This window comes from Colius striatus, chromosome 2 (genome assembly GCF_028858725.1).
Source record: "Colius striatus isolate bColStr4 chromosome 2, bColStr4.1.hap1, whole genome shotgun sequence".
NCBI lineage: Eukaryota > Metazoa > Chordata > Aves > Coliiformes > Coliidae > Colius > Colius striatus.
The window spans coordinates 78,357,785-78,477,617 of record NC_084760.1 but is presented as its reverse complement, the minus strand read 5'-3'; the positions used below and the strand labels follow the sequence as shown (position 1 = coordinate 78,477,617).

Below are 119,833 nucleotides of genomic sequence, written 5' to 3'. Positions count from 1 at the left end.
CGTTTGCCAGGTCCATCGCCTGTCCCAAGTGCTGCATCTGGCCAAAGCCCCTCTCTGCTGGCAGTCACCACTTACAGCTCTAAATACATCTACCTGGGCAAAACCGCTCTCAGTCACCACTTCTAGCTGTAAATATATGTATATATGTGTGTATCTTGTGTTACATCTCTGCATGAAGACCTGTTTGCACTGTGCACACATGGTGGTGCTACACAGGCCATGTGCAGAACCCTCTCAAATACAGCAGTTCCCCTATACCCAGAAGACACAAGCGTTACACGTCTCCAAGATCCAAAGGGCAGGCAGAGACTTTAAGCTGTTGTTTGGGCTTTTTTCCTGGCTGCCTGTCTCCAGGCTTCTATCTCTCCAGAATAGATATTGGCTCTGCTGTGATAAAAGCCTGTTGTTTTGCTGAAGCACCAGGGTGCAGCAGGACTTGGGGCACTTTGCCCACCAGCAAAGGGGAGGGCATTCAAATTCAACCTCATATCCGTGTGGTTAAGCAGTTTGCAGAAGTCTTTTTTATCTAGCTCAGTGTCTGAAGGTGCTTCCGCTGGGAGCATGGGGCCCTCCTCACTGTCGCCTTCACCTATGCCATGCGGCCGCCGGCAGCAGCATCAGGAAGTCCCTGCAGCAGCTTCTGACTGCGTTTGCTCCATTAATAAACAGCCTCAGAAAATTTTCTGCAGAGAGCCATCAGCTTGGGTTAGAAATTAAAACCAGCAGTTAAAACACACCCAAAACACTCGGGCAGTTTCCCATCCTTATGATCACTCCATGAGATGATCTCTACCACACATCTCCCTGCAGAATCCAAGCATCAAGCCTGCATTTTAAGACGGACCTGCAAAACTGATAAAGAAGCAAAAAGTCCCGAAACCCCAAGAAAAAGGCAGTGACGACTGGGGTGACACAGCTACCGGTGCTTCCTGAGTCGCAGCAATGACACTATGCAGCGTCACCTTCAGGAAGCTGCTGGTAGGTATTTGTTGTGGTAATGGGTTTCTGGGCTCAGATAGTTGGGTGAGCTGAACAAGTGAAGTGAGTGGCAGACAATGTTGTCAGACAGTAAGACAGGAGGCTCTCGAAATGTAAGATTCATATCAGACCTAATTAAATTTAAAAGCTCCCATCTCCAATTAAGCTCCTGCTGTGTCTTGCAGGCAATGACAGAGCCAAGCTCTGGGCCTGCCTTTCTTCAGCCCATTTTCCCTAAGGCTTTCCTGTCTGGAAGGTCTTCTTCCAGGTGAACTGCAACACGGGCAAAACTCTCCTCTCCTCTCCTCTCCTCTCCTCTCCTCTCCTCTCCTCTCCTCTCCTCTCCTCTCCTCTCCTCTCCTCTCCTCAAACAGAAGAGCAAATTACCTGCTTTGAGCTGTCTCACGTCACTTCCTCTCTAGCTTTGAGATGTGCCACCTGCAAAGCCCCATGAGCCCCCATGGCCATCCCAGGGATATTGATGCCACAGCAACTCAGGCCCCAGGTTTCCTCTTGAGATGTTCACCCTTGCTGCTCAGCAACATGACCCAAAATTCCTGCATCACTACAGTTTTATTTTTCTATATCAGTTCCAACATTAGCAAAGGCTAAAAGCTGCAGGAACAGATCCCCCAGCGACTCTCAAGCACAGGCTCCAAACTGGTGGTGCCCAGCCAAACTGCCACCACACATCCAGGAGCCAGGGCAAGGCTCTCAGCATCATTAAGAGCCTCAGACCCCATTGGGATAAGAAATGCCACAAAACTTCCCTCTGAGTGAATATTCTGGGAAGTCTCCGCTTCAGCTGCTGCCTCACCCCAAGCTTTCAGCAGCGGGGCACATAGCACTTACTGTCGCCAAAGTGCGGGATTAAATGTTCTCTAATTCACAGTTCTGGTCCTGCCCGCACAGCCACTCTCCAGCACTGGGATCAACAGCTCTCAGCAGAGCTGTCTCTCAGCACAGACATGGGCTCTGAAACCCATTAGCACTGAGCAGCTTCGCGGCTGCCGGTGACCACAGGCAGACGGGAGGCCAGCACATATACTCAAGGGGAGGCAAGGGGAAAGGCAGCTTCTAGCTCCCAGCTTCAGCATGGGCCTCTGGCTGCTCCCCCATGCACAGGCCTGCCTGCCCACCCTCTGCCAACTTGCAGGAGGGGCTGTAACAATGCCTTCCTTTGGGCAAGCAGGACACTTAGAGATAGTAAGACATCTCAGTGAGGAGGGCTAAGGCTGGGAGATAGCGTGCATTAAAATAATGCAGCCCTCGTGGGTGCAGGACAGAAGAAATTCCACCCCTGGGTCTCATCTCAGGAGACGCACTTCAGCTGGCTGGGGAGCATGTCTGCCCTCCGGCGTGATGCACTCTCCTCAGGCTGCATGATGCTAGGAAGAGGTGGGGGGGGGGGGGGCATCTCCTCTATGAGGGAAGGGGACAGACCGCATGGCCAGTGATAACTCACATGAGCCCTTGCTGAAGGGCGAAGCTGCCTCACTTCATCTTGATGAGATGCGGGGCTTTGGGGGAGCTCTCTGCTCCCAAGTGACTCGTGGTGTTATCATCCTCGCCTTTGTGAGTACAATAACAAGCCTCCCAGGAGATGCAAACAGCTACGGAAACGGTTTCTGCTCCAAACTGGAAACAGCTGGTGCTTTGCCTAGCACTGGTGCTGAGCACACCACTGTACGACACCAGTACAACACACAGAGATAGATGTTTCCCTACCGTGTCATTTGGGCAAGGAGAAAAGGCAGCCTCAAGCAGGGCCCTGGAGCTTGTTGCTCTTCCACTCTCTACGTCCCCAAAGCAGCAGTGTGGTGCCAAAATACGCTGCTGCTGTTGGCAGAGCGCTGTGCTCCCCAGAGCAAAGGGAGAAGGCAGAGCCCTGCTTTCTCAGAGGAAGGCAGCCAGCAAAGCCTCTCCCTTACATAAGGCCGGGAGCCCCACGGATGTGCTCCCCAGGACATGCCGATGGGGCTCAAGCTGACCAGCCCTTCGGGTTTCCTGTCTGAAGCCTCCAATGTGCGTTGCGCCGGCACTCGGAGGCCAATTTGTACCCTCTGCTCAAAGGCAGTGTGTGGCAGGCAGAACAAACAGGCAAAGTGCTCTCCCTTCAGCGACACATCACTGCCAAACCTTTCACAAAAGCTGCTTCCCCCCTTGTAGCGATTCCCTGCTTCAGCTGAAGCGACAAAATCCAAAAGAGGAAAGTAAACAAACAGCTGGTTTGGAAAGTGAGAGGAGAAAGGGAAATTTATTCCAGGCTGTGGGTAATGCATCATATGAGCTGAAGGAATATTTTCCGTGCCTCTTGGGCAATATTTGCATTTTAGAGCCTGAGGAGCTAGGCAGCATTTGCAGGCACACGGTGTTTCTGGGATCTTTTGCCCTTGGCACCAACATTAAACATTTTCCTCAGAGATTTGCAAGTGCTTTGCAGCCATACATTAATTAATCCATCACCTCTACAACGAGATTTCTCTTTCTCCCTAAACTTGCCTGTGCTAGGGAGAGGGCAAACACAGTCACAGCGAGGCCTTCAGCCTGCAAGCCATTCAGCTCCCTTTTCCATCACAAAAGCCTGTTTCCCTTTGCAAGCACCACCCACAGCGATAGCGATTCCCCGATTCCCTCACTTTGGGTGCTGTCCACTCCATCCTGGAGAAAGGCACGGCTGGCTCAGCTCAGAGTGCCACAGAGCAGAGAAACAGAGAGCCAGTGTGTTTAAAAGGCAGAGCAGGCAGGCAGGCAGGAGTGGGGTAGCAAGCAGATTAGCAGCCCTATCCGATTCCCTGCACGTGTGACAAGGCAGCAGAGCACAGCCAGGTTGGGCAGGGGGGAGAAGGGGCATTTTAATCAGTCACATGGAGGGAAACACAGGAGGCACTGGACCTCTGTCAAATGCCAGCAGGTTATTAGTCTATTAGCCAAGAGGGGAAATAAAACACTACGGTCTCCTGGGAATCCACTTATAATGAGACTGTGATGATCCTAGATAGATAGTCAACAAAGCACCTCAGCCTGTTGCTGAGATCAGTGAATTGCTCAGGGACCACTTCACTTTTACTGTTCCCTTGCTGGCCCTGGCTGACCCTGGAGCAGAGAACTGCCAGTAGAGACTTTTTGGGGTGGGATTTCTCCAGTCATTGCTCGCAGGGCTCCTGATGAGGACCACTGGGGTCTCAGTGCCCTGCCCTGTGTTTCAGGATGAGAAGTGGTAGAGTGGAGGTGGTGCTCACCTGATAGCCTTGACCCTGGATGGACCAAGGTGGGGAAGGAGCAGGCTGTGATCCCCTCTTGAGCTCTGCCTGTGGCACAAGGATCCAGCTGGGCACGTCACCACTCACAGGGAGCCACACAGATCTCATGCAGCATCTCACCGTCTGTCTGCTTCCTTGTGAGAGTCCACCTGCTGGGATAAAATCAGGCAGCCTGTGACTTCTTCACTAGTGGGCTGAGGGAAGTGGGAGCTCACTGCCAGAAAAGGAGCAGCTCCAGGTGAAAACCTGCCAGGAAAGGCGGGGAGAGGGAGGGCACTTGCTGCCAATTGGCCCCATCACCTCCCCATGTTCAGTATCCTCCCTTCACTGGTAGCACTGAGGAGTAACCAGGTGATGCTGCTATCCCAAAGCACTCACAGCTCCAGGGAGCAAACACTCCAGGGATATGGCAGGGGAGGGCCTCCAGCCTAGTAGTAGGGCTGTGGCTGTTTTCCAGCTGGGCAAGCAGAAACAAATCCCATTGTCTGCTGGGAGGGCACAGCTCAGCAAGGGGCCCAGGGCACCCACAGTGTTCTTGGGAAGTAGCATGGGTGCTGGGGTCCAGTCAAGCTCCAGACTCTCTCAGACTGCTGGAGGAGAGGGCCTGGTGTCCCATGGAGCAGCAGCATCTTTGGGATGCAGAGCATCTCCCAGCTGGCAGGCTGGGGGAGACACAAAGCCCTCTGGCTCTGCCCAACCCACTTCTGAAGCTCTCCCATCCCCACCATCCCCTGAGCATGATCTTTTCTCCATCCCCATCCCTCTGCCTCTCTTCCCACACCCTGCACATCTTTCCTCCCTCCCTGCGCTGCTACTGCCCTCTCCTCAGCTTCAGTTGCCCATTTGCCTACTCTTACAAGCATTTACTGCCTAATGACACCAATTAGCCTTGGAGTTGCTGGGTGGCTAGTTACTGAGTGACAGACACGCAGACACTGGCCAAGGGTGAAATGTTACCCAGCAGCAGGCAGTTCCCACCTGCCAGGGGCCAAGCTGAGAGCTGGGTAACCTCAGGACATACAGTGCAGGCTCCCACTCGTACCAGAGGGGCCAGGGCACAGTGGCAGACAGGAACGCCCTGTGGAATTCAGAAATAGCAGCCCCAGGGCACAGGCCACTCCAGGCACCCAGTGACACCCTGTCATGGCCTCACGCCGGGTGTCCTTGGTGGAGGATGGAGTTGGCATGGGTGGAGAGAGCCACACTATAGTCAGGGTCATCCGGCCCATTGAAGCAGTGCTGGGGGCACATCCCACTCCTTGGCTGGCAGCACCAGCCTCCCTCGACTGCGCAAAGCCATTGAGGAAGGAGCTGGCTGGCACCCAGCCACCCTTGTAAAACACCACGGGGGAGCTGCGGGCAGCTGGGAACGAAGGAACCTGGCAGGAGGAAGGGAGTGGCTGCTGCTGTGTGGTCCTGCTCACCCCCCACCACAAAGCCCATCTACACCCAGGCTGAACCAGGTGCCCAGAGGCTCCCTGCATCTCCAAGCATTATCTAAAAGGCAGAAGAAGGCTTTCTGGAGGATAGCTGGATCTAGCCCTGAGGGATGGCTTGCAGGCTGTCCATCAGCCCTCCCGAGGCACCTTGGTGACAGCAGGCAGAGCTCCAGCTCTCAGGGGGTGCCACCGCAGACAGAGGCTGCCTGGCCTCACAGGAACCGTGGCACACAGCCACCTGCAGAGCCGTGGGCTCCAAACAGCCTCGGCAGCTCCCACGGCCCCACCGGCCCTGGCCTGTGCCAGGCCCAACAGTCTCTGGCTGGTGCAGAGGAATTCAGCTCAGTGCAAACGTCTGGCACAGCTGACCAAATCCTGTTTGGAGATTAAGCTCATCCCGTCATGCTTTCCCTCATGGTCAAATAAGCAGCAGAGCCGTGGCTGAATGCTCCCAAACATCCCCCGGGGAGGTGTCGAGGAGGGCCCTTTCCCACAGCTTCCCACAGTAGCAGCCGTTCATTTCCCCTCCTTGCCACCCACACTTCCGCGGGTTCCCAAGCCGAGGCACAGCCCCCAGGCCACCCGGCCGAGCACAACCGTGAGACATCAAAAGAAGGGCAGCCGGAACCCATGACCAGCAGCGGGTATCCGCCGCAGATAGCTCGGACTGCCCTCCCTCCGCCAACCCCTCTGCTAACACGGAAACCCTCGAGCAGGCGGGGCGGGCCCTGCCGTGCGGGCCCTGGGGCACTGCGGGAGCCTACGGTGCCCCTCACCGGGGCTGTGGGGAGGAGGGGGCGGGCTGCCAACCTGCCGGCGGTGAGGGGAGGCACCCGCCGTAGGGGTGCTGCCCCCTGCTGGCGGCGGCTGGGGCGATCCGGCCTTTCCGAGCCGGGTGGCGTGCCGAGCTGCCCGGGCAGGGGGCGAGGGAAGGGCCACAGCCCGGGCGCTGGCACTCACCTCACAGACCGCCTTCAGGTCTGGGCCTCTCACTGTGGTACACGCTGAGGTGCTGCAGCGTTTCCAGAGACTGGCAACGAAGCTGGTGAAGGGTCTGGAGCACAAGTCAAGTGAGGAGCAGCTGAGGGAGCTGGGGATGTTTAGCCTGGAGAAGAGGAGGCTGAGGGGAGACCTTATCGTGTTCTACAGCTACCTGAAAGGAGATTGTAGTGAGATGGGAGTCAGTCTCTCCTCCCAAGTAAAGAGTGATAGGACAAGAGAAAATGGGCTCAAGTTGCACCAGAAGAGCTTTAGATTGGAGAGGAGGAAGAACTTTTTCACTGAGAACGTTGCTAAACTCTGGCACAGGCTGCCCAGGGAGGTGGTGGAGTCACCATCCCTGGAGATATTTAAAAGCTGTGTTGCTGAGGTGCTGAGGGACATGGTTTAGTGGTGGGCTTGGCAATGCTAGGCAAGTGGTTGGACTTTATGATCTTAAAAGTATTTTCCAACCAAATAATGCTATGATTCTATGACCCCAGGACCACCATGAGGAAGAGGTGGCAGTGGGCTGGACCAGGGAGATGGAGCCATCACTGGCATCAGGATCTGTGTGCTCAAAGTGGGACCAGACACCTCAAAATGCAGAGGGTTTTTTGTGTGTGCTGTGAGAGCCCAAGGCTGTGGGGGATGAGTGAGAGCCAGGATATCTAGGGGGTAAGTGGGCAAGTCTGAGGACAAGAGCTCCAGCTCTTGGTTTGGAGGCAATGTAAAGGAACAGGACAGCATTACAATGGAGAAGGGCAGGGATGGTGTTAGGAAGCAGACTTCAGGGTCCTGCTGTCACCCAAGACGGATCACATCAGGACATAGCCTCGTGATGGTCACCCTGAGCACAATACCTGTCCTGTGGGGCTGTGCTTGCAGCTCAACTGCAGGCCACAGAGAAAGGGGTCCTGGCTGGTCCTCTGAGCCTTGAGTTCTCATAGGGGTGGGATGAGACAGGATGGGGAAAAGTATAAGGCACACCTCAGAGTAAGTAGCTCACTTTTCAGAAGGCAGCTTGCCTACCTCTCCCCACAGCCTTGGGCTCAAAGGCAGCCAGGAGCATCCTTGTGCCCTTGCCAAGTGCCTCAGGGACAAGAGGGGCTCCTGTCATGACCTTCCCAAGGGCTCTTGTCCTGAGGCTGACCTGACAATCCATCCTGAGCTGATAGGACTCACAGACAGTCTACAGGGAAACACAGCCCGTTCTGCTAACACTGCAACCCAGACTCAGTAAATCTCCTTTCCGGCAAGCCAAAAGGGGAAAGCACTGACAACAGCAGTCTGGCTTCCCACAAAGATCCCCTTCTTCTGAGGAGGAAGTGCAGGCATCACCTTCTGTCTGCCTTCTCTGCTGTCCCTGCAGAACCTGCCACCACCAGTGGGTGCAAGTAAGTGGGAAAGCCTCACCTGGCTTTTGCTTCATGCTGTGTCCTAGGATGGCAGAGCTGGGAAGCTGTGCAGCAGGCTGCTGCTGTGCTGCTGCTGGCCCTGCTTTGAAGCTGCAGTCATGGGACTGCTGGAATCACTGCAGAAAAGCCAAGTTTCTCAAGAAGAAAAAGAGCCCTGCAAATGTCTGGCTTCCCAGTAAGCCCTGGAGTGGCATGGGAGGGATAGATACAGTGAGCAACAGCAGGAACCCTCTTTATCATCTCTCACATGAGATCATTACTGGGGCAGCAGAGCAATGCCCTGACCTTAAGAGGCACCAGGAATGCGGGAGCAAGGGCCATGCCGTGAACCCCATGCTGCCTGTACCTTCATATCTCCCCTGCGCTCGAGGTCAGGCTCCTGCAAACAACCCTGGGGCTAAGCCACAGTCCCCGGGGGCAGCCAGGACCTCTGCACCAAATCACACCAAGGGCAGCCAGGGAACAGTGCCTGGAGAGGAAGGAGCTGCATGGGGAATGGTTCAAGGGCGGAGGGCGGGCTCCTGGCTCCCAGCAGGTCAGCCTACAAATAGAAAGGGTCATGGGAGAGTGCCTGGCTATGGAGGCAAAGGGCCTGTGGGAGGCAGATGAGAGGTGAGAGGTGGCACAGCCCCAGGGCCTCGGGGGGCAGGGAGGGCTCTTCAGCAGTGTCCCCTGTGGTTCAGGTATCCCCGGGGCCACACAGGAACATGGGGAGGGAGGCAGTGCTCAGGGAAGGTTGGGACTGACACAAGAGTGTGATAGGCACCAGCAAGAGGTGTCTGTGACAGTCCTAGGGTGACATCCCCATGGGCAGCCAGGTACTATAGCCAGCTGAATAGTGCTAAGGTGGATGGAGAGGTAGTATTTGCTGCTAGCCACATCTCCCTGGAAAGGTCCCCTGCCCAGCCCCGTGGGGTGAGAGGGAGCGCAGACAGCAGCATCCAGTACATCCAGGAATGTGGGGCTGAGCATGTTAGGGTCAAAGCACCCCTTGGGCATCCTGCCACCCCCACAGCACCCAATCTCGGCTGCCAGAGCTCTGTCCCCACTGCCACCTGGTCCTCACTCTGCCCCAGCACCAACCCTTAAACCCATGCCCTGTTTACAGTCCGCGTCAGCAGTCCCCAACCCCCCGGCTGGTACATCCCGCGCCCGAGGGAGTTCCTGCCCGGCCCGGGGCGGCCCAGGGCACGGCAGTGCTTGCTTACATGCTTTTATCCGGAGCTGGCAGACTGCATCCCGCGGCGCTGTCGGCTGACAGGACAGGATCCCGCACCGCTCGGGCTGAGCACTGCCAGCAATGCCTGCCTGCGGCTCGTCAGGTCCTAGCGCTGCCGGCCACGTCAAGGACAGCGCAGACGAACGCAGGAGAGCCCTCAGCCCCAGCCTAGGGCCAGCCCCGGCGGTCCCACCTCTGCCTAACCCTGCCTGGCTCCCTGCTCTGCCCCGGGAAGCCCAGCTATAGCACCTGCAGATGCGAGAGGGATGCTACTGAGGTCTTCCTTCCCGCTGCTGCAGCCCGGTGCTCTGGCTTTACTCGGTGCATTCCCTCCTCCTGCACAGGACGGCTGGCCCTCCTGCCGCTCCGCCCTCCAGGGTCCTTGCCCCGGGAGGGGGAGCATCTCCGTACTGAGCGTTTGCAGGGTGCCGGCAGCCGGCCCCACCGATGCTGCTCTCCCCTTTCAACTCCCCTCCCGCAGCGCAGGCTGTCTCCAAACTCTCCTTGCTGCCGCAGGACCGGAAAGCCCCGGAGTCCTGGTTGGGGATCCCAGACCTCTGTGCCCTGCGGTGGGGGACTGAGGCAGCGGGTGATAGCACCAGGAGCTCAGCACAGGCTCCCGGCTTGCGGGCTGACCTTGCAGCAGGACTGCTGTGCAGACAAAATGGGGGAAAAGTCCTTGGCTCGGCGGAAGGGGGCTTGGAGCCGGACCTCCTCCCCAGCACTCGGGGGAACGAGGCACAGCAGGGACAGCACTTAGCACCCTGCCTGCGCCCTGCCTGCGCCCTGCCCTTACCTGGAGCGCTCAGCTCTCTCGGAGCCAGGCGATGCTGCCCCCTGCCTCCTCGCTGCCCGGTGCCCGGCGGGGTCGGAGACGGGCTGCCCCGGGGGTTCGGCAGCCGGAGCGAGTTTGGGACCAGGCACCGGGCCGGGGTCGGTGGAGCAGGGCTGCCGCAGGCTCAGCAGGTGGAGGCTGCACGAACGGGCGGATTAGCAGGCGGGGAAGTGGCTTCTGCCATAGGAGCCGCGAGCGGGATTCGTCAGCTGGTTGCGGAGGGGCCGAGCGCCAGCGTGGGGGAGCAGAGAGGGGAGGCTGCGGGTGGGCAGCCGCCTCGGGGGGACAGCACAGCCCAGGCAAGGGGGACAGTCCCAGGCACCGAGAGCGGTGCCGCAGGTGCCGGCATCGTCTCCAGCATGGGGGTCACCTCTCAAGGGGGCACGTGTCAGCTCATTCTGCTGCGCTGGCCTCGGGCCACGGTGGGATGGATACTTGCCGAGCCCCTGCCCTGCCGTGGGTCGGCAGTGCCCCCCCGGGGCTAGCCGGGGGGCCCTGGGTAGAGTGCCCTGCACCCGCTGCCCCTCCACCGGGCCCCTTGGCTGCTCAGGAATGAGCTGGCGCCTGCCCACCGCCTGCTCTCCTGGTATGTGCAGCCGGAGACGTGAACGCTGGGCCTTGGCCTCCTCCCCAGCTCGGCCAGGGTTGGCCCCCTCCCAGGGCAGCCTTCCCCTCCCCGGGCCCTGCCATCCCACTCTTCCCATTAAGGCAGTGCAGGCAGCTGAGCTTTGGTGCTGGAGGAAAACAGGAGCCAAGGGGAGGGTGGGAAGGCACAGGGGGAACATGAAAAGCAAACACACACCACCACCCCACCCCTGCATGGCAGCACCCCTCTCCGGCATCTCCTCCCACTCCTCTCTGTCAGCACAGAGAAAGCCCCTCTGCCAGTGACGCTAGTGGTGTGCCCACCTCCACCTCGCTGCCTGTCCCCAGCCCAGGGACACTGCAGGGGGGGAATGGGGTGCTGGGAGCATTTTTCCTCTCCCAGTCCTTGCTGCAGAGCTGGGCTGCAGCCAGCGCTTCTATTTTAAGCCCCACAATATGTATGAGGAGGCGAGGGGGTGTGTGGCCAAACCTTGCAGCCCGCCACGGAGAGGCCCTGCTACACACTGCCCTGGAACCTTCCCCTGCTCCTGCTGGGGCAAGGACATGCTCAGGGCAGGCTGGGCCAGTTCCTCTCACCCCTTGCCAGCACAGGCAGGAACTGAGGCAGCTGAAGCTGGCATAGCCTGGTGAAGTAATTGCAAAATATCTGGGATGCAGGAAGCCCTGAGGGTCCCGCCACGCTCCCCTGGCCCCCTTCTTGGCACAGAGCATCCACCTGCCATGACCTGGGTCACTGGCCATCCTGCAAGAGGAAGAAAGCTGGGCAGGCCTGGCAGGACTATGCAGGCAGGAGGATTTGTTCTGCTCCTGTGGCAGGGAAAAGGGGCCCAGGCATCCCATGGGATTAGCTGGGGTGGGTGCAGGCACAGAGGAACCACAGGACAAAGCATCCTTGTGAGAGGCACCAGACGGCTCAGGCTTATCCCCAAGTGGGACCCAATCCTGCTGCAGGGGCCCACCTTATCTGAAGCTGTCCCCATGCCTTAGCAGAGACCACCTTGCTGAGCCCCTCTCCCTCCATGCTGACGGATGCTGCAGGAGGAAAGCGCTCCCAGACTAAGTGTCTGTTTGTTTTTATTAAAAAACCCCATCCCCACCTCCAGCCCTGCTTGTGCTGCGCGTGGGCAGGAGGCACCCAGGGAGAGCTCCCGGGGGTCGGGCGGGAGGAGTGCTGGGCGCCAGGCTGGAGCCGGTGCTGCAGGGGCTACGGCGCAGTGCAGCTCCGGGCCCGGTGGCAGGGAAGCCACTTGCCATGGCCTCTCTCCCCCGGGGAGGCAGCGAGCGGTGAGCTGGTGCTGGGAGCGGAGGCCGTGCCGGGAGGGCACCCGGGAGAAGACTGAAAGGCAGGCTAGGGCTTTTGTCCCCCTGGGTTGAGGCTCACTCCCTCTTCCCGAAGAACTTCTTGAAGACGGATTTGTTCTTGGGGCGAGAGGGGCCGGGCGCCTTCTCCGCCGGCGCGTCCCGCGGGCTCCCTGGCCGGGCCACGAAAGAGCGGCAGCGAGTCCGGGGCACGGCCGACGCCTGCTCCCCGATGTACAGCGTGACCGAGTAGCTGCTCCCGGCCTCCCCCGCCTCCTGCGGCACAGACACCGGCGAGATCTTCTGGTAGGTGGCTGCAAGAGGGGGCAGTCGGGGGAGGGCAGCGTGCCAGCGGGGGCCGCCGGCCCCCCAGGGCACCCCGGCCGCGGGGATGGGGGAGCAGGTGGTGGGCGCCGGAGCGGCATCCACCCGCGCTCGGGTGGCTGTGGGGACGGGAGCAGTAGTGCCACCTCCTGGCAAAACTCGGGCCATACCTGAGGTGAAAGAGTAGGACCTCCTCTTGTTTGCCACCAACCCATAGTCATCTTCTTGGCAGCTGTTGTCCCACAGCGCGGGGGAGCCCCTGGGTGACCACTGCTGCTCCCTCTGCTTGGGCCCATGAGTATCCTCTGAAGCAGAATGGAGACATGTCACGAGGCAAAACCACCACAGGACACCCCTGTGTCAGCCCCAAAGAGGACTGGGAGATGTCTGGTTATCCCAGAAGGTGAAGTAACTGGTCCTTCTCCCAACCCTATTCCTGGGCATGGAGCCCTGGGCCTCCTGACCCAGACACCAATACTGCCCAACAGCTCCCCCAGTCAGCTCTCCTGCTCCTCTCTGGGCTGAGGAGTCAGGGGTCAGCAGGAGCCCAACCAGGCAGGAAAGTCACCTGCTGCTGCCACAGCCCCCTCAGCTGGGCCAGCTTGGCTGCCTGGAGGCCACTGCAGCCAGGCGTTCGAGTGGGGCAGCACCATGATCTCCTGGCTCATGGCTGTTGCGATCTGATGATGTCCCTGGAGGTGGGAGCTCCCAGGGCTGGGGACCTTGCTGAAACTGGAAAGTAGGAGAGATTTAGCGAACCAGATTGGGCCACCAATGCCCTGCTGGAGCAGCACATCCAGGGGCAAGCATGGCAAAGAGTTGTAACAAGAAGACCCAGCTGGCCAGCTCTGGCTACTCACCCCCCTGCACCGCTGGGGCTCTCAACACGCTGTGCTGCTGCCTGAAAGTAATCCACTTCGGGGAAACCTGAGGGCACAACAAACAGCCTGCTGGGTGCTGGCAGCACAGAGGACCATCCCATAGAGCCAGCCCCAGCTCAGGGTGCCCGTGCTGCAGGACTGGGACCATCTCATAGGACTAGCCCCAGTTCTGGGTGCCCGTGCTGCATGGCTGCCTCTTCTAACCTCCTGCTGTAGCACCTGCTCCTGGGCCTGCCAACCAGCCTAGGAATTTGTGGCAGGGCCTGAACCCCCTTGGATACAGCAGCAAGATCTCAGTATTACAGGCCTCCTTCCCTGGAGGGCAGGCAAGGGGTTTCCATGCCCCACAGAGGAGATGGAGAAAACCCAAGGAACAATTATAATTTTCCTGACACTGCTGCTTTTGCTGCTGTGGCTCCACTGACGTCAATAGTGCTATTCCTGATTTATAACTGTGTATGTGGTGTGAAAGCAAAGCCTCCAAATCCTGCCTGGCAGAGACTGCCATGCTGCTTCTCTTCTGACCTCTCATGTACCAGGGGGCTTGGCGGGGGCTGCACACCCGTGGTAACCACATATGCTGGCTCCTGCTCTTCCAGCAAAGGCTGCTCACCTGAGTTTTGCTGCAGCTTGGAGACCCATTCATTCATGAGGCGCTGGGAGGGGGCTCTCAGGAGGTACTCAGATCCATCTCGCAGCCTGTGTGGGGGAGAACAAATCAGCAATAAGACACATGTGGGGTGCAGATGCCACAGCCCCTGCCAGCCTGGGAAAGAAGGGAATTCTCATCTAAGCACTGGACTGGGCTGGCCCTAGCTGGGGGTGTTGGTGGGTGTCTGTCTTGGCAGTGACACGTTAGGGAGAGCTGTGGCTCTGAGACCCTGGCTGCCCTGGGTTGGGGTGACTCACTGAAGCCTGAAGCAGTTGGTCTTCTTGGTGTACTCAGCATCTGGGGTGCAGACCGCTCCGGAGAGGTTGAGGGGAAGGGCCACCACAGAGCTCTGCAGCACGGGAACAGCAAGAGCAACAGCAGGGTTTCCAGGCTCTGCCTTCCCTGGCCACAGGGCTGAGGGTACCCTGCTACCAGCCATCCCCTGCCCCACTGCCAGCCCCCTCCCATGTCACCCCACTGCCAGCCCCTTCCCATGTCATCCCACTGCCAGCCATTCTTGGCCCCCTGCCAGCTTCCTCTCATGTCACCCCACTGCCAGCAACTCCCTGCCCCACTAACAATCCCCTCCTATGTCACCCCACTGCCAGCTCACACCTGTGTCACTCCACTGCCAGATACCCCCCACCCCACTACCAGCCCCCTTCTGTGTCATCCCACTGCCAGCCCCTTCCTGTGTCTCCCTGCTGCCAGCCACCCCCTGCCCCACTGCCAGCCCTCTCCTGTGTCCCCAGCCCTCTCCCCACCACACCTTGAGGCTGTCCCTGCGGTCCTGGTAGAAGCACAGCGTCTGCCTCATCAGCACGGTGTGGAAGAGGCCCCAGGCCCGGCAGTTGGCCTGTGGGACACAAGCAGGGCATGGCCAACGGGTTTGGGAGAAGATGGGCCACTCAAAATGTCCCCTCAGCTCTGGTGGTCTCTGCCCCCCAGCACGGCCAGCAGCACTGCCATGGTAGTGCCAGCAGCATTCCTGGCTTCACTCCTGCCCCAAAACCTGGCCACCCCCACATGTCCCAGCACTCCAGTCCCAAAGGACCCCACAGCCTGTACCTTCCTCCCTCCTGCCTGCAACACGTGCTTCCTTTCCAGCGTCCCCTCCATCATCTGAAACTCCGTTTTAACAGGGAGGGCCTGCAAGGGAACAGGGGGTGAGTGACACAGCTCTGGGGCCAGCAGTGCCAGCTCAGCCCCCAGGCACATGGTGTCTGTCAGGCCCATCCCTGGCAGACAGTGCCAAGGTGGGAATGGGACAACAAACTTCTGACCTGGGTGTGGGCTGGGCTGTTTGTAGGCTTTTAGGGTGAAGTGCTGCCTTGCTAAGGCTGAGGGCTGTTGGGGGCCTGCATGCTGCAGGGACTCCCTTGTTCAGCACCTAGCTCTTCCCCACGAAGCAAAGGGGCTACCCGAGTCGGGCAGTCCCCAAAGACAGGTCACATTTGCTGGAGCAGGTCACCCAGCAGCAACCCAGCTGTAACCCCAGCCCACTCAAGCCTGCAGCTCTCACCTTGCTGCCTTCTGCTTCCTCTTCCCCATGCCTCTGCTGGTCCTGGGCGCTGGGACTGTTCGAGGGGGCTGTGGGCACTGGCTGTCCAGCGTAGGGGGATGCCCCGTGCCCACGGGGACTGCCGCCACCATGCCCCATGCCAGGGCACTCCTCTCTCGACGTGCTGCGGAGGAGCCGGGTGGCGGTGGGAAGGGTGAACTTGGCCACTAGCACATTGTTGGCTGATGAGAGGATGAGAGGCCTGCCGGCACCGGCGTCAGGGCTGGGCAGGCTGCCTGTCCTGCTCCCTGGATGGCAGTAGGCATGGCTGCTTGCCAGAGGGTTGGCTGCCTGCTGCTCACTTGCCCCATCCCAGATGGCTTGCAGCTCTTCCTCCTCTTCCTCAAACTGCCCATGGGCAGGGTGGCAAACCCCCCCAACACCTGGGATGGGGCTGTGGGGCTGTGGGGACTCCAGCGCCCACTTGAGGACAGAGCGCTGTGTGGGGGCAGTGGGGGAAGCTGGGGGTGGGCCGGGCTGGCTGCTGCCGGCTGGCTGCTGAGCTGAGGTGGTGCCGGGGATGGCTCCTGCCCCTGCCCTGCCAGGGATGCCGGCAGGGGATGGCCCCAGCTCCAGCTGAGCAGCTTCACAATGCCTAGCCCTGCCCCTGCCATGGGGGCTTCCATCCTGGCCCAGCTGGGCAGCCAGCTCGTCCCCATCCCAGCTGAGCCGCTCATGCAGCACGCTGACGTGGGATGGTTGGCTCGGCCTGAAGTCCAAGAGGTCTTCACTAGTGCTGCCGGGGCTCAGCGGGCTCCAGCGCTCCTCCCCAGTGCCATGTGCCCTGTGCTGGCTGTAGCTGGGGTTGAAGCTCACCTCCTCAAACCATGTTCCTTGTTCTCCCTTGAGGGATGTCCCCAGCCTCTGGGAACCATGCCCATTCACATTTACCCGCTTCTGCCATCCAGCCCGCTGCGTGCCTGGGGGCTCCTGTGGCATCACCCTCCTGCCTTGCCTCCGTTCCTGCCCCTCTGCCTCCTCCTGCCGCACCACGGCTCCTTGCTGGCACCCCAGGACCACTGCATCCCTAGGCAGTTCCAGGCTGAGCACAGAGCCCAGGGAAAGTTGGGGGCACATGGTTTTTGGGTTGGGGAGGCCTGGGTTCCGGAGCGTCGCCCCACTCTCGGCATCGATGTCTCGCACCAGCGGGTTCCTGACGTAGAGCAGCAGCTCCCCCCCAAGCGGGGCTTCGGCGGCGGCCCCTGGCTCCTCCTTCCTCCAGCCACACTTCTTAGGCCACGTGTTGCTGGGGCCATGGTGCTCCTCCAGCTCGGGCTGCAGGGAGCTGGCACCCATGATGCCCTGCAGTGTCAGCAGTTGGGCCTGCTCAGCCCGGGCCCGCTCCCGCCGCTGCAGGCTGTTGAAGAGGGAACCGGCACCAGCCTTGGGCAGGGTGTGGGGGGCTGCTGGTGGCCCACTGCTGGATGCTGGAGCACAGCAGGCTACAGTGGGCGGGCGCTTCATGACAGAGGTCTTCCCAGTCTCCACCTGCATGTGGGGACACAGGGAGACAGGGGTGAACCCCATGGCTGCAGCCTCCACCACCCTGCACTGACTGACCCCTCTCCACGCTGTGCCTGGGCAAGCAGGGAGCTGAGGAGAGCAGGCAGCCAAAAATGCTCACATGCAGAGATAAGAGCAGCACAGATTCCCCGAGGGCTGTTCCCACCTCAGCACAGGCAGGCGAATCTGCCTATAATGGAATCTCTCAAGTGGGGTGCAGTGGAGGCTGCCTGTGCCATACAGCACTGCTGCCCTCCAAACCACTACTTTTGGGTGGCTACTGGTCACTGCTGCCCATCCTTGTCTGCCCTGCATGCCCCCAGGCAGCAGAGCAGGCCAATGCAAGGGCCCAGGGCCTGTGTGCAGCACCCACAGCCTTCCCAGCCAGCCTCAGCCCTCCTCCTGAGTTTCTGTAACTTCAAGGATGAAACCAAACAGCTTTGCTTGCAGGATCTGGAGCAGTATCTCCCTGTACTCCTTAAGCTGGAGAGTGCCAAAGTCCTCCTGGAGCCTTGCAGCCTCTTTTTCTGCCTTGATGCCCTCTGGCCTCTCTGCTCCTCTGCCTTCTCCTTTGGGCTACTCAGCCTGGCTGTGTAGAACCATGGCTGCCCTCGGGCTCCTTGCACACAGTCCTTCACACAGGCTCTGGAGCACCAAACAGATGCTAGTCCCAGGCTCTCAGCCCCAGGGTTACAAGCCATGCAACCTGGAGCAACCCTCCCCAAACCATGCACCCTCACACAGCCCCATCAAGGACTGTCCCCTTCAGTCGGCTGCACAAGGGGCTGCTGCTTCAATGGAGAGGGCAGGCTCTCATCAGCAACGGGCTCACCCTGCCTCCAGTGGCCACCAAAACAGCTTACCCTAGGGCCAAACTGTGGTCAGTCCTGTCCCAGCCTCCTCCTCTCATGCCCCAGCACCCACACTCTGGAGCCCACAGCACCAGGATGGTTTCTCCACTCCTAAGGACCCATCACTAGCAGGGCACAGTGGCACAGTCAGGAGGGTAGGTAGCAGGCAGGCTCACACCATGCAGCCACTCTGCCCGGCATGCAGGCTGCCCCGGGGGACTTTACCTCTTCCACCAGCTGGCGAGGTGGCTTTCTTTTTCGCTTTAAACTACCCCAAGTGTTTCCTAAAAGCCCCTGGCAACGCTTCCAAAAGGTTTTACAGCCTGAGAGTTTAGTGGCAGAGAGCTGAGCAGGGGGGAGAGAGAGATACAGACAGAGTTGAGGGCAGAGTGGGAGAGGAGCCACAGCAGGCGGCAGCGGGCAAAGGAGGTGGCACAAGCTCGTTCTCAGCCATCAGCGCAGCCAAAGATCTCTCTCCCACGGCTGACACAGCCCCCACAGCTCCCTTGGAAATGGCTCAGGGGTTCCCAGCATGGGAGTACCCTGCAGCCCTCAAAGCCTGCCTGCCTGCATAGAGGCACAGCTGCGCAGTGGCCGGCCCCGCACAGGCACAGGATGCTTGCCCTGGGCTCTGCCCCGGCTGCCCGCCATACCCACGTACCGGTGCCGGCACCTCCTCCCCTAGCCGCTCGCCCACAGACACCAACTGCCCCTTCTTCCTCTCGCCCTTCTTGCCGATGCTGAGGATGAGGCTGACCGTGCCGCCTAGTCCGCTGGGGCCCCGTGGCGGCAGCAGTAGTGTGGAGCTCTCGGCGGGATCCCAGATGACAGCCTTCTTGGGGGGCTCCACGCTGCAGGGTGTCGAGCTGCTGGGCTCCCCCCAGCTCCACCCCACTCCTGACAGGGCTGGTGGGGAAGGGGCTGCTCCCGTTGGCAGCTGTGGCTCCTGTCTTTGCACTGGCTCCAAGAGGGAGCAGGGCGTGAACTCCACTGGGCTGTGGATGCTCTCCAGCTGGGGCTGAGCACACAGGACATGCTGCTCCTGGAGAGCACAGCAAGAGGGAAAGTGGGGGAAGGGCTGCTGAGGCTGGGCACGTTCTCAGGGTGATCTTCCCTTGGCCCTGCCTGAACCCCAGACAGTCCCAGAGGTATTGGCACACATCCCACCCCTACTTCTGCATCACCTGCTCTATCTGGTGCCCCTGCTACCCTCAGCCTCAAGGGCAGTCCTATTCCTTGACAGTCTCAACGTGGCTGGGTACTCACTTGGTTGGTGGGGGATGTACATGAGGGGCTCTCTGAGTCCCATCTGTCCTCCTGCTTGCTTCCCGGGTCCCGTTGGTGTTTCTGTGCTCGCCAGCGCACCAGCACCCAGCCCAGCATGCTCTGCAGCTCCTCCAAGCGCTCCTTTATCTGAAGAGAGGAGAGAAGCTGGGTAGCTTGCAAGGACTCCTGGCCCAGGGGCACTGGCCCTCCCAGGACACCTCACTACAGAGCAGTTTAGAAGGTTTTTGGAGCAGTATAGTCAGTTATATCACCTCAGCATCCATTGCTGGGTGAAACCCTTTCCTGCCCTGAGCAGCTGCAGGATTGTATGGCTGTTCCTGTACCACTTGTTAGGGTTCTGCACCCACACCTTGCTCTCTCCTTCAGGGACTGTCCCCAGAGGATTTTGGGAGGTACCGAGGATTTCCCTGATCCCCCTTTCCCCTGTCCTTACTGTTGCACTTAGGTAGTGCTCCTCAGACACCAGCTGCTGCCCCGACGCTGCCAGTGCCTCAAACTCCTTGAGCTTGCCTTCGATCCTCCTCTCCAGCTCCTCACATGGAGTCTCTGGGTGGCTGTGGCCGCTTGGGCTTTCAGAGAAGATCTGAGCCCGCGTGTCCTCTGTCCAGGAGCTGCGGGCACATGAAAGACAGACTGATGGGGCTGAGGAATGGCCCAGCCCCTCCTCAGCCCTGTGGTCCCCGGGGAAGCCATTCCCATGCTCGGGAATGGCTGGAAGCAGCTTGGTGGCGTAGTGGCAAGTCTGATGGGGTCAGAGCAAGGCACCGTGGGTCTGCCCCACAGCAGGCAGCCAGGGTGCAGCCCCTGGTTCCAGGCTCCCTGTGGTTGTGTGTGGCTGCAGCTGCCTATGCACCTGCTAGTGGCCCACGTTCCAGCAGCATCACACTCTCACCAGCTCCCCCCCAGCCACCGCCGCAGCAGCCCTGACGGCTCACTGCCACTTACATCATGGCTAAGTAATCCTTGAAGAAGTGGTGCAGGAGGCCAGCCTGCTGCATGTGGGCCCGGATCTGCTGCAGCCGGTCCTGCAGCCCAGCCCAGGCCCGCAGTGTGCCCTGCGCCTCCTGGCTTGCCGCGCACAGCCCCGCGGGGCACAGCTCTTGCAAGTGGGTGGAAGCCCTCTCCAGCTCCTCCAGCTGCCCCTGCAGGGTCTCTGACACCGCACGCTAAGGATCAACAAGGCAGAAGAGGTTCAGGATGCGGACAGGCTGGGCTCCCCTGCATTTTGGGATGCAGGGATGGAGGGAGAAATGAGGGGATACAGGAGGGGATTGCTGGCACAGGGGCTGTGGGAAGTCGGAAGATGAGTGAGGTGATGTAAGCTCTTTCCCCTTGCCTGGCCCATGCTGGCAGAGGGGAGTGGAGCAGGGCAGGGCTTGGCTCCACTGGAAAATTCCAGCCCGGCCCGCTGTGGAGTGCCAAGGCTTACGACACCTGGGCCCTCGGGGACGGTGCCTCCCTGCGACGTCCCCAGCCAGGCAGGACTCCTCCTCACCTTGGCACAGCCAGCCCTGGTGCTGCCTGGGCCTCACCTCCAGCTCCTGCTGCCGGCTCTGCAGGCCCTGCAGTCCCTGGAGGTCCTTCTCGCTCTTCACCACGGCAAAGCTGCTCTCTGCTTGGGCAATATCTCGAGCCAGTGTCTCAGCTCTGCATCGAAGGGCCTCCAGGCGTGGGGACACCTCTGCCACCTGTATACACAAGGGGGGAGAAGAGAGATGGGCTCTGGTGTGGGACCTCCTGTGCTGCCGCTTGCCACATGGCCCCATCCCACCCCAGCCTGAGGGCATCCTGTCATGCACCTGCAAAAGGGCAGGGAGCACCAATCATGGGAGGATAGGGATAGCAATCTCACATGCTATGCCCCGATGCCCTTGTGTCTCACTAGGACCAGCCAAGGTCCATGCCCCATCCCCTCTCCAGCTGCAGGTGAACCACCTGGCTGCATCCCCCAGCCCCCCACCTCCAGCCCCTACCCGGCGCTCCAGGCTCTCCGTCTCTGCTGCCACCTCCATGACCCGCTCCCGCTCCTTTGCTGCATCATTCAGCATCTCCACGGCCTCCTGCAGCTCTCCCAAGGGCCGGCTCATGTCCTCACTGCCTGGCAGCTGCCTAACGTGGGCTGAGAGCAGGGGAAAAGACCCCTGCGAGCCACAACGCCCGCTCCCTGGCTGAAGCCAACAGACACACTGGGTGTGAGGGAGACGGGAAGCTGGGCCAGAAGGAAGCACCCGTGAGGTCACTCCACCAGCCACAGACCAACCCTCGGGCTGACCCCAGGTTCTGGGTGATCCCAAGGGAGGCCTGGCCCCGCTGCTCACCGCTGCAGGCCCCTGTCGACCCCGTGCCTCCTCCTCTTGCAGGTCCTGCAGGAACTCGGACAGCACCAGGGAGTCCCGCAGGTCTGCTGCCCGGCACCGCAGAGCTGCCTGCACACGTGCCAACCTGCGGTCACAGGTGCCTGTCATGAGTGCCTGCATCCTCCTCGGGGCAAGCGTCCTCCTCCCTGCCCACCCTGGGCACCAGAGAGGAGCTCCCGCCAACTCACTTCTCCTCCACCATCTCCACCTTCCTCTGCATCTTCCTTGCCCCATCGTGTTTGGTGGGCGGCTCGTCTGCCACCTCCTCCCGCAGCGCCTGGAGCTTGAGGCCGCACAGCAGGAGCTGCTTCTCCAGCTGGGCCGTCTCCTCCAGGCGCTGGCGCAGCTCCGCTGGGCTCCCCATGGCAGCTGGCTCTGACAGCGACCCAGCCACCGCTTGCAGCCACCGCTCCGCCCGGTCCAGCTCCCCCACCAGCCTCAGTGCCTGCAGGGAGAGTGGGGAGCTCATCAGCTAGCCCTGAGCCGCCCAAGGCAGGCAGGAGCCACTTTACCACCCCAGGGCAGGCACCCTGAGGGACTGGTGGCTTGAGCAGCACAGTTGGAGCAGTGTGTGGGCTGCAAGGCCAGCTGGAGCCAACACTGCAGCTCCCATTCCTGTGGACATCTGCCTCACTTGCCAATCCTCAGCAAGCCACTATTATGATGAGGGGACTGCAAAGGCTGTGAGTCCTGGGGCTGTTTAGCCTGGGGAAGACTGAGGGGGGACCTTAGCAAGGCTGAGAGGATGGGGACAGTCTTTTTTCTGTAGTGCCCAGTGACAGAACATGGGGTAACAGGCATGAGCTGGAGCACAGGATGCTCCACTTGAATGCAAGGGAAAACTTCTTTCCTGTGAGGAAGCCTTGGCCAGGGAGGGTGTGGAGTCTCCTTCTCTGGATGTTTTCAAAATCCACCTGGACACGCTCCTGTGTGACCTGATCTAGGTGGACCTGCTTTAGCGGAGGGGGGTTGGACTGGATGATCTCTAGAGGTTCCATCCAGCCCCTACCATTCTGTGATGATTCTGTAAACCTGCTGCCATTGGGGCATGCCCCCATGTCCATCCCAGCCCAGTCTCCACGTACCTTATCAATTTCCCGCAGCACGGCACCGTTCTCCTGGTGCTTCCTCTGCAGGTCCTCCCACAGCTCCCCCAGCTCCTGCAGCATGGTCTCCACCTGTGGGCTGTGTGAGGGCTCCCCCGGTTCCGGCCCCTCCTGGGGGGCAATGAGGGTGGTTAGGACAAGCCCTGCCCGGTGTACCCCCCATGCCTCCACTCCCGAAGGGGCTCACCAGGAGCACAGCCCTGGCACTGGAGCTGGTGTCCAGTGGCTCCTGCTGCGTTCGTGCTGCCTCTCGGCACTCGGGGTCCCCCACAGAACACAGGGACACCCCAGGACCTGTGTGCTCCTTGTGCGGGGACACATCCTGCCAAGGAGTGGGGGGAGCTGGCACGTTAGTGCCCAGGCCGAGGACAGGCACCTGGGCACAAGCATGCATGGCCACAGCAGCAGGAGGGGGCCAGAGAAGGGAGGAACTCCCCAACAGTCTCCCCTGGCTGGGCAGGGAGCAAAGGGGACTCTGGAAGGAGACATTACCGTGTTCACCGCCTGGCAGACATCCTGCACCAGGGCCTCTGGCTGCTGTGTCCCACACTCAGCCTCTGCCTCTCTCCTCCTCCTGAAAGACAGACAGGACTGCAAGATCCCCACTTTCCCAGGGGACTCCCATCCCCTCCAACTCCATCCCACCTCCCCCAGCCTCCTCTACAAGCCAGTACCTTTTGCTGTCCCCTCCTTGAGGGGTCTGCCATACGACTGGGGAGCCAGAGCTGCTCTCCTCCCCTCTCTTGTTCTCTGCCATCTTCTCTAGCACATCCTTTGGCACCTACAGCACAAAGGCTCCCGTTCCTCCTTTGCCAGCCCAAAGTCTGCATCGCTTTGGCTGGGGCCTGGCACTTACCATATCTCATAGGTGGTGAGGCCAGGTCACAGGCGTACCCAGCTTGGGCTTTACCCAGCACCCAAACCCGTTTCCCACAAGGTCCCTTGAATTTCTGAAAGGAGAGGTGCCAGAGGAAGGTAGACACCTGCACTCACCATGCTCCTGGGGCCTCTTGTCCTCTTGTCTCCTGCTTCCTTCCCCACAGCCCCATGGCTGCTGTTGTATCCTCGGGGCTCAGGGCTCAGAGCCATAGCTTCACTCCCCAGGGAACTGCTCACCAGTGCTGGAGCCTTCTCTGTCCTGGGAAAGGGGTGTATGGGAGGCCCAGGGGAGCCGAGGATGAAGAGAGACCTTCAGTGGAGCTGGTGCCCCAGGGCAGCCTGCCAGCGGCCACCCCAGGTCTTTCCCCAAGCCTCTGGGTACAGTGGTGGGGCCCAGGGTTGGGGCTGCGAGGTCCTGCGAGGCTGTGCCCTACCTCAGTGCCTGCTGCAGCTGCACCCAGCTCTCCTTGACATCTCGGTGCTTGGGGGAGACCCGGGCTGCCAGGCTGGGCTGCAGGCTGAGGAGCTGGGACACGGTCACATCCAGCATCTGGGAACGGGAGAGAGAGCGGTCAGGGAGTGATGACAGGGCTGATGAGGGACAAGCCACCACAACTGTGGTACAAGTGTGTGATGGCAACAGGAGTGCCAAGCCCAGCATCCCACTGCTCCTGGGAGGTTCACCCAGCCATCTCACAGCCCTGGCCGCCCCACACGGGCAGCCGCCGAGCCCCCAAGCCCTGCAGTGCAGCGCTGACCCGAGAAGGCATACATCCCTGCTCTGTGTGGCTGCTCCCCAGGGCTCAGAGGGAGAAGCAAGGCCTCACACTTACCATCACTTGGCTGGCTATGTCCCTGACATCCCGGTCGCGGCATGGCTCACTCTCCCCTGGCTTCCCAATGCTGCAGATGCTCCTCTGCTATAAGAAGCGGCTGCAGTCAGCAGCGGGAGGAGGACAGGGCCCTGCCCTCAGCTCAGGCAGAAAGGGAGGGTGCAAAGCCACGCTGGCTCTGGCTCCCCTTCTTACACCAGGCTCCATCGCTCAGCTCTCTTCTCAAGCCCCAGGCTGGGAGTGCTGGAGCCCCAGCAGCCCTCAGGCAGGGGATGAGATCAAGGTGCTGCCTGCCTGGTTTTGCTCTGGCTGTGCAACCGCCCCACACCAGGCTGACCCTGGCTCCAGTACCTTGGCGCGGATGGCCCCGAGTAGGGTATCTGCTTGCTGAAGGAAGGCAGCCACCTCCAGGGCCAGCTGCAGGGCCTCGTGGTGCTCCTTCAGGGTCCCCTGCAGCCGCAGCCACCTGCATAGGGGGATGGGGAGAGGTGATGGGCAGTCCATAACCCCCTGGGGAGCTGTACAGAGCTGAGATGAGGAGAGGCGGCAGGAGGTTTGGGGGTGTCTCTGCTCACATTTTGTTGAGGTGCTTTCGCCGGGCTGAGATGCTCCTGCTCTCACTTTTGCCTTGTTTCTCCAGCTTCTGGGCCAGGCTGTTCAGCTCCTTGTGCAGACTCTGGAACTGCTGCTCCTCCTGCCCATGGCAGAGAGACAAGCATCAGCACTCACCCACAGGGACCTGCGCTGTGCCCCAGCCTCCTGGGGCACAGGCTCCTTGGCACACCAGCAGCCCCTCAGCAGTCTCTCACCTGCTTCAAATCAAGGATGCGACGAGTGAGCTGGATCTTGTCTGGGCTTTCCTGCAAGAGTGCAGCCAGGGAGGGCTTCTCCTCCTGGGGCAGAGGAGAGTGTGAGAAAGCAGGGGGACTGGAACTGCCTTCCCCAGGCTGTCCCCTTCCCCAGGCCGCACTCCCCACACCCCATACCTTGTGCCTGATCCATGCCTCCAGTCGCTCAGCTTTCCTGTTGAAGTCCTGCAGGCTGCGCAGCCCGCCCAGGGCTTTGCTCTGGCTGGCAGCCGTCTGCTTCAGGAGCTGCCACTGGTCCCGCAGGGCCAGCAGCTGCCTGTGCACCGCCTCAGCGCTGGGGCTCGCCCGACACATCAGCTGCTCACCCATCTGCCGGATGTGGGATCAGCTGAGCGCCGCAGGCTCCGAGGGACCCCGCAGAGAGCCTGGGGACACTCAGGCTGCAGGTGATGAGGGCGGTGCCACCACCCAGCCTCACCTGGTTCAGCTTTATCAGCGTGTTCTCGAAATCCTTCATGTCTCGCTGCAGGGTCTGAGCCACCTCCTCCCAGTCCTGGAGGTCACAGCCGTCCTTCAGGTCCCGCAGCTTGCCTCGCACCCAGCCCTCTGCCTGCAGCATGGGAAAAGCCATGTGGCCAGAGCCCCAAGCACATGGCCCTGAGCACCCAAGCTCACACCTCCCCAAAGCTGTGACAGGGACCAGAGGGCAGCCCCTTTGGTCTGAGCAGCAACAGGCCAGCACAGGGGCTCAGGGTGGCACTGGTGGTAATGGGAGTGGGAATGCCAGTGATATTTCACTTCTTCCCAGCAGAATCCAGCACGATCCCTCTTGGGCAGCCCCCCCCCAAGAGTCTCTGCACAGGATATCCCTGCAGAAAGCATCTCTCCTCCCTGCATTGGTGCAAGCACCTCTGTACTCTCCCCAGCATGGTGTGGAAGCAGTCCCTCCACAACATCCCCATTCCAGTGCTGCTAGGGAGGAACCGGGGCTGGGAGGAGGAGGAAGATGGGGGCCGGGAGGAGCGTGCGCACTTGGGGAGGAAGCAGGGCCCTGGTGTGGGCTGACCCCCTCTCCCCAGGGCCGACAGCCAGGGAGAGGCAGCCAAACATGATCTCATGCCATAACCATGGCTCCTTTGCTCGGGGCTGGGAGTTCAGCCCTGCCCCCCGCACACTCCACCTCGCAGCTCAGATGAAAGGCTGCCGGCGCTCCCAGGTCCCGCTCCCCAAGCAGCCCCTTGGGCAGACGCCTCGTCTGGACTCACCTGCAGCATCTCCCGGTTGAACTGGGCTACCAGAGGGCTGGGGTCAAGAAGGGGGGCTGCTCCTGGCCCACTTTGTCCACCACATCTTAGTGCCTCAGTGGGCTCTTTGCCCTTGGGGCTGTCTTTCTGGAGTGACGATGGAGGGGTCCCTGCCAGCTGGGGTGGGCAGAGATGCCAGGTCAGCATGCTGCCAGAGGGAACCCTCCCCAGCACCTCCCAAGAGTGTTCCAAAAACCCAAATATAGTATGCCAGCATGCTTCATCCCTGACCCCACTCCTCTGCTGGCACATTTGAGGGTCTCTGCCAACACTCTGAGGCACAGCTCCCCTCTACCAAGGCCATGCCAGTGTCAGTGGGTTGCCAGGCTGTCCCTCAGCCCTGAGCCACTCTGGGCTGGCCAGATGGCCCCCAGCACTGGGCTGATACCCATGTACACTTTGGAGGTGGATGTGGCAGTTGCTGTCCCGCCAGCCTGAGGTTGCACATTCCTGTGCCGGAGGAACATTTGTGTCTGTGGCATCTATTTGGTGTTACCTCAGGGGACACTGACAGGGGATAGGATGGGGGGATCATGGGGCAGGTCCCCAATAAACTCAGGCCCCACCACTCCTTCAGGGGTACGTGGGCACCCCCGTCCCCATGGAGCAGTGGTGGGGTACAGAACACACAGCATCTCCCTTGGGATATGGCCTCATGGGTGGCCAGTGCTGACGAAAGTCTGTCAGGGCTCCAGCTCTGCCGGGGGTGACAGCTAAGGGCAGCCAGTGAAAGCATTGGCCCTGCTCCAAGCTCAGCCCTGGGCCCAGCTGCCAGCAGCCCCGGGGACACACAACTACCCGGGCACCTGCTTCCCACCCTGCTGCCCAGGGAGAAGGACTAACGTGGCAAACACGAGACTAAGCATCTCCATGAGAAAGTTGAAGGTGAAGGGCTTGCTGCCTTCTCTCATCAGGCAGAATTTGCCCCTGGGGCCAGCCCAGGGCAGGCCTCCCTCCACCAGGTCCACAAGGTCCCAGCTGCCCCCCAGTCTGACAGGACATAGTCTCCAGGGAGCCTGCAGACCAGTAGGGTTCAGGCAAGTGCTTCAGGCTCTCTAAGCACTCTGGCCCCTACTGCCTCGCTGACAGTATGGGAGTTGCTTTGCAAAACTTTTCTGCCTAACCACAAGAACTACAGAAATCCTTTTTCTTTCTTCTTCTTTTTAAATAGCAACACAGATTCTCAGGACCTCCTGTGACTCTGGGATCTTCAGTCTCTTGATACTGCCAAGGCTGGAGGAGCCTGTAATCTGGCTTCCTCTGGGCACTGGCCTGGCTCTGACCCCTTGATCCATCAAGACCAGCTTGTCCTCTTGCTCGTTTAAGGCATTGAGGCCCCATCCGCACTCGGGCAGACCACCAGCAGCCCCCCTCCTTTGCTCAGTCCCAAGCTGCACCCCTAGGTCAGGCCCTTTAAACTGCAAGGGTAGGGAGACATACTGCATAGAAGGGGGAGCCTCTGTCCACCAGAGAGCAGAAAGCACCAGGCCGGGGACTGCCGGCCTTCTGCTGCTCATCCTCCGCATCCACGTCCTTCCTCAGGAACACCTAGACATAGGAAGGCACAGTTGTGAGCCTGGAAGCACTTGACCGCTGCAGCAGCTGAGAAAATAGAGGAGCAGGCACCTGGCTACCCCTGCCCTGGGCCAGAGGAGAAAGCTGCCAGCAGCATCCAGACACAGCTCTTACACGTCCAGGCCAGGCTCCTTCAGGCAGCATCAGAGGTTCCTGCCACGCATTCAGCAAGTGGCAAGAGCTCCTAAGCTTGCTTTGCAAGCATCTTCCCCATTTTAGTTCCCATACACACACCCTTTTTCCTCTTGAATTGACTCCAAAGCCAGCAGAAACCCATTCAGTCGTTGCCACTGCACCTTGGTTATCTGAGGATGCTCAGGGTCAGTCCTCCCTGCCCATCTCCAGGACAGCTGGGCAGAGCACGAGGGTGCAGGAGGACAACAACCCCGCCAGCATGAACCCGAATCCTCCCAGCTGCCAATCCCTGACCTCCGTCTGTCCGAGAGGCAAGAGTTAAGGGGGTGGCTGACTCGCAGGGAAGGGTTGTTGTGGGACAGGGGTGAGGCTGGGAGCAGGAGAGGTGGGAGGAAGTCCAGGAGCTGCAACCAGGCCCAGAGGTCCAGGATGAACTCTGTGTTACCTTATTCTTAACAGAGCCCAGCCCCGGGAGGAGAGGTGCGTGGGATTGCTTGGATCGCACACAAGGGCCGTCATGTGTATCCTCATGTGGATCTTTTCTTGGGCTGTTGGATATAGCAGGCCAATTTCGAGAGCTCCCTCCACTTCCTCCCTGAGGCCAGCTTACTGTCTCTTTAACAGCCATCCAAGTGTGCACAGGGTTATACCGGGTGCTGGGCAACATGTGTGCTGCTCTGACACTTCCCCCCCAAGATCGCAGAAAATGGAGTGGTGGATGGGCTAGAGCCAGACCTAGCCCACCACTGCTCAAACTGATCCAAACTGGGAACAGTGTCAAAGGGGACACCAACGGAGGCAAAGCAAGACATTCTCTCTGCACAGAAACTGGCTTCCCACCATCTCTCAGAGGTTGGGATGTCCATTTAGGGAATGGTGTGGAGCTAAATGGGAAGTGCTTATGAGGCATAAGACTCTAAGAAGCCCCTCTTCTAGGCATCAGCGTCCCACACCAGCTGCAGCCTGCGAGCCCCCTCCAATCAGGGCTCAGCCGTGGGAAACAAGCCTGCAGGTGACATGTGAGCTTTATTTAAAGTCCCCGTCTCACGATCCGTCAGCTGCAGGAAAACAGGGCTGCCGGCACAAGGATGACTTCATCCTTCCCGCAGAGGCGCTCCGCCGGGACCGCCCCCCCGCCCCGGTCCCTCCGGCCGGTGCCGGGTCCTGGCTGCCGACAAACAACATGCTCTCGCAGCAACCGAGGGCTGAGAGAAGCAGCAGTGCCCTCCTCGGCACCTGCGAGGCACCGTGCTAACTGCTCCCCGGCACATCCCAGGCTCCACAACACGAGCACAGCCACATGAGTGCAGCGGCGTCAGCTGCCTCTGCTGCCAACGCCTCTGTCCCTTGGTTAAAGTGAAGTTGACGGGGCACATAAACTAGCTACATTCCCATGGAAGAGTAGGTGCCAGCGACTTCCCATGAGCAAGACCAGTAGAGCCAGACTCTCCCAGACTGCACTGTGCTCGTCCCAGAGGACTCCCCTCTTCCTACAGGGCAGGAGTGAAGGGCAGCCCTAATGTGGGAAAGCTCTAACGTGCCCTGTGAGGGGTGACAGTGTTCCCTTCTCTCCTCCAGCTGCTGTCCCACCTAACACACATTTCCCACTGCACTCTGGCTCCTTCTCTCCCTCACAAAACTCCATCTCGCAGCCTGCTCCCCCATTGCATCCGGACAGGCCAGAGGGGCCGATCCTGGTAGCCTCCCGAGTGTCCCACATCACATCGCCACGCTAAGCATGTGTCCCTACCTTATATGAAAGAGGGGAGCCCTGGTGTCGGTCCCCCTTGGGCTGCGCAGGCTCCAGTCGCCCAGCGAGGAGCCGCCTGCGTGCCGGAGGAAGCGGCAGCTCTTGTGAGGCTGTGCCTGGCCTTTATTGGCAATGAAGACAAGGGTTTTGGCAGTGGGCTGTGCAGCTCTTCCTAGTGCTATCCCGCCGGGAAACCAGCTGTTGCGGGTCAGGGTTAAATCCCACAGAGTTCCTGCCTGCTCTTGCCAGCGATAGCAAGATCTCCGGGCTGCCTTCTGCCCCATCCCAGCCACACAGGGGGTCTGCCAGGCTCCGGTACTGAGGGATTTGGACCCCCACACGTGCTAATGCTCAGAGTTGGAGGGTGGAGCCCTGTGTCCTGCTCCTAGACCTGTCCCAGCTCTGCCTGGCTGTGTGGCCCTTCATGAGTCACTTCCCTTCTTCCCAGCCTCCGTTTCCCCTATGGTAAATGGGAGAAAGAGTTCCCAGCTCCCCACGCACAGCTGCATCACCCCAAAAGCTGAGCACTCTGCTCTGGAGCAGACCTTTTCTGGCTCATCACAGCCCTAGGGAAAGCTCAGCTCCAGCTCATCCCCAAAGATTTCCTGCCCTTCAGCCCGATGGCACAGAGAAGTGCAGGGGGAGCGGGGCAGGACAGACACGGATGTGGGAGGAAAAAGCAACTACCCCAGGGGCCCTGAAGTGGGAGCTGCCCAGAGGGCAAAGGAACAAGGCAGCAGGGGCATAGGGATAAGGCTGCAGGGATCTGCTGCCGGGGTGCAGCTTCCTCAGGACCTACCTATCCCTTGGCAGCCAGGAACGAGGAACCGCAGGGAAGACAGCAAGAGAGCAAGGTGCCAGGTACGGGGAGCGCTTACCTTAAACTGAGCTTTCCCCGGCCTGCTGTTGTTGTTGTTGTGGTTCCTCTCGCTGCCAGACCGGTCCTGGTCCACGGGTCCCCTCGCGTTCCCGGCGCCGGCCTCCCCGTGCCAGTTGGACAGCGTGATCTTCTTAATGGAGCGGGCCAGGGAGCTGCGGTTCGGCCGCTCCTCGTCTGTGCCCCCATCGCCGCCGGGGCTGGGGCTGCGGGGCGGGCCCTGGGGGACGGCGGGGCTGGCCCGGGCTTGGGCCAGGTAGAGGGAGATGCGCTCGTTGAGGCTGCGGCGGAGGCCGCGGTGAGCGTCCAAGGCGGAGGCGAGGGCGATGCCGGGGCAGGCGTCCCCGGGGAAGTCGGCGGCACACTTGGGCAGCGAGAGCTTGGTGCTGATGGTGAAGGGCTGCACCTTCCTCGCTGTGCTGCCCGACATCCTCGCCCTCCGGGCAGCGGGGGCAGCCGCGGGGGGCGGCCCGGGCCGGGCCCGGCGGGGTGAAGCGGCGGCGCAGGGCCCCCCGCCGCCCGGCAGCGCCGGTGATGGGGACAGACTGCCCGGGCGGCGCCGACTCCTTCCCCGGGGCGGGCGGCGGCGGGGCCGCCCCTTCCCGCGGGTGCGCTCAGCGGGGCGGCCCGGCGGTGGGCGGCGGCGGCGCAGGGGGCGGCCCGGCTCCCATGGCCGGAGCGGCAAAGGCGCGGGCAGAGGCTCCTCCGGCCGCGGCTGCCGGGGCGGGCTCGTCCGCCCCCGCCCCGGTCCCTCCTCCCGCGGCGGGCAGGGCAGCGCGGGGCAGGGCAGCGAGGCAGGGCAAAGCGGGCGGGGAGAGCCACCGAGCCCGGCCCTTCACCTCTCGCCTGTTTTCTCCCCGGCCGGCTTCTAGTCGTCCACCTTCTTGCGCAGGTTGAGGAGGCAGAGCAGGCAGGTGAGCAGGGCCTGGCGGCTCTCCCGGGAGCGCAGCCGGCGGCCCAGGCGGCGGAGCGGCGGCAGGAGTCGCCGGCGGGCGAGCGGCAGCAGGCGGGCGAGCAGGGCGCGCAGCAGTGGGGCGGCCAGCGCCGGGGCGGGCATGCTGGCCCCGGGCCTGCCGCCGCACCGTCAGCCCCTCGGCGGCGCCTCGGGGGGCAGGGGAAGGCGCCCAGGAGCTCTTCACGCTTCGGACCTCGCGAGCCGAGCGCGGTGCTCAGGGGCCCGCACCGCCCTGCGAGCTGCTCGGGAGAGGCTCGAGGAAGAAGCGCTGGAGGGGACCGCGCTCCTCCTCGCCTCGTACCCTCTTTGGGATCCTTCCCACTGCGGGACCCTGCTCTGGCCTTTCTTTCAGAGCAGCCTGGGCTGCTCAGTTCCCCCCACGTGGGCCTGCCACTATCCCAAATGGCAGGAGCGGCTCCAGAGCAAGGGACAACAACAAAAAAAGCCAGCTGCCCATTTAAATGCCCCCTCCTCCCAGGCCAGCCAGGCACATGCTCCCTGTAAGTGATACTGCCCCTCGGCCCAGGACCCCATTTGTCGGGGTGGCGGGTGCTGAGGGAAGAAGGGGGGCAAGGGAGGAATAACATCTGCCCACCATAGAAATGTGGGCTGGCAGGATAGGGTCTTATTTCACTGCAAGGCTTTGCTGAAGCCCCTGAGCAGGCACCCTCGTCCAAAATATGCTCGTCTGTCATTCTCTGCTGGCGCCAGTAGCTGCCACCCAGCTCCCACAAGGGCTAGGAATGCAGATCAGGCAGCCCACCAAGGAGAACAGGCAAGGGATGCTTCAGGGCTTGAAGCACGGAGGAGCAGGTGAGGCGTTCCCTTGAGGAAGAGCTGTGACCTGGCTCCACATGGGGCTGCAGAGCGGGCTGGTAAGCAGTGCACTGAGCTTTCCAGCTGTGCTGCCAGGCTGAGCCTGCTTGGGGCAAGTAGCCAGGGCTGTGCAGACCAAGGGAGTGCAAGCTAGCCAGGGTGAGGGTGCAGGCAGGAAGGTCCATGGGTCGCATCTGCGCCCTTCCGCTTGTTTTATTCTTGGTGGCTGTCTGGCTTAGTTTCCTCCCCTTGTTGTTCCCTCCGAAAACGCTGCCAAGGCCCTACTCTTGGCTTCCACTTAAGGAGAATTTAGGAGAATGAACAGACACGAGGGACTGAATGCTGCTGCTCCATCTCCCAGCCTGCCTGATGCAAGTTGTCCCTTGCCCATCGAGTCCCATCCAAAGGCGATTAGTTCAGCCAGGGTGACCTTTCCCAGCCTCGCATATTCCTCCTGGGGAGCCAGCCATGGATGAGGAAAAGTGGACTGGCCGTGCCTCAGCATAGAGACACCGTGTACTGAAACCAGAAACAAGCTCCTCGACGGCTCAGCTCCAGGCCCGGGAGCTGCAAGGCACGGGGCTGATGTCAGCCCCTCCGGATGAGCCTCACAGAGGTGGGAGGGCTGTGAGCTGCCCATGGTCCCGTGCCCACGGAGGGACCCAGAGCCTGGGGAGAGCCCAGGCTGAGGGAGCGGGAGCCAAAGCTTTGCTGCAGCTGTGTCAGGCTTTATGCTTCCCTGGAAGAGAGAGTTTTGCCCCTTTGGTCAGGGAGGCAGCACTGGGCCCACTCTTGAGAATCCTGGGTTTACTGTGCCATGGCTGATGCTGGGTGGGTTGCTGCCTCGATTTCCCCAGCCTCTACAGGGAGAATTTCTCTCCCTGTGCAGAGGGCTCTTGCAGCATTCTGCCTGTAAGCAGGCTGTGTCCCTCGTCAGCAGTAGTGATCACAGTGATGGAAAGTGGGGATCTTATTCCCCAGGGAGCCTTACCTATTCTTAGGAAATCCCCTGCCTGAGTCGAGACAACTGCCCATCCTACCGTGGCTCCTGAGGGAATCCTGTCCTTCGCTCCTGCTGGGAAAGGGAGGTGCCAACCAAGTGCACTGATGCTGGAGCAGAACATCTGTTACATCTGTTACTGCACATTCCTGAGGGCATTGCACCTGAGCAGTACATGGCAGAGATATACAAGGGGGAAGGTGGAAAATCCCATGAGGACAAAGGGGCTTCAGTGTGCAGCCTCTGCAGAAACCACTTCCTTCCCAGGAGCAAACACAGGTAACGGCAAGAGGGGTCACCCTGTGTTGAGAGCCAGGTGCTTGCAACATCCCAGCACTGGCAAGTGGGAAAGTGGCAGAAAGTGGGGCAGGGTTTGTTTGCTAAGCCTTTGGGACTTGTAAAGAGGCAGATTTTTTTGTCTCTGCCAGAAATGCAGAGACATTGCCACTTTCCCCATCTGGAAGGTCAGAGGCTTTTAGCCTCCTTTCACAGCTGGGCAAAAGTGCAGCCTGAGGAGGTGAAGGGACTTAACCCTGCTCCTCCAGTGAGTCAGGTACAGAGCTGGAAAGAGAATGCAACCCTGGAAGAAAATGAAATTGCATCAATATCTACTTCCAAACAAAAAATCTGGGGCGCTGGAACCTGTGTTTCCTGGGCCAAGGCGTGTAGACCCTTGCTGTAACCTCTCTGACCCACAGAACACTTTCTGCTCCTGCAGTCACTGCTCTGTCTCCTGAGCCTTGTTCTCATCTACCTTTCATCACTCTTCTCCAAGGGGCTCAAAATTCCTGACAAGATGGCCAGCTTCTTTTTTGCTGGGTATACAGCAGGGCCACTTCCTTTCAGGTGTCCATTTTCTTTATCATACCAATTGCATGACTGAGTATCCTCAGGAGGCCTGGGATCCAGTTCTTGAACCCCAACAAGGACTCTGTACCCCTCCATAGTACTTATTTCTCTCTGGTGGTCAATTAGCAGCAAAGAAGGAGCAGGAGATGCACTTGAGCAGTGTGAGGCCAGCATGGGGTCCCATGAAGCATGTGAGAAGTGGAAAAGCAAGGCTGGAAGCAGCCTAGCTGCAGGCTCTGTCCTCAGGGTGGTGGCAGAACTGTGCAGAGCTGTCCTCTTGTTTTCTCTTTCCTGACATCCCAAAGCCCTAGGGATTCAGCTTGCCCAAAGCCCAGCCCCTTCCTCCTTGCTGCTGAGCAGGGGTGAGCTCACAGCCCACACATCCTCTGGGCAGATCCCAGGGCTGGGAGAGGACAACAAGCTGGAAGTCTGGAAGTTTAGTCTGGAGGAGGCTGAAGGGTGACATGATCACTCTACAACTACCTGAAAGGAGGTTGTAGTGACGTGGGAGCTGGTCTCTCCTCCCAAGTAACAAGTGATAAGACAAGAGGAAATGGGCTCAAGTTGCATCAGGAGAGGTTTAGATTTGAGACTGGGAAGAACTTTTTCACCGAGAGGGTTATTAAGCATTGGAATGGGCTGCCCAGGGAAGTGGTGGAGTCACCATCCCTGGAGAAATTTAAAAGCTGCGTAGCTGAGGTGCTGAGGGACATGGTTTAGAGGTGGGCTTGGCAGTGTGAGCTGAGTGGTTGAACTTGATGGTCTTAAAGGTCTTTTCCAACCAAAATGATTCTATGAGCCCACCTCAAAGGAAGAATGGTTGGAGGGTGTGGGACTTTGGGGAGGAGGTGGCTGTGTTACCTATGCTATCTCTGCTTCGTGGGAGGGCAAGACCCTCGTGCCACCTTAAAGGCAGGCACAGGGGACAGAGCAGGCATTGGCGCCTGCCAGTGCTCAAAGCAGTCTTTTGTGTGGCTAAGGCTCCAGAGGATTTAGCAGGGATGCTCCCTGGGAAGAAAGACATGCCCCCCCAGGCATCTCTTTGCAAGGTGTGTGAGATTTGTTGCAACTCTTGCTCTGGGCCTAGCACTGGGCTAAGGAGAATGGCAGGGGGAGGAAGGTGAGAGGAGGCCAAGTGTCTTGAAGAGACCTCACCTTTCCAGCAAGGACTCTTGAGAGTATGGTGGTGGTGGGGACAGTGGCACCGGAGCGCCTGGCCCTGTGCAGAAGGGACGCAAGTGCTATAAATAGTTTGTTTAACACACTGTGGCCAGGCACTGGAAAGCCCCATCCCAAGCACATTCCCTGCTGCTGGTGCTGAGACGGCAGCTGTTGGAAAAGGCTGAGTCCAGCAGCTGCTGCGCCATGCTCTCAGCCTCCAGCCCTCCTGCTACCCTTGGGCAGCTGAGCCCATGGCATCCCTTGGCACAGGATGGTGATCCTCACCAAGGAGATGCCAGCTCCCACCACCCTGCCGCTGGTGCCAGAGGGGCAAGGGAGTGAGGATGTCCTTGCGGCAGCGGGGACAGCGCTGAGCTGAGCCAGGAGCTGCGAGGCTGTGTCCGTGGCAGCTGCTGCCCACGCACAGGCCCTCAGCTGCGGCTCTCCCCAGCCCTGTCTGAGGATGCTGGGCCGGGCCGTGGCCCCCCACGCACCAGCTCCACTCACACAAAAGCCCCTTGTACCCGCGGGACTGACATTCCTGCGGCTGCGGGCCTGGGGCATGGAGAAGCACAGCCAGAGCCCAGCTGCCAGGACAGCTGGTGGCGCCAGGTGCAGATGGGCTGTGGGCCTGCCCCCACCATCCCCCATCCCCATGCTGGGACGATGGACATGAGCAGCTGGTGGGAGGGGAGGGGACCCCTGAGGTGGGCAGGTGGCTCGAGGGGGACAGGGCATAGAGTGAGGGAGGGGATGATGTGGTCCCAGGCAGCAGGAGCAGTGGTGCTGTGCACCCATAGGCACTGCTTGCCCGCCTTGTGGGGGCGGGGGAAGGGGGGGGGGGACGAAGGTGAGAATGGGCTGACTCTCTGCCCATAGCAAGGGAAACTCTACTCTCACCACAGTATTGGCCAGTTCAGGCCTCCAGCCCCTCTTGCTCCTCACTTTACATCAGTATTTAAGGACTGGAGGGCCTCTTTGTCCCCTTCGAAAGGAAGGGGCGGAACCAGGCTGCTCTTTGTGGCATTAGCTGGCAGCTAGGGACCTCCTGCCTGCAGACCCCCTGCCGATTCTGGCCTGCCAGCTGCCAAGGGAAGGGATCTGCCAGCTGGTGCCTGCAGGGAGGGAGGGAGAAGGAGAGAGAGGGGGCTTCGGGTAAGGATGTGCTGGGGCACCTGTCCTCCCAAAGCCAAGGCGGCACTGTGCCAAACAATGGGGCCTGTGTTGTGTGTGTGTGACAAGGCCTCGCAGCTGGGACAGCAGTGACAGCTCCATACATTTGCCTCCCTGCCCCATCACCACCCCTTGAGCTCCTGTTTCCCAGGGGCTTTGAGGAGCAGGGAGCTCAGGTTGGCAAGCCCCAAGGTACCCTCACCCCACCGGGCACAGCTCAGCTCACAGGCTGCCGAGACCCAAGTGTAAGTAGCTCACTTTCATCCAGCCCTCGGGAGCTTCTGGAGGAGAGGGCAACCTGGGGTGGCAGCGAGGAGATTGCTCCCTCCTGTTATCACTGCCCATATCTCCTCTGTGCTCTGGGCTGGGCTGGCTTGCCCCGAGGTTGCGTGCTGGCCCACTGTGGGGAGTCTGGTCCTAGAGAGCTGGCCTGGCACCAAGGGCACCCACAGGAGGGATATTGAGATGCCACCATGAAGGGAATGAGGGCACTCCCAAATGCTGAGCACTGTCTGGGTGCTGCTGCCCTCCTGGGGTGTCAGCAAGGTGCAGGATGGACACACAGCATCTCCTGCTCTGAGCCATAAAGTGAAAAGCTTCACCATCCCTTCTTCTTCCATGGTCATTTTCATGGAAGGCTTTTGCCTCCACCTCTTACTTGCATGGCCTCGAAGGGTGCAGGGGAAAGCATCAGCCTCCCACAGCCAGCCCCCACTCAGGGGTCACACATCTCATGTGGTCCCTTTCCAAGATCCAGAGCTCCAGGCTGCCCTGCATTCCCAACCTGCTCTGAAGTTACCTCCATCCTGTGGCCAGACCCAGGGCTCACTGCGCTAAGCTGCTGCGCACACATCCCTGAGGCACAGTCTGGGGTGAAGCTGTCCTGAGACGCTAACACACCGCTCCTCCCACCAACACCAGGGAGCAAACACCAGCTTTTCCTCCACTTGAAAAAAACCCTGGGGTAACTGAACAGCCCTGCTAACAGCATACTGCTTGTTGTGGCTTTGGAGAGCAGCATTCCCTTACACCCCCTTACATGGTGCTGCCCTGTGTTGTTAACATTAGGGCTCCCCTGCAGAGGAAGAGACGAGTTGTACAAACTTGTAGAGGCTGTGGACACCCCGTGCTCATGACCAGGCCCGTACCTGGTGTTGCTCCTGCCCCCACGGCCCACACCAGGCAAACTGTTTGGCTTTGGCTCTGCCTCTCTTCCTGCCAGCGCAAGCCCCGGCGAGTGGAGGGAGGACGCGACCCCCGCAATGACCGCTCGGGCCACACGTCCAAGAAATGTGAGTTTATTGCCGGAGCGCAGTGAGCGGGGCGAGGAAGCGGCTGCCGCGGGGGCAGCAGTGGTTATTGCTGCAGGAACACGCTCCGGCCATGGCGGCGGGGCTGGGGGCAGCTAATGCCTGCCTGCCTGCTTCTACGGGGCTGAGGATGGGCTGGTGCCCGCTGCCAAGCTGGAGCCACCCAAGTACCCCAGCAGAAGGTGAGAGGAGCGGAAGAGCACAGAGAAGTGCTAATATGTTGGCACTGGAGCTCATCCGCACTGGGCAAAGGAGCCCAAGGGAAGAGGGTAAAAGTGTAGGAGGGTGAGGGAAAGGGGGGGGAAAAAAAACCCCAAGTATGTGCAGAACAGCCCCCTAAACCACCATCCCTCTGGGGGGAAGGCATCACCTCTTGGGTGCAGGTCTCCCTCAGCCCTGCTGTGGGCCGTACGCAGGAAGCGGGTGCCCCAGGAACTCCCAGGGATGCTGTGGCAGCGGTGGCATTGCTGTGCCCAGTGGGACAGAGGAGCCTTTGCTGCGCTGCAGGGTGGCACGTGGTGGGGGAGCCCCCAGACATTCAGTGCTTAAGTTGCAGGGCTTGATCCAGCACTGGGGCAAAGGCAGGGGGAGGGATGTGGTGAAGGCCACGCAGAAAGAGCCAGCAGGCTCCATGTTTTGGTCGTGCTTAGTGGTCGTGCAATGCCAGGGCTCTGAGAAGAAGAGTGTATCCCTTCCTCCTCCGAGAAGGCCACTCTGCTGGCTGGGAACCTGCTGCCCCTGTTGGAGGAGCAAGCTGGAGGGTCCCCCCCGCCCCGCCCTTCTGCAGCTCCCACCTCTCCCTGCCCCCCTGGCCAGCCCTGGCCCTAGCCTGCTCCTGCAAGGAATGCCCAGAAGCCACATGCTGCTCACCCTCCTCCTGCTCTGGGCGGGGAGAGAGGAATGGGGAGTGGATAGAAGCTGAGCCCAGAAGATGAGCATCCCCTGCCTGCCCTGACCCCTGGTCCCCCAGAGAGGGTGGCTTGAGGCTTGCCAGGAGGCAGGGCCGGTGGCTCAGCGTGGGATGGAGCAACAGGGGAGGAGTATCCTGTGTCCACAGATCCAAGGGGAGGCACTTGGAGGTGGCTTGGCCTGCCGTGGTGTCCCAGCCACAGCGGAGCTGTCGTGGCTCCTAGCCACACATCGTCAGCAGCAGCCACTGCGAAGGAGAGGGAGAAGGGATGAACAGGGCCTTGTGCATTTTTGACATGCCCTCATGTGTCAACTTTAACAGCCCAGGTGCCCTCTTGACCCTAATGTCTTGCCCCCTTATTTCCCACCCCACCTCCAGTTAGCATGAGCACTCACCTCAGAGAGGTTCATGACGGCGGTGCCTGTGCCTTCAGGGTCCATGCTGCGGAAGAACCCTGCAGAAGCACAAGAGCAAAGGTGAGGAAGGCATCTCTCCCTCCCTGCCCTCCCTGCCCCAGAGCCACCACTCACTGAACATGGCCTCCAGCTTCACGAGGCAGCAGACAAAGTTGTCAAAGTCCACTCCCATGTCAGTGTCTGCATAGCGGGCCACCACTACCTGATGCAGCTTGTTGTTCAGCTTGAAACCTTCAAGGCAGAGAGAGAACGGGAGAGGAGGGTGTAACTGGAAACATCCATGCCCCCACCCAAAGGGACCACCCCCATATCCAAGGAAAGGCACTGTGTTCAGCTTCTGCAGGAAGAGGGGATGCTCTCCCTGGAGCCATATGACTGATCCATCACAGATCCACCCCAGGCCTCTACTTCTCCAGGGTAGGATCTTGCAGGTCAGGGGAGGACAGAGCCTGGGATCACCTTGCATGTGTCCCTAACCCTGAGGCTCCATCACATGGCATAGCTAACATGAAGAACACAGGCCTACCTTTCACTACCATAACAGGTTGGCTCTAAGCACACAATACAGGCTGTTCTCTGGAGACCTGTAGAAGTTTCTGTGTGACCTGCTCTAGGTGGTCCTGCTCTGGCAGGGGGTTGGACTAGATGATCTTTCAAGGTCCCTTCCAACCCTTAAGATTGTGTGATTCTGTGATTATTACTCTTCCCCAGATACTTGGGACAGGTCTCTTGACAGCAGGAGCCCCCTCCCCAGACCCCAAGCCCAGCCTCATCCTTCTCCAGCCCTACCAGCCGACTCCAGAGCCATGCGCATCTCGTAGGAGCTCATGGTGCCCGACTTATCCAGGTCGTGCTGGCGGAAGATTGTCTGCAAAAACATCACAAAGGAAGTGAAAGGCAGGCTCTCCTGTGGGCTCCAGCCTGGCTGTCCCCTCAGCCTGCTGCCCCCATGCCGTACCCCCTGCTCCCTCTCACCAGCCAGCTCCGGATCTTGTTCCACAGGATCTGGAACTCCACCAGCCCGAGGCGGGCACTGCCATCTTTCTGGGGATCAGAGGGTCAAGGACAAAAAAGGACAGCAAAGCGGGTGGTGTAAAGGCAAAACCACCAGGTCCCAGCCGCCTGAGGAAAGGAAAGTCTGGGCTGCCCAATTTTGCCCTCAATATCCCCTCTCTGTCCTGCAGCATCAGCAAGATCAGAGCCTGTGACCTGTCAGGGAAAGGGTGATACTTGAACCCGCTGCTCCCCGGGAGCAGCTGTGCTGCTGCTGCAGGACATGCATTGCTGCAGTGGCCTCAGAGCAAAGCTAAAGCTGAGCTGGCCTGCAGCACAAGGGGATGGTGCTGGGCCAGGCTAGAGGAGGGGTCAGAGGTGCCCCTGACCCCTCAGCTGCATGGCCTAGTGCAAGCAGGAACATAGCCCACCGTTCCTGTGACTTTACACCACTCATTCTCAACAGCCGGACAAGATGGTGTAGGGGGGAAAGAAAGAAAGCCAATGGCCCTCATTTCCTTCCAGGAGCATCTCAAAGGCACATCAGGCTGGGGAGCCTTTGGAGAAGGAAAGCACAGGGAGCTTCCTCCTGGAGGAGAAGGCTGAAGGTGTGAGTGGAGCTGGCTGGGATTCTAGTGGCAGAGCCAGAGCCCAAAGCAAGCAGGGGAACTGATGGCCCTTTCCAAAAAACAACCTGCTGCTAAAGCCCAGGACTGTGGGGCAGGTGGCCCTAAAGCCAGAAGGACTGCTTCTTTCCTTCCTTTGTTCTTTTGGTTGGACAGCCTCGGCACAGTGAAAGAGCCAAGCCCCAGCTCCCACAGAGCAGTCTAGAGGATACATCCATCAGGTTGACCATGTTGCGGCAGGAGTCCAGGCTGAACCCATCTGTCTTCAGATCCTTGTCTAGGGAGGAAGGAGGAGGTTGAGCACGTGTGTGTAAACCCAACCCACCGAGCAGGCCTGGGCCATGGGGAGCATGGGACAGGAAGGGCAGTGCTTACGTCTGGCGATGACTCTGTTCAGGATGGTCCGGAGCTCAAAGACACTGATTTCCATGTCCTGCAGTGGGAGCAGAGTTAGCAGCACCCCTGGTCTGCCCTCCACCCCACTTGGGGCCATTTCCCCGCTCTTGCTCAGACATCTCTGTCTTATTCATAAAACATCAGGGTGCTGTTGTGTCTTCTGCATGCCCAGAGGAGTCTGAGCCACAGCTGGATGTCCTCTCCCCAAACCTGCTCCTGCCACACCACCCCCCAGGGGCAGCTGGGCTGAGCTGCAGCAGAGATTATAGAATCATGGAATTGTTTTGGTTGGAAAAGACCTTCAAGATGATTAAGTCAAACCGCTACCCATGGACTTGTCTGGACAGGACTGAGCAACCATGGGGTGGGCTGGAGCTATCCCAACCAGGGGTCTTGTCTTGTCCACTCCCTAGAGTCCCTGTGCAGGGCCCTGCAAGCGTGGCACAGCCATACCCACCTCCCCTGCCAGCTGCTGGAACATGTTCTTGAAGCCATCCTCTATGTCATCCTCAGTTATTTCCTCCTGGGGTGGCATGGGTCGGAAACAAGAGGTTAGTGGTCAAAGCCAGGCTCTGCCCTGCCTCCCAGGCTCAGCAAATCCAAGCTAGAAGGTAAGCTCTTCCTGCTCTTCTTGTCTTTGTTACTTCCCACATGCTCATCACCTCGACACTGCTACAGTGACACTCTAAACCCAGGCAGCTCCCCCTCCCAAGCCCCAGAATCCACCAAATCTAAGCAGCGGCTCCTACCTCATCTGCCAGATCTGCTGAGATTTCCTCATCCAGCTCCCTGGGGGCAGAAAGGAGGAAAACAAAGTGATGAGCAGGGTGCCCTGCCAGCAGCCTGCCCTCAGTGGGGAAAGGTGCCAGGGCTGAGCGGCACAGGGCAGGGACTCACGCTGTGTCCGACTGCTTCTCGGTGAAGACTCGCAGGACGAAGTCAGCCTCCTTGTGTGGCTCGAAGGTGGAGGGCACCACGATGTACTCGCCGGGGGGCAGCCGGATCTGGTTGCTCACCTCCCGCAGGTTGATGAAGGTCTCTGACCGTGCTCGCGACTGGTTTCGCAGGAAGAAGTCCTTCTTCAGGTGCACGTTCTGGCAGCCCTGGGCCTGGGGGAACAAGAGCGCTTGGGGATCACAGGACTCAGGGGGAGTGCGGAGCCAAGGCCAGTTCCCTTGGGCAGGCCAGCCCTGCCCAGTCCTGTGCTGCCATCCCAGCAGGAGCCATCTCTCCCCAAGGGAAATGCCCAGCGCCCATCAGCACCCCAGCCTCTGCCAGCAAGGTGTGGGAGCTCCCACACCACAGGGTGCAGACACGTGCATCGACACATTCCTGCCCAAGATGAGCTCGGCCCCGGTGGCTCAGGACGTACCTCCTCAGGAACCTGCAGGGAGGAGAAAAAAGGGGAAAAATAAAATCAGGGTCCCTGTACCCTGTCCCCCATCCCTTACACGGAATCATAGAATCATTTCAGCTGGAAGATCAAGTGCAAGCTTTGTCCCAGCCCTAAGGGCAACATCCACACATCTCTTAAACCCCTCCAGGGACGGTGACTCCACCACCTCCCTGGGCAGCCCATTTCAATGCCTGACAACCCTTTCAGTAAAGAAATTCCTCCTCATGTCCAGCCTGAACCTTCCCTGGCACAACTTCAGCCCGTTTCCTCTTGTTCTGTTGCTTGTTACTACAGAGAACAGACCGACACCTGTCTTGCTACAACTTCGGATCAGGTAGTTGTAGAGAGTGATAAGGTCTCCCCTGAGTCTTCTTTTCTCCAGGCTAAACAGCCCCAGATCCCTCAGCTGTTCCTCACATGAGATGTGCCTCAAATCCTTTCCTAGCTTGGTAGCCCACCTCTGTATCCTCTCCAGTACCTCAATGTCCTTCTTGTAGAGAGGGGCCCAAAACTGGACACAGTATTTGAGGTGCGGCCTCACCAAAGCTGAGGGGAATGATCACCTCCCTCCTCCTGCTGACAACACTGTTCCTGATACAGGCCAGGATGCCATTGGCCTTGGCCACCTGGGCACACTGCTGGCTCATGTTCAGCTGCTGTCAGCCAACACTCCCAGGTCCGTCTCTGCCTGGCAGCTTTCCAGCTACTCCTCCCCAAGCTTATAGTGCTGCTGGGGGTTGTTGTAGCCCAAGTATAGGACCTGGCACTTGGCCTTATTGAAACTCGTGGAATTATAGCTTCAGGGAGCATGGGACAGGGGACATAAGCCCACACACCAGCCAAAACAGGAGGGAAAGGTTTCCTTGAGGAGCATGGCAGCAGGCTGAGGCAGCACCAAGGCAGCAGCAGTGGGGCCAGCAGGAGGTACCTCGTAGACAGCGAAGCCAATGGTGTGCATGTCTCCCCCGACCCGCCGCTCCCGTCGGCGGTGCTTCTGCATCAGGGCCACCAGGAAGCTGCAGGCCACCTCATCATCCCCGGGGTCATCATCCTCTTCCAGCAGCTTGATCTTAAACTGGGGGTTGATCCAGAACGTGGCTGGGAGGAAGAGGGTGCGTGGGTGAGAGACCGGGCTCCGCCACACTGCTGAAAGCAGAGAGGTGGAGGGGAGAGGTACCTGGGTGATTCCTGCAGCCCCCAGCAGTGCTGCCCCGGCGCCACGTGCCCTCGAACACCTGTGTGTGCCATCTGCTGAGCTCGTCCTTGGTGAGGGCATCGGGGGTGAGGTTGCAGATCTCCAGCCTGGAGAACTCCCTCATGAAGTCCCGGAAGGACATCCTGCGGGAGGGAGGGAGGCAGGCGGGCAGGCGCTGAGGCCAGGGCACTGCTGCAGGGAGGGAGGGCAGCGCCAGCAGCTCCTGACACCGCCAACATTTTGGGAGAGTGAAATGAAGAGTGAAGTGACAGCGAGACCCTTTACCCTGAGCCCTTATAGCTCATTTGAAGCCTGCTGCTGGGTTTGGGGAAGAAGGGGTGTTTAACCCTTCCTAGATGTTTATTTTGCATCTAGTTGGGGAAAATTATTAACTAGATCAGCTGAGAAAAGACTAACAGACTCTCCAGTGCTGGAAAGCCAGCTCATAAAGCCAGGTCACGCGTTTCAGGTGAGGCAGGGCCGTGGGATCTCGCCCCAGCTTCTTCCCATGCTTCCAGCTGAAGAAGAGCAGCACTTTGCTCTGGCACTCACCAGAACTCTCCATCCTCCATCTTCAGCTGCAGCTCTTCTCTGACGTCAGGGTCAATGTTGTTCCACTCGGAGGAGCTGGAGTAGGCAGGAGCGAGACAATCAGATGAGGACTACTCAAGGTGAATCAAGGACCCTTCAAACTAGCCCCCTCACTGATGCAAAGGGCACTGCGAGCTTCCCTTCAGCAGTGCCGTGCCCTCGACTGCTGCGCATGTAGTGCCTGCTGCTGTCAGGGGGGCTCAAGTCCCATTGTCCAACTCACCCATCGCTCCAGGCTCCGGTCCACTCCACCTGGCCCCAGGGGTTCCTGATGCGGATGAGCTGTTCCTGCTGACCCCGGTAGTTCACCTGCGGGCCACCAGACACAGGGCAATGAGCCCATGCTGCTGGCCAGGCTATTTTGTTGCTATTAAAGTGTCACATAGTAGCCAACTCACATCTCTGAAGGCTGTGACAGAATAGGCATGGCCCTTCACCAGCTTCTTGAAGGTCACTGCCTCCATATCAAAGGCACTCGTGATCTGAGAATGTACAAAGCTCAAGTGAATTTGATGAAAATCATGTAGTCCTATCCCTGTCCTTCCCCTCCTCCACATGGAGAATTGCCCTTGCTTTGCACCGCTTCAGCCAAGAGAAGTGTCCTCTGCTCAAAGGCTGTTGCGTGAAGACAATGCAAAGACAGTTTCCCAGCCATAAGACTCTGAAGATCCATCAGGAAAGCACCCACACTTCCAAAAGCAAGAAAAGGGTTTCATCAGAGGATAGAGATGGAAAACCCTGCTGCAAACAATTCTCAGATCATCTAATCATTTTGGTTAGAAAAGACCTTTAAGACCGTTGACCAACCACTCAGCTCCCACTGCCAAGCCCAGCACTAAGCCATGTCCCTCAGCGCCTCAGCTACACGGCTTTCAAATATCTGCAGGGATGGTGACTCCATCACCTCCCTGGGCAGCCTGTGCTGCTGTCTAACAACACTCTTAGTGAAAAAGTTCTTCCCAGTCTCCAAATCAAAACCTCTCCTGGTGCAGTATGAGGCCATTTCCTCTTGTCCTATTGTTTGTTACTTGGGCAAACAGACCGACCCCCACCTCACTACAATCTCCTTTTCAGGTAGCTGTAGAGATAGATCATGTCTCCTCCCAGCCTCCTCTTCTCTAGGCTAAACATCCTGAGCTCCCTCAACCACTCCTCATCAAACTTGTGCTCCAGACCCTACACCAGCTTTGTTGCCTGTCTCTGGACATGTTCCAGCACCTCATGTTCTTGTAGTGAGGGTCCCAGAACTGAACACAGTATTTGAGATGTGGCCTCACCAACGCCTGGTACAGTGGGACAATCACTTCCCTGGCACTGCTGGTTACACCATGTCTGATACAAGCCAGGATGCCACTGATAAGACAATGGCCAGAGCTATACACAGACCCTTGTTCAACAGCCCATGCTGGAGATGGACATTCCTGCTCCATCCAACGGAGCCTGTTCGCAGCAGCTTGGCTCTGGAAAGGCTGCTCTGCTAAGAGGAGAAAGAAGCCACCCCCAGCTTGGTGTTACAGCGAGGGGACTGCTATCACCAGCAGTGCTGCGAGGCCTGGCTTTGTGCATGGCGGGGCAGAGCGCCTGGCCCGGCCCAGCCCAGCCCAGCACTCACATCGATGGAGCAGCCGAGCAGGGAGCCCCTCTCCAGCGCCTTGCGGATGATGTGGGCCATGTTGCGCGGTGGGCGCCGCAGGTCGTACATCTCTGCCACGCCGCCCGTGAAGTCCTCGAAGCCCTCGGTGGTGCTGCCCCCTGACAGCGACTCGTAGCAGCCGTTGAGCCTGGGCACCGGCCAGAAAGAGGGATGTGTGAGGCAACTGGGACAGAGCACTCCCCAGGCACCTGCCGCAAGCTGGGACAGGGACAGGGGAGACACCCCCATCCCCCACCCATGCATCCTCCAGTGTGCCCGCGCTGGTGGTACCCACTTGGCATAGGCCTTCTCCAGCAGAGCACTCCAGAACTCGGTGCACTCTGCTGAGTGCACGAACAGGAGCTCCCCGTCCTTGGTGGGCAGCAGGTCGTCCACCACCACGTCCACCCACTCACCGAACTGCCAGATCTGTGGAGAGGGAGTCAGGGGAGAGTAGGATGAGCTCTGAGCAGCACATGACTTGCTCACTCCAACCCCAGACAGGTACCCTCAACCCACGGCCCTCCCTCCATCCCACCCCCAGCCCATCAGCCATGAGCTCCCAGCCCACCTGGAAGTGGAAGATGCCAGCATAGTCCTCCTGGAAGCTCTGCCCATGAGGCACCACGCGGTGCAGGAGCTCCTCATTGAGTGTGAGGGAGCCAATGGCAGCCAGTAGCCAGCAGTCACCTGGAGAAGGAGAGGAAGCTGGCCTCAGCACACAGCACATTCCTAGCTGAGGCAGGGTAGGCAGCAGATGTGTAGCCCACAGTGTGCTCTCCTCACAGACATGAGGGGCTCCCCAGTTCCAAAGGCAGGTGAGAGACCAGAGTGAGTACAGCAGACAAGTGGAGCTCAGGGAGCCACGCTCCTCCAGTCTGCCTTGGAGAAAAGTATTAGGTTCAAGGCAGCAAGGAGTGATCCTCCCTGACCTGTGGCCTGTGTGCAGACCACCGCGTACAGTCAGCACCAATAGTCCTCTCCTGCAGTTGTTTCTCTAGACTCTCCTAGGGCGCATTGATATGGCCGCCCTCCACATCTCAGGCATGGAACCCTGCAGAGCAATTACACTCAGCATTTACAAAAACAGTTTATCAAGCGAGAGGTTTAATGCTGCTGCCCCACCTTGTCGGACTGTGAACAACACCACCGCCCTTTTCCTCCCAAGTGCTCTTCACCACAAGTGCTGCCCCAGGCCAGCACTGCACTTTCAATCCTTTGCCCTGGTTCCTCTTTCCGTTTTGCCTTTGAAGCCTGTCACACCTTAGCCTTGGGCCTGGATAACTTGCATCAGGCTGTGGTTTGACAAACCGGCACTGTCAGACGTTTTACTGGCCAATGGAACCTCACTGCAGCGCTCTGGGCTGTTACTTGCAGCAGCGGCTGTCTCCCATTTGTTCTCATTACTGGGTGCATTAACTGTGGCCTGCAAGGAAACCAGCGTGCTCTGTGCAGTAAGGTATATGATACTCCCAAGCAAGTGCACAACTAGATCCACATCAAGATAACACTCTAGGTGGTACCCAGATGTTGTCAGCATGTGTCAGGGCATGGATGCATTCCCTGTCTCCCCTGACCTTAGCGTGCTCAGGCTGTGCAAACATCAACCTGTTCTCATGGAGCCTTAATGTAGAGCCATTGGGAGGCACAGGGTGTCTCACACCTTCCAGTTTCCACCACAATAAACAGGAGGGGAGCCTTTGGTACAGAGATGGCTGTGCAGAGGCCATGTGCTGCATGGCCATTGTGGTTTAACTCTTCCCTGCAACCGAGCACCATGCAGCCGCTCGCCCACATCTCACCCTCCCTGTGGGATGGCGAGTACAATTGGGGAAAAAAGTCAAACTTGTGGGTTGGGATAAGAACAGTTTTCTAATTAAAATGAAGTAAAATATAATGGTAATAATAACATCTATAATAATAATAGCAGTGAAAAGGAATGTAACAAAAAAGAGAGAGAGAAATACCACCCAAGAAAAGAAGCAATGCAGGATGCAGTTGCTCAGCACCCGCTGATTGATGCCCAGACTCTCCCTGAGCAGTGATCTGCCCCTCCTTACCAACTGCCCCCAGTTTCTATCCTGGGCATGACATCCCATGCTATGGAATAGCCCTTGGGCTAGTTCAAGTCAGCTGTCCTGGCCATGCTCCCTCCCAGCTTCTTGTGCACCTCCTTGCTGGAATTGAAATGTCCCTCACTTAAGATAAGTGCTATGTAGCAACAACTAAAGCATCAGTGTGTTATCAACACTCTTCTCACACTCAATCCAAAATACAGCCCTGTACCAGCTACTAGGGAAAAAATTAAGTCTATCCCAGTCCAAACCAGGAAAAAGAGCCTGAAGAAAGGTGATGTGAAACCAATCTACCTCAACCTTATGCAAACAGCTCTTCTCCAGCCATGCCAACCCTCCTGGCCACTGCTCTCTGGGCCAAGGTCTGGGAACAGAGCTCAGCACTTACCCAAAGCCCCCTGGCAGATGTCCGTCCGTGTTGCACCGCCAACAATGAACTGCGGGTCATCCACTAATTCCTGTGGGAAGAGGACTAAATCAGATGCTGGTGCTGGAAGCCCCTGGAAACAGAGCCTGGGCTTCTGAGGGGCTGGCACCTGCTGCAGCTCTGACTAAGGAGGACGGGTATATGGGGATTAGTGGCAAAACTACTAAGTACCGGTCACTAAGAATGCTGTGTGTCTATGAAATCTAACGTGACTACTTGGCAACAACATTTAATCATAGTATAATTTTTGCTAAGAAGTTTCAACTTGGTGTCCTTTTAAGATTTTTTTTCCTTAAATTCAGAAGGTGGGGCAGAAAGTTCTCAAACCTACTTTGGCTCTTTTTAATGACATCTTTCCTTTCAAAAGAATATCTAAGAAGATAGCATGGATTATTACTCTTTTTCTGTATTACCTTGAATTAGCAAGTGAGGAAAGATTATACAAGTCAGCATACTTCACCCTTTTATGAAAAACACTGGGTAGGACATATTCCATCCTTTTGCCAATATGGCCTTGTGCTGACTTGAGTTACTGGCCTTAGTCAAATTCTCAATGAGCAGATGTTAATTTAATTAACAGATGTTATTTAATTTCCTCCATTAGATGCCTCGTGCTAGCTCAGTGTAAGGTAACACAGTGAAAATAAAAGATGCCTGAGGAAGGCTTGTGGGAGTTCATGCTCCCCAGAATGCATGATCAGTATGTGAATGACTAATTGGCAGGTGGTTTTGGCTTTTATTTTCAGTAGCCAGTTGAGCTACTTATTGAAAAGATTGTTTGAAGAATCTATTAACCACATGTGTTTTGTGGCTGTACATAATTGATTGCTATTGTAATAGACTATGGGACAGCTCAGTCTGAAGCACAACTTTCCTGTGAAATACAAGTTCCTAGCAGGGAAATGTGATTCCTAAGTTTGTAGCTGATGCATAGAGAGAAAAAACACAGTATGTATAGATAGTGAGTGCTACATCTTTCATACTTGCAGTGTGTGACCTACTCTATGTGGCCCTTCTCTGCCAGGGAGGTTGGACTAGATGGTCTTTTAAGGTCCCTTCCAGCCCTTAAGATTCTGTGATTCTGTGTCCTGGAGAGATGCACCCCAGCTGCTCCCTGCCTGCTTGACTGCAACCCCAAGGCCATCGTGGTAAGGTAAGGCAAGATCTTCTCCTGTAGCCATGGAAGAACATGGCTAGACAGACTTAATGGCATTCCCCTTGCACTCACAGAACAGGAGATATATACCCTCAAAAGCCCCAGACACTGAAAGTAACACATCCATGCCACCACAGTTAGAAACAATGACATAGCCCACCCATTTTAAAGCCCATGGTCTGCTGCCTAGAGGAAGCAAGGCCTGCTAGACGTGATACTCTTCTGAGCAGATATTAATGGGGCATTGTTCTAGGGACTCAGGAATGGAGGCTATGAAGCTCTTGAGGGATTCTGAGTACTGAGAGGAGCAGACCAGGGCCAGACGGCAGTTTGGCAAAGCCTGTGTCAGTGCAGACACTGCAGGGCAGTGACATCAGCTGAGGAAAAGCAAGGCCAGGACTCACCGATGGACGCTTCCACTGCACCCCTCGTGTCTTGCTGGAGTGTGGCCCAAGCTCCTTGAATCCGAGCGCAGAGGGGCCGGCTGGGAACTGGGGATCCCTAAAGAGGGTGCCACTCTCAATGCACTGCTGTTTGAGGGACTCATAGTCCTGGTTGAGGTACTTGACAGCGTTGTGATGCTGGCCGACCCCCTCGGCTCTCAGACGGTCTCTTTCCAGACGGGCAGCCATCCCACCAAAGGGCATCATAACTAGGCACAGGCTGCGCTACCTTCAGCTCCACTCCCTGCAACAGAACAGGCATGACTGGGCTGAGACAGGGCCTGGTACCCACGCAATCCCACTGGGGAAGTCAGTGTTTCACAAAGGGCCACGCTCTGAGGCTGGGTCCCCAATTGTCTGTCATTCACACAGCAGAGACCTCCTCCGTCAGCATCGTCCCCGTGCAGGGAGCAGAGCTGGCACACAGAGCATCCCTGGGGCAGGCCCATGTGCCAGGAGGTCCTCCCCAAATCCCATCCTCCGCAGCAGCCCCGTTACGAGCTGTAGCCTCCAGCCCAGCAATCTCAGCCCAGATGCCTTTAGGGCACATTAAGGGAGCAGAGAGGCTTTGAGGGACAGCTGGGAGAATGCAACCCATGGGCAGTCAGTGTCATTGCTGGCCAGTCCCTGCTGCGTAGAAAGGCCAAGCCCAGAGGAATTTCAGGCACTTTCTGCCCCGACAGCCTCTCCTCCCTCCCTCCCGGCGCAGCTTTCCAGGACCTTCCCCATCCCAGCTCCTCCTCGCCCGTCACAGTTGGGAGGGCACCAGCAGCCGCCCCACAGCTGCTGCCAGCCCCGGGTGCCTCTCCCTCTCCTCTCCCTCGAAAGACACCCCAGCTGCCTGAGCACTGAGTCAGTAAGGCTGGGAAGGGAGGAGCCCGGCGGGGAGCACAGACAGCTCTAGCTACGGGCTGGAGGACGAGGGAAGGAAGAGGCGGCGCGGCCCTTCCCGGTGACTCAAGCCTGGCCGGCAGAGCAGCCTGCAGGGGGGCACTGGGGAAGGAGCGTGGGGTGCAGTGGGGCCCCCTGGCACTGGGAGACAGGGGCAGGGCAGACCCTGCAGAGCCTCCCCAGCCACACCGGTCCCTCGTCCTGGCCAAGGCCTCACCACAGGCCGAGGAGGTTTACCCGGCAGCTCCTAGCCCAGTGCTGTGAACAGGCATGACACAGCTGCTAGGCACGTGGGGCCCCGCTGCGCTGCCCCACGGCCCCACCACAGCAGGACAAGCGCCAGCTCCCCTCCCTGCACCTGGCTGCTCTTGGCTCTTCTCAGGCAGCCACAGCAGGCCCCATTGCAGTACCGAGGCTGGAAGGGGCCTCGGGAGGCTGCCGGCCCGACTGCCCCCGTGAGCAAGGTCTCCTGCAGAGGGCTGTGGTGCAGGTGCTACCACCACGGGCCTGCTGGTGTTTTTGGCTGACCCTGCCCTGCTGCTTAGCCCTCCTGGCTCCTGCTTGGTGCAACTGGTACTGAATCCATTGCAGGCTTCTCCACACAAGGCAGCAGAGCAGTCGTTGGGTAAATAACCCAGGAGCCAGCAGTGCACTCAGAGCAGCGGGCCAGGACAGCAGCGCCAGCCTGCTGCCTCCCCAGCACCCCGTCCAAGGGGAGCAGTGGGCTGCCTCGCTCTGGAGAGGCGGTTCTCCTTGTCCTAGAGTGTCCTGTCACAGCTAAGGGAAGGCAGGCAACAGTGAGAAAGGTGCAAGCTCTTGCCATGTGCACAAGGCATAAACCTGGCTGCTAACCCAGGGAGTTGCCCTAACCAGAAGGTTTTCAGGTGGCAAATCTACTCCTCCGCATCCCTCCACCTGCTCTGGGATGCTTGAAACCCACTATCCTTCAAGGCGGTGCCAGCCCTTCTCTCCTCTAGAATGGCCTTAAATCTCTGGAGCTCAGCATTTTTCCAGCATCTCCTCCTTCTAAGTGCCGCTACGCAGTCAGCATGCTGGCAGCCTCTTCCATCATCAAGGCACTCATTGTCTGCAGAGCTGGCAGGACGGCTCCTCAGGCCCCAGACACTGCCCAGAGCTCAGGGGGGCTGTGGGAGGAGGAATCCCAAACACAGCCCCCTCCCCCCAGCTCCAGCTCTCACCTCACACCGCCCGAGCATGCACACTGTCCCATGCCCCCAGCCCTTGCCAACCTCCCTGTACCCTCTCCTACCTTGCCTACCGGTGCTAGACATGGCTGCGGACATGGGGAGCTATGTGCAGCCCTGACACAGGCACCATGCGAGTTATTCTTAGCTCTGAGGCTCAAAATACTCAGGAAGGTTGTGCTCAGCGGCAGACGGAGGTCACGCAAGCGCAGAGTGAGGAAAACCATTTCAGACTTTGTGATGCTACTGCTACCATGCGGGGACCTTAAGCAATGGGGTTGGTTGCTGTCACCTTCCCCAGGTTGATGCTGATGGAAACCGAGGGTCCTCTGCTGGGAGGAAAGGGTGTGCAGAGACAAGCCAAGCTACCCAGTGCAGTCTTCCAAGCCAGGCAACACCCAACCACAATATGATGCTTCCTGCTACCTGGAAGCACCTCTGATCTCCCAGGTAGGAGCAGAAAGACATGCTGGTCCCCGCAGTAGTGCCTATTGAAAAAACCCTGCACGGCATCATTGCTGAAGTTCAGCCAAAAAAAAAAAACCCCGACTATTGGTTTGTCAGCTGCTTATGGAGATCGAATGAAGAGGGAGCTCCCTTCCCTAAAACCAGCCAGGCCGAGCCCTGACACCGCATCCTGCCGCACATTCAGCTCGGGGCAAGCAGCCACAGCCACCCATTAATGTCTCACGCTACACAAACACCTCTTGTAGGCCTTTCCCTGCCCTTTGGGTGACAATAAACGAATAACTAGATTGCTCATTTCCCCATAAGCTCTTCTTGCTCTTTGCCGCATCCCCTCGACGAGATGCGGCGCTGCCTTTCGCGGTCGGCACCGGTCATGGTACCCGGTTTTACTCGCCGCTCTGATTTAAGAAACCTCCGGGCCTCTCCGCTTGCAAACCCGTGGATGGAGAAGGGGATATAAGTGAGCCTGGAGCAGCTCAGACACGGGGGGTTTCCGACGGCGGGAGGGAAGGGCTACTCCGGCATTCGCCTCCGCGTCGGAGTAGCCCTTCACCTACCGCCGTCGGGGGCCCCTGCTGTCAATCCCGTGTTGAGGGGGGTCTGATAAGGGTGAGGACGAGGGTGAGGAGGGGGATGGACTTACGGAAGCTGCCGCCGCCGCCACCGCCCTGCCCGCTTCAGCCCAGCCCAGCCCAGCCCGGCTCGGCTCGGCTAGGGACGGCCCAGCGGAAGGTGGGGTTTCGGCTGAGAAGGAAGTGGGAGGGAGAATTAAAGGCGCAGAGTCTTGTCACAGCTAGCGGGAAAGGAGTTACTGGGGCTGCTCGATGTGATATGATTTGCGGGTAGCGCCGGGCTGGGTTGTGCTGCTTTTCAGGTTTTGCTCTGAGCACAGGGAAAGCAGGGCTGGAAGGAGGAGGCGACTTTCCCCTAGGAAAGTGTTTGGGGGTGACATCGCACTGCCTGACGCTGCTGGGCATCCCGGTTTAGCTTTACACTTCATCTCATCCCAGGGCTAGTTGATCTGTCATTACAAGAAAGACGCTGAGGTACTGGAACAAGTCCAGAGATGGGCAATGAAGCTGGTGAAGGGTCTGGAGAACAAGTCTGATGAGGAGTGGCTTAGGGTGCTGGGGGTGTTTAGCCTGGAGAAGAGGAGGCTGAGGGAAGATATGATCACTCTTTACAACTGTCTGAAAGGAGGTTGTAATAAGGTGGGGATCGGTCTGTTTGCCCAAGTGATAAACAATAGGATGAGAGGAAATGGCCTCAAGTTGTGCCAGGGGAGGTTTAGAACTGTAGGACATTATGATATTAGGAAGAACTTTTTCATTGAGAGGGTTATTAACCCATTTCCAGATGGGTTGTGGAGTCTCCTTCTCTGGAGACATTCAAAACCCACCTGGATGAGTTCCTATGTGACCTACTCTAGGTGGTCCTGCTCCGGCAGGTCTCTTCCAACCCTTAAGATTCTGTGATTAAGCATTGGAATGGACTGCTCAGGGTGGAGTCACCATCCCTGGAGATATTTAAAAGCTGTGTAGCTGAGGTGCTGAGGGACATGGTTTAATGGTGGGTTTGGCAATGTGAGGCGAGTGGTTGAACTTGATGATCTTAAAGGTCTTTACCAACCCAAATGATTCTATGATTCTGGTGCCAGTGCTGAACATGGTGGTCCCAATGGGTGTCACCCACTGTGGGGTCCTTCCTCCCTCCCATGAGCCTGGAAGGCTGTCCCCACACCACCTCACCCCTGCAAGCCCAGGCAGTCATGGCCAGCACCCACCCTACCAGCTGGCCCTTCCTGATGGGTGGTGTCAGTGCCCAGCCCCAGCAGGTCTCACTGCCCCTGCACGCCCTCTGTGACTCACGCTGCAGCTATGCCAGCACCAATGGGCACCAGCACTGCCAGGTATGGTGCTACATGGCTTTGGTTGCCATGGACCAGCATAGCTTGGCCTGGCATGACCAGTTCAATCCCGTTGGGCAGAGCCTGGCCCTGCCATGGGAAGAAGCTCTGCACTGCCATCCTTCTGGTGCCAGGGCTGAAGACAGTGATCCCAATGGATGTCAGCAACCATGAGGCTCTTTCTTCTGCCCTGGTGCCTGGGGACGCAGTGCCTGTGCTGCCTCACCACGGGAGCAGGCTGTACAGAGCACCTGCTTTCTAACCTGCCTCGGGCTCAGGAGTGGTGGCCCTTGCCCAAGGGAAGGGCAAGCAGGGGCTTCAAACCCAGCTGTAGCACCCATTGTAGCTCCAGCCCTGGGCAGGCACCCCTGTAACTGCTCTGTCCCCATCCCCACAGAGGAGAGCCTGCCTCAGGCAGCGTGTTCTGTCCACCCTAAGGGGAGGAAGCTTTGGGGGACCCTGCTCTGTGCTGCCACAAGGGCAGGCAGAATGCAGGTGTTCCTGCTCGCAGGCCAGGAATGAGGGCACCAGTCAGCTCTGTGTCCAGCTGCAGGCAGCAGAGTGCATTCAGACAAGGAGCAAGTAGAGCTGCACAGCCAGGGCTTGCTCCTGCTTTGGGCTTGTGCCTGAATAGCTCTGCCAGCACTTTCTCTGGCCTTGACCATAGCCCTGCCCGCTCTGATGCATCCAGGACACTGCCCGTCCTTGTGACCCAGTTCTGTTCATCTCTTGCCTCATTACCCCTAGGAGGCCTGTAAAGCCGCTTTCACAGCCACCTCTGCTGGGGCAGGGGACAGTTCCTCTGTAATCCTGTCATGAAGGCTGTGCCCTGCCCCCACCTTTGTGCTTGGGAGCAGTTTTGTTAAATACCCATGCAAACACCTGTGTAATTTCCTTGTTCCCTTCCCTCAAGCTTCCCCCCACAGTGATGCTGACAGGGACTTGGCAGCATGTACTGTTCTTTTGTCTTTGGTTCTCTTTGTCCGTGGCCAGGCATTGCCTCTTCCCGGTCCTTTGGCTGGGGGCCGCCACGGAAAGCAGAGAGCTTTCTGTGCCCTGCTCATGCTGTGCTGCTGGCACACGAAGCCACAGAGCCCAAACACAGCAACGTGGGAACAGAACTGAGATCACTCGTGTCTCAGAGGCCTGCCTCATACCTCACCTCTCTGTTGCGCTGTCCTCCAGGCACTGGCCACTATACACAAATTACTGAGCGTGCAGCAGTGGCCTGGGAGCCACCCCAGCTCTGGCACATGGCACAGCAGCAGGCAGTGGTCCCAGGGAGCAGTCCTGGGGGCCGGCTGCTCCCTGCTTGCCCCCGCAGATCGGGGAGGGCTGAGCTGCAACTGGCATCTGAGGGCAGGGCAGCGCTCCCAGCCCCACTGTGCTCCAGAGGCCCAGCACCTGAGGCTGGATCCAGCCACCCACACTGGGCCACTCTCCAGGCTCCTGGATGAAGCCAGGAGTGGCCACATAAATTGCTACTGCTCTCTGTCACCACCTCCCCTCCACTCCCACCCCATTCCCAAAGCGCTTCTCCCTCCCAGCCTCTGTGCACGCTGCTCCTCAGCCACCGGCTTTTAGCAGCAAAACCTTGGATGCCTCTTGGAGCCAGAGAGGAAGCCCTTTTGTGCCAGGAGAGCCTATGAGCCACTGGCTGGGTCCCCCCCGTGGTAAGGCAGGGTTTGTGTTCACGGAGGGGGAGAGCACAACCCCCACTCCTCTTTTTGCATCACGCATGCTCCTGCATCTTTGCTGCAGCTGGGGTCCTCTGCTCCCAGGTTCCAGCCCCCAACCCGCTCCACAAAGAAAAGACTGCAAGAACAATGGCTCCTTTTTTTTCCTTTTTTTTTTTTTTGGTCTTTTGTACACAAATATATACAGGGTATTATACACATCTCTACACAGCCAGTGCCCCTCGGAACACACCGCTCTCCGCGGGCAGAGTCAACAGCTGCAGAAGCAGCCCTGGGCTTACCTAGAGCCTGGGGCAGCCCAGTCTGCCTGCTGCACCCGGGGCAAGAACAGGGTGGCAGGAGCAACACCTGCCCTACCCCAGCCTGGGCACATACCAGGAGCTCTCACATCATGTGCTCATTTCATTTCTAGCCCGACCATGGAGGAGATGGACAGGTGCCCCTCAGCAGCGGCCCTGGCTGAGCCCTGGGAGCGAGGGTGCCTGCCCTCCCCACACATTGAACACCCACATCTCTTCCCCTCTGCCCCCCTTTTCCTCCATACCCACGATTCCTATAGAGAGGTGCAGGGAAAGTCAGCTCCATCCTCCATGGAGCAGCCTGCCCCCGCCTGCTCTGTGTGCCAGGCTCGTCTCCTCTAATAGGGGGCAGGGAGAGAAAAGCCGTGGGATGTGACCACCCTTCCCCCAGCAGAGCTGGGCAGGGCTGATGCTGCCCTTGGTCAGGTCTAGTAAAGTGCTTGGAGCGACAGGGCCAGCACGGCACGGAACTGAAAAGGTGAGTGACTGTCCCCTTCCCCCCAGCCCCTTCTGACCCTGGAGGGCACAGCCCCAGCGAGCTGGAGCAGCACACACAGAACAGGTAGAGGGAGGGGGGTAGTGTCTGCAATGAGCACCGAACAGGATGGTGGCAGGAGGGTGAGGGAAATAAATATAGCTCAATAGCAGGGAGATTTATTATTTTCCTTTACATTTTACACAAAGGGAGGGGGAAGCAATTGAGGGTGACTGATCCTGACCAGAAACCTCCTCATAAAGAGCCTTCAAACAGGGTCAGATGTCCCTGCAGAGGCCAGGGGTTCCAGTGCACTTCTCCCATTGACCCTGTCCCCTCATTGCCTCTGGAACACAGCTATTATCACCAGGGAGGGGCCAGGGGCAGAGGTAGGGGAGGAATAGCCCCCTCTCAGGATGAATGATGCCAGAGGAGCCTATACCCAGTCAGGGGAGCTGAAGAAACCTAGCACAGACCACAAGGCTTTTGTGCTCCTCAAGATGTTGGGCTTGCTGGGAGAGGGCTCTCAGTGGCTGCTCTCCCAGGACTCTCCCAGCTCCAACCGCCTCAGCCCAGTGAAGAGCCCATGGCAGCTCAGTGAAGGCAGGCCATGGGGACCCATTGCAACCAGGCAGCACCAACCCCACAGGATGCCAAGGGCCTGCAGTCTCAGACCCTTTCTCCCCTTCTCCCTATAGCACCCAGGAGGCTCCCAGCACAGCCTCCCCACCCCCAGGCCTGACCCTGCTGTGCAGACACAGGGCAGCAAAGGGGGGCACAGTACCATATGGGGGTCAGTTTGATTTCTGCTTGAAGGGGGAGTAAAATGTGCAAAAAGACATGCCACTTAAAATGATGCTGCAAGCCCTTGCCTGTGGCCCTGGTGGAAGAGAGGACAGGACCTGGGGGAGAGGCTGCCTGCGCCTCTTTCTGCACATGAGAAATGTCCTTGACACCCCTCACCCTGCAAGGGGCTGCCCAGCTCATGCCAACCATGTGCCCCTTCCACAGGGTGATGTCAACCCTGACCACGAGGCCAGGCTGTCACCTTCCCTGTGGCAGGGAGGGGAGAAAGTTCTCTCACCCCTCTGCTGCCTGGCCCAGCTCCTGACACAGCACACCAGGTGGATGCTGCAAGTGGTTGACAATGGGCACGTATGGGGAGAATGTGCAACAAAAGCCAACCCCCTCCCTAGGTGGGGCTTCCAATACACTGACTAAAGCTTTTCATTTGTCACTTTCCTGTACATCTAATAAATTATTAGTGTTTCTCACCAGGAGGATGGAGGACGGGGGTGCCTGCTGAGAAGACCCTAAAGGTTCCCCCTGTGCCCCTCCCCACAAAGCACCCAGCCTTCCTCCTTCGTGCAGGTCTGCAGCAGCAACTTGGAGGTCACCATCCCCCTCATCCCCAGCCCTGGGCACGCTAAGGAAGGCAGCTAGTACAGAGCACGGCTGCTGAGCTGCCTCCTGAGCCCTGGGCACGCTAAGGAAGGCAGCTAGTACAGAGCATGCCTGCTGAGCTGCTGGCTGGCACAGGGGTGGAGGGGCAGGGGATGGGGAGCATGTGACGGGACCTCCGCCCCACCTTCCCAGGGCAGCAGCAGCAGCACTGGGCAGGGGCAGCCCCCGGGGTGCCTCTCCCCAGGGGTGGGTGCGCACAGCCTGCCCGCTGCCCTCCCCTCCCACCCGCTGCCGAGGTCCCTACTGGTGGATCTCATTTTCTATCAGGCTGTCCTCACATGACTGGAAATCAGTGTCGTTCATGCCATCAGCGTTGATGAGCTCCTCGTCCTGAGAGCCCTGCTCCTCTGACTCGGTGGCTTCGCCCTCGGGAGAGGAGTCCTGCAGCACTTGGGCGATGTACTTCTGCTGGGAGAGGGCAGAGACAGAGACATGGGTGAGCCCAGGGAGCTCTCAGGGTGGGCAGAACACACTGCCTGGGGCAGCACCACTCCAACTGCCGGGCAAGAGGGGCAGCGTGGGGAGAGGCTGGGATGGCAAGGAAGGCGCCAGGCACCACGTGGGGTACTGGGGAGAGGTTAAGAGTGGGGCTGCCTTGGTCCTGTGACAGTGGCTTTGTCAAACCTCAGGGTCCTAGGCCAAGGAGCCCTTGCAGTGAGCCAGAGCTGGGACAGCATGGGGCTTCTCAGCTCTTTGGAGCCCATGTGGGTGCGAAGACTGTGCTCCCTTTTTTGCCAGCAGACTTGTCCCATGGGGAATCTCCTTTCTGAGAGATGCTGCTGCCCTCAGGTATAGCGAGACTGGGAAGGAGCCTGGATTCCACATGCATACCCCAGCCCTCTCTGCACAGACCACAGTTAGAAAAGTGTCACGGTGGAAGGAAGCAGCTGGAGTGAGGCAGTGAGACAGGGCAGTTCAGAAAACTGACTCTGAGATCCCAGAACTGGGCAGGGGAAGGGAGTCCCTAAAGCACTTTCATGCCCTTCAAAGCAATGCCCATGGAGACCACTTTGCGTTGGGCCTGGACCAGCCCAGTGGGCAACAGCGTTTGCTGACAGGCAGTCGTACAAAGATGCACAAGGAGAAGGGAGACTGACCCAGCTGGATTCTCTGTCCCAGCCAAGAGAGGCAGAAAGCAAATGCAGTGTTTGAGGAGCAGCAGGAAAGGGGAGTGTGTGAGGTTACGCTTCATCACCCGGCTCAGGTGAGGGGCAACACTTGCCTCCTATCCTCACTGGGAGAGTCTGGGTGCTGCCTCAAGGGAGGTGAGGAGTGAGGTCCTCGGACAGGGAGCTACCCCGTGCTCCCAAACCCAAGCAAAAAGCCTACCAGGGCATAGAGGTGGGGACAGGGACTCACAGCTGATTTGGGAGCTGGCAGACTGGTGGCAGGCCTCCCGTTCTGCCGGTTTTCTATGGTATCCACCTCCGTGTGGTCAATCTGGAGAGGAAAGGACAAACTGAAAAACTGTTGGTGCAATGTTTGCTGTCCCATCACAAGAGCAGCATAGGGACAGCCTTGTGACTGATCCCTCTGCAAAGCCAGAGTTGGGAGACTCTGCTGGGGAGCAGTATAGGTCTCCCTGAGCCCCTGCTGTTTTGTAGCTGAGTTGTGCTCCCAAAAAGGTCCCTTGCCCCACTCCCAGCACCCCACCTCACCTTGTAGTTGTGAGCGCTGAGGTATTTGAAGTGCCCGAAGCAGACGTGACACAGGCAGATCACAATAGTGATCACGAGGACCACAAAGGTGAACATGGAAGTGGGCGCCAGGAACCCTGAGGCAAAGGAAAATCAAAGTGGTAGTGTCAGAGGGAGCCTGACTGTGCTCTGGAGGCTGCCAGGACTGGTAAGTGGCTCTGTAGGAGGCCAGGAGCTGGCATTGCAGCCCAACACGCACCTGTGCGCATGGTGGAGAAGAAGAGGAGCCAGAAGAGGCAGAGGATGGGAGCTGCCACCACCTGGTTCACAGCCCCTGAATGGATCTTCTTGTCCAGCTTGGCAGGCAGGTAAGCGTAATACAGGTTGTATCGGTCCACCAGGTGCTTAAGCAGCATGTACATGAGTCCTGGGAGAAAGGGAGGGATGCCAGCAGAGCGGGGAACCAGCCCGCCTTCCCAGTGCCTCTGACTGACAGGGAGCATCATCCCCCTGCCACCCTTTCTGCCTCTCCTCCCTCGAGCTCTCCCCAGGGAGGCGGTGGGGCGTCACTTACCAAAAGGGACGATGATAGGGCAGGTGATGCTGTATGTCATCACCACAGTGAAGACGCACATCATCCAGGCATAAGCAGCCCCGAACTGGAACTCGTAGGCCTGGTGCTGAAGAGGGAGGAGAGGCTCTGGGAGCCGAGCAGGGTCACGCCGCGCACCCTGCCATGCACAGGCAGCATGGGGGAGCCCCAGCGCAGCACCCCCACCCCCAGGGAGGCCACAGCCCTGCTGTGGGCCCCAGCCCGTACCCGTTTGACGTTCCTGCGCTCGGCAGCCGAGCGGGCCAGGCAGAGGCGGATCATGTACATGAGCAGGCCAGGGATGCGCAGCAGGTCCATGGCGTTCCCAATGAACGCAGACGCGATCACGTAGTTGACGAAGAAGGCCCCGTTGTCTGGCAGGAACACACACCTGGGGAGCCACAGCAAAAGGAGGCTGCAGGAGGTGCTGTCCCCACCGCAGGGCAGTGGCTGGGAGCCCCCGGTGCCTTTGGATGCCGACGGGAACGTCCCAGCATGCCAAAGGGCTTTCTGCCCAGCTCCACTTACTCAAATCGCACAGCGGCTTCGGCAAGGAATTTCTTGTCAAACAACCAGCGGAAAAACACATCCAAGCTGTGGGGGAGTGGGGCAAAAAGAGAAAGAGGGACAGTCAGAAACAACAATAGACAGACACACGCACATACAAACGTGTGGACGCTGCTCTAGAAGGACCCAAAGCTGACCACAGATTGTTACGTTCCCTCTTGAGATGTGTCACCAGCAATTATGGAAATCAGACGCTGGGATAAAAGAGTGCAGCACCTGAAATGGGATGTAAAGCTTCCCAACCTCATGTGTGAGGTTCTTCTTTTGCCCCAATCCTTCCAGCATTTCCCCCCACCTTCTGTTTGGGTGCAACATCCACATGAGGAACAATTGACTGACTCTACAGAAGAAACTGGTTAGGTATAAGGAACCCTCCAACATGGAGATATAAGAAACCCTGTAGGAGAAACAAATCCCATTTTCCTCATTTCTGAGCTTCTAATGCAAAACCATCCAATCCTCTGGCACCTCAGGTACTGGGAGAGCACTGAGCTCCAGAGGCAACGGCAGGGAGATGGAGTCCTCAGAGGGAGTGTGCTCTGTTTAACAGCATGTAGCGAAAACACAAACCTTCCAAGAGCATTCACCTCTCCAGGTCGGAGGGTTACAATGCAACAAGGCATTTTTAACCTGGCAGGCAAACGTGTCCCAGTCACCCACTGGGATGGAGGGCTATTCTTCTGCCTCTATCAGAGAGCTTTTATATTCTCAGGAGCTGCCCGACTTCACCACTAGGGGCTGTATCCTGAATCTAAACAGGTGTAGGTTCTCTATAACTCCCTACCAGTGAGGACTCCCATCCCACTCCCATAACTTAGTTTTTCCCTCCTTGCACCGCTTCCCTACTTGGCTACTGTTTGGCGCTGAGGGCCCATGTGGGTGGCTGGCAGCTGATGCTGTTTGCCATGGGGCATTTCCATAACCCCTGCAGGAAGGTTTGGGCCTCACATCCAAATAGATGAGCATTGCTGTAGCCTACACATAACTATCCCACACTGCACACAGCCCAGGAGTGCAACCTACTCAGTTCTGGCTCAAGTGAGCAATTCCCTTTGTGCAAAATTCAGAGTGCGTGCTGAGCACAGAGGTGGGAGTGTCTTCCTCACCAGCACACCTACCTGAGCAAACTCTTTGCATGTGTCCATCAACTGTGCCGACACTTGCTGTGTTACTAGTAACACCATAGACACATACCAGTGTATCTGCAGGCTCGTTCATTAAGCTCCTAGAGACCCAGCCAGAACTAAAGGCCACCTTCCCAAGGGGGTGGTGGCCAGGGCATTTGTGCAGCGGGGAAAAGTTGTAGTGTAGGAGAACAACCAGGTGTGCACTTCAACCCTCCCTCTGCTCCAGGTCTCTGCATGTGCTTCCCCTTCCCATCATCTCTACCTGCTCAGGCCCAGCGATGGCAACAGCAAGACCATGAAGATGAGGAAGGTGTAACACTTGTGCATGGTTGTCCTGTTCTCCCCAGACCTGAGGGCAGAGAGGAGACTGTTAACCTTTCACCGTTACTCCACCACCCCCAAGAGTAGCGGCCCTGGCCCCGGTTCTCATCAGAAAGCACCTTGCAGTGTCTAATCGGAATCCTACCCTGTCCACTACTGGTACATCAATATGCCATCAGGCATTTCCCTCCAGGGTCTGAGGTCTGTTCTCAAGTCCCAGTTCCTCCCCTCTCATCTCACAGGCCCTCCCTCCCAGCCCTTGATCTTTAGAGGATTCTCTGCAGTCATCTCTCGACCTCAGAGCTCGTGTCATCCTCCCCACCAGCCTTTGCAACACAGAGCAGAAAACAAAGCTTATGTCACACGTCCTGTGGGGAATGTGCCTCACAAGCAGCACATTTCTAGCAGTTCAAACACCTTTCCCGTGGCCAGAAGCCACTGTAAAGTTGATTTTTCCCTTGGAAAATCTGTGACTTACACGAGGGTACAGGCACACCACCCCTGCCCACTCATCTGAGCCAAGACTTCCCTCACTACTAGCATTTCCTCAAGGTGACCAGCCCCATCTCCTCCCAGCTTTCTTCTCCTTGTAGACCTACACCAAGTTCTGCTCGGACAATCACGCTGCACAACAGCAGCTAAGGATTGGTAGCACAGGTGTCCACAGCAGACCCAGATGAGCAAGAGGTGCAACATCACACCGTGCCTGGATTGGAGATCAGAAGTTCAAGCAGAAGGATCCAGCCAGGAGCTTTATGTCAGTGTCTAGTGGTCAGGTAGCACACTGGTATGACCAAGAAGTGCTGGCTGTCCTTACCTGGTCCAGTGCGCTTCGAAGAAGGCAGAGTAATACACGATGGTGGGGAGCAGAGCAGAGAAGCACCACAGCAGCAGGGTTGGGAAGAACTGGGTGATGATGGGGTTCTGCAAGGAGGCAGAGATGAGACTGTGTGTTACACGGTGTGGCAGCTTTCCCAGGCAGGCTCAACATCTCTCTCGTGGAGAGACCCGGGGAGTGCTGACACTCTCTCCCTATCCCCTCCCTTGCAAGGGCTGCTGTGTCTCAAGGTGGCTCCCATGCTACCTGTCCTATACTTGTCTCCAAGGGCCTTACATTGAGGTACTCCACGGGCTTGGTAACATTGAACTTGTCCATAGTGGTGATGATGATAGCAGGAGTGGTGAGGAAGAACAGAAGGATGAAGAGGACCACATTGATCACAAGGCAGCGGATCCACCAGATGAAGCCCCGGATGGAGAGGTGTTCCCTGGGAGAGAGGAAGGAAGGGAGGAGAGCATTGGGATGGCTGCACAGGGATGAAGGGCAGGTCCAGAGCCTCACGTGCACACCACAGCCCAGACTGCCTGAACAGCAGTTGGACACCAGCCCGAGGCTTTCCTCCTCCAAGTCAGATCAGACCTCTAGCTCAGCCAGGTTAGGCTTCAGCAGCAATTGCTCATTTGGTTACCAAAGAAGCAGATGGGGAGGCAGACAGAAGGGGTGCATCCCTTTCCCATCAGCAGGGCCCACTGAGCACCACAGAACTGCTCACCAGTAGATGTTCTGTGGGTCGGGAGCATAGCTGACAGTCCAGTTGGAGACGTGGAGGGACTCACTGCAGGAGGAGGCCCTGGGCTCCCCACGGCATGCACAGCCCTGGCACTTACAAGCGTTAAAATCCTTGAGGATTCTGAAGAAGAGAAAGAGGGAGATGACAACTCCTAGGGCTGTCGGGGAGAAGCTGAGGGGGATGCCTTAATGCTGGCATTCCTCTGTTTTAATGCAAGAGCTGGAACAGGTCACCTTCCCGAGGAAGACAGGACCCTTTGCACTCACATGGCTGTGATGGTCTCATTGTGGAAGGTGACAAAGGCCATTCCCAGAGGTTTTTCATTCACCTTCTCCTTCTCCCGCTTGTAGTCATCTTTGAGCTTTTCCTCCAGCTTGGTATAGTATTCAATGGCCTCCACCTGGTTAGGGGGACAGAGGTAAGAGCAGAGAGCTGGGGACCCTATGTGTCCCACCATCCAACACCTTGAGCTCTGCCCCTACCTCCTCACAGCCCCTGATGACACAGCAGCACAGGTGGCCACAAGGCTTGGGGTTGATCATGGATGGGGTGTTCTCCTTGCTCTGCAGATTGGTGAAGTAGATTCGCCCACGCTCAGCTTTCTTCCTGAAACAGAAGAGTGGAAGAGAAGAAAGGAAAGAAAGAAAGAGAGTGGCTCAGAACAGCTCCTTTGGCACAAAATATCATGAAGGGAGTGGAGCATCTCCCTTATGATGAAAGGCTGAGGGAGCTGGGGCTCTTCAGCTTGGAGGAGACTGAGGGGTGACTCCATTAATGTTTACAAATACATAAAGGGCAGGTATCAGAAAGATGGAGTCAGGCTCTTCTCAGTGATGTCCTATGATAGGACAAGGGGCAACAGGTACAAGCTGGAACATAAGAGGTTCCAAAGAAACACAAGGAAGAATTTCTTCACCGTGAGGGTGAGGGAGCACTGGAACAGGCTGCCCAGATTGGTTGTAGAGTCTCCTTCTCTGGAGACATGCAAAACTCCCCTGGATGAGTTCCTGTGTTACCTACTCTAGGTGGTCCTGCTCTGGCAAGAGGGCTGGACTAGATGATCTTTCAAGGTCTCTTCCCGCCCTTGAGATTATGTGATTCTGTGACTTGAGAGGGAGCTTGTGACCTTGTCCCACCCTGCCTACTCCCCCAAGCCAAGGGTTACCTCTCTGCGTCAAGGAACATCAGTCGGGCCACATCATAGCAGGGACGTGCCTCCAGGACGGTGCAGTTGGCGTAGGCCTCCCTGCAGGTGGGAAGCACCAGCTCATCACACCCCGCACCAAAGGCTGTATGCTTGAGCAAACCCCATGTGACCATAACTTATCTCCTGCCCTGGGCCAAGCATCATGATACATAGTCAAGAGCTTGCTGGGGGCAGCAGGGGAGCCTGCAGGCCCTCTAACTTACAGCGGAAGCAACACACACATGGGGCAAATGCTACATCGTCTGGGCTTTGGTATGAGAAGCCTCTTTGGACTTCTGCCCTGTAGCAGCAAGGAACCCCTCTGACCCCACATCCCCTCTCTGCCTTCATGGGGCACAAGTCTTGGGATCAGAAAGAGGTAGAAGAGTTCCCAGAGGGTACAAAGCATTTCTCCTCCCCACAGTGCTTCTAGACACAGCCCTGACAGTGTGTTCACTGAGGTGCTGATGGAAGATTTTATGTCTTTTGTTAAAAAGGTAATTTTCTACAAAAGCCTGTAAGCAGGGCAAGAAGCAGCAACACAACATCCTATAGCCACCTCCTGCCTGCACCTCATCTCTAAACTTGACTGCATCTCAGGACATGCCCTGGACACTATTTACCATGTTCTGCAAGGCAGTTGCCATATCCCTAGGTGCAAACCCAAGGACATTGCACATTCAGGTAAAAACTGGTGCAGAAAAGTAGCAGTGAGGTGTCCAAAATAAAAGTGGTTGCTGACTTTGACAAGCTTTCTGCTGTCAATGTATTATTGCCATTCCAGGTAACATGAGCACTACTCCAACAAAACATCCCCATTACAGAGCAGCCTTTCATTAGGCACATGGTGAGACTCACTCAAAATGCTTCTTGATCTTCTCTGGCTCAGCATATTTTGAGATCCCATTGATGAAGAGAGTTCGCTTAACCTGGAAGAAAGGCAGATAAAAAACAAAGGAGAGGACAGGTATGTGTGGATGGTGTGAAGGACTGGATTGCAGCAAAACCCCTCAAGGCCTGAGTCAGCAATGGGAAAGGGCAACCACATCACTTCTAGCACCCAGGGTGCTCCCTCTCCTATGCTTCCACTAGCTATTGGCACCCTGCTGTGCTGCAGACTGACATGCAAGGGGCTTACACTGCAGCCGCCTGAACAGAGACACTCTGAAGAAACAAAGAAGGCAAAAGCAGCTAGAGCAACCCCGAGGAAGGCACAGCATCCCCAATGCATTCACCCAGTGGTGCAAGCCTCTTCTGTTTCCCCACAGGCAGTAAGAGTTGCGCTCCGGAGGAGACTTGCCTTTGGCCAAGCAGATAAAAGAACAGCCAAAGTAAGACAGCACCAAATTGCTGTGAGAAGTGGGGTGCTCAGCACTCTCTCCAAGACCACCCGACTGGAAAGAAGGGCATGAGGAAATGTGCCTGGGAGAGGGGTCAGATCCTGCTCACCAAATCATCCTCTTTGTAGCGCATCTTGGAGGTGTGCCGGCGCATGCTGTACACTGTCAGCAGCAGGTACAGGAAGGCGAAAGATGTGTGCAGCCACAGCAGGTTATTCCTGTCACAAGGGACACCACAAAGGTCAATACAAGGTTGCCACTCTCTCTTTGTATGGCTGGTCAGGCCCTGAAGGCGCTGGGGCCATGAGCAACATAACCACCGTGGCACCCACGTGCCCTGCAGCCAACTTCCAGGAGCTCAGCCTGGAAACTGGAGCAGGGACAGCAGTCTCACAGCAAGGGAAAAAAATGTAGCCTTCAAGGAAGTGAGGCTCTGCAGGAAGCGGACACGTACAAAATAGCCCCCAAGGGTCTCAGTTGCCCATCCCTGCCCACACATACCCAGAGTTCAGGTTAGCAATAGTTGTCCTCCCAAAGCTGTAGGCGTTGTTTTCTAGGGAGAAAGAGGCAGATACAAGCACATTTGGTTATACTGAGCGGCCCAGCTATGCAGGAATCCCACTTGTGGTGTATCACAAAACCAAGACTGCCCAGGATGACTCTCTCAATGCCCCTTGTTCACAGTGGGACAGCAGGGGGGAGTTAGCCCCCCTGTTATCCTTGCCCTCCACTGCTCCCTAGTGACACAGTGTTGAAAGCAGGTCCCTCAGCCCAGCCAAAGGCTCCCTCCCTCAGCCCGGCCAAAGGCTCCCTCCCTCAGCCCGGCCAAAGGCTCTCTGCACTCACCTAGCAGGTCCCCTGAGAAGTTGACAGGTAGGACGATGCCCACAGAGAGCACCCCCACAGCCACAAGCAGCCCGATGATGTGCCTCTGGAAGGACAGGTAGTGCACGGCATCACCCCCACACTTGTCTCGGATCTCGTCATCCCTGCCAGGAAGAGAAAGGCTGTCAGGAAATCATCTGCATTCCCTCAGGTGCTGGAGAAAAGCACAGGGTCAAAGCTGCCCTCTTGCTTTCAGCCCACACACAATCCCAGCTCTGCCCCAGACGTGGAGCTGGGGTAGGGAGCCCAGCACCCAACTATGAACCAACCTGGGCAGAAACCTGCCTGTGCAATGCTTACTGCTGCCCCATTCCCCATGCCCCTGCCCTCTGCCCCCCAGGACAGGCAGCTGGACACACACAAACCCCACCTCACACTCTTCTGGTGGGCCTTGCCTCCCCTGCTGAGATAGGATGGCTGACGCTATTCCACAGTGCTCTGAAGCCACAGAGTGCTTAGGAAACTACTCCCAAGGATCCCCAGGCTAGGAAGTGTCTCCCTGCATCCTCCAGTCCCCCACTGGCAGCCATTCCTCTGGCAACAGTGCCCCTAGCTGGAGTCCTGGGGAGAGAAGCATCTCTGCACAGCAGTTTAGATGAGACTGAGGTAAGAGAGACCCGGGCTGGGTGCTCTCCTCTGTCACAGACTCACTATGTGATCTTAGTTTTGGCTTTAGCACTTATTTGCTTTTCCTCTGCAGAGGACACACTTTGCTTGTGCTCTTCAAAGCAGCTGCAGCAAGGGCAGCAACTTCACACAGCTGTACTGTGCTGGGTGTCCCACTACCTTGCATTGCCTCTATCTTTTCCCCATTTCAGTCACCCATGTAGATCCTGGGGCACTTACTTTATTCTGAAGATGGCTGTCAGCCAGGAGCAGAAACCCTGTGCAGAAAGAAGACAGGAGGGTCTCACATCACTCTGTGTTCCCTTATCCCTGCTCCCTCCTTCAAAAGCTCAAGGGACCAGGCTGGTGTCCTTGTACCTCCACAGACTCAGCTCAGGGGAGAACAGACTATGAGCACCCAGATGTGCAGAGTCACAGATGGGTCAAGGTGAAGGAGATGATGACAGTGCTGCTACTCCATGGGGCATAACACAGGCTAGACTCTAGCACGTGGCTGTTCCCTACCAACTGGAAGCTCAACCTCCCATGGGCTCCTGGCTAGCAAAGAAGCTCTCCACAGCCTAGGGACAGCCTGACAATTCACCATACAGGTACTTGAGCCATCATCCTGCACAAGAGGAGCTCTGCAGGGACTGGGGAGGCAGACTGGGCCAAGCCAGTGCTCCTCAAAGGATGCTTGGGGGAGGAATATTTCCTGGGAACTTCATTATCCATCCATCACACCCTATTATCCTACTGAACCGTACTTCCCCTTTAGAGAGCCAAACAGCGGTAGAGGTAGGCAGCATCGAGAGGAGGAGCTGGCAAGTATTGTTTGTAATGCTGAGAAGATAGGTTGGACAGATGTCCATTAAACCACTGGAATACAGAGTCCACCTATTTAAGCACACGTCTAGAAGCTATGTAGTTATGTCTCCTTGAGCTCTACACCACACACACTACAAGGTGCAGGACCTAAGGCTCAAGGTTGGGCAAACAGTGTTTCTTCTGAAGAGCCTGTGGTTCAGACAAGCTGTGAGCTCCTGGCCACTCAAAGGCGAGGTGTGTGACTCTTGCTGCTACTCACATTGTCCCTCTGGTCGAAGTCCACGGAGCTGGAGACGGAGGTGAGGCGTTCGTAGCGGTCGTGGTTGTCAGAGTGCAGGGCGGAGGCTACGCTAAAACGACAAGTATGAGATGAGGCACAAAGTTAGAAGATGCAAAGAGGCAGCCCGGCCACGAACCAAGAGCACTCAGAAGATCAGAGGTTAGTTGAGGTCAGTTTGCCCCAAGTGAGACAGAGAGAGGTGAGATCAGACAGCAGAGGTAGTGGTAAGCAGAGACTCCCTTCCTCAGGCAGCCTCCTGAGCCCAGCAGTTCCCAGGGCTTGGCTGCAGATGCTACTCGCGTTATGCAGCAGCCCCTGTGGGGAGGGGCTGTCAGCGGCTCCACAGGGCAGAGCTGAGGTCTGTTTAGCACAAGGTTTAGACAGAGGAGAGGAGGTGAGAACTAGAGGGTGCCACAGCTCCTCTGGCTCCAGTGCAGCCATGACACTGCAGCCCCAACACTTGAGAGGTGCTGGCAGTGGCTCCTGTCCTGGAAGGCCTCACTCACCTTAGGGAAGGGGAAGGCTGGGGGTCTGGTGGGCTGTATTCTGCTACACCAGTCCTTCCCAACCTTAGTACTTCAGTGCAGGGAAACCCAGGAGGAGGAACTCAGCTGAGCCCCACCCAGCAGCTGCGTTGACTGGAGCCAGGCTCAGCCCAACCTGCTCCACAGCCTCACCTTGGAAAGCCCCTCCGGCAGGAGTGGGCAGACAGCTAGAATTGAGTGACCCCAGGCTAAAGGACAGGAAAGCAAGAGAAGTGACTATTCCAGAACACTTTACTCCAGGCGCAGGCAGGGATCTAGATGAAGAACCTGCAGCAGAAGCATCCATAGCAGACAACAGCCCCTGCCTCAAATGGACATGGGGGGCAGCTGGCAAACGAGAGAATAAAATGGTCCAGAAACCTAAATTAAATAGCACTTGCAAGATGACAACAGCCGACCAGGAACTTGGAGGTGCAAGAATGGATATGGGTGATCTGAAGTCTAGAAGGAAAAAAAAACAGATGAAAATACGGTCTCCCTGTAACCAGTACAGGCTCAAGGAGGATCAGATGGACAAGAAGCACTGAGAGACAAGTGCTAGAGATGAGGTGGATGACGCTACGGGAAGGAAAATGAGCAGAGAACCCCGTGACCCTGTTGAAGAAAGAGGATGGGACCAGTGGGTTCCCTCAGAGCAGAGTAGCTCCTGCCAAGTCCCTAGCTGGAAGTAACAGAAAGAGGGGAAAGGAGATTAGCTGAAGGTCATGGGAGTACAGCAGTGCAGATTAGACAGTGGCATGCAGCCTTGCGACTGTGCAGCCCAACACTCTGCTCTGCTGGAGGGACAGAGCAAGCTTCCATTAGCTTTTAGCCCTTTAAAATCCCAGAGGCCTTGGAGCTGGGCATGGGGAGAGAGGGCGAATTTCTGCTGCCTGCAGCGTGAAGGAGTCCAGCACAATAACATGGTGTGTGCTTCTGGCTTCTTGGTACTGGAAAAGCAGACAGCAGAGCAGATGCAGCACTGGAGGAACAGCTGATAAGAGTGTCGTCTTATAACCAGGCTAACTCAGCTCCATTCAAGGGGATGCAGAGATGAAAATCAGCATGACCAGCAGTGCTGAGAAGGCTCAGCCAAACCTCAACAAAGATGGGAAGCTGAAAAGGGAGCTGCAACATACCTGCACCTAGCTAGAGGCTTTTTAAAGTAAAGCACTACAAAGCAAGTGGGTGGAGACAAGGTTGTCCTAAACTACAAGGAGCCAAAGGTGGGACCCTGCCTACTGCCCCAGGTTTGGTGCCAAGCCTGCCAGGGAATGAGAAGGATTGGGTCCATGGCAGGGCTAGCCTCCAGCCGAGGGAACTGCAGGCTCTGGGAGTGGAGGCCAGGCATGCTGCGGTGCAAGGCAGGAGGTGGCTGTGTGGGTGGCAAGCTCCACAGGGCTCTGTGATCGCTGTCCTTACAGGCAGAGGTGAGGATAGCTTCTCATGACCTCCTGATGCAGAGACACCAATTAAGAGTGCCAATGGCTACCACAAACCCTGGCAAAGGCCAGGACAAGGGCACTTGCTGATTCTCAAGCAAAGGCACATGGCAGAGGAGGATGTCCTCCCACATCAAGAGCAATGCTGCACATCCAAGGGCTGGGAGCACCAGGTAGCATCCATGTGTCCCATGCCTAATGAACAGCTGAGAGGGAAAGGTGCCACCAGCCTTAGAGGAGCATAGCCACAACAAGGTTTCCTCACTGAGCTGCACAGGCTTTTAGAAGTTTCTGGCTACCAACACCACCCCAGCTCAATCAGTAGGTTTCAGAGAGGTGAGTATGTGTCAACAGAGAGCTCTAGCAAGCTGAGATGGAGAACTGGAGTAGGAAGCAGCAGCGCTCTGGAGACAAGCACTCAGGAGGATAACTGAGGTGGCCACCCTAAAAAAGTCTCAGAGCATAACAGTTCTGCAACCTTTGCCTTACTCCTCTATGCAAGGTGTTAGCAGTGAGAAGTTCCCAGACACATCTGTAGCAGGACCAACCACTACTGAAGCAGTCAAGCACAAGCAAGAGGTCCCCTTCTGTGACATGTACCACAGCTACCACCACCTCTGTTTTCACTGCTCTGCTCCTTTAGGGGCAAGGAGCAACTACAAAAACAGGAGCATCCCTGTAACCTCTTAAGGCAGTAGCAGGCCCTTGTCTTGAAAATGACAGTGTATGAGAAGTGAGGCTGCAGCTTGCTGCCCCAGCCTCAGACACATGTCAGCCTGGCCGGAGTGACCACTGCAGGCGATATATCACCAGCTGATCATTTCCTCTGCAGTATGTATCACCCAGCCAGTCAGCAGGACATGGCACATGCTCTTTCCTTAGGCATAAAAGCATCAAGAAAGAGGAAAGAGGACTGTCCATAGCAATGCTTAATGGGCAACACCAGGCTCAGATGCCAGAATATGTTCTCAGCAGCACTGAGGCAGAATTTTGCTTCTGCAGGGGAAGAGTGAAAGGACAAGGTTGCCTTGCTGGATGTGCTGCCAGCTGAGGGTAGGTGGCAAGGGCCAAGGGCCAACATTTGCCCTGGTCTCAGCAGTCTCACTAGGTAAAAAAAAAAGAGAAAAGTCTTGCAACTACCTGCCAGATCCTCTCTGTGCACCCATCTGCCCTTATAGCAGCCCTTGTTGCACCCTGGCAAGAATGGAACCAGCAAAGGCGGCCCCTCTGCAGCTGGGTGACCCAAGCGTGCTGTAGGCTCAGGCAATCCCATTTATTTTTCCCATCATTAGGCAGGACAGTTGGGCATATGCAGGTAGAGCAGGGTGTGTGATGTGTCACCTTCTGCCTCCGCCGGGACCTGCTCAGCACTGCTACTTTCAGGGAGCATTTAAGGGCTCTCCTAGGGGAAAACCAGGGTGCATCTAGCTATGGCCAACACAAAGGGAAGGGAAAGAGAAGAGCACGAATACACCAAGAGACACAAATCCAAGCCCAAATTCCCAGCCACTTAGATTAGTTCAGGAGCAAGACAGAAAACTGTAAGAGAAAAGGAGAGACAGTGCGAGCAAGAAAGAGAGAGGAACCAACACCCTGAAAAATGGACATACTATTCCCGCTCCTCTCGCTGCGTCTGCCGGCGGCGGCGCCTGGGGGCACAGAAACACAAAAGGAGAGGTTACAACCATGAGAGCAGGGGCTGGGACTCCTCTGTCACAGGAACCTATGCACTTGACAGGGCTCCACACTGTCCTGAGGAAGAAAAACCTGCTAATGGTCAGGCTGGACAAAACCTTCCTTCCAGAGCCCAGTGCCACCCCAAGATACACCTCCCTGGAGCACTTGCTGTCTCAAAGGCAGAATGATTTGTTGCCAGCTAAAGGGAAGGTGGCTTTACTGGGAAGCTGGCTTGGCTCCACACCACAGGTGTCTCCAGGAGCTCCTGAGCAACAGTGAGTCAGGACAGCCTGCTTGGGCTGCCCAGCTGCCATCTGTACTCCTGTTCTGTGCCTATCCTCCCCACCCAAGCAAGCATCACATCCTTCTGAAATGCTCATCCCACCCCATAGATGGGCCAAACAGCGGGGGCTCCTTCCTGGGATCCACAGCCTTTACCAGTTCTCCCTTGCCAAGCAGCTGGCACCCCACTGCCTTTCTGCCTATGGCCCCTGCTCCCACTCCCTGGCATCCAAGGTGCTCAAGCCTCACCTCCGATAAAGACTGTCCCTCTCTCCCCACTGAAGGTCAGAGCTGTGCGGTCTCTGTGGCTACCAGTCAGCACTTGGGTCCAAACAGCTGAACCCTGAGGAGCTGCGGCCCTCTTGTCAGTGAGGCCTCACCCTGCCATTCCCTTCTCTGCTTTTCCCCAAGGTCCCTGTGTTGCTTATTTCTCCAGTCAGCCCAGGAAAGGAGGAGCAGGGGAGCCAGAGACAAAGTTGCTTATCTGACACTATCTAGGACCACCTATCTAAATAAGGAGAGTTCCTTGTTCAGTACTGGAAGAAAGCAACTCTTCCTCTTTCCATTGTCATGCACCGAGTGCTCAACAGTAGCTTGCTTGAATCTATTGCCAAAGGAACCAGAGAGGCTGGAGCTCATTTCCATCTGAGCCTTTGGGTGTGATGAGCTTTGGGTGTGATGAGCTTGTGGAGGTGATCAAGGAGAAGCAGCACCTCCCACAACCAGCCTTTAGAAGCCACAGTTTGCCTCCAGCACACGACAAAGTGCCATGGGCACAGCAAGCCATCCCTGCAGAGAGGCAGACTACCTGTACAACCTCTCTAGCTTAATCAAGGAGAGTTCCTTGTTCTGCACTGGAAGAAAAGAATCATTGCCCTTCCTGCTGCTGACAAAACCAAGAATAACACCCCACTCTGCTGTGAAGCTGTCATCCCCAAAGGGCCCCGGCTTTTGCCAACAGACACTGTAGCCCCTGAGTGCATTGGGCAGGAAGGCCTTCAGACTGACTTGTCAGCACTTGGGATGCGAGCTAAACTCACGTTAGGATAGCAGCACCGCACCTGGAAATGCAGCCCACTGCTTTCAAGTGCTTTGAACACGAACTGCATGCAGAAGAGCCACAAAGACACCTTCAGAGCCTTAACAAAGCCTTCACTGTGACAGCCTACACCAGGATCTCTCTTCCTCTCTCCTCCCTTCCCTCCCATCTGCTGTTCCTCTCTAAGGGCCCTCATACACCTCTGTCCCTGTAGGCACTGTGATATGGACCCAACAGCAATCAATGCCTGTTTTGGGAGAAGGATGCTAACAAAAAAGACAGTAAACAAAAGGGATTTTTCCTGTTCCTGGAACTCAGGGGATGCAACTGGCCTCTCCTCTCCAGCTGCCTCTGGCATACACAAGGGGATTTATCCTTTTTGCCCCACAGCAAAGAAGGGTCCCACTCATGCCTTATTTTCCTGCCCCTCTCCCGTGCTTACCTGTCAGCATCAGTCACTAGGGCCAGACGTCCATAATCCCAAGCAACTTTACGCAGAATTGAAAAGACAAATAACAGTGCCTGGAAGAGAGCAAAGGAGGAGTTGTGAGATGAGGCATTGTCCAGCTCTGTCCTTGTCCTCTGCGTGCAGAGCTACAGGAACAGGGAGGGTAAGAACAGACAGGACTGCTCAGCTAACAGCACACTGAGACCACAGGGACAGCACAAGTTCCCCAGGGCTGTTAAAATCGAATTATCTGGATGGCTGTGGGAGGCAGAGGCTCAGGATGCAACACACAGTATCTAAGTTAGCACAAGATCAAAAGGCACTAAGCGCCTTTTTTCAGATCCCAAAGCACTAAGACTATGGCTACAACACTGAATCATAGAATGGTTTAGATTGGAAGACACCTTCAAAGATCATTTATTTCTAATCCCCCTGCCATGGGCAGAGACCCCTTCTACTAGACCAGGTTGCTCAAAGCCCAACATAACCTGGCATGGAACACTTCAGGTGATGGGGCACCCACAACTTCTCTGGGCAACCTGTTCCAGCTCCTCGCCAGCCACATAGCAAAGAATTTCTTTCTTATATCTAGTTTAAATCTACCCTCTTTAAGTTTAAAACAGTTTCCCCTCAACCTATCACTACACATCCTTGCAAAAAGTCCCTCTCCAGCTTTCTTGTAAGCCCCCTTGAGGTACATCTGTGGTCCTGCAGTTTCTCAGAAGGAACAAGTAAAGCCTTTGGCAGAGTGAAATTGCAGGGACTTGGCACTATAAGCAGGTTTGGCCTAACTTGACCCACGTCCTTTGGATAATTTGCAACACTCTTCCATGGGCTCAGTGCAGAAGTATTAGAGTTAAGCCAGTAATGGCCAAGGGACACGACCAAGGACACGAAATCAGCCATCAGCAAAGTCAAGGATGGCGTTTGGGGCCCTTAATGCTAACCACCCGCCCACAGTCCTCCACTCACAGCTAATTAGGGCAGAAAGTGCTGAAGCAACAGTAGGCAGACTTACAAGAAAGCACATAAAGTCGAGGGCTAGGACGGTGGGCACACCGCCGAAGGGCAGCCCCTGCAGCACAGTGCTGCGGATGCGGGCGCTGTAGCAGTAGTCCTTGGTGCTGTTGCTGCATGTGGAGGCTTTGCAGGTGGCCCCTGCTGAGCCCAGCGTGGCAATCACGTAGGGAAGCATCTCTACAACTTCATCGTCTTCCCTGTGGAAAGGAGAGAAAGGCCTGGTTAGGCACAACTGGTGACAGTATAGCCCTGCTAGGGTTAGGGACCAACCTCGTCTGCTATCTCAGGCCCCTCAATGCTGCAGGATTGCCCTGGGAACCCGTGTCTAGGGACAAAGTCATCTGGGACCACCTGCTGTGGCAGGTGCTGGAAGAGCCCATGGGCTTCAGCAGCTGTGGTCCCACCATGCACAGTCCCAGAGCTTCCTTCCTGGTTTGCCCATCCATGCACACAATCTAGATGCGCCTCCTTCTCACGGACCACTCCTGTTCCTGAGGACTCTGTGCCTCAGACCCTTCCCCTCAGCGGGGAGAAGGCTTAAGGTCTCCTAAAGAATGAAAGAATGGCGCAGCAGTGGCATGAAGTCACGTCTGGATGATGGAAACAAACTGCTATAGGACAGTTGCTGCATCACGATCCCACAATTTCCTCTGCCTGGCTGTGTGCCATTAGGCTGAATCACCACCCGCTGCTCACTGCGGGCCTCAGCACTGAGGCTGAAGGTTTAAGCTCTACTATTTAGCTGGTCAAATATGTTATTTATTTCATTGCCCTCCCCAAACTACTACAAGACCACAGCTGGGCTCAAGTCAGCATCACTGCAGCATCCCTGCTTGGATATGAGGAGATCTTCCTGTGTGGAGCAGCTCCACGGGAACCACAGAGAATACACAGAGAATAGGTGGGAATGGGTAACTGCAAACTGAGCATTGCCAAGATGGTCTAGAAATGACAAACTGACAGCACAAACACAACTACTTTGTGGAACAGGACAGAAAATAACCCCACCAGCTGCAGAAGGAAGTTGCAATAATAGACAGGAAAACCTGTCCAGGCTGATGATCTCTGCACTGCTCTTCTTATCTGACATTCATTCACTCCAAATCCTTCACTAATGCCAGGTATCATGCAGCAAGGCTGGCTGGCACAGCATCACTTCTGGGCAGTGCTCAGGGGCTGCTTACCCATGCCCAGAAATGCCACCCTAGTGGGCTGGGCAAAAGAGCCATCACTTGCCCAAAGTGCGAGACAGCCACCAGCATTGCCCTGGGCTGGCTTCAGCCTCTTGTCCCCAAGATGGCCCCTGCACCAGCCCTGCCCTTCTACATCCCTGTTGGATGGTGACATTAGAAGACAGGATGCAAGACTCTCCCCTTCAGCTCACAGCTAAACCCTGGGAATCTCTTGCATGGCTGCAGAGATTTATCAGCATCACAGAACAACATTGGCTGGATAATGACCACCCAACCACTCGCTGTGGTGTCCTAGAGAGTCCAGCTTCAGAGCAATTCCTTCTGGCTCAGTTGGGATGGGTGCACAGCTGCCAACCAGCTGAAGCACCAATGACCAAGGGCACCACGACAAGCAAAAGCCCAGCTGGGTACAGGCATTAGCAGGGGTCAGTCAGATTGGAAAAGCCCCCAAACAGCCTGTCAGGAGATACTCACAGACACAGAGCTGGAGCATGGCTGGTAGAAGCAGAAAAAGGGAGTGGAAAACAGAAGAAAGACAAGCCATGAAATCACAGTTGGGAGCCAACTGGGAAACCAGGCAGGATAATTCACCCTGAGTGAACTAGAGAGAGACTTGGAAGCTCCAAAGGAGGGATGGGAAGAAGTGAGATGAAAGTCCCATGCTTTGGAGCGTGCATGGTTATACCTCTCTTTTTATTTCTAAAGTGCTGGCCTAGATGGACTCACTGCAAAGAGAAATCTCTCATTCCTCTTTTTGGGAATCATGTAAACTTTTAGGTTGAAAATGGTATCTTGCATCAACGAGTTCCAGATGTTGAGCAAAAGACTACAACCCCACAGCCATCACTTCTCCTTGTGTAGTGAGAAACGGCAAAGAATGAAAGCCTTTGCTTTGTCTAGACCTACCAAGCTCATTACTATTAAGTACCCTCTACTTCCCATCAAATGAAGTGTCTTCCAGCTCTAACCACTTTCACCACACGTTTCCAATATAGCCCCTACTTTGACCTTATGGAAATGTGATCAGAACCACGTACAATACCCTGGGTAGAGAAATATCCTTGACCTCCAGAAGAGCATCCTGATGCTCTCAGTATCTTTCCTTATGCTACTTCTCATGTGGTTGAGAACAATTTGCTTCTCTGATAGTATCTTTGTGTATTGAGGAAAAGCACCTCTGCAAGCAGCCTGCAATGCTGCTGCCTGAAGTAGCCACGGTAATTTAGAAGCCAGTCATGTCCCTGAGCAAATCACTCCTTCCAATGCACCCAGCTGCATGCTTCTCAGGACCCGCTTTCTCATCGCCTCACAATACTCCGCTTCACATGGTGTCACTTTGCACTCACTTCACCTCGACAAACTGAACGACTCCAGACATCTCCAGGGTACAGATCAGTAGATTTTGGGTACCTTGCTGCACATTATCTTTTCTGGGTCATTAATAGCGAAGGACCTCATCCCTCTGTTCTTGTCACACTGAAATTGCTCATTCACTCCTAGGCTTTATTTGCAGACTCTCAGCCAGATTTTGATGCAAGACTCTCCAGTGGACAGTTTTCTTAACAGACTTTTGTGGTAAGTTTCAGAGGTTTTCTGAACATCCAAGTAAGTTACACAAGCTGCCCAAACATTGCCTATTATTTTAGCAAAGTACTGAAAGACTTGCAACAGATCAGGGAAGTATGATTTTCCTCTGCAGAGACTAAATTGTTTACCTCATTCCTGTATGTTTTATAGCCCCATTTTCTGGCTGTTTTGCTAAAAGAAAAGAAGCTCATATGCTCACATTGCCCACGGCTCTACCATAATCATTATTTATACAAACCATTATGTGTTCAAGACAAACTTTGCAAGCCTATGGGTAATTTAAGCCACATTTCACACAGACACGACCCAGAGATTTTTTTTTTCCCCTCCATGAAGGCTAGAGGATGGACTGGAAGGATCTGGAGATAAACTTTCCTGCCTCTCCAGTAACCCAGTCAGGACACTTAGCAATGGAAAAAACTGAGGCATAGGCCCAAGGCTCACATTGCCTATTCATCAGCCCAACCAGGTGGCACAGCAGCAGTCAGCACCATCCTTAGGTATGCAATCTCTCACCTGTCTGGTAAGCACAAGGAGGAACTTCCCATGGAGACAGAGGCGCTTCAGGTGCATGGAAAGGCTGGGAAAACTTGTAGGGATGTCTGGAGCACTTCTGCCCTTACAGCTCCCCCAGCTGCAGGCACAGTCAAGAGCAAGCCAGAGGTGATCAGCTGTCACATCACTTCAGGTCAAACCTGTCGAGGTGCCCAACTTCTTCTGTGGTGACAACATGCATTAGGCAACTAAGAAAACGCTTGGTGACCATCTCTGTAGGCTTGATCAGCGTTCATCCTTCATCTAGTCTCCTTCATCCAGTAACCTTTCCCAGGAGTCTATGGGCTGAGCAGCAGAAGGCTGCCTGGTCCTGCCAGGCACAGCACAACCCACAGGCCTGGCAATACCTCTCTCCTCATGCTTGGTTTGCACCTTTGTCTCTGACAGCCATTCCAAGGGACCCTCTGTCTGCACCCTCAACCAGACAGGGCACGCTCCAATGTGTGCCATGCTGCAAGGTGCAGGACTGCTTCTGGAGGCAGCTGATATCTGGTGTAGCATTTTAAGCAAAGCACAGGTGGGGAGGAAGGGCAATGCTTGCAGCGGGCATGGTCTTGTGGCACAGTTGTATACTTCCCAATTACAAACCAAAATCCTCTCCAATGGCACAGGAAGGACACAGGGATTTCTCCAGCAACATGGCCTACCCTCCCCAAATACACACCTGATGTCCTGCCTGCAATCAAGGCAGAGGTAGTTTTGCAAAGCATTCTGTGCAGATCCCCCTGCCTGCTTCTGGAGAAGGACCGTGCACGCCTCCTTACACCTATGCTGCCATGGCCGGCAAGAGAGCCTGTGACCACACAGGCTGCACCGTACCAGGATGTAGTTAAAGGTGCCTTTCTCAGTGTCTCCTTCTCATCATGTAGGCTGTAGAACAAGGTGAGTTTGGCTCTGCTTGGGGTGAGAAGCTAACATCAGCACAAGCTCCTATGTATCACGAGAGCTAAGGAGCAAGGAGTTGGTGGGAAGCCATTGTGAGAACTGGGGCTGTGGCAACCAGCCTACAGCGTCCAAGCCCTTTCCTGATCACCACAGCTTCCTACCACAGCACATGGCAGGGCTGAAGAGGCAGTAAGAGCAAGACATCAAACAAGGGTCCACGTTAAGCCTTCTGCACTCTGCACATTTAATGCTGACTTCCTCAAAACAGCAAGGATAGCATAGAAAGACTTGCCAAAAGGCATTGTTGGCTCTTATTCAGTAATAGTGGACTCCATCTCCTTCTCTATCAGAGCAGCAGGAAGTGAGAGGGAGGAACTGCAGTCTCCCTGCTTCTCTCACCCCAAGACACCTGCTCCCTGCCCCACACCACAGCTGCTACATGCTAGCAGGACAGAAGCAGAGGTGCCCCACTTCTTAGCTGAAGTTCCTAAAGCACACCCCAGCAGGTGCTGCAGCGCACACAGCCTCCAGCCCAGCTTCTGCCCGCTAAGCCCTGGGCAAGTGCGGCCCTGGGAGCCGCCGCTCCTGAGGGCTTGGTAGGCAACAGCTATCTTCCTCCTCCTCACCTTGACCTGTAGACCACTACAGCTCATTGGTTTTTCCTCATGGATGAGCACCCACGCAGGAGCAAAGCGAGCCTCCACGCTCCTGTCCACTCATTGCAAAAGGAAAGAGTGAAGAAGACAGCATGAGGCTGGGATGCTGGATGACATGCCTTGGCCCTTCCACAGCTCATGGAGTCATCCCAGAGTCACAGGGAGTGACACACAGCAGAGGCCCAAGAGTCTCCTGCAGGGCAGAGGATCAGGAGGCACTCGTTGATGAGGTTGTTTGCCCCATGCTGAACTCTGCCATGGCACAGTGTGGCCAGGGCATGCAATAAAAATAGCACTGCAGGTCCTCTCAAATGGAACATTTCCTATTCTCCTCACCAGCTCACCCTCACAATGCTCGCATCCTCTGCCAAACCCCTTGTACCAGGAGGAAAGAGGAGAGAGAAAGCACTCCGCTGCGACTCAGGTAGGAGTGATGCAGAAGGTGGGCAGTTGACTTACAGGCAGACAGATGCACCAACACGGGCAAGTGTCTAGCTGTATTCTTCCATCCAGGCCAGTGATGTCAGCCAGACACGAGGAGGTGGCCCAAAAAATGTCTGCAGAAAAGTATAAATCAATAAAACATATGTCTGCACTTGCAGCCAGAACGACGTAAGCACACAAGCTACGTTTGTTTTCTCACTGGTAAATGCTAGTAACCCCATCTGTAATTAGAACAGTGAGATTGTGCACTGGTAGAGACGTACTCCTTTATGCAAACATGATAGTCTCACAACAGGCTGGAGGCATAGAGACAGGCAGCTGGATACCAGCAGGTCTGGGGTTAGGATACTAGAGATTTCCAGATTAAAATAAACATGTAAACAAAACTCCCGAATTTGCTCAATCTCCAGTACAGCACATTCAGGGAGGTGAGGTGCATTTTGGTTTCTAGTCCTGGGGCAGGGCTGGAGACATGGCCTGTTCCTTGCAGACCTGCTCCTCCAGGCCCCTTTGTCTCACAAGCACCATAGGTGATCCACGCAATGATGAGCCTGAGCCCAGAACATGTGCCACCCTGACCCCTGCCTGCCAAGGCAGGACAGATCTGCCTGCACTGGTTACTTGGAGACCCTCAGGCAGCAGCTGGCACTGAAAGTTGAGGGAACTTTTTCACCCCCAAACCGCTACCTAGATTACCCAGACCTCAACAGCAGAGCTCTGTGCAAAGCGCTCACAGCCACAAATGGACTATGGGAAGAACAGTCTGACTCTTGGCAAGTGAGCAGGGAAAAGCCTCAAGAGACGAGGAGAAGGGGACTTGTAAATTAGCTGAAAGTGTTTCCCACAGTAAAGTGGTAGAGAAGAGGGGTAAATAGAACTCTTGCTGTAGACAGAGCAGCGGGAAAGCTGCCCTGCACCATGCTTTAGTCCTGGCACAGGGCTTTCAGGCAGCTGAGGGCCAGAGAAGTGCTGACACGCCTGGTGCGGCGATGAGGAACGGGATCTGCAGGCCCAAGGAAAAAGCATCGAGAAGCAAATGTGCAACCGGTGCATTTCAAACAAGCCTGGGCAAAGCACAGAGGAGTATACAATAAGGATCAGTCCCGTATCACCAGGAAGGATGAGGGCCTGCCAGAGCCCTGCATCTCTCTGCCTCCACTACACCTCCTTCAGCCAACATACAAAACTCCCTGCATGCTTTATTGTCTGTGTGAGCTAGCCAAGCAGGCACTGGGCCTCCAAAGCTTTGATCTGTCAGGCCTGCTTTCTTCAAAGCAAAAACTAAGTGCACCCTTGCCCTGGGTTCAAAGTCCTTTCATCTGGCTTTACATCAAGCCTCAAATATCTACTAGCAAAGGGCATCACACCTTCCTTTGTGTGTATCAGCTCCCAGCCCTGGTGTTGGCAGGTACTGTCCCAGCCAGCCCCTGGCCACACACTGCTCACAGCACCGCTCTGCAGGAGCTTGTGTACTTCTGCCTTTATACATCCCACCGCTTAGGAACCCCTGGTCTTGGTCCCCAGCACAGTCGTAAGCACAGCCAACCACACAAGTGGCCCATCTGCAAGGAGATAGTGCCTGGCAGTGATGGAAGAAGAGTGTAACAGCGAGGAATTTTGGATCCATGAGAAACAAGGGTTTGATTTTCTCCTAAAGTCAACTAAGTCCTACAGAGATCACTTCACAAGCAAAACAGAAACGAAGCATTGATTCTCCACCAAAAAGGAGGCGGAAAACTCCTCCTGACATTCTGTCCTGAACCTGCTAGAGTGTGACCCTGAAGAGGTACAGATGTTAAGAGACCCCTGCTTACTTCCTTTTGTCACAGCACTGGGCTGCTCCTTTGTTTCAAAGGCTTGAAGTAGGGTTGTTTGAAGAAGTCTCTTCCCTAGAAAAAAAGGCCCAAACAATGTACATTACACAAGCTGGAGAATCTCAGCATCGGGGAAATATTCAAGTTGCAGGTGAAACCAAGCCATTTCATTTCCTTAACTTCACTTTGACCAGGCCACACAACACTTCCTTCTTGGAGGTTCTCATCCATGATTTTCAATAAGGAGGAAAGCTTTCCAGTGCTAGCTTCCATGAAGGTCAGAGCACCTGTCCATTTCACAACTTTATCCCTTTCAAGATCACCCAAACTAGTCAATCACAAAATCTTGCCTTTCAAGGCAGCATGAAGCATTTTACTGATGTTCACCCACTGGAAGCTGTCTGCCTTGCCAAGCAATATGGATTTAGCTCCAGACAACTAAGTCTTTTTTTATGCTTCTCTTGCACAGGAACTCCCTCCAATCTGCTGGTACTGCTTTCAAGTCATATGGTGCCCTGAACATAATGTACCACACCAAGAGGAGCTGGATCATGGCTCGAAACCCTGGTATGCTGTGGTTCATACTCCTCTTGTCTCAGCTAGCTGGTTTGCCCTCAGTCCAAGGGCTGTTTGATCTCTCTGGCTCTGCATTTTGCTCCTGCAGCACGCCTTGCTGTTCTCCTGCCTCAGTTTTCACAACCCATTGTACTAGGTACTGCCTGGCTGTCAAGGAGGGCTGATAGTGTCCCCTTCTCCCCTAGGCAGGTTTGGTGGAACACAACATAGTGCTGCAGTGTCTGGCAGCCTGACTGCCTCCATCTGGCTACAAGGAGCCAACAGAGCCACAGCACCAGGCATTTCTGCACCACGAAGAAGAGGTTCCCATCCCCATCTTGTTTGTCTCCTGACAAACACTATGGAGTCTTGATGCCACATGAATATCCCATGAATGTGTCCCACCCTAGCCCACAGTAAGGGCCTGTCTCTTTCTCTGCCATCCAGAGGAAGCCCAAATCTATCCCAACAGTTCTCCACACCAGCTCTCGGTCTGCACAGCAGAGTCACAGCCAACCTGATTTGCATTAAATTTTGAGTACTAGATTTCATGAGTCACCGAATCAAACACTTTAGTTCCAAATATATCTACCTGTCATTTTCTTTTCAAGCTGCTGGGCTGTAAATCTATCAGAAAGAAGTCAAGTTTGTCTGCCAGCTTGTACTTTATAGTCTGTAAAGAAATCCTGCTTACGGTTTGGCTTCCCTTGTTTCCTGTAGGCATATGCTGGTAGTGATACAGCAAATGCAAAACACAACATAAATAAATTGAGCAGTGAGACTGACAAGGCACTGGACTTAACACTGTCTATTCTGCAGAGCAGTGGCCATATGGCAGCCAGGACCCGGGTGGGAGTTAAGTCCCATAAAACAGTTCTTCCTCACCTATCACCCAACACCCCAGTAGTGGCAACTCTGCCAGTTCCCAATGGACGTTTACTAAACCGAAAGGATGAAGACTCCACTCCCTCTCAACACGAGCATTTTTCAGCTTTTGCTTTATAGATCCTGGTAGCACACGGGCTATTCCTCCAGGGCTGCCTCCTTGATTACCTCATAGGTGTCTACTATCGGTACTTACACTGCTTACCCACGGTCTGCATTTTCTTTGCAAAGTATCTGTGGGCCTGCCCTAGGTTAGCTTTCCCATAGCTAATTTTTTAGGTGAGAGTGACTAATCATACATGATCCTTACTGCAAAAATATAACTTTGGCTTTTGAGCACTGTTAAGGAGAGCTGTTCAGGTGTATGACATCTGGCTTGGCTGAAACAGAGACTCGTCTCCCTGGTGATCCCTTACGTATTCTAAATTTTTCCATGTTTGCCTCTATTTCTTAAGTGACCAAATGCCACCTTGCCCATTTTGCATACATATACATTTTTAGCAGAAGCTTTGCACCTCTCCCAGCTCTCATTGCTTTTTCCTTTGTTTATAGGTAAGCTCACCTCACCTTAGAGCTTCTTGCTTACCTCTGATCTTAATCCTCTTGTGTATAAGGGAGTAGTAACATATTTGCCTTCCCTCATGCTCCACATCTGTCCCTTACCAGTCATCACAGACTGGGTATTATGATCTGCACCAAGCTTTTCCTCTTGAGTGAAGCATACATGAGTGTTTCAAACTCAGGTTTTTGAGCTAACCTCTCAAGGTCACATTGACCCTCTCCTCACTTCTGCATGGCAGGTATGTTTACCTCCTTGCACTGCTCTGCTCAAAGGCACAGGATTTTGTTTACTGGAGATGAATACAATCTCTTACATACACAGTGTGATCATCATTTCCCACCAAGGAAACTCTTGGTGATGCAGGTCACCAAGCAGTGGCAAGGAGAATCTTAGAGTTGTTCAAACCACCTCTAAGGTCTCCATAGCTGGTTCCTCAAAAGGAGCTGGTCAACTGTGTCAGTCCTGGGAGCATCCCTACTCCTTACTCTGCAGCATGCAAGTGCTGAGAGGTTTTTGAGGGTAAGCTTCTCCCTTGTTTGATCCTCCTGCCCTAACCATTGACAACTCCACACTCAACATGCACAGGGTTGAGGGCATTCTCTCTCATAAAAGCTTTATGGCCCTGCTTTTAACAAGTGTTCCATAGGTAACCAGGAAAAGAAAACCCCTGCATCAATTCAGGAACAGTGGCAAAGCAGGTGCATTGGCTGCTTAGAGCAGCATCCCCGGAGATGATACTTAGTAGCACAAGAAAAAAATCCTTCTTCCTGTCAGAAGGTGAGGAAGCTTGGCCTGGCAGGTCCTTCCCTGACAGTGCTAGCACTCTCATCCAGAAGGAAACACATGGGACATGAAACCAGGAAGCCTTGAGGGAAATCTCTTGCCTTGTGGGCACTAGAGGGTAAGCAAGAAGGACGCTGCACGACCCCCAGCAGGACCAGCTCTTCTCAGTGTTGCTTCTACAACAGCAGGAACATCTCCAATGCCTGGCACCTGCACCCTTCTTTTAAAAAAAGAATAAAGCCTGGTTCTTTTCAAAGATTCCAAGTGTTTACATATTTCAGGTTGGGGATGTTCTCACTTTTTCCTCACCTTCCTTAGAGCACTCCTAGGGTAATACTTGCCTTGCAGGGTTGGTCTACAAAGGAACCATGGCACAGATAAGCAACAGAGGTCAATGCAATCACAGTCCTGTGGCAGGCAGAACTGAGCTCCCTTTATGACTCCATGTTGAGAAGATTCAGCAGCAACAGTAGAGGGAAGAAAGAAGTTAACTGTTCCTCAACAACATCTAACATCACAAAAGGCCTCTTTCAGCATGAGGTCTCAATGAGGCCAGCAAGTCAGGATGGTTACAGAAGAACATCTAGGAACTAACATTCTGCATCTGCTGGGGAAATCATGACAGGAATCAGAGTTCTGGCAACAGCCACAGTGCTCAGCCTATGGCATGGCACAAGGCCACTATGCAAAGGGCTGGCACAGCATCCACTACAATCAAGAGTAGCAGGGTAACTTTGGCCACAAGCATGTGCAATCCAGGACACTGGGACACTGGAAAAACCTTGAGGCTTTACGACACAAAATTCACCTTCAGCACTCTGTCTCAGTATCTACCAAACTCCAACAAAGGACAAAGAAGCTGCAAGAGACCAATTTTAAGCTCCTGCTGGGCACTTAAAAAACAAGGGCCATAGCAAAACAAGATAGAGATAAGACACGGCCTTGTCCCCAGGCCCTCTTCTATGCTACAGAGCACTGGACCTCACTTGGCATATCAGTGCCCAAAGATGTTCCAATTCTACTTCTGCAGGAAGTTTGCTCTGATGCTGAATCTATCTAGAGGCAGCTCCCCAATAAACTTTACCTGCTGGAAAAAATGAGGGTTAAACACCTATCTGGAGTTTTCAGGGCAGTTCTGCCTGTCTTCAACTGCTGGGGTTTACAGACAAGAGTCACTAACATTCACCACACCAGGGATGTCAGGCTCTCAGCCAGCCACCAGCACTTGAGAGATGCTGACTGGCCTCTCTCCACCCCATGGGGCTTGGCAAGAGGAGCCAGGCCTGGCTTGAGAACACAGGGAACAAAGGGCCGGTTGGACGCTGGACTCAGAGAAGATAGCATCCAGCTGAGCCCAGGAACACCAAAGTGGTACTTCAAAGCAAGCAGCCCGGCTCCCAGACCTGCAGATAAAGCTGTGTCACATTAAGTACCTGCTTGGACTTAGAGGAGGGTGCAGAATTTTCAGTAAGATATGGTGGTGCAAGCCTCATAACACTGAGATAGAGTGCAGATGACAAGACAAACAAAGAAACAGTATTTTAACTAGGCAAAGCTGCTCTGAGTCACTATTTATCCATGGAGCACAGCTCCACAAGAGCAAATATCAAGTCTACGGTAGTCTACTGAAGGCTTGCACTTGGTAACCTGGGCTCCTCTTGCTTGTAGCTCCATCTGAAGGCAGGGTGCTCACATCTACTAAGAACATTGAAATCCTGATTTGACATGAAGGAGATAGTTTGGAGGTCATCAGAGAAGCAATGTGGAGCACATCAAATACAGTGCAACAAGGGCTGCTGGAGGTAAAGTCAGCAAGAGCCCTTTTCTCCAAACAGACCAGCATCACATAGAAGCAGAAGGACCAGATAGCTGGCCAGTCTCTCAGGCATGCTTGCCAGGCAACCATAGCATCTCTTGGGCTCTGTTCCTCCAAGGCTTTGAAAAGAAACCAGCAATGGGCACTTTCCAAGGGCCTGAGTCTGGAAAACACCCGGGAGCAAGTAAGCGCCCAGGAGCAGGTAAGTGCCATGGCCTGGAGCTGTTGTAATGCAGCCTGTGCATCTGGAGGTTGCTTTCCATGGAAAGCACTGCCCACTCTAAACAGAGTGCTGCCCAACTGGAACTGCAGCATCAGCCCTGAGAGGGCCCACGCTCATTAGAACTGCACTGCTCTCATCCCACCACACCTGGCTGCCAGGGCAAGCCCTGCAGCCTTGATCCTGTGTCTCAGTGGGAGCCAATAGCCATTGCTTATTCCAGATATGTTTCACAAAACCACCTCTTGCTCCCAAAGCAATCCCTCGTACTCTGTGCTTCCACAGACCACTTCTAATGCCAAAAGAGAACAGAATAACTGTACCGATTGCTGGGGCACAGGTGCCCCAAGCTTGGGCTGAATCTCATCTCTGACCTTGCACCTTCATCCTTGCATGAAGCCTTGAAGTTTGAAGGTCACCCTGTACCCACAACCCAAGCCCTCCCTTGGACACAGGTACCAGCACACAGCATTGGCAGGGTGCACTGAAGTATGTCATAAGTTTCCACCAAGAAATCACACTCTTGGCTGCTCCCCTTCATGGAAAGGGCATCTCGCTGTATGGAACAACGTGAAACATTAAAGATGTAGGCAAGAGGGGCAACAAACCAAAATAAAACTGAGACAGTGGACTCCAATCAGTGTCCCTTCAGACAAAAAAAACCTGTTCTTTGCTGGTTCACATGCTGGAGAGGGGGAACGTGCTGTTAAGACATCTCATTTCTGGATCAGGACATCACATATGGATTGTGTGAAAAGCCAAATCACAGTGCAGTGGCTGAGGCCTCTAATACAACGCAGCAGAACAGCAAGCAGTTCCTCCACAATTTCCCCTTTAGGTGTGAAGTTTGCCAGGTTTTCCCAAACACATCACAGAACCAGGAGTCTAAAAACAATCAGTAGATTATGGCATTCTGAGATTAATTACTAATTAATAATCCAGATAAGATTACCACTTAGTATTTCTCCCAATGCAACTCTAGCTTTGGCAGCTCTGTGGACTAATGCTTGTTAAGATATTTCTCCAAGGATCTTCAGGCAAAAGAAATCACCTCTGCTCAGGAAAGCTCCGAAGTACATACTTGAAATGCTCTCACTGAAGTCATCATAACTTAAGTACATAGCTAAATGAAAGTGTTTACCTAAAAAGGCACAGACTTGAGCATTGTGCTCTGCTTCAAGCACCAGATGTTTCCCAAGACCACTCCCTGGTCCTATATGCATCAGTTATCAACCCAGCCCTATTTGAATGTCTTAGGGTAGAGGTAGCAAAGACGAAGTAGTTTAACCAGAATTTTTCTTTGACAATGAGATATGGGTTTCTGCAATACACTTCATAGTGATCTAGACCAGAAAGCTTTCTTCTCTTCATGGGGAAGTAGTTCTTGAAGGTTTGAAAGACATGCCATTCCTCCCCAGTTCTGTTTCCAGATTTCATTATTCTGCTTCTGGCTGCTCCTCCAAAAATACTGCTCCCTTTCTCAGCAAGAGCAATGAAAATCCCTTTCTTTCTGTCAGAAGATGTCTCATCTGCCTGTGCTGTCCTTATGCTAAGCTCTAAGCAACTGGCATTTCCACGGCTGGTGCCTCTGTGTGGTCAGCACCTTTCTAGTTGTATTGTGCTTGAATGTCCCAAGCATGGATATGGTCAGAGCCAGAGGGAGAATAGTACTGCAGTCTCCTTGCTCTGCAGCCCGACTCCTTTGCATTCATAGCCTGAGAGGCCAAAGGATTCTCTCTCTCTCGGTCACACCATGGCTGGACATCTAAACCCCTATACCCTGTCATCCTAGCCTGTCCTATCACTTCCCATTTCCTTCCGGCACAGCTGCCTCCCGTGATGCCCAAACTGTCCACAGTGGGAGGGGAAAGCAAGCTTGGTTTTCATTTCAAAAGAAACACAGTAGTTTGACAAGTGTCAGCTGTTCAATGGTGAACATCAGTTTTATCATTTATATCAACAAAAATTCAAACATCCCAGTTGTCCCATTTTTACATAGTGGGACACATCTGAACCTTGTTGCCAGACCTGTTACTGATCATCAGCACTAGCATGAGGGCTTGCCTGGCTCTTGGCAAATGCTACCACACAGCCTTTGTGTCTTCATCGCAGTTATGGTGTATTTGGAAATGGTTTCCTGCATTAAAGTGCTCGAGAAGCTCAGAGTTTCCCCAAGCAGTGGTACAAGCCTGCACTGGGGCTGGCGATCTACAGATGCCAAGGGCAGAAGTGAACTCCATTAATGCATGACAGGAGAGGCTTCCTAACATGTGCTTCAAATTCCATCACGGTGTGGAAAGACATGTGCTATGTGCTATCGATAAGGCAGGAGCCTTTTACAGGGCATTTTTATCAATGGAGAAAGCGGAGCCATGCTGTCTCATCTCACACACCAGTCAGGCTGTCCCTGTGATGCCTCTTGCCTGGCTCTCCCAATGCATTCCAATCAGCTCAGAGGAGCCAGCCTGCTACTTCACAGGAAAGCACTAGGCAGCATTAAGTTTACATGCCTTAAAACATAATCTGGCCAACGTAGAGCAAGGTCGGACAAAGCTGCTTATTTGAGCAGAGGACCAAGCAAAACCTCCACCTAAACTGGTGAGCCTTCACAGATCCAGCTTGCACTCTGCAAGCCACTGCCAGCCTTCTGAGAGCTCCTAGGCAAACCCAGCTGCTCCTTTCCACAGTCACTCTCCCATTTGATATGGGAGGAGGCCGCAAAGTCATCGGTCCCCTGCCTAAACATCACCCTAGCAGGAGGTATATCCCAGTCATGCCAACTCACGGCTTATTCTTGAATCACAGTTGCCTGTGGTGAGGACATTCCCCTCTCCACCCTAGGCTGCTGGGGCTGGGAATGTACCCCCCATGCCAGCCTTCAGAGCGGAAGGTGCCTGGCTGCCCCCAGAGCAAACCTGGATGCCATACTTTGCTACTCCAGGGCCTGAAACGTGAAAGTACAGGGATGCAAGAGCACAGCATCTCCTCCAGCCTCTCCTCCTGCATGGCCAGCCCCACCACCGTCCACCTGTTTACGCCCAAGGCTTGTCCCAGCCCCTTAAGCAAGTGAGTAGGCTGGAATTTCACCCCTGGCACCCTGCCCTCTGCTTACACTGCCGGACTGGCATCCCAGGCAAAGCCTCCGAGGAATCTCTATGTACGAAAATCAGGCCTCCACTGTGGCTGCAGTGCCAGCCACCAGGCATGGCCGTCGGGGACCAACTGTCAGGTCTGGTGGCAAGGGGACACATCCTGTCAGGGCCAATGTTGGGACCTCTGAGACCAACACCTCTGCATGCAGCTCTGCTAGGCTCTGCGTCACACACACACACCCAGGAGCTGACTCATTTACTGCAGCTCACCAGAAGCACACAGTCCCAGCAGCGCTTTAGGGCCAACACTTGCTCTCCAGGTGGCACAGGCATAGCGACAGGCACGTGTGATCGGGCAGCAATCAAAAAGAGGTCCCTCAGTTTTTGTGCCTTCTACTCAGCTCCCTGCTGGGCTCTGCAAAGTACCACAAGGCAGTCATCTGCTCATCTTCAGTCTCACCCAGATGCTGGCTCTATACCTTCTCCTAAGTCAGAGACCTTTTCAACAGCAGGAAGCTGACAGCTATAAACTCTCCAGTTTTACCTCACTGCTGGCACCTGCAGTCCCTACATGAAACACCTGCAGCCCCTCAGGGATAACTGCAGCCCAAGACAGACATGTGCACCTCACTCTTTCTGCTTGAATCCTAATTGCTTTAAGTCCCCTCTCCAATGCCCACATCCACATGTCTGTAGTGGCCAGAGGCTGTGGTTGGCTTCCCAGGGCCAAGAGGACAGAGCTGAACCTCAGAAAGCTTCCTCCCAGCTATGCCCACAGCAACCCCCTGATGAGGGGTCACTGGTGCCTCTGCAGTCCTGCCAACTGAGCTCACAGCTTCCAGGCACACGTCCCACTACGCCTGTGCTCACCAGCAAAGAAGACGCCTTCCAGTATAGCATCAGTCACCTATTTATAACATGCTGTTTACCAACAACAAAAACTCTCTTGTTGGAAGTGGAGGATGAGATGAGTCAAGGGAGCACGAGCAAAGTACCTTTCTCCTGTTGTGGGAGGATGAGGGGACCGTGGGAGGCTGGCTTTGGGCTGGGTGCTGCAGATGGAGGATCACCTGCAGCTCCTTCACCAATGCAAGCGGACTCAGGGTCATACTCAGCTTTTTTTTGTTGCTGTTTATTTTTACATCAGACCCATAAGCTCTAGGAAGATCTTCCTGTGAAGGGGTCACATTAGATACAGGACACAGGAGTGCACCAGTATCCCCTTGCAGCTTGCTTCAGGCTCTGGAAGCATCAAGTGCCAGCAGGTCTTGAAGAACAGATTTAACACCCTCTAAGGTCTCTAACATCTAAGCCCCCTGACAGCTCCCAAGACCTTCTTCTAGCAGTTCAATGAAGGGCTGCTCATTGCTACAATGCTTCTTCAGGCAGTGTCCAACTCAAGCAGCAACCACAACCCTGCCCGCAGGTGGTTCTTTGTCAAGCACGTGTGAAGGCAGCTCTCACTGCTCACCCTCATACGTCCTCCACTCTGGATGGTCACTGTCACTGCATTTGCTCAGCACCCCAGGGAAGAGTTAGATTTATAGGGCTGTGTAAAGCCAGGACATCCGACTGCTGGGCCTCTAATGATGCCAGCCTTCAGCAGTGAGCTGAGATGAATGAGCACAACAAAGTTTGCTACGGGTCCCAAACTGGGGTAGAAAGAGGAGAGAGATTACAACCTCAGACCTCCCCCACCATGGCAAGGTCTCACATTTGGAATAACTGTCCAGGAATATGCTCCTGAGCAACAGAAGGCAAGAAATGAGTATCTTTAAGGGCTCTTTAGGTTTTGCAGACCTCCTCCAGTGTCCAAACTATACACCCTCCTGGGTGGCTGGAAACAGACCTCGTGTGATGTTATTGAACTGTACACCAACAAGTTGGCAGATTAGAGTCTTGCTGCCCATCCATGTGAAATAACTGGTGCCAGTTCCTGGCTTCTCCCAGAGCCCTCACTGTATTTTCCATTCCTCCTTCCCAGCCATCTCCCAATGCCAGGCTCATTTTTAGAGCCTCCATTTTCCTCTCTGTCTTTGAGAAAATTATTGCTTTCCTGCCCTCAAACAGACAACTCTTCTTCCACCCTACCAAACTGGTAATGGACCTCCTGGCTCCATTCCCCTGTGTTATTTCCCGGATCCATCTCCTACACCACTGCACTTACCAACCTCAAACATGTTGGTGAGGATGCACATTTACATTAAGAGGCTGGATCGATTTCTGAGATTTTAACCTTTCCTAATGGGCACAGGAAAGGTTGTGTCAAGGGCCTTACCAGAAAGCCTCATCTGGATCCTGATACACGTTCAGCCAAGGCTTGGAGTCCAGAGGCATGCCTGGGGCACTATGCCTTAGCTGCAGGAACACATAGGGCCCATAAACTGCTCATCAACCGCACAATGAGTTTCAGCTGTAAGCCACCCATCCACTCAGCTCACCTTCATGTGCCATCCCTTCAATATGGCTTCTCCTCACCAACATGCCACAGACATATACTGTCAGAGCTGGAAGCACTAGTGGTGCTGTCTGTGTTCAGAATGATCCTTTGCTCTCTCCTCACTCTGCCAGCTTCTCTCATGTCCACGTGGCAGCTCCTGGCCATCCTTATCTGTGCCCTGGCCCACCTGCTCCTCCTGGCACGGATTCACCCGCCCCCAGCACTGACTCACTCCCCGCTGCTCATGACCAGGCACCCAGCTTGCCTCTGGCATTCCTGTTGCCCCAAGTTGAGTTACTAGCAGTGAAAGGTACATCCTGGAGATATGGTCCTCTGCTCTCATCTGTAAGGTCCAGGGAAGTGTCAGGGGTCTGTTACTGTCCTGCTGCCTGCTCCACTGCCAGGGCTTCTCGATTTACTGCTCTCCTCAGTGAGCAACACCTGTCTTGTCCCTGCTTGAGAGTATCACCAGCCCCAAGGTTAAAATCAAATTTGTTTTTAGATGGTTTCCCAGCTGCTTGCTGGGGTAACTGCAAGAGCACAGGCTTCATGCCTCCTTTGCCAGCTCAGGTCAGCTGAGAGCAGACAAGGAGATGCCTAGGCAGGCAGCAGCACATCTTATTAAGTTTTGCCAGTACTGGTTTAACCTTCCATCCAAGGTCAACACTTTCGCTCTTCAGGACCAGGTATGCTCCCTGTCCTTGAAGGAGGAGGCAGTAGCACCAAGCAGGAAGTTTTTCTCAAGGAGCGAGAAGGAACGAACAAAACACTCACTGTGGCCTGAGTCACAGGACCACCCATTCCCCCAGAATAAACAGCTGTCCCCATCCATGGGTCTTTGCTCTGTGTCTCATGTGGCTCCTGCATGTTGCCTCCTGTTACTTGCCACTTGTCTCCACAGTCACCTTGTCACCTTTTCTTCTTCAGATCTTCCCATCCTGGAGAGGACTTCGGGCTTACATTAGGACCAGGCCAATCCCCAGCCCCTAAGAGGGGATCCTAACAGGGACAGCACCTATGCCTGACCACTTTCTGGTCCCCTCCTCAATTAGCATCCACTAGAATGGAAAGTAGAAACCATTGCTTTGGTACCACAGTGCTTTGGAAGGAGTGGGAGGTTCTTCCCCCAGAATGGCAGACAGCAGTATGAACCAGCAGAGCCTCTTCCTGGACCTTCTTCCCTGCTGGGTTACCAAGCAACAGGGCAGAAGTCCCACCATCCCTAATGCACATGCCTGAAGAAGAAGTAGGGGCAGATAAGAAAAAAAAAAGATAAACAAACCCCCAAATCTCAAATTCTCATCAGTTCTGAAATCCGCCTGGCACGAGGCTCCTGCAGACAAAATGGGGAATGAAAATGCACACACATCTAAGCAGGGAAGCAGAGCAGGAATAACAAGGCAGCCAAGCTTTAGCACTGGGGCAGGAGAAGAGTGTTGCCTCAGAGCCTTGCTTGGAGCCTTCGCAGCCAGCTCTGCAATAAGGGGTTGGTAGGAGGGGCAGGCTTCACAATCAGGAACATGTTGTAAGTCAGGGGATGCTCTGAAATGCTGGGATAGGCTGGGAGGAAACCAGAAGTTGATCAGGATGATTGAAGAGCTGGACACAGCCATGAGGAACAGAAGGGAGCAGAGGGAAGAAGAGGCAGAAGTCCTTGCTATGAGCCAGATAGGTTCACCATCCCACAGTAGCCTTCTAGTACTAAGCTGGGAGGTTCCAGTCTACACATCCATTCCACAATACACACCTCTACCTGCACCACTGCTTGAATAGGCCAGAATATACCTGCATTAAATGTATTTAAAAATCCCTTTTCTTGCTCCAAGAAATGCAGTGCAAACAAGAGACAGAGAATATGTGCTGTGGTCCAATTAGCAAAGTCCCCTCTGCCCCAAGCTGTTCAAAACCTCCTTTGTTCTCTATTTACCAGCCACACACTTCCAACAACTGCTTTCCTGCTCTGACACCAGTCACTCCCATATATTTTGAAAACAGGTCCATTAAAACTGCACACCTCTTCTACTTTGTCTCATCTTTTATCTTCCCTAGATTTGAGATCCAATTAGAGGTCCTATTTGATCTTTCACACTTGGCCAGCCCCAGAGACATCTGCAAGCACAGCTGTGTCAGACACAGAGGCAAAGACCCAAGCAATCAACATGTCTCCACAGGCATAAAGTCTGCTGATGGAGGTGTGGTTATACTGGCCAAACTGCTTCTTGGTGTTTTGAGGTGGTGGAATAAAACCAGACTGAGAAGTAGGAGCATTTTTGCCAAAATAATGTATCAGCAGAGCAATCAAACCAGACAATTCTACATATCAAACAGGCAAGAAGATGCAGCTGTTCTGAAGGAGGCAGCTAATGTACCCTGCAGACATGGCCCAGCCCAGCCTCAAATGCTGACAACACAGCATGCCTTTATGCCTGCAATTGGAGGAGGCACATCCCTTGCCCCATGCTCACCAGAAGGGAGCAGATCTATCGCTGCTACTTCACAAGACTCTTCTCGAACAACTTGGCTCTTGCACCCTGTAGTACTCAACTTCTCAGAGGAAGACAGAAATGCTTACCAGGGTTATTTCCTACAAAACAAAGCTCTGCTCCCAGAAGATGGAACAAAGCTTGAGAGAAAACAAAAAGAAAGGAGTGAAACATGTGAAACGCTAGGGATTTCCCCCCCTTCTCCCTTAAAGCACATCAAAGCATTTGCTTTCCCCTGACTCACAACCACAGTCAGGAGCTACCTACTAGCTTCGAAATTTCCCTCCTATCCCAGGCAATAACAGAACACAAAGACAGGAGAGTGTGAGATTCCAGGAGCACTAGGCAGCAGGGATTTACAAGAGATACATCCTGTCAGGCACACTGGATCATCTTTATTTTTAACAGCATTACAGCGTTAGTGGGTGAAAGGGAAGTTGTGTATGTAGCAAGATTTTAGCAAGCCATCTGCTGTGGCATCTCACCCAATCTCCCTCTCAAGGTTTGCTCAATGGGCTAAGGCTGAAACATCACCTTGTGGACTGAAAACAGGCCTAACGACCCTAAATAAACCAGCAGCTGTAAGGGACAGAGCACAGGACTGCAGGTTGACAGCAACCAGAGTTGAACCATTTGGTTTCATTCATCACTTTCACTAGCCAGACTGGAGTTTGGAGAGGTGGTAGGTGCTGGTTGCTCCCAGGTACCTGTTTGGCAAAGCAGTGGGTGCCACAGTGCAAGGGATGCTATAAATCACCCAGAGGCAGATGACAGGCCAGGAGCAATTTCAGAGGCACATGCACAGAGACTGAGTGTAGGTTTGTCAGGGCATCACCCTACATTAGCTGGGACCAGGCTAGTGCTTTCTTTTACTGGAGATTGTCTCCTCATAAGGTAGTGGAATCTTGAGGACAGGGCTTTGATGGATACCAAGGTAGGAGCAACTAACAAGGAGAGATTTGAAACCCAGAGAACAGGGGTGCACTGAGAAAGCAGCAACAGGCAATGATAAGGACCTGTAGTCATGCAAGAGGAGAACGCAGAGCTGACTGCATGACTCTGAAGCTGCTGCAGCCCCAGCATCCCACCATGGGTTTTTCTTGACACTTTTCACAGCCTGGCATCTCTACCCTACCAAGCTAATGATACACAGTCATAAGACAAGTTATGCTTATGCAGGATAACCAGATCTCACCTTAATCTTTTCCTTGATCAGATAGACAGATTGATCTCCTTATGTTTCTCATTATAAGCTTTCTCTCCAGCCCTCAGATTCCCTTGTAACTCATTTCTGCATTCTCTTCAATTTTTCAGCATCCTTTTCTGAGCACTAACTCTGGATTTGCACATTGTATTTTAGTACCAGTCTCCCCAGCACCTCCTTCAGCCGTTAAGTCTCATTCCTAGGGCAAACAAACATAAAAAAAACCTTCAAGAAAGCCTCCACTTCTGCTTCAACATCTCAACTGATATTATGGAAAACCCTATATCTGAATTCCCTCACTATAGGTAAAGTGACTTCCTGCCCTGTCTTCATCACAACTACAGCCTTCTAGAAGTACATTGCTGTATATCCTTGAAGACCATGAAGTTCCCTCTTCCCTTCCTCAGGCTATATAGTCCTAGTTCTTCTCATCTTTCCTCCCACATCCCATTCCTAAAGGCAGTAATAATTTCTATTGCTTTCCTGGATACTCTTTTGTCTGCACACATCCTTCTACAAAGGTTGCATCTACATCCGAGCCTGGTCCTTCAGCAACACCTCATCTGAGTCAAGAACAGCATTAATTGTTTTCTGCACCTCAGAGGTGTTACTGCTCACACAGCCCAGCACAAGACTTGCCTCTTGGTTTTCTTCCCCCCAGCAGAGCACTGACTCATTCTACACCCAAACTTGGTTGATGCCAATATTTTCTCCTGCCCTGCCTAGCCAGGGTATCCTTATCAGTTAAGAATCCCTTTGAGCTTTTCAATTGGCTGTGGGTTGACTGGGGATTACTTCCTACCTCCTACCCCTTCCTCGTCTGTTTTCGAGGCTGACAGTGGGTCAGTAGCACAGACTGACAAGCCAAGATCGATTCCACTCACGGCGCCTGCTCAGACCCTAAGCAAGACATCTTTTTCAGGCAATGGCATTGACCCACTTGATGGGGTACGTTCCTGACAAATGCATGTTGGTGGACTTTTCATCAGTATATTCTCCCACTTCCTTAACAGGATAAACACTAACTGCCTAACTTTATTCCAGATAATTTAAGCTGGTTGTAGTACTATTCTTTCTCTCTGTATTTCAAAGGATTCAATCTTGCGATACCCCTTCACTAGACGTTCTCTAAGGTGGCTGCTCACCATGCTAAAGTTCTCTTAGTCTGTTTTTAAGTACTTCCAGGGAAATTTCATAAGGTTTATGCCCATATGACCACATCTTATTTCCCTAAAGAGCTTTGTCACCTGTTCTTACTCGTGCTTGGATTTCCTTTTAAAAATTAAGTATCTCACCACCCCTGACCTTCTTTGCAAGGTCACTACAGAGTTCTTACTGTCACATTTTATTTGTTCCTCTTTTCCATGCAACCAGGAGCCAATTCCTCCTCCTATCCAATAGCTGCATTGGCTCTTTCTGCTCTAGCTGGGAGTTCACACTGAGTTTCGCATCCACTGCAAATCTGGTTCCTTCCTGTCTGATTTCTAACTTTGCAACTGGTGCCACCTCAAGCTGCCTTTTCTGTGTTGTGAGTAATAGTGAGCACCTGGCTATCTACTGCAGTTCAGCAAACACACAATAACTCATTTTCAGATCTATGCCTCAAGCATAGATAAGAGCCCAGCAAAATCTAATCACTAACTTGCATATGTAGTCATCCTGCACAAGATGTCAGCTTTACCAGCATTCTCTGAGACCCTCCAGAGTCCAATGGTTTCACACAAAGGGAGTCCAGACCATATGCATGGGTAGTTGAGGGATTGAATCCCTTTTTACAGTCTTTCTTGGGACACAAAGGCACTAAATTTTGGAGTCATGAGCCCAAGTATCCTAAGATCAGCTTCAGAAACCCTCTCCAGTCTATGTCATTGTGAGGCAATTTGTGACTCCCAAGCAGAAGCCATGAGGTAGGTGTTGATAATTATTTCAAGCAGGAGACAAGGCCATCCATGTTTCCTCTAAGTACAAGATCATGCCAAGACTGTCTCATCCCCTGGCTTTGAAGGAACCTGACACAGAACCTATTAAAGGCCACTGTTTAATTAGTGATGTAGCTGGCCAGGCCAACTAGCAGTGATGTAACTGGCCAGGTCAACATACAACTCTCCTACTAAATGCATTCTTTTAAGAAATTGCACTTTAAGAGTAGCACCCTCTCCTCAACTCATGTCAGTAATCCATTAGGAGACCACTGGATGCTCTAAGGGAGCTGCTCTTCCATGCAGTCAATGGGAGAGCACACCACCTCCACATGAGCAACACCATGTCAGAGGTCACATTGCTGGTAACAGCTATCTTGGACCAATGGTCTGCACTGAGCCTGGAGCAGAGATCTGCACAGAAACCAGAAGGAACATCCACAGGGGAAAGGGAAGTCAAAGCAAGCAACTGCTCTGCACATAGAACTATAGTGATGCACAGAGGAAACCCAGTACAGGGACTTATAAGATTAGCTCTAGTGCCATACAGTCCTTCCTGGGAATGACAGCCAATGGTCAAGACAGGAAAAGTCTGCAGCAGTCACTCTTCTAGCCAGAGAAAGGCAGGGAGGTATTTTGGCTTGCTGTTCTGAGGCATCATGATTGTGGTGGTTCAGGAAAACAACTGCAGAATATACTGAAAACAGGCAGACATGAATCCCGCCTGCAACTGCTTTCACCTAGCGCTGACACAATGTATCACAGTCCTTTAGGAGATCCAGCCCCTTTCTTTAACGCAATAGCACAAACATTTTCCCAGATCAGGCACCACAAATGGGAATCTGCAAAAATCTCACTTTAAGCCAGACCTGTACTACAGCTGCTAGTTTCTCCAGGGAAAAACAGCACTTGTAAAACAAGACCTCCCTCTCACTATAAGGCCAAGCTCTTATAGTGGCTAAGGAGAGTACTGGGATTCTGAGAGAGCAATCCCACTCTCCCACCTGGTGGTACGAAGGATGAGAAGGAAGGGAATTGAAGAGGGAGAATGGCAGGCAGACCATACCAACATGCCAAAGCCATGAGGAGAAGTATTTCCAGCACTGCTTAGCAATCATGTGCAGGGAACACACAACGAGCATGCAAAGATAATCCTGCAAAAAGCAGTGAGCACTGCACAGGGAAGCAAAGGAAAATGTTCTGTGCTTCACATTTAGCAAGAAAGTCTCATGCTTCCTGCAGTTAATCTGTATTTGGAGCAGAGGGCAGACACCCAGCTCCACACTGGAAAGACACAGTGCCAACCACAGACCTGCAGGCTCAAAGAAAAGCCACTTCATACTGCAAGCCTTTGCTCTACAAGCTTGGCACTAGCTTCACATACCTCACCCTCTCTGTGTTGCGTAGTGTGTACACACATGCGTGGGTTTTTTTTCATTCCTTGACTTTTGTTTTTCCTCCTTTTAACCAACTTTATAGCCAACTCACTGCCTGCACAAGCTAGAAAGCTGCTGACAAGATGAGGTTTGCAGGCAGAGATGGCTCCCGAGAAGTCCATGCTCAAGGCAGTTTCTGCACATGCCAACTCCCCATGTGGCTGGTGAGACAGTCTTTCCAAGCAAGTCCCTGAGCTGCACAGAGAGAGGCAGAGGGCTGCAGTTTCAGGAAGCAGGCACTTCCACAGTGAACACTGAGCTATCTTCAGAAACGCTGGCTGCCCCAAGCTATGGTCCCTCAAAGCTAGAGCATCAGGACCAGCAACACACTTGAATATCTAAGTGGGAAAGAGACATGGGAACTCATTCCCTCCCTGACTGAAAACCTGCATTTTGGTTTCTGGCTCAGCTTACCAGCAAGCTCCAAGATCCCCAGGCTTGTTTCCAGAGCTGTGAGGAAGAGCAGACAACTGTGCTGAGACCAGACACAGGCAAACCTTCTTCTGACTCACACAGCATCCCAGAGGTTATGACTTATTCAAGGCTCAGCCACTCTCTCTCCTGAATGCCTCCTGAGCCAACCGGCAAGACCCAAGATCCTGCAGAGACAGTTCAAGGGGTAGCAAATCTGCCTCTTTGCCTCAGACTCTAAACAGGGCCTCTGCCTCCTTGTATGAGAGGCAGTGTGGAGAATAGGCAAGCAACTGCTCACTAAAGGAGCCGGTGGCTGGGGGACAGGGCTGCTGGGCAAGTTCTCACTACCAGGAGGGAGGTAAGGTGGGAGGTAAGCTCTAGGGACTGCCAACAAGGATTGCTCCCCCCTCCTTGGTTTCTAACCTTTGGAAGGCAGCTGCTAGTTTAAAAAAGCCCTTATGGTGCTGCTGTTCAAGGACACGGAGACAATCTTCATTCTCCAAACATCCCCATCATTTTGTCTCATCTACGCACCACAAAAAGCCCTGTGGAAGATCCGGCCCCAGCCTCCAGCAAGCCCTCATCCTTGCCCGTTACCCACCGGGAAGCTCTCAGATGCTTTGATATGCAAATCAGCCACAGGATCCATAACCAGCTCCATCTGCAATTAACAGCACATACAGTATCCTACACCCAGGGCCTCCTCTGGCACGGAACAGGCACCCCACGGCTGCACAGCTTCACGTCAGATGGTACAGGCCCCATTGGGCTTGCCTGGGAGCGGGAGGTCTCTTGGGTCTCTAGTGTACCAGCCACCAGGATGGAGATGGTGTGCTCCCAGGAACACAGTGAACTGGGCCTGTACCTTGGGATGGATGGGGAGGGTGGCAGAAGGGCTGCTGGCAACATGCCACGGGGCTCTCTGTGAGCTGAGGTGCTCCAGCCACATCAGGCTCAAGGAAGCACAATTAGCAATGGACACAAAGCAGGCCCTCTGCACTGCCCACTCTCGGGCTTTTATCGCGAACCTCATGCTACCTGAGATGTTCTTAAGAGCCCTAGTTCCCACAACAAAGTGATTGCATGAAGATTTTTTTTTAAGTAAAAATTTATCCAAAACACCCAAGTAAGATCCCAGTGCATTTTATTCCTAAAGGAAGCTAAAAAAATATGACCAAGGACAACTTAAAAGCCTGCAAGTGAAAAAAAACAGTCAAAACCCAAACAAGCAAAAGCACTTGGTGTTTTTCTGGTTTTTGTCTCAGTTCCTGGCTTCAGGACATTTTAGGATAGTTGTACCACGCTCTGGTCAGAGGCAAAGAAAATGGAGCATTGCAAAGCCTCAAGGCAACGATTTCTTGACAAGAAAACTGACACCCTCAGAAAATACAGTAGCTTCAGTTCCTTCCAAGGTTACCGAAGACACGAACAGACAAAAATAGAGCAAACTTAGTGCAACAAAACATAGTCATGAGCCAAACTGGAGTCTCTTCCCAACCCCCTCAAAGGCATCTTCTTTTGTGTTTATCTTGCTCCTATGATATCCAGGTAAAGACTGCAGAAAGGACTTCTCTGCCTCTAAAGACAGCTTATTCACACCACTAAAAGATTCAACATAAAAAAAGGCCTTTCCAGCTAATTGCAGTCATTAGAAACAACATCCTTAATGCTTTGCTATTTCTGGTTTGAACAGTCCTCCTGGAGTCGGTTACAAGCTGAGTGGTCGGCTTTCTGTCCTCAGAAGCATTAAGAGAATAAAGGGCTATTAGGGACCGCCCAGTATGGGTGTTTGGAGAGGAATGGTATCAGTCCCTGCAATATACTTGTGAAGGCTTTGACCCACACCCAAGTAGGGCATCTGCAGGATCATCCGAGGCACCTCTGCTATGTAACCCTGCAGTGGCTTTGGGATCATTGCTAATAGGATGCTCTTGTCTTGCAGCCCATAGCTTTCCAGGCATGCTTATACCAGAGGATGACACAATGGAGCAGGACATTTCCACAGTAACAAACGCAGCACATCGGCCTTCTCATGGAACATGCACTATTATCAGCCTTCTGCTTCCAACTCCTACTACAGAGGGAAGCAGGGAGGTGCCCTGAATCCCAAATTCCCTGAACACCTGGTCTCCATCCAGCTGAGCGCTATTGAACCTGCTACGGGCACCAAGCTGACTGCAGCCACGTCACAGCTTTTTGGCATGATGCCTCCAGCAGGTAGCTACATACAGATATACAGGGCGCACTCTAGGATAGGAGAAAAACCCACCCTTTGGTGACTTAGAAGGACTGGTAATCAAGACAAAGGCAGAAAGGGACTTCCTGGCCACAGATGCAAGCCGTATCTGATAGCTCTTTGTGAAGTTCTCCCGGTGGTTATAAGAGGCAGATAAGATATCAGAAATTTGTCTGCTGTTCCCACCCTTGCAACCTCTCTCCTGCCTGCCTGCCTGCTGCTCTCCGTCACAGTGGTGCCAGGAGGAGAAGCAAGAAGGAGAGCAGCCAGGTCTCCAAGACCTAGCACGCACAAAAGCCGCCTCAGCACCTCCGACGACGATCGCAGGCGAGACAGGAGACGGTGCCACCCCGCAGAGACCGATCCGGCGACCCCCGGGCTGGAAGCTCCACCTTTATCCAGCAATGGCCGAGCGGAGGGACGACACACCGGGATATGGCAAAGGACGGGAGCCCGGGAGGCGGGCGAGAAGCCTCGAAGCCCCGAGTCACCTCGGTTCCACGCAGCCCCTGCGGGCGTTGGGCGGCAGGGAAGGGACGAGGGGGAGGCACAGGCCGCTCGGCGGACGCCGCACACGGGTGGGCGCGCCCCCCGCCCCGCCGCACCGCCCCAAGATGGCAGCCGGCGCCCCCCACCCCAGGCCGCCCCCGCTGCGGGGCTCCGGTACAGCCCGACCCGCCCTCGGGAGGGCCTGATGCGCCGGCCTTGCCACCCCAGCCCTCCCCGACCCCAGCAAGCACCGAGGGGCCGGGGCTGCGGTGCCGGGCTGCGGGCCCGCCTGACTAGAGGAGCCGCAGAGCGTCCCGCTGCGCCGGCGGCAGGCTTACCCCGTGTTAAGCGCAGACTGGCTCCCTCTGGGCCGCTCCGCTTCGCCCGGCCGGACCGGGCGCTGCGGTACCGCAAGGGAGCGAGCGGCGGGCGCTCGGCTCGGCTCGGTTCGGCGCGGCTCAGGGCGGGGCGGGGCCCGGGGGTGCGGGGCGGGGCTCGCGGCGGCGGCCCCGCACGGCGGTGGGCGGGGCTCGCGGCGGCGCTGCGCGTGCGCGTGTGCTGCGGGCGGAGCGACGGCGTTCCGCGCCGAGCTGTGCGGCGGGAGGTGCGGGGGCTGGGCCGGGGCTTGCGCTCCGCGGGCGGTGGCGGGACGGGATGGGGCGCGGGGTGGCCGAGCACGAACCGAGCGGCTGCAGCTGGGCGGCGACGGGCGCCCGGCCCCTGAGCGGCAGTGCCGGTGCCGACCACGGGGCCTTTAGGCCTCCCGGGCGGGGCCGGCGGGGGCTCGCGTACCCAGTGGCTCTGCGGCCGGCCTTGCTCTGCTCCCGGGGTTTGGGCTTTCCACTACTGCTGCTGCTGGGCCTTTGCCCGGCTGCACGACCTAGCCGGTCGAGGCGCGGGCGGCCCTCTCCGCCGGGTGAGAGCAGGCCGCAGTGCGTGTGCGGCTGCTGTGCTCGCGCGTGGGCCCTGCAGTGCTCGGCCTGTCCGGGCCCTCCCTTTCCCCGGGTGTCGGCCCTGCCGCCCGTCACTTTACTGGGAGCCGTTTGCAGGTGTCGCAAATGCTCTGTGTGCAGGGCCTGAAACGTCTAAATGCAGAGTATGAGTTGCTGCTCTAAACAGAAAAACGCTGGCCCCGTTGGCGGCACGGGGAACCGAGTCTGAGTGGCACGCAGCAGGGCAGCTAGCTGTGACATCTAGCAAAGGCATCTGGGAGATAGAGCATGGGCTATGGAGCCTGGAGCTTTTGTGTTGCTTGCATACAGGACTCAGTTGCAGATGGGGTGACCAGCAGCATCTTGCCTGCCTCTCCGAGGAACAGCACTCTCTGCTCCTGTTGGGCTTCAGCCTGTAACGTGAAGGAGGCAGAGACAGAGTGTATTCTGATATTCTTGCACATTTGTCCTTCAGAGTGTTTCTTTGTTTCAGAATTCAGTATGGGGCTGTGTGGCAAGGATTAGGCTTGCGTGGATATGAGTAGTCACACAGCAAAGTTGGACCAAAATTCTTGTGTCCTAACAAGTGTGGCATTTACTCATGTGTGTCAGTCATGGGGACTCAGGAAGTGTGGGCACTAGTCTGTGCTTTGCTGATTATTCTCAAAAAATCTCCTTTGGAGTTCTGGTGAGTAAGGGGATGCAATTTGGGAAAGAAGTTAGTATTTCAAGTATTTTATAAATGTGCCAAGGCTTCATCCTTGTATTAAAAGCAGATGGGCTGCCAGCCTTTTTAAAAGCAGGACACGGATGCTCATCTGAGTGGTGTTTACTTGTGTGGTTTCTCCAAGCTTACCTGGGAGGTCTTGTTTGGAAGGAGGGAAACTGAGTTAAGGGAAGTTTTTGAGTAAGAACCGAAGCTTGTTCCAGCAAAGCCACAGGTAGCTCTGTGCCGCCTTGCAGTGAGAGTGTGCCTTTACCTCCAGGTCAGGCTTCTTTTAAGCCTGTTTTCTATTTTAGTCGTCCTTGTCTGGTGTAGCTTTATCAGGAAGGCCTGGAGCCCTTACCATTCTTTTTTCTGTGAACAACTAGCCTAGGTCAGTGGTTCCCGACCCCTTTTTTATGGTTGAGCCACAGCTCCTCACCTCCTCTTCCTTCTTTTTTATGTCCTTCTCCCTGCCACAGCTCACCTCAGTGTGGTTACTGCTATCTATTTGTGACTGCACCTTGCTGGTTGGCATCTGGGCACTGAGGTCAGGGCCAGCCCTGAATCTGCTGTTATGGCTTTTCACCTATTGTTCTGTTCCCGAGACTTCAGTATTTCTAGAAGCAGCAAAGATACATCTGAGAGACGATAGCAGCATATTCATGGGAGTGTGGGCAGTCTGCTGGATTCACATGTAATTTCTGAAGCCAGAGACAGCCAAGGGCCTTGCTGGGCTTCACCTCCAGCCCCACAAACAGCTTTGGGGATTAGGTACCTGCTCTGCTGCTCCTTTCTTTTGACCTCACACAGGAAGTTGTTCTCTCAGGACCTTAATTTTCTGCTGGTGCACTGGGAACCGTTCCTCCCTGGTTTAATACGTTGCTGTGAATATGAATGTACCAGAACGATATAAGGTCCTGGGATACTAGAATGATGAGAGCCGTATATACCTTAGGAGTTGGGGCTTTTGTATACAGCTTGAAGTGTATAGAGTTAGCTTTCTATTAAAGGTATTCAGCTTTGTTTTTATCAACCTTTCCTGATTGTGATCTTGAAAATGAGGTTAGTGTGTTTTACTTCAAAATTGTTAACAGATGTACCTGTAATGAGTTTCTTTTGGTAACTTGGATCAATAAATATCCTGCCTAATAGCTATTCCTATTCATAAACAGAATTTAAAAAGACTTAATTCCTCTTTGTGAATCCTGGCCTTTCTGGCTATCGTTAATGTAAAACCAATTATGTCTTGGTAGTGAATATCTTGTGTATTTTTAACACACGCAAGCCCTTAATCACGTTGTTTCCTTTATGAGGAGAGCTGTGAATGGATTGAGTTCCGTAGTTCACAGTTGGCTTTTCTAGCTCACCCTGGCAGACAGTGTATAAATAAACCTGCAGTGACAGAACAGAGATTTAGATTTTTGCATCGTGCACATTGTCTTGGATTTATTTCCTGTGTTTTAATGATGGATGACAGATGTAGTTCACATCTTTGTGGTGCCTGCAGCGTGTCTGTTTTGGTCTCTTGAAAGAATAAAGGGGATGCTGGCCTCACTGTTCGACTGTGCAGATCAGGTTACTACTGTTGAAGTGAAGAAAATTTTTCACTGGTTTGTTTTGTATGTTTGACAACAGGCTTTGGGCAGTAGGCCTAAGCACTGCGTTGCAAAGTCCACTGGTTTTCCCTGGGGAAAAACCTTGGTTACTAGCAGAAAGAAGGAAAAGAAATGGATGAGTTGTTGTGGAACTGAAGATCTTGGGAATATAGGAAGCACGTGTGATTTCCAAGACTTGTGATTAAAAAGGAAAGTAATACTGGATTGCTAGGTAACAGCACCGTTTAGAAGTGTGTTTACTCTGGGATGTAGGCAAGGTAAGAACAGCACCTTGACTGTTTTTTAAGGTATACAGCACTGATTAAAAACTTGGTCAGAGTCATTGCACTGGCTTCTTGAGTGTTCAGATGCAAAGCTTTTTGGTGCTCCCATCACTGTGCCACTGGTGCACATTCATACAGGCCATTCTTGTGAAGCATATCAGTATTTTATTCTGAAATGAAAGAGATACTTTTCTTGTCCAAATATCCTGATGTTCCTTTGGAGATACTGTCACGATGTTTCCTTTCATTGAGTTGGCAGTGAAAGAAGTCCCAGTCTTGGGTTTTGCACATTCCCTTGCACCAGCATTTATATGTCTGTGGGACAGGTTGGATCAGGGAACTGATCCAGCTGAAAACTGTGACTGACTTGAGTACTAGAGGCAGCATAAGGGAAGTGATGGAAATGTGCATTGTCGAGACATAGGGCTTCCATTCTTGGTACTGTGTGCCCAGATGTTTTTTCAAAATGACTATGTAATCCCATCCTCCTTATCTGGAAGAGGTCCTTGCTCTGTATCAGCTCCCTGACGTGGTCTGCTCATGTGCTTGCGTGTGTTTGATGAAAATATTGTATGTGGCTCGCTTCTGTTAGCTGGGATGAAATTTTCCAGAATTCCTTCATTGCAAACCCACTCAAGATTAGAGAAAACTTAAGTTAGTTCTTTGATCTTAAGGAAAAATTATGAAAGTGATACTTTTAGTGTGACACTTGAAAATAGTGCAGTCGATAAATAACTTCCTGGGGTTTGTAACTGGTGAAGAGATTCTTTACTGATCAGCACTGGGATTTGATGTTGGTCTGTAAAGCTCAAGGGCCCTCAAGAACGGAGTGTTTGCTGCAGCAGGTTATTGCGTGTTCAGACTTATTCAGTGAAGTAGAAATTGGGTAATTTTAGTGAATATTTGATTAACAAATCTCTCCTCCTCTCTCCTTCTGAATCTTACTCTGAACTCTGTCTGATGTCTGTGGTAACTTTTAACAGGTATGTGGAGCAGAGAGAAGCAAAATGTGTCTTAAGATTCTAGTTTTAAGAAATGAATCTCTCTAACCATGAGAGAGAGCCACTGCTAGAGTTTAGGGGCAGGAGGGTGGGAACAGTGAGAAACGTTTCTCTGCATGGTTCCTTATTTCTGCTTTGGTGCAGCTTCGTGAGGCCAGTGTCCTATCAAAAGCTGTCTTTGTGTTGGGCCTTTCATTTTAGGATAGCACCTGTTTAAATACAGTTCTTGCCCAGCATGAACAACTTGGAAATTAATTCTGCTTGAGCAAGAGATTGGACTAGATGACCTCCAAAATTCTCTTCCAAGATAATTCCTTGATCAGGAGTGTATTAGTGACTTAAGTACTAAGCAGCGGTGTTGTTTGCCCATGCAAGGTGCCCATGCAGTGCACCATTGTAAGGTGCACTCCTGTACCAGTTGTGCAATACGTAAAGCAGACTTTTGGGAATTTATGCAAATCTTCCTGCGTTCGAGATTGTGGGAGAACTCTTCCCATACACCACTGAGCACTGAAACCTGGTGATCTGGGGAGAGCCACCTTCAGAAGCAAACTTAGGTCACGTGCGTTCTCCATGCCTGTGGGAAGTGCCGCCTCCTCTGAGCCTCTCTAGGGCCTGCTCCTGTGAGGCACCATAGCCCTGGGAAGGAGGGAGGTGCCAAGCACTGGGGCCCGTGGCTGTTAGCCCTTTGGCACCAACTTGGAGCACGTGTGAGGCAGTGCTCAGACTGACAAAGTGAGCGGCTTCTGTGCCCTTCGGAGTTCAGTTTAATGATTGGCTGCTTCACAGAAGGTAAAACTACTGGCAGAGGAGATGGAGTTCTGAGGAAGCAAGTCAGGACTGGGTTTGGTTGAGGAGCACCTGCAGACACACCCAAACTATTGACTATATGTTTCTAGAAGGGAAGCTGGCATGTTACGGTAAATGTGATTCACTCTTTGTGAACCCACTTGCACCCTCAAAGGCTGTACTCCATGCTTCAGGTGCATTCTCTTCCTTCTACCCCAAACCTTCCTGCTACTTGGAAGCATCCCCACTGTCTACTCAGTTCTTAACGATGCTTCATACCAAATGATCAATCACATGAAGTTTTTTAGGTTGTGACACATCTTAATGTGCTAAGGAATAATTCTTAGCAAGGAAGAGGGTACTGAGTCATCTGGAAAAATAAACAGCCCTTGGACAATTAATGTTGTTGATGCTTGTGCTGGTAGTTTTGTAACTTTAAACCTTCACTGCTGCCACAAGGTAGAAACAAACAGTGACTCCTCTCAGGAATGGGGAGTGAGTTCACAGTTTAGACAGTGCTGTAGGACTCTGACATGCAACCTTAGGCACATCCAGCTACGCTGGTCCTGATGTTAATGTCCCTCTGACAGCAGGCAGAACATATGCCTGTGCCTGCCACAAGCCAGCAGACCTCTCCTGTCAGTCTTGTGTAGTAGTGAGAATAAGCAGGACCATCTTCTGCCACTGAGGCCACCAAGAAGCTTCCATTAAAACCAGCAGAGAGGCTAACTTGCTGCTGCTTGTTGGGTTTTGCTGCTGCTTGTTGGGATCCAAAGCCTTGGTGCGATTCTAGAGGAAGTAGGTGCAGTGTTACTCTCTGCGTTTGAGTTTCATGTTAAGAAACAGTGTACGCAAGTGTAGAATGGCACCCAGGCTGTCCTCCATGCTGAGGCAGAGTGTGGGTTGAACTTGCTCAGGGACCCTAGAGGCAGCAGGGCCAGCAGCACTGAAAATACCATAGTTCTTGGTTTTTGGGATCATACAACTAGAAAAGGAGCTGTGGCAAAAATACAGCTTTTTTGGATTCTCATTTTGGAGAGTCGACAGTGAAGGCAAGCTCTGAAGTGATGCTCTGAACTTGTTTGGAGATCTTCTACCCCACTGAAAAGTAGCTTTGTTAAGCAAGTAAATGTAAGCTTTGAGTGTTGCTGTTCTCTTCCAAACCTGCCTATATGACAGACCAGATGATGTGCCACGTACCATGTGCTTTGCTTGGGGACTGCTGCTACAAAACAACTGTCCTACACATCTCCAGTGCTTATCAACTTGCTGTCAGGTAGCACGTCCTCTATAGGACAACCCCAAAGCCCAGAAATGACTTAGAGCCCCAAGGAAGCAAACACACTGGGGAAAAAAACAATAAAGACAGAGTGAAAGTTCAGCCTGGGCTTTACTTGGATGTAATAAGAACAGATGTGGCATCATTTGTCAGGAGGCTTGGTGGGTATTTTTTTTCTCCCTAGTTAGGTCAGCACTGCTTTGAAAATAAAAGTTTAGAATATGGCTTTACAATGTACTGCTGGTTTGGCCCTAAGCTTGTCAGAAGGGAGACAGGAGGTTAATGTATTTTTAACATTTCCTTCAGAAAGGAAGCGATGTGTGTGTTGGTTACACTGCCAAGGTCTAAGCAAACAGTGTCACACAGCGGTAGCTGCAGTCAGATGGAGAATCTTAAGTTCTACCTAAGCTGGCCTGAGAGAGGAAGCCCCAGGGCTCTAGGCCTGTGCTGTTTTCTCCCTTGGCTTGGATATGCCTGGGTCATTGCTCCCTAACTGATGTTTGGCAAAGTGATCTGAGTTCAGATAAGCCCTTGTGTTTGTTTGTGTGACCCGGTCCTTATCAATCTGACAGAATGAGGTTAGGGAACTGCCATAGATGTAGCTGGGGAAGAGGGTGTGGTAAATTCAGTCAGAGGTTACCCTCATAACCCAGCTCTGCTGCAGTCAGGATGGTGTTTCAATTTGGATTGAGCGAGCACTGTAAAATTATGGGGAAGTTTTGTCAGTTAAGGCAGGCCTTACAAGGGAGTGGTGGGCTGAAGTGTGATTCTGGTCTCTAAACACAGGCTGCTGGACACCTTGTGTGAGCTAAGAAGGAGCATGCCCTCACCAGAGGAGGTTTGTCTTGTTTCTTGTCTGGCAAATTGTTTCTTGAAGCTCTGATGCTAGCCTGCAGAATATCTCTGTCTTTTTGCTTGGTTTCATAGGTAGGTTTTACAAAGCAGCTGTGGTAGCTTTTACTGGTCACTGTACCCTCTAAACTGGTTCACGTCTGAAATTCTCAAACCCGCTTGTTGTTATGTGGTTCACAGTGCACACAGAAGAGCCCTTAAATCTATGAGCAGGAAACTGCAATGCAGTGATACTGAATCCAGCTTTGTAGTGTCTGCATCTGAAATAGTGTTTCCTGAATTCAGGCAGGGGTTGTTGATCTGCTTTGTAGCGTGCTGCGGATGCTATTACAGCGCTGCGTGTTGTGGATTGCAGCCTATGAATAGGTGCTGAGGCTCTAGTGTTTGATTAATGTAAGGGAAAAGAAGCAAAACAAATTCTGTCCATTTTCGAGATGTCATAAGTGTCTTGTTTCTTACACAGGGAGGGTTGCCAGGACCCAAATGGCTCTCTTGAGTAGGCGATTGGGTTTATCCTTAACCCACCTAAGCAATGCGGTGATCCAGCGACACTTCAGGTAATTTTCAAACCTTACTTTTGCTTTTCTTCTCTTGGGAGAGTTTCCTGAATGAAACAGATGCTATTAAGTAGGTCAATCATAAGATACAGATTTCTAATTAGAAAAGAATAGTATACCAATAATTAAAAAAAATCTCACGGTTGTTCTTCACCAGTTGTAAATTGAGTCCAAACACAGGAACATAATTCAGGTTCCTGATGGCCTGAACATGGTCTGAACTCTGCATTTTGATATGTGTGGAAGGAGGCTTTTCAGTCTTTGGGGCTGATGCAAGGGCCTGCAACCAGAAGTTGAAAGTGCCTATGTTTCTCAGCCAAGTGCAAAAAAGCAACAGCCAGTTCCCGCCAATGCAGAGACACATGTTTAAAATTATTCCAGGGTTTATCACTTTGGTTATTTAGAACAAAAGTAACCTGAAAAATTATTTCCTTGTACCTTAATAGTGTCCATTTTGTTATTTTTCTTTAAAATCCTTATTCCATTAAAAACTTCCTAAATTTATCTCTTATTTTATAACACCTTGCACCAATCTTGGAGCCTAATCCCACCGTGCACTCGGTGCAGATATTGGGAATCTCTAGCATCTAACTCTGAAGGGTCAGGGCTTCAGCTTAAAGGGTGAGAATAATCATTGCCCTGACTGTAGTCTAGAGAGGGGATTATGACAGTGCTCGAGACTAGGTTGTGTGTCTCAGGAGCTGTCTTGAGGAGATATCTTAAGTGTTACTGGCTTTCTCTGTAGATGGGCTGCATGAGAGCATTGGCCAGTAGATATTTAAGGGATAGATACACTCTGACATCAAGAGGGAGGTGAAGTTCACAGAGGTGAATAGTGCTACTGCAGGACACCAGCAGTCTGAATGGGGAAACCTTTCCTTTGTGGTGTGCCTGCTTGGGTTGTGGTGGGGTTTTGCTCCAAGAGTGTGGTAAAAATAAAGGGAAACAAAAAGTCCTTGTATAGTTACCTTTGTTTAAGTGTGTCTGCCCAGGTACCACTAAAGTTGTTTGCTACTACTGCACTGTGGACTTGTTCCCACCTACGTTTCTCCTTCCTGTAACAACACTCTTGTCACTTTCCAGACACCTCTCTTCTCCCTTGCTAGATAAAAAAATAGCTGTAAGAGAGGTTGAATTATTTCTCAATTTATTTCTCAATTATTTATCCTGGTATTCCAAGGACTATTCAGAGTAAGAGTTAACAATTTAGTATCATGTGGTTTATTTTTGTTGATTTTTACTCTTGATAATCCCACAGAGCAAACAGATACAGAAGAGGCCGCGTCTTTCTGGGTTCCTCTCACATGGGGAAGGTGGCAATCTGTTAGATTCTATTTGGTGGCAGCTTAGCATAGCCACTGCGGAACCTCTGAGGTCTCACTTGTGGAGAGCAGAATAAGATAGGAGAACCCTCATAGACTTCACAGAGAAGGAGATTGGTCAGGAACATCCTTGTTGCTGGGTTCTGTATATGAGATTGAAAGAGCCTGACTTGAGCATGAACTTCCTGTAGGCTGTTTGTAGCAGAAGCAAGCACATATTTTTACTTGTAAATTGAAGTCAAATCAAATCATCTGCAATTGCTAAAGAACGCAGTAAACGCAGGCTGCTCTTCACACCATCTTTTAGTCGTGTTTCGGAGCTGAACAGTCATTCTGTGTTTGACATTTACTGGAGAGTGTGCAAAGTCCAAAGTAGCATCTGGCTTTCAAAGAGCACATTGAATGCAGTCGGTGCATCACCTGTATGGTAGGTATTTGTTACTGGCGCCTTCCGAGTGATTTGTATAACAATAAGACCGTGGGCTGGGTTTGCCCTTGCTCCCCAAAGGTTAATGAGGAGATATGTGTCTCATGTTTCCCTGTCTTTTGCCAGTATCACTGGAGCATGCCCAGCAATACAGAAACTCACCCGTGTGCGAGTGGTGGACAACAGTGCCTTGGGGAACACGCCATACCACCGGCCACCAAAGTGCATCCACGTGTATAATAAGACCGGAGTTGGCAAAGTAGGAGATACGATTCTTCTGGCTATCAAAGGAGAGAAGAAGAAGGCTTTAATTGTAGGGCACAAGATGCCTGGCCCCCACATGACGCCTAGGTTTGATTCCAACAATGTGGTACTCATAGAAGACAATGGAAATCCAGTAGGGACTAGAATAAAAACACCAATACCCTATATCCTGCGAGAGAGAGAAGGAGAATTCTCCAAGGTGTTGGCCATTGCCTGCAACTTTGTGTGAATGCTAAGAAAAGTCACTGGCAATCCTGTTTGTATCCTTTTGTAGGGTTGTTGTTCCTTGGTCCTTTTCTAGAAAATGGTGAAACTTGAAGAGTGGAGGCTCGTCACAAGTCTTTCTTTCTGTTTAGGAATTAAAAGCAACTAGTTTAAATGTTGAAATGCCTTGTTTTTCTCCGAAAGAAGGCTGACTGATTTCACAGAATGTCCACAGTGTGTTTAGTAAATGATCTTTCACCCTTACTCCTCTGGTGGTCTTAATTCTCTAATCATTAAAATGAGAATGTAAAAATCTTTCTTGTTTTTTGCTGCTTGTGCTCTCTTTTCCCCATTTTTACCTTCCACAGTTACCCAGGAGCAAGACAAGAAGCGCAGTTCCTGGCTCAGTGACATTGGGGTTTACAAAGTGGAACCACTTGTTACAGAGTAGGAGAGAGAGATAATGAACTGTTGGTGCCTTGGGCAAATTCAGGAAAAGGATTAGTTTGTATGTCTTTGTTTAAGAAAGGTCTTTATGAGGGATCAGAATTGGGAGAGCATGATGGTGTACAGCTTCGGTGGTGTGTAGTTGGAACAGAGAATGCCAGAGATGGGGTCACAGAGGTATGAGGGGGAGGTGAATGGGGTGGGTTTGAGATGTAGCCTATGCTCTCCACCTGACCAACCTCTTGAAATTGTGTTCTCCAAGCAATGTAAGGGCTGTGTTCAGAGTGAAAGGTCCAGGGGAAGAAGCTTCCTTTTTGACTGCTTTTTGGGGCTGTGTCAGACATTTTTGTCGATTGATGAGGCTGACTGTTGTCCAGCTTCCTAAGCTTAGGCACAATGCTACTGTATTTCTTTCAGGGCCAGCTGGAATCCAGGAATCAAATGGCTGCCTTCATATGGAGCAGAGCAGAGAAACTTGGTGCTTGTGGCAGAAAAAGGGACATGGGGGCAATGCACTCCTACAAATAGCAGTGCTGGGGAAGAGATGTGGGGGAGGCAGCCAGTGGGAGCCTGGGCAGCTGCAGGCCTCTGAGCCAGGTGGCAGTGGTGGCTGGCTGTGCCTTGTCCTTCCACCTCCCTTCGCTGTTGTGCTGGTAAAGCTCCTTACCTTGGCCCTGCATTGCCCCTTTGTGAAGATCTGAATGCTGCAGTGCTGAGCTATTCTACACTTCAACTAGTCACTCCATGGTCCCTGCCGTGTAATCTGTGTTGCTTATGGAAAACATGAGCCCTGGATCCTGCCGAACTCCATTACTCTGGGTAGCACAAGTATGATGATGCTTCAAAATTGAGTTCAGTCTCAACCTTTAAGTAAAGGGCACTGTCCTGCTTAGTAAAACTTCCCTGTGAACTAGGGGGGCCCAAGCCCATGTGCTGCCCAGTTCTGTGGGGAAACAGAATCAACTGCTGCCGGCAACATGTTTCTTGTTTGCTGTTTCACATGGATCAGTGGATGTTGGGTCTGCTGCTCTGAGTCCTCCTGAGCTCTGCATGCATTGTCTTTAAGCCCTCAGCCTGCTTGCCTCATGGCCACCATCCCTCTGGCGTGGCTGCGGGGTTGGTGCTCGTCTGGGTGATATCCTCAGGCTAGTCAAGGGGCTGTAGCCAGTGCTGGGGATGCAGGCCTGACCCTGGCACTGGGCAGGCTTTGTGCAGGGCTGCCAGCTGCTGAACCTACCTGAATTTGGCTAAGGGGTGGGAAAGTCAGCATTCTGCCCTGTCATTAGCAGATACATTTCATGGCCCACTTTGGGTGTGTTTTTCAGCCTTTTGAAAGCTCATCTTGGTAGCACACTAAAATATTTTGAGTAGAAAAAGAGTATATACTTTTATGCTACTTGAGGCCTCTGCAGTCTTGCTTTGCTTTGAAAGTCCCCCAACCTCGATAAACACATAAGCAATTAACAGTTTTTTAACTAAAGAAATCATAAGCCAGTTGATGTGTCTGTCACACTTGTCCTGCAGACAGAAGGAGCTCAGACTTCCCCCACTAACATAGAGCTATTCAAATGGCACCTGCGTGTGGGGTATTTTGTTTCTGTGCAAAGGTGAGGGCACAATGGAAGTGGGGTCTATCCCAGTCCGGAACACCTTGGTCCCAGCTAGCCTGGTTTAGAACTCATCTAAAGGGCTGCTTTGCTGAGTGGTTTTTGCTTGGCAACAGGTCCAGCCTCAAAGCATCTCCCAGTAGGACCTGGGGGCCTGCAAACAATCCTTGTTTTCCTTGTTCTGACCATAAGGGCTTTGAGTCTCTCCTGGGATGCACGGACCCTGCTGTTTAGATATTAAATATTTCACAGAATATTTGCTAATAACTTCCCAGCGTTTTGCTGGGGAAGAGGTCGTGGGGAGAGGGCACGAGAGGAAGCGGGCAAGACAATGCAGCATACTTGAGATTAAAAGGCGAAGCGATGCTTTATTCCTAAGGAAACTGATATGTGGAACTAAATCCTTAACCGCAGCGTTTAATAAGCAGACATGCAGACAGCTAAGCTAAGCATATCCCATAGAGCATCTCCTGCAGTTCTCACCCGTCTTGCCCTAATGAGGAGCATGGCCTTGGCAGAAATCTCTGGCCTGCAGTGACAGCTCTGTGCTCGGCAAATTCCAGGTGCTGCCTGTAGCAGCATCTCTCGGGACGGGGAGGGGGAGAAGGGCCTGGCTCCTGGCCAAGCCCTCAGCCTGCTCCCACCTATCCCACTGGATTCAGCCCTGCCATGGCTGTGGGATGGGCAGCCCCCAACTGCCCCAGCACTGCTGCAGTGGCACAGTCTGCATGGCCTGATGTAGGTTTTCCCATCTCTCTGTTTTCCTTTGTGCAGGCTCTGTATTCCAGGTCCTCTCCCTTGTTTCAGCACAGGGGACAATATCTGCTTGTTCTTATTTTCCAGACTGTCTGCTGTTCCAGTCTGGACACACCAGGCTTCTGAGCAGTGAGCAGTGGTGTTCCAGGAGTGGCTGCAGGGTTTCCTGGGCTCTGATTTGTGGCATCCATCTTTGGGATCCACCTGAGATTGAGTTGTCCCCATATGGGAGATGTTTCCTTGTGCATCCATTCTGCTAGGTAATCAGCTGTGATTTCCTCTGTGGGCAGCAATTCTTGCATGTCCTTTTCTTGAAGGATGGCTCCAGGCCAGCAGGGTGAATTCCCTCAGAGAAAGGAAGAAAAACCAAAACACCACCCACCTCAGCTGCTGCCAGAAGATCATTCTTTCCCCTCCTCTCTATTTATGTTTATTATTGTGCCATTAATGTGGTTTTATATGGCAAATGGGAAAATTTCCCAGTGTGGGTTGGTTCTTGGGAGGAATTCTCTCCTGCCCAGCCTCTGGGGGAGCTGCCACCCACTGCAGAGGAAAAGGGAATCTGAAGGCAGAGTCCTCCCAGGGTCTTCTTGCCCTGTTACAAGTGTGCCTCCATGGTCAACTCCCACTGGGTCCCTGGGTTAGTGTCCATTCTTGTACGTTTGGATGTAGTATTTGTGTCAGATGATGCTCCTGAGAGGGTGCCTGTTCCCCTGACAATGACAGGGTCTTTGTACCCATACATTCTTCCATGGGAGTTGCGGGGAGAGGGGGCTTTTTTTAGGGCATCCTGCATGGGTAGCAAGGGATGGCCTTTGGGGAGATACTTTCCCGGAAAAGAAATGCACCAGGGCTCTCTGGTGAAGGCTGAGGTCTGGAAGGAGACAGGCGGGTGCTGGGATTAGCTGGCCAGGAGAAGGGCTGTCCCCGAATAGAAGTGGGCGAGACACATTATCCCCAGGGCTGCAGCGGGGGCCTGATGCCTTCCATCTGCTTGGAGACGGAGGCTGGGAGACAGGCGGCCCTGTCTCGTGGCCCAGCGCCAGCAGGGTGGATGGGCCGCAGAGCTGGGGGAACCGGCTGGTGGCTTTGGGGGCTGGGAGGAAGGGGAGACGGGCAAAACACTGTCTGAAGAGGCTGGGCTTGGCTGCAGAGCGAGCGGCGCTGGGTTGGCAGGGCCGTGCAGTGCTGAGGGCTGTGAGCTGCACATCCCAGGGCGGGAGGCTAGGTGGCAATGTGGGCATGATGGTGTTGCCTGGCTGCTACCCCACGGGCCCCACGCCACCCTGTGGGCCCCTAAGCCTGAGTGACACACCGGAGCCAAAATCCCCCTCCATCAGCACGTTCCCCAGCCGCTGGCCTGCAGCAGGGCGGTGGAGCCGTGGCTGGTGAGGAGGAGGAGGAAGAGGGAGACTTTGGGGTGACCGAGCCTGACCTGCTGCCTTAGGACAGATGCAGTGAGAGCCAGGGAGCTCCGGTTGAGGCTGAGCCCAGACTCCATGGAGGGCCATTGAGTGGCTGGGGACAGCAGTGTCACATCTTACCCCTGTTCTGTTTTGGTGAGGGTGAGATGGGCTAGTGAAGCCAGTGGAAAGATAGATCTGCTAGGGGGCTGTGACTCCCACAGGGCTGGCAGCTGCTTGTGGTGGGGAGAGGAAGGACACAATGCCCTGTCCAGTGGTGGGATGCTGGGTGGTGGGGGATGCAAAGCAAGGCAGTGGGGAGGCACAGCCTGGCTTTCTTGGGAGGCCCACAGCTGGGCCACTCTCCTGATGCAAAACAATCCCTTAAAATGCATAGAAAGGTGCTGCTAGGGCCTTTCACCTGGAGACAGATGCCAAATGCCCTTCCTTGAGGGAGAGGCTTACCAAGCCTCAGGCCATCCATGGGACTTGCAGGCTAAGCAGTGTTTTCTACTTCTCTGCTTGGGGAGAGGCAGCTAGAGGACACTGCTGAGCCTTTCTAATGAGACAAGTGAGGGCTGTCATTTTTTTTAGCCATCTGTTTCTCTTCTAGATGTTGCTGTGCTGTTTAGGGTTCCTGTGACCGAGGGAGAGCAAAGAGGACCGGGAAATGGCTGGATCGGAGGCCTCGCAGCTACTGCTCTGAACAAGGGCAGGGGAAGAGTGTCTATCAGGGAGGCTGTGTGGGCTGGACACTTGTACTGGGAAACATAGAGGAGCTGCAAGAGGTGAAGAGCTGGGAGTGAGGGGAGGAGGCTGGGGCTGCCCCAAGGTTGAACCTTGTGTGGTCACTGCCCAGAGGGCTCTCCCATGAGTGAGTTATCACCGACTGCAGCCATGTCACCTCATTTTCTGTGTAGCTTCTCCAGTGTAAGAAATGGGGTGGTGAATGATAGTGAACCTAGTCAATACTGCTGCATGAATCAGTGGGGGAGCCTCAAGTGCACGCAGTGTCTAGTACAGGCCAGGCTGGTGAGCTTATCTCAGAAGCTGTCAGGGATAGCAGATGGGAATTTTCCTAGCCCTGTCACAGGTACACTCTCTGACAAGACAATACAATTGGAAAGCTCATGAGCGTGTAGCCTGGAGAGAAGGAAGATTTCTGAGGGCTCATGATAGAAGGATAAAAATAAAGATACAGAGCACATCAGACACATCCATTCACCCTCTCTGAGAGCACAGTGGAGGTGACATTCAATCACACAAGCTGGTGGAGGAAATAAAATTAACTTTCTTTTCATTTTTCCTTTCACCCAGAGCACAAGTTGCCCCATGGAATTCATTGCTCCAGAGCATCAGGAAGCTTCACTGCTTACTGCAGCTCAAAATTAACCTGGATGCTCCATGACAGCTAGAGTGAGTGAGCTCAGTATGAGTAGTCCATACACCCTCCCCAAAGGTTGGGAAGTGATGTGCCCGATTATTGTGGCACAGATACCAGACAGGGAAGCTCTGGGAAGGGCTTGGCAGGCATCCTGTCCCACGTACTGAGATGCTGCCAGTGATGACCCAACTGTACCTCAGGCTGCTTGTAGAGTGTGGGGAGAAGAGGTGAAGCTGCATTCAGGCCTGCCAGCTACTCTTCTTGCTAGGCTCTACCAGGGCATGGGAGGAAAAGGAGTGAGCCAAGGTTGGGCCACCCCAAGAAAATTCTCATCTCTGA

At 54.6% G+C, this 119,833-nt stretch overlaps 4 protein-coding genes across 10 annotated transcripts; 1 reads left to right on the top strand and 3 right to left on the bottom strand.

Annotated features, from left to right (window-relative positions):
• Positions 1-11,793: 11,793 nt before the first annotated feature.
• On the bottom strand, positions 11,794-31,302 carry LOC133625000 (uncharacterized). Of its 5 annotated transcripts, none has more exons than XM_061991235.1 (32): positions 30,721-31,302; positions 27,823-27,930; positions 26,344-26,499; positions 25,557-25,688; positions 25,256-25,447; positions 25,079-25,162; positions 24,845-24,963; positions 24,621-24,735; positions 24,270-24,353; positions 23,871-23,986; positions 23,551-23,695; positions 23,232-23,338; positions 23,050-23,131; positions 22,745-22,879; positions 22,537-22,668; positions 21,640-21,896; positions 21,413-21,536; positions 21,068-21,262; positions 20,627-20,782; positions 20,040-20,260; positions 19,528-19,705; positions 19,074-19,220; positions 18,469-18,849; positions 15,415-16,941; positions 14,961-15,041; positions 14,662-14,748; positions 14,150-14,241; positions 13,854-13,939; positions 13,220-13,286; positions 12,928-13,091; positions 12,530-12,664; positions 11,794-12,349 (listed from the first exon to the last, which is right to left on the bottom strand). In XM_061991235.1, exons 1-32 carry the CDS (start codon positions 31,147-31,149, stop codon positions 12,114-12,116), a joined length of 6,270 nt encoding a protein of 2,089 aa, XP_061847219.1. In that variant the 5' UTR covers positions 31,150-31,302; the 3' UTR covers positions 11,794-12,113. The 5 variants fall into 5 exon arrangements, with proteins under 5 accessions (XP_061847219.1, XP_061847218.1, XP_061847222.1 ...); XM_061991234.1 differs by having other exon boundaries at positions 24,270-24,356; positions 30,721-31,301; XM_061991238.1 differs by lacking the exon at positions 21,068-21,262 and having other exon boundaries at positions 24,270-24,356.
• Positions 31,303-37,955: 6,653 nt separating this feature from the next.
• CAPN11 (calpain 11) lies at positions 37,956-53,526 on the bottom strand. Its single transcript, XM_061991251.1, has 22 exons — positions 53,448-53,526; positions 50,202-50,484; positions 48,603-48,672; positions 46,711-46,829; positions 46,435-46,568; positions 46,119-46,287; positions 44,905-44,988; positions 44,730-44,815; positions 44,468-44,542; positions 43,898-44,058; positions 43,649-43,818; positions 42,697-42,708; positions 42,222-42,433; positions 42,074-42,113; positions 41,782-41,847; positions 41,304-41,361; positions 41,141-41,205; positions 40,285-40,353; positions 40,099-40,177; positions 39,424-39,540; positions 39,289-39,347; positions 37,956-39,139 (listed from the first exon to the last, which is right to left on the bottom strand). Exons 2-22 carry the CDS (start codon positions 50,445-50,447, stop codon positions 39,113-39,115), a joined length of 2,118 nt encoding a protein of 705 aa, XP_061847235.1. The 5' UTR covers positions 50,448-50,484; positions 53,448-53,526; the 3' UTR covers positions 37,956-39,112.
• Positions 53,527-57,338: 3,812 nt separating this feature from the next.
• On the bottom strand, positions 57,339-104,148 carry TMEM63B (transmembrane protein 63B). 2 transcript variants are annotated; one of them, XM_061991240.1, is made up of 24 exons: positions 104,024-104,148; positions 76,016-76,214; positions 74,992-75,071; positions 73,162-73,200; positions 69,565-69,655; positions 68,718-68,755; positions 67,833-67,975; positions 67,488-67,539; positions 67,096-67,204; positions 66,505-66,575; positions 65,626-65,706; positions 64,943-65,066; positions 64,727-64,860; positions 64,443-64,580; positions 64,004-64,157; positions 63,707-63,813; positions 62,831-62,917; positions 61,403-61,468; positions 61,103-61,265; positions 60,857-60,962; positions 60,542-60,709; positions 60,304-60,419; positions 60,005-60,085; positions 57,339-59,053 (listed from the first exon to the last, which is right to left on the bottom strand). In XM_061991240.1, exons 2-24 carry the CDS (start codon positions 76,190-76,192, stop codon positions 58,886-58,888), a joined length of 2,493 nt encoding a protein of 830 aa, XP_061847224.1. In that variant the 5' UTR covers positions 76,193-76,214; positions 104,024-104,148; the 3' UTR covers positions 57,339-58,885. The 2 variants fall into 2 exon arrangements, with proteins under 2 accessions (XP_061847224.1, XP_061847225.1); XM_061991241.1 differs by having other exon boundaries at positions 57,339-59,050.
• An 86-nt stretch (positions 104,149-104,234) lies between these two features.
• Positions 104,235-114,212, top strand: MRPL14 (mitochondrial ribosomal protein L14). 2 transcript variants are annotated; one of them, XM_061991250.1, is made up of 3 exons: positions 104,235-104,289; positions 111,587-111,680; positions 113,556-114,212. In XM_061991250.1, the coding sequence occupies exons 2-3, from the start codon at positions 111,607-111,609 to the stop codon at positions 113,920-113,922; spliced, it is 441 nt and encodes a 146-aa protein (XP_061847234.1). In that variant the 5' UTR covers positions 104,235-104,289; positions 111,587-111,606; the 3' UTR covers positions 113,923-114,212. The 2 variants fall into 2 exon arrangements, with proteins under 2 accessions (XP_061847234.1, XP_061847233.1); XM_061991249.1 differs by lacking the exon at positions 104,235-104,289 and adding an exon at positions 104,383-111,109.
• Positions 114,213-119,833: the final 5,621 nt, after the last annotated feature.

What these genes read in the sequence shown, in the direction of transcription:
- LOC133625000 (XM_061991234.1), bottom strand. Translation starts at nt 31,149, where the DNA reads ATGTCGGGCAGCACAGCGAGGAAGGTGCAGCCCTTCACCATCAGCACC. An exon ending in GCATCCTTGATTTGAAGCAG is followed by an intron (nt 24,964 to 25,078) that starts GTGAGAGACTGC and finishes TGCCATGGGCAG; the next exon opens with GAGGAGCAGCAGTTCCAGAG. An exon ending in TGCTGCGGGAAATTGATAAG is followed by an intron (nt 21,897 to 22,536) that starts GTACGTGGAGAC and finishes CTCTCCCTGCAG; the next exon opens with GCACTGAGGCTGGTGGGGGA.
- CAPN11 (XM_061991251.1), bottom strand. Translation starts at nt 50,447, where the DNA reads ATGATGCCCTTTGGTGGGATGGCTGCCCGTCTGGAAAGAGACCGTCTG. An exon ending in GAGAAGCAGTCGGACACAGC is followed by an intron (nt 42,114 to 42,221) that starts GTGAGTCCCTGC and finishes TTCTGCCCCCAG; the next exon opens with GGAGCTGGATGAGGAAATCT. An exon ending in GAAGCTGGAGGCCATGTTCA is followed by an intron (nt 39,348 to 39,423) that starts GTGAGTGGTGGC and finishes GTGCTTCTGCAG; the next exon opens with GGTTCTTCCGCAGCATGGAC.
- TMEM63B (XM_061991240.1), bottom strand. Translation starts at nt 76,192, where the DNA reads ATGCTTCCCTACGTGATTGCCACGCTGGGCTCAGCAGGGGCCACCTGC. An exon ending in CTTCTCAGGGGACCTGCTAG is followed by an intron (nt 67,540 to 67,832) that starts GTGAGTGCAGAG and finishes CTTTCTCCCTAG; the next exon opens with AAAACAACGCCTACAGCTTT. An exon ending in AAGATCAAGAAGCATTTTGA is followed by an intron (nt 65,707 to 66,504) that starts GTGAGTCTCACC and finishes TCCCACCTGCAG; the next exon opens with GGAGGCCTACGCCAACTGCA.
- MRPL14 (XM_061991250.1), top strand. Translation starts at nt 111,607, where the DNA reads ATGGCTCTCTTGAGTAGGCGATTGGGTTTATCCTTAACCCACCTAAGC. An exon ending in GTGATCCAGCGACACTTCAG is followed by an intron (nt 111,681 to 113,555) that starts GTAATTTTCAAA and finishes GTCTTTTGCCAG; the next exon opens with TATCACTGGAGCATGCCCAG.